A 103,883-nucleotide genomic window follows, 5' to 3' on the forward strand; every position below is an offset into this window, starting at 1 on the left:
TCTGAATGAATGTGCAGTTGTTAATAGTGGGCAAGGAAGGCTTTATTGTGGGGTCACATTTGAGTAAAAGAACTGGAGATGAGGGAGGGAGCCATGCAGATGGAGATCTAGTCAGTAAGTGGTCCCAACAAAAGGAACAGTAGAAGGGAAAAAAGGGGATTATGCCTGCTGTATTTGGAAAAATAATATGTTTGCCCACTTATGGTAAAATCCAGTAGAAAAGGGAAAATAATGACTCTGGAGAGAGTGAGAATTCCTGGAGTGATGCCCTTGAGCAAGTGACAGCAGATCAAATGCAGGCACTAGTGGAGAGTTTAGCCTGAGATAAGGATGTGAACAGTATAACCATACTAACAGGAGCTTAGGAAGCTATACAGGCAAGATACAGGTCTTTGGATGAAGTGTGTGGACATTGCCTTTGATTGCTTCTATTTTCTCTGAAAAAAAGAAGCAAAACTATAAACAAAGATTAAGAATGATGAAGATGTCTGAGTTTAATATCTAAATAAAACATGAAACAGTCACTTAGGAGAATGAGAGAATAAATGGACTAGGAAATATAGTGGGAATAGCTGGCAGCATGACAATGGTCCATTTGAAATCAGTCATCATTCGAGTAAGACTAGTCATCATGAATATATATTTTTCTCCAGCCACATTCAGCTTCATGGGCACAGGGTCAAAATTATGGAGAATTAACTCTAACCAAAATGGTCGTTTGTCTAATGAATATAATAAAGTGAGAGAAGGGCAAGGAAACTGAGGTTGTATACAAGATAGTGATTATAATGATGGACCATGGAATTTAACCTCAAAAGGGTGAACATGAGGACAGTAAGGATGTTTGAGACTGAAAGATGGTGGTGAGATCAATGGGTTATAGGTACTGAGAAATACAAAGATTGTTGGACTCAGTGCCAACTAGAAAGACAGGATTGGTGGTTGGAGAGTTGGATGTTCGAAATTCTGGAGGGGTTATTAACGAGGACACGATCTAAGGTAAGGTCATGATCATAAGTGGCCAGTAGAGTGGAGGATAAGATCATTGGCAGAGGAGATCAAGGTGCTGAAAAGCCAGGCATTGGAAAATATCATCGTTGTGAATGCCAAATCACTGAGAACTATGTCAAGATTAAGAGTACAGAAAGTTTCTGTGAGCTAAGAAAACCTTCAGGGAATGAGGGGAGAAAGCATATGCTAGGAGATTAGTGCAAAAGAAGTTCTAATGAGTGGCATATTCTTATAGCATGTGCTGTTAGGCTGGGATATTGAATTTTCTGTTCCCTTAACCTCAGCTTGCTATGATCTGGCTTCTTCTTCCATTGCTCTGTTGAGAATAACTTGAAAGGATGATATCAGATCCTTGAAAGAATGGTATTGGGTGTGTTACAAAGGAGATTTGATGTGTGATATGGTCAAAGTAGGTATTTCTTGCAGCAGTCTTGGAAGAGAGCTTAATGGAAACTAATAGAAAATAAGAAACATGCATGGCTTTTGGAACGCTGTCCTTTCTCAACTAGTGAGGATAGGAGCTGAGACTTGAGTAAGAGGGACAAATAAAGTGAGGCAGTATTCTAGAATCTTGGTGTGAGCTGAGGCTGTACATGCTGAGTGCCATAGTTTGCTGGACTGTGGTTCTCCATTTGTGAGCTGCATGGAGTAGAGAATACTTTTCCACCTTGAGTGTCTTTCTTCACCATGAGTCATAACTATGCATGGAGAAGAGAGCTAACACATTTACTGTAATATCTGCTACAGTATCTTCTCAAGCCTCTTCCTACTCTCCTCTCTACAGCATTTAATATTTGGAATTCCACACAACTCTTGCTTTAGAAACAACTGAACTCTTGTTCGTACTAATTTTTAAATCTGGGGTTCTTGTTCAGGGGCCATAGACCTCCAAAGGTTCATGGCTACAATTAGCTTTCAGTTTCCTTTGTAATCCCATGCACTTTTATTTTACACATTTCCAAATAATTCTGAGAAGGGATCCATAGGCTTGACCAAACAGACAAAGAAGTCCATGATACACAAAAATATTGAAAACTTTTGCATGGATGTGGTTTATATGTTTCAATCCTAATCTTCCTATTGCTTATTCTCCTTGTTGTCCTTTAACTGTTCCACCAGTTCCTGAGATTTTAACCCATTCGTTTCCCTTTCAAAATGCTTCTTGTTGAGCCTTTCTGGAAGTCCAGCTTTATAATCAACAATCTACCTATATTCCCAAACTTCTCCTAGAGTATTCTCACACCCGCTGGACTTCTTCACTAAATTCCACCTGTCTCATGCTCAACTCTCCTTTAGATAATAAAACTCAAAGAAACTTTGACACTCTCCCTTGACCAAGCAACCCTCCCTACCCCATATTAGTTTCCTGTTGCTGCTGAAACAAATTACCTTATTAAATGATTAAAATGACACAGATTTATTCTTTTATAGTTCTGGAAGTCAGAAGTCACAATGAGTCTCACAGGACTAAAACCAAGGTGTTGACAGGACCAAAAGTTCCAGGGTAGAACTCCTGACTTGCCTTTTCTAGCTCCTAGGGGTGGCTATCATTTCTTGGTTTATGGCAGCATCATTTCAATTTCTGCTTCAGTCATTGCCTTCTCTCACTCTGATCTACTACACCTCCCTCTAACAAGCATCCTGTCATTCCACTGCCAATCCAGTGTAATCTCCCCCTCTGAAGATCCTCAATTTAATCACATCTGCAAAACCTCACAGGCTCTGGGGATTAGGACATGGACATCTTTGGGGGCCATTACTCAGCCAGTCACACACCCCCAATTCTCTCATCCTTGAATTCTTAATCCCCTTCCCCAAACTTGTCCCTCTCACATACATTTTTATTTCAATAGAGAGTAAACCATTCATTTAGAATCCTGGGACTACTTATGGAGTCCTTTCTTTTTCTCACCATTAACTTTCCGAAAGGAAATAACCAAAATCCAATGAACAAGCAAATTTCGTTGAGTCCATCTCCACTATCTTTTTTAATTGTTCACTTTATCCCCATTCAAAGCCACCATCAAATCTCAACGGGATCATCATAGCCTCCTTTCTGGCCTCTCTAGCTACTATTGCTTTATGCCAATCCAGTCTCCGTATTACAGAAGAATTCGATTTTTAAAATGCAAATTTGATGAAAACACTTTGAAACCTTCCAGTGGCTGGGTATACACAACTCAATATAAAGAAATGTGTTCTTCATAGTCCCTGAACTGTACACTGTGTATTTGTCTGCAACTGTCTCATACATACACACACAGCAGGCATTTCATTAGCTGACCTACCCACATGGATTCTTGCAAAGGACAAAGGTCAGGCAGAGGTGGGTGGGAGCTGAGCTGCGAGAATCCACCACCTTTGTCTGGAACTGCCCAGCCACACATGGGGAACTTCCACACCAAGGAGCTGAAGAATTCCCAGACTTTGTTCCTGTATGGGAGTCCCTGAGGTGTCTTCGGGAAGGAGGCTCGCTAGAAACAATGCAAAGTGCAAGTAAACAAGACCTGTCCCATTAAGAGGAAGCTGTGGTCAAAAGCTTTTTGTCCCGGAACCCCAGCAGCGCTCCTCAGCTCCCCAGGGCGCTCAGCTTTGCGTGTGGTCTCTTCTCTTGGTTGAGCGTTCCCATGACTTCGATTTTCTTCCAGATCGCATCGGGTTCCTAGAAGTGCTTGGGGAAGATGGGAGCCTCTACTCGGAGGAGCCCGGTGCCTCTCCGGCTGCTGGCGCCCCCCCTCTCCTGCTCCGGAGGAGCCCTCCTAGCGGTTCTGGTGCTGCTCGAGCTGCCGGCGGCCTGGGGTGAGACGCGGGCGGGCGTGGGGAGCGGCCCAAGGGGGCAACACAGTCGGAGCACAGCGGACTCGCGCCGCGCTGGGCTGTTGTTGTGTCGCTTCCAGTGGGTTAAGCGCGCGCGAGATGACGAGGGCATGGGGCTCTGGGATCCCCTCTGTGTACCTGACCCCTGGTTGCCTCTGGGTAAATGTTGAGGTCCCCCTCTGCAGGGGCTTATGTCGCCCCCAGGGCAGAGGAGGGCGCAGATGCTAAATGGGCGCTGCACGAAATCCCTGGTTTTTGTATATTATTAACAAAGGTTGGCTAGAGCAGAGCATGGAGTTTCTCCTTGTGCAAGGAAAGGGGTTTGGAAATTCGACAAGCCTGGGCTCAAATCCTAGCAACTTCTTAACTGTGAGAAAAGTCACTACCCCTGCCTGAGTCTTTTTGCTTACTTGTGAAGTGGGAACACTGATATCTCTACCTCATGGTGTTGCTGCCTAAATGGCAGAAAGCGTGTCAAGGGTCTAACACAGTGCCTGTCGCTTAATCAATTTCTATCCCCCAGCCATTAGCTCTGCACTTTGTTCCCAAGGGGTTTTGGACAAGTAGTCCTGGAGGGTGCATTTTCCACCTGAAAAAATGCCCTACCTCAGGCTATATTCACCCCACTCACACCCCAAACCACCACCACCATCATTAATGTGCACTTGTTGAGCGCCTAAGGTAAGACATCCCATCCCATACAGGGCTCGAAGCTCCAGAACCCTCAGTTTAGCTAGTTGCCTGTAGAAGGGACTGTTGAGATGCTTACTGATTGTCCCATTGTAGCCATAAATTGAGTACAAAAAGCGTATTATAACTATTATGCAGATTTTGAGGCTGCATCTTCCCTTCCTTCTTTTGAACTTCAAATAGGTAAACAACTTCAATGAGAAGCCTTCTCTTCCTGTTTTTGGCTTTCCCACAAGACGTCTTAGTTGCTTAGACTCATGGGCAACATCTCAGTTGAAGTGACAGTCTCAGTTCTTTTTCTCCAGTCTCTTTTGACAACTGAATTTGCTCTTCCCTGTCACTAGACATTTTGCTTTCATTATAGAATGGTGCTTTCTCTTCTAAGAGAGTAAACAAGTTCCCCATAAGCTGGTATTAATATTTTATCTCCTTAGACATCAGAAAAGGAACCTGTCTAGTGAGGAAATGTGACAAAACCTAAACTTTTGTTTTTAGAAGAGAGGCATCCCAACTAAGTTAAGCAATCAGTTGTCAGTGCTTAGAAATTGTTGTGGACCTTGCGAGTATTTGGCTCCCTTCTTATTAAAATGTAGTTATAAATTGCCCGTGTTTATTAAGTTGCTGTTATAAAACAATCCCAGGCTCTATTAAATGCAAAAAGTATATTTATATATATAATTTTTTTTTACTAAGGTCATCACAATAACCTCCTAATGTGAAACACCCTAAAGTAAACTATCTAGTAATTTATTTGCCAAAGTAGTTTAGATAAAGAAAATGCTGAAGGAATGCTAATGGTGTCACAGCACGTTAGAGTTGAAAAGAAGCATACGAGAGCTATGCATCCCAGGTAGAAATAGGGTGAGAAGGTTATATGGAAATCTCCTTAATTGGGAGACCAAGGTTCTGGTTTTTCCAGCCTCTGCTACTTACCAAATGGGGGTCTTGGACCCAGCAAGTCAATTAGCATCCCTGTCTTTCAGTGTCCATGAGTATAAAAGGAACATAATTAACATCTGTTATCAGAGTTATTGTGAAAATCGTATGAGGTAGAGTATGTGACTGTGTTTCATAACCTGAAAATCCCCATGCAGATTTAAGAAACCATGATTAGGAAGTCACGTAAGAGAGCATTAAAGGCCACCAGATGACTGAAAACGGAGACATCTCAGCTCCAATGATCAGAAAAATCTGAGTTGAAGGAGCATGGCTTTAGCAGCACTGAAGGGATGAATTTTTTTAAGATTTTTATTAAAATATAGCTAACATACAATATTATATTAGTTTCAGGTGTACATCATAGTTATTCAACAATATCCACCTGGCACTATACATAGTTGTTACCACATTATTGATTATATGCTAAAGAAGTGATCACCATTATAAGTCTAGCAAAAATCTGAAATTGTACCATGCTATCCCAATATTATTGACGATATTTCCTATGCTGTATATTACATCACCAAGACCTGGAACTTTGAACCTCTCATTCTCCTTCAACTCTCCCTTCCCCCCTTTTTAAATTTTTTAATTACAGTTGACATTTAATATTATTTTTATATTAATTTCAGGTGTACAGCATAGTGGTTAGACAATTATATAATTTACAAAGTGATCCCCCTGACTAGTACCCACCTGGCACTATACATAGTTATTACCATATTATTGATTATATTTCCTATACTTTACTTTACATCCCCATGACTATTTTATAACTAACTACCAAATTTGTATTTCTTAATCCCTTCACCTTTTTTCACCTTACCCCCAACCCCCTCCCATCTATCACCCCAATAGATCTAGTACCCATTTGACACCATACATAGTTATTACAATATTATTGACTATATTCCTTATACTATGCCCTACATCTGCATGATTACTGTGTAACAACCAACTTCTACTTTTTAATCCCTTCCCCTTTTTCACCTACCCCCAACCCGAGTCAAAATGTTTTCTGTATTTATGAGTTTGTTTCTGTTTCATTTGTTTATTTTGTTCTTTAGATTCCACTTATAAGTGAAATCATATGACATTTGTCTTTTACTGTCTGAGTTACTATACTCAGCACAATAACCTCTAGGTCCATTCATGTTGTCGCAGATAGCAAGGTTTCAATCTGTTTTTTAGGCTGAGTAATATCCTATTGTGTATATGTACCAACTCTTCTTTATCCATTCATCCATTCAGGGACATCCAGGTTGGCTTTATATCTTGGCTAGTGTAAATAATGCTGCAATGAACATATGAATGAGCATGTCCCATGAAAGTAGCATTTTGGGTTTCTTTGGATACCCAGAAGTGGGATTACTAGGTACTTCTTTGTCTGTTGTTGTAGCCTTTTTAAAAAAATCTATTTTGTCTAGTATAAGTATTGCTAACCTAGCTTTGTTTGTTTGTTTGTTTCCATTTTCATGAAAAAAATCTTTGTTCATCCCTTTACTTTCAGTCTGTGTGTGTCTGTCAATCTGAAGTCTCTTGTAGGCAGCATATGTAAGGGTCTTATTTTCTTATCCATTCAGCCCCCATCTTTCAACTTGTGCATTTAATTGATTTACATTGAAAGTAATTGTTGATAGATATGTAGTTATTGCCATTTATGATTCATAGTTTTTATTTTATTGTTTTCATCTTAAAGAAGCCTCTCTACAGTTCCTTGTAATACTGGTTTGGTGATGATGAATTCCTTTAGCTTTTTCTTGTCCGGGAGCTCTTTATCTGTCCTCGATTCTAAATGATAGCTTTGCTGTGTAGAGTAATTTTGGTTGTAGGTCCTTGCTTTTCATCACATTGAATATTTTGTGCCAATCCCTTCTGGCCTGCAAAGTTGCTGTTGAGAAATCTGCTGAGAGTCTTATGGGAGCTCCTCACTATGTAACTAACTGCTTTTCTCTTGCTACTTTTAAGATCCTCTCTTTGTTTTTAATCTTTGGCATTTTAATTATGATGTGTCTTAATGTTGGCCTCTTTGGGTTCATCTTGTTTGGAACTCTCTGTGCTTCCTGGGCATGTATATCTATTTCCTTCACCAGGTAGGCAAGTTTTCCTTCATTATTTTTTCAAATAGATTTTCAATTCCTTGCTCTCTCTTCTCCTTCTGGTGCCCCTATAATGCAAATGTTAGTATGTTTGATGTTGTCCCAGAGATCCCTTAAACTCTCCTCATTTTTTTTGGATTCTTTATTCTTTTTGCTGTTCTGATTGGGTGTTTTCTCCTATTTTATCTTCTAAATTGCTGATTCGACCCTCTGCTTTATCTAATTTACTGTTGATTCCCTGTGATGTATTCTTCATTTCGGTTATTGTATCCTTTATTTCTGACTGGTTCTTTTTCATGTTTTCTATCTCCATTTTTTCTGTTTCCTATCTCTTTGTTGAAGTTCTCCCTGAGATCATTGAGCATCCTTATAACCAGTGTTTGGAACTCTGCCTCTGGTAGATTGCTTATCTCCATTTTTTTTTTTCTGGAGGTTTGTTGTTCTTTAATTTGAGACATGTTTCTTTGTCTCCCCATTTTGGCTGCCCCTCTGTGTTTGTTTCTATGTATTAGAAAGGGCTGCTGTGTCTCCCAGTCTTAGTAGAGTGGCCTTATCTAGTAGGTGTTCTGTGGGGCTCAGTGGTGCAGTCTTCCTGGTCACCTCAGCCACACCCTCCTCTAGTAGTTGAGCCTTGGTTGCTATTTGCACATTAATAGGAGGGATTGACCCTTGGAATCATTAGTTGTGAGGACTGGCCCTGACTACAGTGGAGGAGTTGTGGTGCAGGGACTGACCCTACAGAGCAGGATCTGCCTCAGCAGGGCTCTGGTGTCTGCCCAATCTGCCCCTTGGGTGTGTCCTCCTTGCAGGTGGCTGGGTGGTGCTCCAGCTCATTTCAAAGCTGGCCCTTGAGCACGCCAGCTCCAGGGCCACCTGGGAGGGGACCTGCTGCAAGTTAAGTTCAGCCGAAGCCCATGCTCCACCCAGAGCCACCCAGCAGGAGCCACAAAGCAATCCACAGATGGCTACCACTAGTGCCTGGCTTAGGGTTGCTCAGCCGGAGGGATGGAATATGCTCAAGCCAGGTGCTTCTTGTCTGGGTTCTGCAAACCTTTGAGAGACCTTAGGGAAGTCTGTAACATGAGCCAAGGCAGGCAGTTTGTATGAAAAAGCCACTGGAAGTGGCTTGGGTGTGTCAGAATGTTGGGTAGGGCAAAATCACCAGGTCGTGGCATACAGCGCTTGCCAGCTTGATGGAGACTCAGATCTGGTGGCCACCAGCACATGCATGCTGGGAAGGGGGAGGGCTCAACAAGAAACAATGGCATCTGCCAGCTCCTCTGTCTGGGAGAAAGCTGCCCCTCTAGCCTCTGTCCTGAAGCCAGAAAACTCAGTTCCTCTCCATATGTCCCGGCCGCCTCTCCAGCTGCTGCCTCAGCACTGAAACTGAGAGCCAGTGATTCCGTCAGTGAGTAATTTCTGGCATGGTCCCTTTAAGAGGAACACCTGGGACTCCAGCCACCCTCCTTCTCATTCAGCCACAATCTCTGCTGGTTTTCACAACCAGAAGTTATGGGGACTTCTCTCCTGGGCACTGGAACCCTGAGCTGGGGAGGGTCTGGCACCCCTCACTCCTGGTGAAAGGGGGAGACCTCTGCAACTGAGATACCCCTCTCAATTTTTAATGGTCATGTGCAGAAGTGGAACCAATCTGTTCATCGTCTCTGCCCCTCCTACACATCTCAAGGTGGCTTCTAAAGGGGGACAATTTTTTTTTAAAAAAAGGTTGTACAGGATGACTCACAGGGATATATATTTTATACAAAAATTAATGCATTAATTATGGATTACTAAGACAGTGTTTAATATAGAGCAGTCTCTGGCGCCCTCATCTGGTCCTCCGTTCAGATCTCACTTTGTTACCCGGAGAGATTCAGGGTTGAAAGGAGGGGTGTTCCTGTTTGCTTTCTGTGTTTTGTGAGATATTTCAATTTACATATGCTCAGATTGAAGATGTATGGTTTATATTACCTAGTTTTATCTATTATAATTTTCACAGTTGGACAAGTAACTTCAAGATTTTCCTGCATACAAACACTGAATGAAATAATTCTAGTAAGTTCAACTCAAGCAAGCAAGAAAATGGTACAGCTGACACCCCCCACACACACACACAGTCACACAAACACACACACCCAGATGCACAGACACAAGCATATACAAGCTCTTTGTCAGACACATTATGAGGAAGAAACACTGTCAGTCTAATCACAACTGACCAAAAAAAAAAAGTAAAAAGTATCAAGAAACTAGTTAAAATATAGCTTTATATTCACCATTATTAACAGAGAAACTCACTATTACTGTCTTTTGTCCCTTTAGATGTTAGTTAATGATCATATTAAGTCATCGTGATTAACAAAGCATTTAAAATGTTTATTTCATCTGTATCCTATTTCTTTAAATTTCTATTTTTATATAACATACAATATTAATATGCATATATAATTTATAAATGTACAATTATCAAATATAAATATTTAAATAAACATAATATTTTAATATGTTTAATATGTAACATAATTGTTACATTTCTGTTATATGACATTTTTGTCTATATAAATTATGTTATATTTATAATCTAGGACATATATAACAATATGTTATATTTTCGTTTTGTATAACACATAATTACATTATATGTTATAATTATACAATTATATATAATAGCTTTATTAAGCTACATAATGTATAATATAATTATAATATATTAAGTGTAGTTGTATATATCATTTATCTATAATACATAATAGTATATATTATAGTACATATTATATATTTAATGTATAATATATACATCATATATAATATATATTATAAATTAATACATTATATAATATCCTATATTATATATCATACTACATAACACAAATATTATATAATATACCAAAGGTAATATACAAGTTCTGACAATTAAGTTTGTGAACTTCTTACAACAATGTTGCTAACCTTTTTTGATATCAGAAGGATTATTCATTATGAATTTGTACCATCTGGACAAACAGTTAACCAAGTTTGCTATTTGAAAGTGCTGAAAAGGCTGTGTGAAAAAGTTAGAGGACCTGAACTTTTCACCAACAATTCATGGCTCTTGCATCACGACAATGCACCAGCCCACACAGCACTGTCTGTGAGGGAGTTTTTAGCCAGTAAACAAATAACTGTATTGGAACACCATCCCTACTCACCTGATCTGGCAGCCAATGACTTCTTTCTTTACCTGAAGATAAAGGAAATATTGAAAGGAAGACATTTTGATAACATTCAGGACATCAAAGTTAATAAGACAACAGCTCTGATAGCCATTCCAGAAAAAGAGTTCCAAAATTGCTTTGAAGGGTGGACTCAACACTGGCATCAGTGCATAGCCTCCCAATGGGAGTACTTCAAAGGTGACCATAGTGATATTCAGCAATGAGATATGTAGCACTTTTTCTAGGATGAGTTCACAACCTTAATTAATTGTCTGACCTCGTATAGCACAATGTTTGTTTTATAAAATATATAAATATATTTAAATATAAAAATATTAATTTTTTGCCAGTGCATGCTTTTTATGTCTTAACTGATAAGGTTGCTTAAACAAAACATTTACAGTTTCCTTCACTAAAGAGTAGAATATGCAGAACGGGGAGCTCATGTTTGAAAAGATATGGAAGTAATAATGAATAAATTGTGGTTATAACAGAATAAATCAACCTGCCTTGAGTGGAAGTTTTGAATCAGGTGTATTTGAAAATGGACTGTGTCATCCAAGACAAAAACTACAATCACTATATACATCCACTAGAATGGCTAACATTTTTTAAACTGACAATACCAAGTGTTGACAATAAGGTGAATTAACTGGAACATCATATGCTGCTCATTGGTAAAATGATAAAACCACTTTGGAAAACAGTTTGGTCATTTCTTAAAACATTAAAACACATGTATCATATGACTAAGCATTTTATTCCTAAGTATTTATTCAAGAGAAATGAGAGCATATGTCCATACAAACTTGGACATGAAATTTCCTAGCAGGTTTATTTGTAATAGGCAACAACTGGAAACAATTCAAATGTCCTTCAACAGCTGAATGTAAATTACGGTATATTTGTACAAGTGAATACTACTCAGCAAAAAAGAAACTTTTTTTTTTATATATGCAACAACCTGGATAAAACTCAAAATATTTTGCTGTGTAAATGCTAGAGCCTGCCCCCCAAAAAATACAAACTGAGTGATTCAGTTTATGTGAAATTCTAGAAAGTCAAATCAATCTGTAGTAAGTGGAAGCAGGTGGGAGCTTGCATAGAGAAGGAGGTAAAGAAATGGGTAAATTACAAAGGCACATGAGGAAATTATAGGGAGTATGATGGAAATATTTGCTGTCTTGATTGTAGTGATGGTTTCATGGTACACATACATATCAAACATCATCAAATTTTACACTTCAAATATTTTTCAATTATTTTATGTAATATATATTAATAAATAAAACTATCTTAAAGCTATACAAAGGTCTTTTACAAAAACTATGATGGATCTTGAGTTTAGAGTTTATATTAATGTATTTATCATAGGAACTTACCATAATTTGAGAGATTATTAATGAAGGAGGAAAAGGAGACTAGATTAAGCTTTTTCTGGTTAAGTTTCATATATTCCTTTTAATTTGGGCTATTATACAAATTTGCATTTTATTATTGCATATTTCTAGAACTCAGGTTAAGAATTTTAGGTAATTAAAGAAAAGGGATGCCATTCCAAGAACAGTTCATTCCATTTGTTTTGTTGCTTTATCTCTCTTTCTATCCTCTCCCTGTGAGCTTTGCTGTGACAGCCTTTCCTAGTAAAACTTTTGGCACCAGGAACTCTACTTGGAGTCTCTTCCCTTGTTCAGCATTAATGGATACAACAAATTTCAAAATTACATTCATCCCACATATCAGCCAGAGAAAAAGTGAAGGCATACTATTTGAAATCACAGGAATTGTAATTTACTTGGTAAATTTTTACTGTTTACCACAGTGGATCTCAAAGTGCTGTTATTTATCAAAATCACCTGTGAAACTTTTTAAACATACAGCTTCCTGGCCTGTAACTCAGACCCACTGAGTCAGAGCTTTGGGAGATGTAGCCTGGGCTCCTGGTTTTTTTTCTTAAGTTTTGTAGGCAATTTCATCATTCAGTTGTGCATTGCCTCAAATATGCACTGAGTGCCTGGACAAAGTATACTTTTAGAAGAACAAAAATCATGGAGTCTCTTGCCTTCATATTACGCATGTCTAATATCTATTGAGAGAAATAGATATTTTTAAAGCACACAAATCTAAAAAGCACAACTTGTAATAACTGATATCAATGGAAATGGAAAGGGTCTGATTAGAAATAATGATGGGGTGGGGTAGAGGGAAGTAGTTTAGATTTGAAATCCCTAAGAGGGCCAGAGAAGGCTTCAATATGGAAGTGGCATTTTAGCAGAGACCTAGAGGAAGAGCGGGAGTTAGAGTGAAGATAAAAGCAGAAAGAATATCATAGACAGTAGAAAGAATATATGTCAAACTTAAAGAAAGGGAAAGGGCCACAGCTCAGACGACAAAGTGGCACAAGATGAGGCAAGGAACATAAGCCAGGGCACTCTTAACAACTCTTAACAACTGCTGGTTCCATGAAGAGAATGTGTAGTGATAGATATAAGGCTGTCTACTATTAGAGAAAAATAAGTAAGAAATATGAGCTTTCTTGGACCACCACGCTTTGCTTACGTAGGGTATACAGAATAAGTCCCCTAATTCTGATGAAAGCCACTAAACAGGAAAAAGGCAACTTAGTAATCATTCACACCTAACAGCTACTTGGATCTATCATATTTTCTTTAGGAATTCTCATATCTGTCAGTGGTCCAGTGGGAATCATGATAGAGCTCATGAGTTAGAGATTAAATCCCAGGCTGCATCTGGGACACACTCATTCAGGAGAGCTTCTGAGATCACAGGTCACTGAGGTCCCAACACATACGCAGGAAATAAACTCTTGGAAGCAAAGGGAGCGTTCCCACTTTTACAGAATATTCCAATTTACGTGTTAACATTTTTCTTTTCTATGAATAATAACTATACTACAGTTTATCAAGTATATATAGTGTAACTAAATGCTTTGCATTTTGACCCTACCAGCAAATATACCAGGTAAATATTATCATCATCTTTATGAAGATGAAACGGGGGCACAATGAGATTAAGCAGCTGATCTAAGACCTCAAAGCTAGTAAGTAGAAGACATTGGATTCAAGTCCAGGAGTCTACGAGTTCAAAGTTTGTAACACTATATGCCACTATCCTTTGTAGTCATTTCTTATTGCTGTTATAACACATTACCACAATTACCACAGCCTTAATGGTTTAAAACAACAGAAATTTATTCTCTTACAGTTCTGGCAGTCAAACTTAAAATGGGTCCATAGGGCTGTATTCCTTCTGGAGGCTCCGGACTAAATAGGTTTCCTTGCTCTTTCTGTCTTCCAGAGTCTGCCTACATTCTTTGGACTCATGGCCCCTTTCTGTACCTTCAGAAAGAGCAATGCAACATCTTTAATCTCCTTCTTCTGTCTCCTTTGATCCTTTACCTCTTTCTTATGAAGACCTTTGAGATTATATTTAGGGCCCACACAGATAATCCAGGATAATCTTCCAATATCAAGATTCTTCATCACATTTGTAGAGCCTTATTACCATAGTAGGTGACATTCAGGGGCTCCAGGGATTAGGGTATGGATGTCTTTGGGAGCTCATTATTTAGCCTACCACACATTTCTATGTAGATTTTCAAAATCTTACTTGAGCCTACTGAGGAAATCTGTTACTATTCCCTAATAGGAGCAAATGGTTCTAGCCCAACAAACAACCTGCGGTGTGCACATTGAACATGACTAGTGGGAGTTTAAAATACACGTAGAATTTAAATACATGATAATGATAGAACAAAGGACAGGAAGGAAGTACATGGAGTTAGCATTTTCAATGGTTCTTGCAATGTTGGGGGAATAATTGTTAATTACATGTTAATATGTTAAGGATGCATGCTTCTTTTTAAAGGAACAATAAAAGAATGTATAACTAATAATCTAATACAAATAACAATAAAATGATAACTATAATTGATAATCACAAAGAAGGCAAAATAGAAGAGAATAGAAAATAGATCAAATAAAAAGCAAAATAGGGGGGCTGGCCGAGTGGCTCAGTTGGTTAAGAGTTCGCTTGGGAGTGTGAGCTCTGAGCAGCAAGACCGCCGGTTCAGTTCCTACATGGGCCAGTGACGTGGCGCCCTCTATAGCTAAGATGGTGATCAGCAGCTCGACTTGGAGCTAGGCTGCCGTGAGTGGCCATTGGCCGACGAGAAATGCCGTGAGCCACCGTGAACAGCCATCCAATGGCCGGCAACCGATTGCCTCACCCGGGAAAAGCGCAATGATAATACCAACATGGGCCAGTGAAGCGACATCCTTTACAACTAGACTGAAGAACAAAAGGACAGCAACTTGCCTGTTCCCCTTCTCTGATTCCCCAACACTGTTCCCCTCCCCCAACTCCCCAATAAAATCTTTAAAAAAAAAAAGCAAAATAGGAAGATGATAGATCTAATCCCAAATAACATATCAACAATTATATTAAATATAAACAGATAATTCTGCTTTAAAGACATAGATTGTCATACTGCTGCATTACCCAAACTGTGGGCTGAGGTGCCCTGGAGGCCTCCGTGAACTCACAGGGGACCTGTGGGATATTTTAAATTTTCAATGGAAACACATCCGTACTCAATATCTCTCAGATAGCATATAAGCTGCTAGCTCAGAGTAGCTACTACTTACATTAGATTGCAGTAAGTTCCTCTTGATGATATGAAGTCTTTGCAAAGTTAGTTTTCAACAGTGGCTATAATAAAATACCAAATAACAATTATGTGGAATGGGAAATGAGGTGGTGGTTTATAATCTGATTCCAAGATTTGAGAATTTGAGCAGTGCTCAACATTTAATTGTTAAGACTTGTGGTGGAGGGCCGGCCGAATGGCGCGATGGTTAAGAACTGGCTTGGGATGCCAGAGGGCCCCGGTTCAGATCCCACATATGAGGGCCAGTGACACTGCCCTCTACAGCTAAGATTTTAAACAACAGCTCAACTTGGAGCTGAGTTGCCATGAGTTGCTGGCGACGGCGTAGGCTGCAGCCCCTGTGGCAGTGGGTTGCCATGGGCTACTGTATGTAGCCAGCAGCCAGCGTGAGCGGCCACAACTAGACTGAAGACCAAAACGACAGCAACTTGTCTGTTCCCCTTCCCCCAATTCCCCAGCACTGTTCCCATCCCCCAATTCCCCAATTTAAAAAAAAATTAAAAAAAAAAGAATTGTGGTGGACACAAAACTTATTAAGTTGTTCAGACCTAATTATTTAATAAATGGAACTGTTAAGTGTTTCTTTTTTGGTTAGGAAGGACACAAACATATTACTGAGACCCTAACAGTGCTGTGAACTGAGTAAGTTTGGGAAGCTCTATTATAATAAATTAAAAATAAAAACTACATGGTACATACAAAAGAAACAATATACGTGTTTAGAGACAGAATGGATGAATATAAAAGGATGGAGGACCGGCCGAGTGGCTCAGTTGGTTAAGAGCTTGTTCAAGAGTTCAAGCTCTGAGCAACAGCGGTTCGAATCCCAGCCCAAGCTGAGCTGCCACTAAGCTGTCAACAGGTGGCAGGATGGCTCAGCTTAAAAAAAAAAAAAAAAAAGGATGGAAAATATACCCTGCAAAAACAAACCAGAAGAAAACTGATTTGGCAAATGTGGCACTATGATAATCTCTGTCTTTAAATGACCATTGTGGTTTAGATTTAAAATATTTATTGATATATTGAAGATTAAAGCTACCATATTAATATTTGTTTTCCATTTGTCCTACAAATAAAGTAGACAAAGTAGAATTTGACACAAAATTTATTACTAGACATAATATATCACAAAATATAATAAAAATAAAATTTAAAATGGACAGAATTAGAAAATTAAGTAAGACAAATGTACAATCAAATGGAATGTTTCTTTTTAAAACTTTATAGGGGAATAATGTGTTTTTTCAGGGAACAATGTGTTTTTTCTAGGACCCATCAGTGCCAAATCAAGTCATTTTCCTTCAATCTTGGTTGTGGAGCGTGCAGCTCAGCTCCAAGTCCAGTCGCCGTTTTCAATCTAGTTGCGGGGGGTGCAACCCACCATCCCATGCAGGAGTCAAACCAGCAACCTTGTTAAGAGCACACGCTCTAACCAACTGAGCCATCTGCCCACCCACCAGCAGCTCAGCAGCAGCTCAGCTCAAACTGTTGTCTTCAATCTAGTTGCGGAGGGTGCAGCTCACTGGCCCATGTGGGAATGGAACCATCAACTCTGTTGCCCACACACACTAACCAACTAAGCCACCCAGCTGCCTCAAGGTGGAATATTTTAATACAATTCCTTTAGTATCTGATACAATAATCAGACCCCGCCCCCCAAATCAGTAATTACAGTAAGTCCCTGACTTACAAACATTCAAGTTGCAAACTTTCACAGATACGAATGGACCTTGCTTTAAAATTTGTTCGTAGATGTGAACAAATCGCAGAAGTAGCTCCCGTGTCTACCGGACATTGTCACGGTGGTGCTGCTGTGTGCTTACTGTACAGTGCGATAGTGAAGGGCAGTACAGTGCTCAATCAGAGCCCAGGATGTCCCGAAGCAAGAGGAAAAGCAGTGGTGATGTGGAGGGGACTGCTAGGAAGCGCAAAGCAATAACCATGGAAACAAAAGAGAAAATAATTGAGAGATTAGACCGAGGCGAAAAGATGGTAGATGTCACTCGTTCTTACAACATGAATCGTTCAACCATTGGCTTTATGTTGTATAATTGTGTCAAAGGTGTATACGACTCACTTTGTTGGACTTAGAAACGAATCTGACTTATGAACATTCTCCCAGAACAGAACTTGTTTGTAAGTCAGGGACTTACTGTAGAAGATTTAAACAAATGTGCTTGATTAATTGTTGATTGGGCCTCACTGACATAACCAAAACACTACACTCACTATCACAGGCACACCATTTAAAAAAATACATATGACACAGTTACCTCATTTGACCATATGCTGAACCATAAAACAAGCGTCAATTAATTTCAAAGCTGAATAATAAATACACAGCCAAAACAATTCCTCAAATGTTTATAAATTATGTAAAACATTTGTAAATAAGTCATGGGTCAATAAGGAAATTACAATGGCCATTATCAAATATTTTGAACTGAAAATATGGTACATCAAAACTTTTGGAATGCAGCTAAATCTATACTTATAATAAAAATAATCTGAAAGCTTACTTAGAAACAATGAAAAGCTGAAAATAAAAAATTAATTTATCATCCCAAGAAATTTATTTTTTTAAAAACATAGCAAATAAACATAAGAAAATTTCAGTGAAGATAAAATAAAGATAAGTCAGAGCAAACCAATAAATCCAAAAGTTGGCTCTTTGAAGCCTAATAACATTGAAGAATTGATTTATCAGTCTGAATTTATCTTCCATTATTTGAATTAATTAGTAGGGGCTGTGGGGGAGAATAGAACATCAACCAAAATGGAAGAAAAGATATTTCCAAAACTAATGTAAAATTATATTTTTCCAACAGATATTACTTCTTGGTTACATATTGTTAGACTCTAAATGGTATTTTTATTACTTTAACTTAAACGTTTTAGGCCGTAAGGAGAAGTAACAGTCTAATATTTAATTCAATGTATGCATTTCTTTTTTTTTTAAGATTTTATTGGGGAATTGGGGGATGGGAACAGCGCTGGGGAATTGGGGGAAGGGGAACAGACAAGTTGCTGTCCTTTTGTTCTTCAGTCTAGTTGTGGAGGACACTGCTTCACTGGCCCAAGTTGGCACCATAATTGTGCTCTTCCCAGGGGAGGTAGATCAGTCATCGGCTTCTGGACGGCCACTCACTGTGGCTGCTGGCCGCTCACGCTGGCTGCTGGCTACACACGGTAGCCCATGGCAACCCACTGCAGCAGGGGCTGCAGCCCACGCCATCGCCGCCGACTCACGGCAGCCCAGCTCCAGGTTGAGCTGTTGTTCAGCATCTTAGCTGTAGAGGGCAGTGTCACTGGCCCTTATATGTGGGATCCGAACCGGGGCCCTCTGGCATCCCAAGCCAGCTCTTAACCAACGCGCCACTTGGCTGGCCCAAATTGTAAAGCCCTTTTTTTTTTTAAGCTGAGCCATCTTGCCACCTGTTGGCAGCTCAGCAGCAGCTCACCTCGGGCCGGGCATCGAACCATTGTTGCTCAGAGCTCAAACTCTTGAGCAAGCTCTTAACCAACTGAGCCACTCGGCCGGCCCTTCAATGTATGCATTTTTAAATATATGCTCTCATAAAGCAAAGTATCGCTTCAGTTTTTGAGCTTTGTCTACAATGCATGTGCTGAATTTCCTTGTGCTGAAGTAATTGACTTGGCAACATCTATTAATAGTAATGACTGCTACTGAAGGCCAGAGAAGAGGCTTACAGTCCTGCTAGGTCTGGGTGGTCCTCTAAAGTGAAGATGTATGGGAAAATGCATGAGTGCATCTATCACACAAGAGAATGATAAACAAAGATGGGACAGATGAAACCAGAGCACAAAACTTCCTGACTAAAATTTGAAGCTATGAATTAGTTTTCCCTTAAGTGAAAGAATAGATAGGTATAGATTATATAGCTAGAGATAGAGATAGATGATATAGATATGGATATATTGTAACTGCCTTCAAAATAGCAGGGACTTTTTAAATGGGTACATGATGATTTAAAAAGCTCATTTCTAATGTTGCTGCTAAGGAAAGCAATCCTTTTTACCATTTTTAAACTGTTCATTTTCTTCTTTGATCACATCTATGAAGCATATTGGAGAAAAAGAGAAAGTAGAGTAAATGTTCTCCATTGACTTTGATGTTGCTGTGGTCTTGGTCTCCAGGTCAATGCAAAGCCCCAGAGTATTTTCCATTTGCCAAGCCTACAAATATGATTGATGGGGATGAGTTTCCCATTGGAACATCTTTGAACTATGAATGCCGCCCTGGTTACCACAGGAAAAAATTCGTTATCACCTGCTTACAAAACTCAGACTGGTCAAAACCTCTACCCTGTTTACGTAAGTAACTCTGCAGTGAGAACTCCTCTGTATCAGTTAAACATCTGTAAGATCTGATGCAATTGTTTAAATTTTGGGACTCAAACACGTATGACTAAATAACTTTGCCTAAGTAAGGTACAGTTGATGTGAGAGTTATTTTTGTAGGTCATATCTCCCTACTGCTTTGAGTTCCTGGCACCTTCATTACAAGTTCATTTCATGAGAAATGACCATTACAAGGCATGATTGAGGGGAAATCTCCATTCGATAGGGGTCTCCCATTTTCACAACTGAAACTAAGTAATGAGTGACTCAGGAAAGGAAAGGAAAGCACGGGGTGGGGAGAAAAGCCCAGACTTTGAGACCTTAACTTTACATTTGTTGACTCACACAGTAAACACTTTGGTAACAAATAAAGTTTCCATTTTTCTGGGAGGCACAATATGGGGATGAGACAGAACTGGAGGGGAGGTTCTTTCTGAAAGTGGTGCTTAGTAAGTGCTTGATTTTTAGGCAGTCTTGTGAGATTCCTTAAGTGGCAAAATTTGTGGAACTGCAAATGCTCTTCAGTAATCTACAGCCAGGTGGGGGCCTTATGTGCTAAGAGAAGTCGGAAGTATTCTACACCCAATCCCCCAATTCTGTTTCTTTCCTGTAGGTAAATCATGCGGATCGCCTCCAGATATCACAAATGGCAATATGGACATAAGCAAAGACACCAAGTTTGGATCATCTGTTAGTTATTCTTGTAATCAAGGGTGAGTTGGCAGTAGCATTGTTTGCTATGACAGTTCTAGAATTGTAAAACCAATCTCTAAACAATAGTAGTAGAGAGAAGTAAATTACCTGTCCAATAAAAACATAGCAATAGAATTTCTAGGTGGAGGTGTTGGCTTGAATCCAGGCATTTAACTACCCTTGAAATGACGAAGTAAATATTTCAAAAATAGGAAAAACCTGTATCCATGATAGAAAATTGGGGTGCATGCCTATTGCACACCAAATTAATGCACTTAAAACCAAGTGAAGCCTTCATTAGATGGGGAGGATCAGCTCTCTAAAAAAGCAAATGGAACCAACACTAGTTAACATACACATATATTCTTAGTTCAAAACAAGAGCTGGATGGAGATGGTGGATTCATGGAAAAGTGGAAAAGAGTGATTTTTTTGGGATAATGGAGCAGATGTGGGGGATGGGCTAATTTTAATTGTTACAGCACCTCATCAGAAGTGTAGGAATCTTGCTGTGAGTATGTTCTTGGCTTATCCTTGGGGCAGACAATCAATTTAGGGAAGAAGTGGGGAGACTGCTTCACTTATATCTTAACTTTTGTTTCTATTACTTATGGCTTACTTACAATACATACAAAATAACATAAGTAAAATATTAAAATAGCAATAAAAAGAATTTTGGTTTACACATTACTGACCTTAAGAAACATTGCAGTCAAGATAGCAGAGTAGGTAAATGCTATGTTTGCCTCCTCCTGTGACCACATTTAAATTACAGCTAAGTCATAGAACAATCAACGTGGAGAACCATCTGAAGACTCGCTGAACAGAAGTCCTATAACTAAGGATATAAAGAAGCCACATACAAGTAGAGACTGGTAGGAGGGGCAGAGGCATTAAACAGTCTGGCCCCACACCCACGTGTGGCAGTTGGGAATTGGGAGGGATATATCAACTACAGAGGTTCCCCCTGAGGACCAAGGGGTCCCAGCCCCACACTGGGGTCCTGAACCTGGAGCACCAGTGCCAGAAAAATGAGCTTCCACAACATCTGGCTGTGAAAATCAGCAGGAATTCCATCCATCTGAGTGAGACAGAAGGCTGCTGTAAAACTAGGCATCTCTTAAAAGGCCCATGAACAGACTCTGGCTCTCACCCCAGACTCTGGAAAAGAGACTGCAACTCAGGATACACCACAAACATACAGGAGAGACTGAGTTGTGTGAGCCTCAGTGTGAGGTATGGAGGGACAGCTGCTTATGTCCCTGTGTTGAGCCCTTCTCCCGTGCATCTGGCGAGCAGGTGCCACCTTCCCTGTGTTGAGCCCTCCCCCCAACAAGGCCAAATGAACTCCATTTGCTCCACCCTGGTGACTCCCTGGGACCCTAGCCCACCCAAATTGTGTACCACCTGAGGCTCATTTGGTGGTCGGTGGTATGCCTTGGCTTAGCTGCAGGCTTTCTTGGACAACTCTCAAGGGCTCACGGGCCCCAGGCATGCAATGGCTGACCTCAGTGTGCTCAGTGCCTTTGCTGAGTAGCCCCAGGTTTAGCACTGGCACCAAATCTGAATCTTCACTAACCTGGAGAACACCACTCACTCCACTCTGGTGACTCCCTGAGACCCCACTTTAACCAACTCTCCTAGTGACAGAGAGTCCTTCAGTGGCTAAGCCTTACAGGCAGCTAGCAGGAGGTGGCAGGTCTCAGGGTGCCATGGGCCTTTTGCTGAGCTGTCCTAGTCCTGGTACTGGTGGCAGCTGGCCTTGGTTCACAGGATGGCCTCCAGATCAAGCACAGGTAGCAACAAATCTTGGATCATTTTGTGGCTCCTGCCAGGTAGCCCAGCAACACCTGAACTTGACCTACACAGGAGCCCCTCCCAAGAGGTCACAGAATGAACACACCTGAAGACCACAACAGACTACCTGATTATCCCCACAAGCAGCACACACAAAGGGTGTTCTGGGCAGGCACCAGAGGCTGCTGAGGTGAATCCCGCTCCATGGGGTCCACCCCGCACAGCAGCTCTTACACTGTAAGCATGGTCAGTTCTCAAGACAGTCGGCCTGAGGGTCAATCCTACCCACTGATGTGCCAGTAGCAACCATGGCTCAACTGTAACAGGAGGGCACACACAACCCACACAGGGATACTCCTGGATAACCCAGTGTAGGTGACAAGGGAGATTGGGCCCCACAGGAAACCTACTACATAAGGCTACCACACCAAGACTGGGAGACATTACAGGTCTACCTAATACATAGACATAAACACAGAGATGCAGCCAAAATGAAGAAACAAAAAAACACATCCCACATGAGAGAAAAGGAGAAAACTCTAGAAAAAGAAATTTAAAAATGGAAGCAAACAATATATGAGATACAGAGTTTAGCCACTGGTTATAAGGACGCTCAAAGACCTTAGTGAGAACTTCAACAAAGAGATAATAAGCACGAAAAAGACATCTGACCTTTATTATTTCCTTTGTTTTGCTCACTTTTTGCTTTGTTGCTGTTGTTTTTCTAGTTCCTTTGAGTGTAAGGTTAAATTGTTTATTTGAGATTTTTCTTGTTTCTTGAGGTAGGCCTCTATTGCTATGAATTTCCATCTCTTAGGACTGCTTTCGCTGTATCCAATAGATTTTGGATAATTGTGTTTTCATTTTTATTTGCCTCAAGGTATCTTTCGATTTATTCCTGGATCTCATTGTAGACTCATTCATTATTTGGTAGCATGTTATTTAGCCTCCATGTGTTTGTGTGTTTTTCAGGTTTTTTTCTTGTAATTGAGTTCTAGTTATATACCACTGTGGACAGAGAAGACACTTGACATGATTTCAATCTTTTTGAATTTATTGAGACTTATTTTGTGGCCTAATATGTGGTCTATCTTGGAAAGTGTTCCATGTGCACTTAAAAAGAATGTGTAGCCTGCTGCTTTGGTGTAAAATGCTCTAAAAATATCAATTAAATTCATCTCATTTAGTGTGTCATTTAAGGTCGCTGTTTCCTTGTTGATTTTCCGTCTGAAAGATCTGTCCATTGGTGTCAATGAGATGTTAAAGTCCCCTACAATGTTTGTATTACTGTCTATCTCTCTCTTCATGTTGGTCAATATTTGCTTTGTATATAGGGTCTTCAGAAAAGTCATGGCACATGTTTGCAACAGATGGCACTAGTTCATTTTTGGAAGTACTAGAGTCATTTGCATCTATGTTATTGCTATGTCATTTGACAGCTGACAGTTCCAGCTTCATTCTAAAAAAAAAATAGAGCAATTTGGTTGAGTTTTGGAGATTTTACAACAAGTCGAAGGTGGAAGACCAAACTGAGCATATTTTACTGTTTTACTTCCATAAAAGGAAGAACGCGCATCAAGCTTCTGAAAAGTTCCATAAAGTTTACGGTGACAATGCTGTCCCTCCAGCCCCCATTCTGAAGCCAGACAATTCAGTTCCTCCTTATATGTCCCTGGTGCCTTTGGAGCTGCTGCCACAGCACTGGAGTTCAGAGTGACTGAATTGGCCAGCAAGTAATTATTTGCATGGGCCCTTTAAGAGGAATGCCTGGGACTCTAGCCTCCTTCAGTCTCACCCAGCCACACTCTATGCTAGTTTTCACAGCCAGAAGTTTCACAGTCAGACTTCTTTCCCTGGCACTGAAAATCTGGGCTGGGTAGCCTGGCATGGAGCTGGGACCCTTTGTTCCTCCAGGGGGTACCTACACAACTGAGATACTCCTGCTAAGTTTTAATTACCATACAGGCATGAGACCAGCCTGTTCAGGGTCTTGCCCCTTCTACTAGTTTCAAGGTGGATTCTTCTGTATGTCCTTAGTTGTAGGACTTTGGTTCTGATAGACCTCAAGCAAACCTCAGTGATGGTTGTTCTGTAGTTTAGCTGTAATTTTAATGTGGTCATGAGAGGATGCAAGCACAGCATTTACCTTCTGCCATCTTGACTGGAAATCACTATAATTTTTAAAGTGATAGATTTGTAGTATATGTCTCATTCTTGACCTCAAAAGTGGAGAAAACAAATTCATATGTATTTTGATGGATATTACCCCAATAGGATAAAACATTTTCAATATAATTTCCAACTGAAAATATATATAATATATATATATATATATATATGTATTACATACATACATAAAAATATGGACAAATTTTATTAACCTGAACTTCTCTTAGGATAGTCATTATATTTTTAAAAGTTGAGACCCTAAAGGGGCTGTTCTGTATAAGGCAAGGGGAAAAGGTTGCTTGTTATTGCAGAAAAGAAGGAGTAGAAAGACAAATGAGGTTTAGAGTGAAATGCCTAATGGCATCCAATCTCCAGTGTAACACCTTCCTAAAATCTCCCCCAAATTAAACAACAACAATAAAAAGTGCTTTGAGCAAGTGGATTTGGGGGAGAACCCTAGGAAAAGACTGGGCTTTGCTGCTGGATAAAAGAAATGAAGAACTCAAACACAGCAAGGTTGGACTCAGGAACATGGACACAGAGAAAAGTGTGGAGAAGTAAGCCCAGGGTGCACAACAATTTGGGGGGTGAAGGACTCTCACACTTCTCTGAATTATAGGTCCTGGTCCAGTTTAACCACACCTACTGACAACTGATATTCATGTTACATGTATATCTCTTTATAGAAAAGAATGTACTCTAAGCTCTTGCCAGAGATCAGCAAAGTCAGCATCTCCTCAGGGCTTGTTAGAAATACAGAGTCTTCATATCCACTGAATCAGAATATATTTTCACAAGATCCCTAGGTGATTTCCATGTAAATAAAACTTTGAGAAACACTGCTCTAAACCATTTAGTATGCAAATTTCTGTAAGATAGGGTTTGGGTAATTTTTTTTCCATTACTGAAATTTTCTATACCTTTCCCTCTTTTTTCTACATGAATAAGAATTAAATTTAATAATCAGCTATTAAAAAGTTATTACAAAACTTCTAGTTCCAGGACAAGATGGGCAGACTCACTTTTCCCTGCTTTTCTCTTTATGTATAACTAAGTACCCTGGAAGTAGTTTAACATGCAACCATAAAAGGAACACAAAAGCTGGAAAAAAGGTGAACTGGCTAGGGACCACAGAGAACTTGAAGATACTTGTAAGTTCCCTTGGTTTTCTTTTTATCTCTCAGACTGTGTGCTGAAGAGAACTGCAAATTGGAACAGGCAACAGTCAGAGAGAGAGAGAGAGGAGGAGAAGGAGAAGAGAGAAGAATTTGCTCTCTGGTCATACGACTGGGAAAGAAGAAGTCAAGTAGGGACATAGTGGGGAGACCCATACTTAGTGGCTGTGGTGGCTCGATCTGCTCACATTAGCATCATAAGCAGAAATTGGAAATGGGGATAGGCTGTAGGCTATCATTCCCATGTCCCACACCTACAGGAAGTAGCAATCCCTTCTCTACCAGCAACTGTGTCAATAGCAGATTCCGAGTGGGCCAACACACCTCTTCCCCTATAGCATCCAGCAGTAGTGGGTCCTATTCTGCCTACAGTGGCAGCATCAGCAGAGCCTGGTTAGTGAGACATAGACTTCAAGACAGCAGCAAGAGGCCCCCTCCATTTTTACCAGGGATCCCAGAAAACCCAGTGTCCCCTACATCAGAGAGAAGTCCAGGGCCAGTGTCTCTTGACTGTACACCCAAGGTAGTGAGCCATCAAGCCAGCATCAGAAGGTGAACCAAGCTCAGGGTCTCTTGATCTTCCATTCTGTGGAAGAAAGCCTCCTAGACCCATGTCTCCTGGTCCTCCACCCAACAGCAAAAGAGAGTCTAGATAGATGCCTTATTCCCCTGTTGGCACCAACATAGACGAAGTGAGAAGCCCACCTTCACCAGGTAGCCAGAGAACAGGCCAGAGAGCTCATCCCAAGGGTTAAACATCCCCCATTCCTCACCTAGTGACACCAGGCAGCCCAGGGAAGTAACTTCATTCTCAGAAAGCTTCAGGGGGACACATTGAGAAGTTAAGTGGAGCTAGAAGAATGGAGAGGACCAGAATGGTATTGCAAGGCTCAGGAAATTAAATTTTCATTGGATCTAAAGCCCACAAAAGTAGGCCAGAATCTGCACAAGATTTCCACAGCTCTCACAATTTTCATTTGATCTCCATTTGGTTTGTTCTGCTGTTTGAATAGACTTTGTGCTGCCATATTTTCTTATATATTCATAAAGCAACATCCTAGCTATACCAAATAACACTTGACTGTTATTTGACATCATTTGCCTTCATTTGTAATAATATCAAATTTGGCCCTACTTTATACCAATTCCCATGAATGGTTCAGCCCAGCATTTCATCCCTGTAGAGAGCCTCTGTTGAAGTAAATATAAATGTTGTTAGTTTTCCCAAATTTTATGACACACTATAAACAGTTTGTGGCATACAAATTGGGAATTTCTGCCTTTAACATTCAAAATATGAAATTAGGGTTCAACTTTTTTTGTTCTGCATGGATTTCCTTTGGTTATCGTTTGATGAATCTGTTTACCTTAAATTTATTAAAAATGTACCCTAAGGTAATCAAGAGAGATCCCATTCAGTTTAGAAGGTATAAGGAAGAAAATTTAAAAGTTCAAACACAAACATAAAATTTGAGAAAGCGGTAGTACTGTGACAAACGGAAATTGTCTTTCTGAATTCTCCAAGATTGTAATCTCTTGTAAGTAGCAATTTTAGCGGGGAGATTACCTGTGCATTTAGAATATAATATTCATTGTTGTTTGCTTCTAGATACCGACTCATTGGTGAACCCTCCATTACATGCATCATCATAGACAATATTGTCGGCTGGGATAATATTGCACCTGTTTGTGAGAGTGAGTTGAAATATTCCTTTCTATTACATTTACCAATAGATCCTAAGCTTCCACCTGGAGTTATAAAAATCTGAATTGAATTCCATTTTGTTTATTCTATCCTTCAGATAGTTGAAGACAGCTGTACTGTTCCCAAAACTACCTGTGGGTTTTCTGGCAAATGTTTTCTTAAGTTCATCCTTATTCTGAGATGTGCCTTTTATGAATCTGGGAATTTAAATGCATAAAAGCCTCCAAGCTGGATTTTTACTTTAGTACATTTGGGATTATGAGGGTTCTGCCATCCCCAATATAATAATTATTCTACCTGGCTAATAAGTAAAGATTTTAAAAGTGACACACTCTAAAAAAGAATCAACACTCTCATGTGCTGAGTGTTCACAAAGCCCTCTCAAAAGTCACCATTCACTATAAGCCTCAAAAGTGGGCATATATTTTGACCCCCTTTCTAGAATTCATACTTAGGAAATAAACCTGGATTTTTGCAAGGAGTTCACTGTAAACCTTTCATTGCGACATTCTTTACAATAGCAAAATTGTTAAAGTAACCTAAGTGCACTACATGTTTCAAAATATGGTTTAGAAATAATCTACTACAGGCCAGCCGAGTGGCACATTGGTTAATAGCTGGCTTGGGACACCAGCTCTGAGCAGCAGGGCTCCGGTTCGGATCCCACATGAGGGCCAGTGACACTGCCCTCTACAGCTAAGATGATGAACAACAGCTCGACCTGGAGCTGGGCTGCCATGAGTCGCTGGCGACAGCGTAGGCTGTAGCCCCTTCTGCAGTGGGCTGCCATAAGCTACTGTGTGTGGCCGGCAGCCAGCGTGAGCAGCCGGCAGATGGTGTGAGCTGCCAAGAGCCGCTGTGAGCGGTCGTCCAATGGCCGGTGACCGATCTGTCTCAGCCGGGAAGAGCACAATGATAATACCAACGTGGCCAGTGAAGCGACGTCCTCCACAACTAGACTGAAGAACAAAAGGACAGCAACTTGTCTGTTCCCCTTCCCCCGATTCCCCAACGCTGTTCCCCTCCCCCAATTCCCCAATAAAATCTTAAAAGAAAAAAAATAATCTACTGCAAGGAATGAAAAGTGATAAAAATGACTATAGAGAATTCCCTAACAAACATAAAATAGCCATGCAGAATTAGAAAAAATACCTCCATACACTGGAATGTTATTCAACCATAAAAGGAAGATATGGAGAAGCAATTAATGACATGCAAAGATGTTTATTATATATATTTTATGTGAGAAAAATCAGATGACCAAACAGTTTGTAAGATCTTATTTTATTTTACTTTTTTAAATTAAAGTTTATTGGGTGACAATTGTTAGTAAAGTTACATAGGTGATATATAGATAAAGATCTTATTTTATTAAAAGATCATATATCTATACCTATTTCTATATTTTAACATCTATTTCTAATTCTGTAAACTTTTCTATACCTAAACCCAGTAAATTGCTTTAAGCCTCCTTGATGAAGGCTAGGAGGAAAATTTACCTGTATGTTGTGGCTGTGTAGTAGGGTGCTTCCTCAAGAAGATTCAATTTCCCATTTATTCAAGCTCCTCTATGTCTGCAAACTGGTTCTCAGCCTGGGAATTGGTTGATGAATAACCACAACTCTCTTTTGCTGTGTTTCAAGTCAGTCTTTCAATCACCAGACATAGATCTTTTCTGCTTGTACAAAACAAATAAAACTTTAACCCACTATTCATCTACTTCACTTTTTGAGACTCCATGATCAATTAACTGATCGATTAACTGACTCAGCAGACAAATCATTCTGATTTCTGTTTCAGTTAGTCTATGGTTCAAGCTAACACATTGAATTCAGAATCTCAATTTTTTGGGTGCAATTTGCACTTTTTCACAGGTCATAATTTTAATTCCCCCTGCTCCATTCCCAGTTCTACCATGACTTAAATCTGGTCAAAGGGCTAGAAATGATGTCATCAGTCCTTGCAATTTGGGTTGCCAGACTTAGTAAATAAAAACATAAGATGCCCAGTTAAATTTCAATTTCAGATAAGCAATGAACATTTTTGCGGTATAAATATGTGCCATGAAATTTGGTAATATACTTATACTTAGAAATTTGTTATTGTTTTGCTGAAATTCAAATTTAACTGCACTACCTATGTTTCCTCTGGCAGCCCTATCAGCTACCAAAGGACAGGCCATTACCGTTTCTTTCAGCAAGGAGATGCTTACCTCCTCAGACAGTGGAGGAAGGGCTGCTTCTTCTAGCAAAGGAGGCTCAGCAGAATTTCTAGGTTCAAAGCATTCAGCTTTAGAACCTGTCCATATATCTCCGTCTCAGTTTTCAGGGTTGTCTTGCAATCGGTACTCCAACTTTAACATAAGGGACCCTGTGAAGTTGTGAATTCAATTCATATTGCAAATCATCCACAGAATCAGATGTTGAATTTGTTTTTCAGGAATCTTAGCTGAGTGGCTACACAATACAAGTGTTTCTTTTAGGGCAGACATGGAAGCTTTCAGATCCAGACCTTGAGCAGGACTTTAAAGCTTTGAACTCACCATTTTCATTCTCTTAATTTCTTTGTGCACTTAGAAGCAAGCAACCAGCCACATGATATCCCTTCCCCAAAATGTTCTAGGTCAGCAACCCAAAGCCTTGCTCCTATTGCTGATAGATGACTACAGGTGATAAATAACTAGGTGATCTTTTGTCCCTGCACACAATCAACTATTTATGTACCCTTTTTAAGGGTCAGCATTAATATCAATGTCCTTAAATATAATCATATTAAAGAACCAATCGCGGATTCCTCTGTTCCCCTGGGAAAATTTTTGGTCCAAATATGGAGGCATAACTATTATCAGTATATGAAATAAGAGATTTGTTATGGAATTAGACCTTATTGTGTGAGGAGCAGCTCTAAAAAGGTCAGAAAAGTCACTAACCAGGCGCCTTGGAGTGGGTGCTTTCAGGAAGCTCAGTGCATCTGGCAGCTGGAGTAGAACTGTGAAGAGGGCTGGTGTAGAAAGCTGTAAAACGATTGTTGGCTCTTCGTGATTGCTGCTTCTGTAAGTTCAGAGTGACACAGCTGAGAGTGGATTGGAATCATTGTAGGTGTGCAGATCAGCATTTGAGGAGAGCTGGATGCAAAAATAGGGAGTATGAGAACACACTGGAACCTATGGTACATTTGCATCTGTCCCCTGGCCACCTTTAAACAAGGATGAGCTTCAGAGGGGAATGGTGTTGCTTTGCTTCTGCCTCTCAAATTTCATGCCAATTTCTCAAGCTCCAACCCTAACCTAGAGCCATACAGATCAAGTAAGTCTGAGAAACGTCGTTCCAGTTTAGCCTGGTTGACAACTGTATAAAACCACTAGATAATTATAACTTTTATTTTCCTCCCTTTCCCTTGCTCCCCCTTCTTTTCCTCCCTCCTTCCTTCCTTCCCTCCTCATCCCTCCCTCTCTCTCTTTCTAGCTTACTATATCTTTTTGGATAAATATTGGTAATTTATATTTTCATTATATAATTTAGATTTTCAAAATGTTTAACATACAGAAGTCTAAAGTTTCATAAATATTCTCTTATATATGCAAATATATTTTAATTCAATTTACTACTGCTGTATATCTATGTTGTCTTTCTTTCCTTACACTTTTTTTTTTAGCAAGGGTCTTTTCATGTTTTAAAAAAGCTATACTCAGTTAATAACAAAAATGAAAATAGAAGGCAAATGGAAAAGAGTAGTGGGGAAATTGTGTAAAGCATGGTATAATAATATGATCAAAGAGTTATTTACAAGGAAAAGGATATGAATTTTATTAATTAATGGGTTTGTTTACAGGAAGTAATAGAAGTAGGAAAGTCAGAATAAATGCTATTATGCCTACCTAAATTACAACTTTGTAAAACCTAATGTGTATGTTAACAAAAATTAAAAGCAAATAATGAATGTAAAAATAAGTACAGTTAAGTGATTCATTGAATTTCTCTCACTAGTTATTTTATTTTTTTGATGTACAATAGTGTATTAGTTTCAGATGTACAACATAGCAATTAGACATTTATATAACTTATGAGGTGATCACTCCAATAAATCTAGTACCCTCTGACACCATACATAGTTATTACAACATTATTGACTATATTCCCTTTGCCATAATTTACATCTCCATGACTATTTTGTAAACACTAATTTATACTTCTTAATCCCTTCCCCCTCTTCACCCTACCCCCTAACCACCCTCCCATCTGGCAATCCTCAAAATGGTCTCTGTATCTCTGAGTTTGTCTCTGTTTTTGTTGTTGTTGATGTTCTTTAAATTTCACATATAAGTGAAATCATATGGCATTTGCCTTTCTCTGTCTGACTTGCTCCACTCAGCATAATACCCTCTATGTTGTTGCAGATGGCAAGATTTTATTATTTTTATGACTGAGTAATATTCCATTATACATATACATATGTATGTGTGTATATGTGTATATATATATATATATAGATAGATAGATAGATCTTCTTTATCCTTTCACCTATCAATGGACACTTATGTTGCTTCCATATCTTGGTCATTGTAAACAATATAGTAATAAACATATGGCTATACATGTCTTTTCAAATTAGTATTTTGGGTTTCTTTGGGTAAATACCCAGAAGTAGAATTATTGGGTCCTTCTTTGTGTCTTGTTATAACCTTTGTTTTAAAGTCTATTTTGTCTGATATAAGTATTGCTATCCCAGTTTTTTGTTTGTTTCTATTTTCATGAAATATCTTTCCATCCTTTCACTTTCAGTTTGTGTGTGTCTTTTGATTTCAAGTGAATCTCTTATAGGCAGTATATGTAAGGGTCTTGTTTTCTTACCCATTCAGCCACTCTATCTTTTGATTGGAAATTTAATTCATTTACATTTAAAGTAATTGTTGAGAGGTAAGTAGTTATTGCCATTTTATTATCCATATATTTGGTCTTTTTTCTTACCCCTTCTTCTTCTTAAAGAAGTCCCTTTAACATTTCTTGTTATACTGGTTTGATGTTGATGAACTCCTTTAGCTTTTTCTTGCCTGGGAAGCTTTTCATCTGTGCTTTGATTCTAAATATAGCTTTGCTGTGTAGAGTAATCTTGGTTGTAGGTCCTTGCTTTTCATCACCTTGAATATTTCCTGCCAGTTCCTTCTGGCTTGCAAAGATTCTGTTGAGCGATCAGTTGACAGTCTTATGGGAGCTCTCTTGTAGATAACTGTTTTTTCTTGCTGCTTTTAAGAATCTTTCTCATTTTAATTATGATGTGTTTTAGTGTGGGCTTTTTTGGGTTCATTTTGTTTGGGAGTCTCTGTGCTTCCTGGGCTTGTATGTCTAATTCTTTCACCAGGTTCAGGAAGTTTGCCATCATTATTTTTTGAAATAGATTTTTAAATTCCTTGCTTTCTCTCTTCTCCTTCTGGTGCTTCAATGATGTGAATGTTGGTACACTTGATGTTGCCCCAGAGGCCCCTTAAACTATCCTCGTTTTTTGGATTAATTTTCCATTTTGTTGTTGTTTGGGTGTTTTCTGCTACCTTATTTTTTAAATCACTGATTCAATCTTCTGTTTCATCTAATCTACTGTTAACTCCCACTAATGTATTCTTCCCTTCAGTTATTGTATTCTTTATTTCTGACTGGTTCTTTTTTTTATGTTTTCTATCTCTATTTTTATGTTTCTTATCTCTTTGTTGAAGTTATCTCTGAGATCATTGAGCATCATTACAACCAGTGTTTGGAATTCTGTGTCTGGTAGATTGCTTTGTACTTTTGTCTAGTACTTTTTCTGGAGGTTTGTTCTGTTCTTTTATTTGGGACATTTTTCTTTGTCTCTCCATTTTGGCAGGGTGAATGGTGTTAGCCAGGTAGCTGGAGATTGAGATAAGGCATTGCCCTGTGTCTGCACCGGGTGCAGGGAGGCTCAACAAAGAAACACTGGCTTCTGCCAGCACTTCTGTCTGGGTGAAAGCTGTCTGTCCTACCCTCACTCTGCAGCCAGGTAATTCATTTCCTTTCTGTATGTCACTGGTGCCTTTGGAGCTGCTGCCCCAGCACTGGAGCTCAGAGTGAGTGAATCCATGTACAGGCCCTGTAAGAGGGACACCTGCAACTCTAGCTGTCTTCTGTCTCACCTAGCCACAATTTCTGCTGGTTTTCATAGCCAGAAGTTATGGAGACTTCCCTCCCTGGCACTGGAACCCTGGGCTGGGGAGCCTGGTGTGGAGCTGGGACCCTTCATGCCTTCAAGGAGGAGCTCCACAGCTGAGATATCCCTCCTAATTTTCAATCACCACACGCAGGTATGGGTCTAGCCTATTCTGTGTCTCTACGCCTTCTACTAGTCTTGATGTGGCTTTTTCTGTATTTCCTTAGTTATAAGACTTCTGTTCAGCTTTACTTCTGTCAATTCTCAATGATGGTTGTTCTGTAGTTTAGTTGTAATTTTGATGTGGTCGTGAGAGGATGCAAGTACAGCATTTACCTACTGCACCACCTTGTCTCATTAGTTATTTTAATTCATTATTATTTAAATTGCTTTTCTTTTCCCAGGTATTCTTTGTGAGCCACCACCAACCATTGCCAATGGAGATTTCTATAGCAGCAACAGAGAATATTTTCAATACGGAATGGTGGTGACCTATCACTGCAATCTTGGAAAGAGAAAAAAAAAGGTGTTTGACCTCATAGGCAAGAGATCCATACATTGCACCAGCAAAGACAATCGAGTTGGAACCTGGAGCGACCCTGCCCCTCAGTGCATTATACCTAATAAATGCATGCCTCCAGTAATTGAAAATGGAATAAAGGATCCTGAGGACAGAAACTTGTTTTCCTTAAATGAAATCGTAAGGTTTAGGTGTCAGCCTGGCTTTGTCATGAAAGGACCATCCAGTGTGCAATGCCAGGCCCAGAACAAATGGGACCCAGAGTTGCCCAGCTGTTCCAGGGGTGAGTCTAATTGAGGCCTTGTAGTGGCCTATAGATGACTGAGTTGTAGGAGGATCAGAAGATTAGTGTTTGTTCTGGTAGAAAGATGTGTGATGAGCAGTGTGATTGAGTAAATGTTTTTGGGAGGGAAGTATGTGTAAGTGTGTGTGTGTGTGTGTGTGTGTGTGTGTGTGTTAAATTGAGAAGCAAAGCTAACTGCGGTCAAAGAATGTGAAGTTTCTTTAGGCTTCTTATAAATAGAAGTTATTTGCATGCAGCACTACCTCCATTCTTCATTGTCTGTCAGTTAGTCTTAAGCATATTGATTGCTAATATCTAGTGACTGATTTCTCTGTCATTGCACCATAATACAGGCTATGTGTGCACTTAATCCTGAAATCAAAAGTATGATGTGGTTGCTATTCTTTCCATGTTTTACAGACAAAATGAGTATTATAGAAGTTAGATAACTTTCCAAGATTAAACAGATATTAACTTATGGACTGAAGACTAGAACACAAGTCTGCCTGAATCCAGAGCCATGGAAATTAAAAACCACTCTAGATATCTCAAGGAGTACAGATAATAGGATATAAGGATGTTGGAAAGGCAGGAAGAGCAAAAGAAGGAAGGCATTGTTATCAGAGAGCAGGAAGCTGCCATTCCTCCTAGAGTAGAACATAGGCACATGCCCTCACTAGTGCAAGTGTCAATATGCAGGCATCTCCTCCAATACTGCTAATGGTGCAGGAGACACCACTGCTCCCAGGATATTGCTGAGGTTGCTGGAATCAAAGTCATGCATTACTAGAAGTAGAATTGCTGCTGCTAAGTAAGAGCCATCAACACTGCCACTTCCTGAGCCTCCTTTAGAAGAAGAATGGCTTCTACCTTGCCTCCCTGCCTTTTAATTTGCTGTATATGTCACCAATTGACAAAGCTTAACCATAATTCAGCTTGCAAGGAAGATGAGCAGCTGTAGTTTGCAGGCTTCCAGCCTCAACAGTCAAAGGAGAATGCAGAGATGTTGTCCCTGAGTCAACAGAAATTGAACCAACACAGTACTTAAATACCATATAACTTTGCTTTTGTTAATCAAGGAGGCAGAGGGTAATGAGCCCTGAAAATGGGTTTTATAGCACCGGAGTATTTACAACGTTTTTAAGTGGGTCATTTATTCTAGTCCAATCACCCGTTTTATACTTAAGAAATCTGAAGTCCAGAGAGGGGAACTGACCTGTTCTAAGCCAAAGTAAAATAATTTTTAATTTTACTACAGTTCTATATAATTTAGTTGAGACTTAAGTGCATTCTGATTCTGAGTTCAAACCAACTGTTCAAAGAGATAGTCAAAGACTCAGTTACAATATGCTGTGTGCAATATGTACTCTCATGAGGGTGTAGCCTTTTTTTTTTAAAGATTTTGTTCAATGGTTGCCCATCTTCTTGTTGGAATAAATTAAGTGTTTAAGCAACACCTGGGTATACAGAGTGTAGAGAGGAAACTCATAGTTCCCCTCTAACCCACATCTGGTGGCCACTGAGAGAGGAGTTGAAAGGGAATGAGAAGAGATGTGAATCCTTTTGGGTGCATTAGAGTGAGACTGGTGATTGGCAAATCAGTGAGATGAGACTTGGGCAGACACATTCCTTAATGCTTAAAATGTGGACTGTAAATTGGTGATGCCTTTCTAGAAAGGTAGCATGAAGATATAAAAATCCTTCCATCTTAAAAATTGTGTACTGGGTGACCAGTAATAGGAAACATTCTAAAAGGGAACTGTCTGCTGTGTAATCTTAGGTCAGTACTTTAGATGAAAAACAATTGAATCAAGTATATTTCAGTTCTAGTCACAGTTCTGTAGTGAATCAGTTCCGTGGCTTTTGTCAAGCCACTCCCCCCATCTCTTCTCTCTCTCTCTCTCTCTCTCTCTCTCTCTCTCTCTCATTTTGCCATTAATAAAATGAGGGTGTTAGCCTACCAGATTTTTTGCAACATATATACTTATAGTTATGATTCTGTTGGCCATTTACCACTCAGGAAACATTATTTTCACACAATTAACATCATTTGGTTCTCCTTCCCCAGTATGTCAGCCACCTCCAGAAATCCTGCATGGTAAACACAACCTCAGCAACAACAAGGAGAACGTTTTCCCTGGGCAGAGAGTATTGTACAGCTGTGAGCCTGGCTATGATCTGAGAGGGGCTGCTTCTCTGCATTGTACACCCCAGGGAGACTGGAGCCCAGTAGCCCCCAGATGTGCAGGTGCCTACATTCTTGTTTGGTTTGACATTTTGAACTTGTGTCTTTATTCTTCATGTGCCAGTGTTATTTCTGTTTGTTTTACTTCTTTTTCCAGTGAAATCGTGTGCTGACTTCATAGACCAAATCCCTAATGGCCGTGTGCTAGTTCCTCTTAATCTTGAGCTTGGAGCAAAAGTGTCCTTCGTTTGTAATGAAGGGTAAGTATGAGTTTGCCTGGCCTTCTGAACATTGAAATTGGAGTTAAATGTTACTTCAAAAGGGGAAGATTTGGCTACCAAAAAAAATTCAAAAAAATTAAATTTTGGAAATATATATGGGAAGGAAGAGTAAAAACTAGGTGGAACTAATAACATGCAATATAAAGGAAAAACTGGGACATATATTGAATGGAAGGTTCAAAGATAAATACAAATACTTGCTAAGCATATATATAGGTGACACATTAAGTGAAAAAAATAATATTTTCCAAGCAGAAAAGAATAAGTAATTTGGAGAGTTCTGGGGAAAGTTTGCTATGTAACAATAAGCTTATTAAAAATAACTAAGATAATTTCAGAACTATTTCAAAATTTTTTAATTTATTTTTTATTTATTTTAATTATTCTTTTTCAGTTTCAGTTGACATTCAATATTATTTTATATTAGTTTCAAGTGTACAGCATAATGGTTAGACATTTATATAATTGAAGCAGTGATCCATGAGGAAATTTTTTAACTATCAAAAGTGAAATTTGTAATAGGAGTGAAAGTATACAAATAAACATTTTTTAAAATTAAAGTTTATTGGGGTGACAATGGTTAGTAAAGTTACATTGGTTTCATATGTACAATTCTGTAATACATCATTTATGTATCACATTGTGTGTTCACCACCCAGAGTCAATTCTCCTTTCATCACCATATATTTGATCCCTTTTACCCTCATTTACCACCACCCCTCTCCCCACTTACCCTCTGGTAACTACAAAACTATTGCCTGTGTTTATGAGTTTTTGTTTCTTTGTTTGTTTGTCTTATTCCTTTGTTGTTTTCAGTTTTATATCCCACATATCAGTGAAATCATATGATTCTTGACTTTTTCTGTCTGACTTATTTCACTTCGCATAATAATCTCAAGATCCATCCATGTTGCAAATGGCACTATATCATCTTTCTTATGCAGAATAGTATTCCATTGTGTATATATACCACATCTTCTTTATCCAATCATCTATCGAAGGACACTTTGATTTTTTCCATGTTTTGGCCACCATAAATAAAGCTGCAGTGAACATCAGAGCACAGCAAAATAAACCATCGACAAAATAAAGAGGCAACGAACCAAATGGGAGAAGATTTTTGCAGACAACGCCTCCAATAAGGGGCAAATATCCAAAATATATAAGGATCTTAGACAACAACAACAAAAAACAAACGATCCAATTAAGAAATGGGCAGAGAACCTGATGACATTTCTCCAAAGAGGACATAGAGATGGCCACTAGACAGATGAAAAGATGCTCAACATCACTAATCATCAGAAAAATGCAAATAAAAACCACAATGAGATATCTCCTCACACCAGTTAAAATGGCTGTCATCAAAAAGACAAATATTAATAATATTAATTAATAATAATTAAAAATATTAACAATAACAAGTGTTGGAGAGGCTATGGAGAAAAAGGAACCCTCATACACTGTTGATAGAAATGCAGATTGGTGCAGCCACTATGAAAGGTAGCATGGAGGTTCCTTAAAAAATTAAGAATAGAATCACCATATGACCCAACAATCCTTCTCCTGGGTATATACCCCTAACAACTGAAACCATTTATCTGTAAAGATATACGTGCTCCAATGTTCAATAAACATTTTTCTATCCAGTCACTACTTTTTTTATCCAGTCACTAATCTTCTGGTTAGTAATGGGCTAAGGGCTCTGAAGTGGGATCATGATGGCTGATGTTAATGTTTTAGATCAGGTTATCAACTTGTTTATGTGAACCTAGAGCCCTTGACCATGTGAACATCTCTACATGGGAAGTATTAAACATGGGCAACAAAACACCTGATCTCAAAATGTTCTAAAGAATCCTGACAGGCACCCAATACCAGTACCCAATACGATTTAAGAGCCATCAGGGTCCCACAGACATTGAGAATTCTGGGTGATTTCATACAAAAGTCGTTTCCAATCTCCTTTTCTTTTCCCTAGAGAATTCAAACATATGCTTCAATAGCCGAACATGCTGTTGTAAGCCCTGTTCCCAACCATCATAAATGTAGAGACAAAAGAACAATCTTGGTTCTTTTTCCAGTTATTCTCTGCTTTTCCAATCCAAACTGGGAGCTGCTTTACTTGCTGTTCCACTGTCGGCCTTAGGAGAATGTTGCATTAGAAGACTGGGTTTCCCATAATGACAATGAGTAGATTTATCAGGTTTATCATGGGATGATCAGCTAGAGAGTCACTTCTCTGAGTCTGGGTCCAGGATCTAGGAGATGGCAGCCACGACTACTTTCTTCACTTCAGGCTGGGACGGCATATTATGTGACCAAGTTACTGTGCTTTACGCTTCTCCCTTAATGGAGGCTGTGATTTGTCCAGATTGACATGGCCTCTGAACCTCTGCCACCTGTTTGTTTCCAATCCTTAAAATACTGAGATTTTTGGCAGGGTCTAAAATTGCAAACTAATGGCATTTTTGCCGAAACAAGCTCACTTATTCACTACCGTTTTCTTTTTTAGATTCCAACTAAACGGAAGTTCTGCCAGTCATTGTATCTTGGTTGGGATGGAAAGCCTCTGGAATAGCAGTGTTCCTTCCTGTGAACGTGCGTAGAAAGAATAACAATTCTCTCCCCCTTAATCTGTTGAGTATTTTGACCTGTGACCTCCCCTGTTGTGGTTCTTCTGTGTTCTAATCTGAATTATTGAGAGATAATTGCTAAAATGGTATTTCCTTGTAATCAATTTGTTGTGATGCATTTTACTGTGCACCATGTGTTTTGAGAACCATTTGCTCAGTCTCTGTCATCTTGAATTCCGTTCTATGTGATAAATCCTGAAGTAGTTTGCCTCTAGGTTAGGAGAGATTACATAATGTAAAGCTTTATTCCTCCTTTCCCTCCTCCCTCACTCCCTTCCTCCTTTCTTTTTCTTTTTTTTCCCTACCATCCAAGTGCAATCTCTATAATTTTTCTATCTATTTGCTACTATATAAATGTGAAACATTCATTCAATCAATTATTTACTAAATACATACTGTGTGCTTGACGTTCTTCCAAGCACTGGTATTACAGCAGTGAACAAGTAAGTTAACTCCCTGTCCCCATGTTACCTATACTCAAGTGGGGAGATGGTCAGGAAAAAAAATAAACAAATAAATGTTATGGAAATGATAGATCAGAGCAATGAAGGAATGAGGGGAAAGTGGGGAACAGCATTACAAAGGGTAAACAGTTTAAGACTCCTTAAATTCTCAAAGTATGTACCTAAATAAATTTTAAGATTCAGGAAAAACAAGCTGATTAAAAAATGAGTCTCCTCTGTGCAGTATCACTGCTGATTTCTCCTAGTCTACCCTTTTATATTTTCCTCAATGGAAGAGTGGACTTTGTTTCATCTTTTGATCCTAAAGATTGGAAAATACATATTTTTTAAACAATCAAATTTTACTATAATGTTTATGTTACTAGAAATCTACTCAGACATCATAATATGCTTTTCATAGTAAAACTTATGAGAACATAACTTATATATAGATGCCTGCTATTCAAGATAACCATTGTTCCTTGATGTAACATGACAAGTGGTTGTCCTACTGGCATGCATTAGAGCTCAGTTATGGGTTGGACTATCAATCTTATTTTTTTATGACTCTTACTAGGTGATGTAGCTTTTTCCTAACCCCAATCCTAGTTAGAAATGCTAATTAGAAGTGAGGAGGAGAGTGTTTTAAACAGACAGGCAGATACTAGAAAGAAGTAACAATTTGAAACCTGACAGAAAGGAGAAAAATAATTATAAACAGACCCATACATTTTTAAAAACAAAGCAGTCTGAATCATTAGCGTTTTTACAATGACCATAGGTGTTTCAATACATTGTGTTAGCACTGTTGTCATAATTGAGATTGATGGCCAGTATCAACAAGGTTTCATGTCTTTAAGGCCATTAGTACACATGGAATATATTGTAGAAAAATTTCCAGAGAATATAAGCTGCTTGGAAGACAGTGACTTTATCTGTGCTCTTCACCACTATTTCCTCAGTCCCTGATGAGAGTGGCTGACACAAAATAAGTGTTCCATGAATATTTATGGAGTAAATGAATGTGTTACCCTCCAAATGGTTATTTTCCTTCCTTAAAATTTTGGGGGAGACATCATCGAAATGGCGCAGAGAGGTGGGCTCCCTGAGTTCTCCCCTGGAAATTACCACAAATTGAACAGCTATAACTCATCAGAGGAACCTCTGCTCATCACACAGAACAGCTAAGAGACTCGCACCATGATTACCTGAAGGTGGGCAAACTGGGCGAGTCGGGGAAGAGGGAAAGGAAGCGGGCAGAGATGCAGCCCGCATCCGCGGCTGTGGAGACGCGGGGCCCCAGCAAGCAGATCGGAGACAATTACAGCAGCAAGGCGACGGGCTCTCTCCCTACACCCCATTAGTCCTGCCTAGAGTTCAGCAGAGAGTACGGCGGTGTCCAGCATCTGAGGCAGAAACCTCAGCTACAAACTGTGGCTGGGCCCTCTTAGAAAGCAAAAAGCAACTCCATAACCAGGATCTGACCCCCAATGCTACCCCCGCCTTTCCAGAGTCCTTAAACTGGTCCCTGAATAGGGGAATAGGGTCAGATTACAGAGGTGCTCCTACTCCCCAAAACTAGAAAAGCTCAGCTAGGGAAGAAGCTGCAAGGAGTGTGGGACTGCCTACCCTGCCCCCACCTTTGCTCCCAGCAGGGCAACTTCAGCTGCTGAGTCACAGCAGGACACATCAGAGGCAGAGCTGGTCTTTTAGCAGCTCAGAAAGCTCACACCCTTCAGGCCCCCATTGGAAAGAGTGCCCCAAGACCCAGGAGTCTTCTGGCTGCAGTGCTCTCAGCGCATGCATCTGGGCGGGGGAGAGCAGATATGGCTCTGACTTCTAAAAACTACCGACCACACCCCGTAGCCCCACTCATCTAGAACTGCATCGCCAGGGTCACTCAGGGCATCCGACGGCCGGCTCTGCCTCCACATGACGCAGAGGAGATTTTGTACAGCACAGGACAACCTGGAGACAGCTTGGTAGAGTTTAGCCAAGACTGGCACTGTTTTTTTGGTTATTTTTTGCTTTTTAGGTTTTTTTTCTTTTTTTTTTAATTTGGTTGTTTTTGTTTTTCTATTTTATTATTATTTTAGTTTTTTATATACATATATATGTATATGTATATATATATATGTCCATATATATGTATATATTTTTTTCTCTCCCCCTCTCCCTTCTTTTCTTTTTTCTTTTCCCTGCTCTACTTTTTCTTCTTCTTTCTATTTTTCTGCAATTTTTTTTTCTTTTGGTGTTGCTATTTTGTTTGTCGTGTTCCTTTTGTTTTTTGTATTTTTGATACTTCTGTGCATGTTGAGTGTGGGTTGTTGGATGTTTTCACATGTGAGAGTATCTGGTTTCTTTTGTTGGCTGTTGTTGCTGTGCTTGTTGATCCATTTTATTCTGAAGGCGCTCTGCAGCAGGGCCCAGCCAAAAAAGCACAAGAATCATCACACCCAGAGGCCAACTCTGGAACAAACCAGGGCATTACCGGGTTTGACCTACAAGAGTCATACACAAAGGGAACTCTCTGTAGGCACAGGAGCCCATAGGGGCCAAGCCCCATCTGAGGGGTCAACCCTCACACAGCAGCTCATACACTGTGGACATAGTCAATCCTCACAGCTAGTCAGCCTGGGAGTCAATCCCACCTACTGACAAGCCAAAAGCAATCAAAGCTCAACTTCAACAGGAGAAGACACACAACACAAGGAACGCCTCTGGAACACATGCACAGGAGAATAGGGAGACTGATCAATTCAAATATAAAGGACACACACCAGATAAGTCCACCCAGCAAAGATTGAGAGACCTAGTGGATCTCCCTAATACATCGAAGCAAGCACAAAGAGTAAGCCAGAATGAGAAAATAAAGAAACACATCCCAAATAAAAGAACAGAAGAAGCCTCTGGTGTCAGTGGAACTAGAGGAAATAAAGACAACCACCTACCAGAGGCAGAGTTCAGAACACTGATGATTAGAATGTTCAAGGAAATTACTGAGAATATAAAGAAGGATAGAGAAATGATGAAAAACAACCAGTCAGAACTAAAGAATACAATTACTGAGATAAAGAACACACTCGAAGGAATTACCTGCAGATTGAATGAAGCAGAGGATCGAATCAGCTACTTAGAAGGGAAGATAGCAGAAATCCCCCAAGCAGAACAACAACAACAAAAAGAATAAAAAACATTGAAAATAGTTTTACAGAGCAGGACGATAGCATCAAGCGCAACAACATGCACATCATAGGAATACCAGGAGAAGAGAGGGAACAAGGGATCAAGAACATATTTGAAGTAATAATGACTAAAAACTTTCCTAACCTGACAAAGGAAATTGACATACAAGCCCAGGAAGTGCAGAGAGTTTCAACCAAGATGAACCCAAACAGGCCCACATCAAAACACATTATAGTGAAAATGGCAAGGGTTAAAGACAAAGACAGAATTCTAAAAGCAGCAAGAGACAGGCAGCAAGTTACTTACAAGGGCACCCCCATAAGAATATCAGCTGACTTTTCTACAGAAACCTTGCAGGCCAGAAGGGAGTGGCAGGAGGTATTCAAAGTGACGAAAACCAAAGGCCTACAACCTAGATTGCTTTATCCAGCAAGGCTATCATTTAAAATTGAAGGACAGATAAAGAGCTTCCCAGAAAAGAATAAGCTAAAGGAATTCATTACCATCAAGCCAACATTGCAGGAAATGTTAGAAGGGCTTCTTTAAGCAGAAGAAAGAGAAAACAGAAATAACAATATGGCAATAATGATGCACCTATCAATAATCACGTTAAATGTAAATGGATGAAATGCTCCAATCAAAAGACATAGGGTGACTGAATGGATAAGAAAACAAGCCCCTTACATATGCTGTATATGTAAGAGACTCACCTCAGATCAAAAGACACATACAGGTTGAAAGTAAAGGGATGGAGTAAAATATTTCATGCAAATGGAAGTGAGAAAAAAGCTAGAGTAGCAATACTTATATCAGACAAAATAGAATTTAAATAATTGAAGCATATAGCAAAAGACAAAGAAAGACACTACATAATAATAAAGGGATCAATCCAACAAGAGGACATAACCCTAGTAAACATCTATGCACCTAACACAGGAGCTGCTAAATATATAAAACAGAAATTGACAGACATAAAGACAGAGATCAACAGTAACACTATCATAGTAGGGGACTTCAACACACCACTGACAACAAGGGACAGATCCTCCAGACAGAAAATCAATATGGAAATAGCAGCCTTAAATAACACATTAGACCAGTTGGATTTAATCGATATTTTCAGAGCATTTCACCCCAAAGCTACAGAATATACATTCTTCTCATGTGCACATGGAACATTTTCCAAGAAAAACTACATGTTAAGACACAAATCAATTCTCAATAAATTTAAGAAAATTGAAATCATATCAAGCATCTTCTCTGACCACAGTGCTATGAAATTAGAAAGCAATTACAAGAAAAAAACTGCAAAACATACAAATTCATGGAGGCTGAATAGCATGTTACTAAACAGTAAGTGGGTCAAAAATGAGATAAAGGAAGAAGTCAAAAGATACCTCGAGACAAACGAAAATGAAAACACAATGACCCCAAATCTTTGGGATACAGTGAAAGCAGTCCTAAGAGGGAAGTTCATAGCAGTGCAGGCCTACCTAAAGAAGCAAGAAAAATCTCAAATCAACAGGTTATCCTTACACCTCAGGGATCTGGAAAAAGAACAGCAAAATAAGCCCAAAGGGATTACAAGGGAGGAGATAATAAAGACCAGAGCAGAAATAAATGAAATAGAAACCAGAGAAACAATATAAAAGATCAATGAAACCAAGAGCTGGTTTTTTGAGACGATAACAAAACTGACAAAACTCTAGCCAGACTCATCAAAAAAAAAGAGAGAGAGAGAGAGAGAAGACTCAAATTAGTAAAATCAGGAATGAAAGAGGAGGAGTGACAACAGACACCACAGAAATACAAAAAATTTTAAGAAAATACTATGAGCAATAATATGCCAACAAATTTGACAATCTGGAAGAAATTATAATTTCTGGAAGCATACAACCTTCCAAAGCTAACTCAAGAAAAAACGGAAATTCTGAATAGACTGATTACCACCAAGGAAATTGAATCAGTAATCAACAAGCTCCCACCAAACAAAAGCCCTGGACCACATGGCTTCACAAGTGAATTTTACCAAACATTCAAAAAAGAATTATCACCTATTCTACTCAAACTATTCTAAAAAATCCAGAAGGAGGGAAGGCTTCCAAATTCTTTCTATGAGCCACTATCACCCTGATCCCCAAATCAGACAAAGACATTACAGAAAAAGAAAACTTCAGGCCAATATCCCTGATGAACATAGATGTAAAAATCCTCAACAAAATATTAGCAAACAGAATTCAGCAATATATTAAGAAGATCATACATTATGATCAAGTGGTGTTCATCCCTAGTACACAAGGTTGGTTGAATAACCGCAAATCAATTAATGAGATACACCACATCAACAAAATGAAAAATAAAAATCATATGGTCATATCAACAGTTGCAGAAAAAGCATTTGACAAAATCCAGCAGCCATTTATGATAAAAACTCTTAGCAATGTGTGAATAGAGGGATCATATCTCAACATAATAAAGGCCATATATGTATGATAAACCCACAGCTAACATCATACTCAATGAGTAATAGCTAAAACCATTCCCCTTCAGATCACGAACAAGACAAGGCTGTCCACTTTCTCCACTGTTACTCAACATAGTTCTGGAAGTTCTAGCCACAGCAATCAGACAAGAAAATGAAATAAAAGGCATCCAAATTGGTAAGGAGTAGATAAAATTGTCATTATATGCTGATGACATGATACTATACATAGAGAACCCCAAAGATTTCACCCAAAAGCTATTGGAACTGATAAGCAAATGCAGTAAGGTAGCAGGATACAAAATCAATATTCAGAAATCTGTTGCATTTGTATACACCAATAACAAACTATCAGAAGGAGAAATTAAGAAAACAGTCCCATTTACAGTTGCTTCAAGAACTATAAAATACTTAGGAATAAATTTAACCAAAGAAATAAAAGACCTGTACTCAGAAAATTATAAGACACTGAAGAAAGAAATAAAAGAAGATACAAATAAATGGAAACATCTACCATGCTTGTGGATAGGAAGAATTAATATAGTTAAAATGTTAGTACTACCTAAGGCAATTTTTGGTACTTAATTATAGGTGTTAAGTTTCTATTACCCAGAAAACTTAACTGTCTGGAAGATTCAAGATAAACCAATTTCTTTTGTACTTTTTCGATAAAAAAAGAAATTGAGATTGCATTTCACGTAGTCCATTTTAGCAAAGGCGTATGTCATAACTGTTTTTTAGGTAGCACCAACCATAGCACCGAATGACTGTAGAATACCTGTGGTGAAAACTCCTCAATGAAACTGAGAGATCTTGCCTTCTTTCCAGAAATCTTGTGCCCAAATCCTCCAGATATCCGTAATGGAAGACACACAGGAAAACCTCTGGAAGTCTTTCCTTATGGAGAAGAAGTGACTTACACATGTGACCCCCACCCATACAGAGGGATGACCTTCAAACTCTTTGGGGAGAGCACCATCCGCTGCACAAGTGACAGTCAAGGGAATGGGATTTGGAGCAGCCCTGCCCCTCGCTGTGGACTTCCAGGTTAGTACATACTACCCTACATCCCAAATGGCTTCAGATTATCTAAACCAGATCTTCTAAATTTTTGCAATTAGTTTCATGTTTATTTGTGAACTTGACACAATTAATTGCCAAATCAGTAATAAGATTCTGATGACTTTTGCTGGTAGAGGGCTGGTGAAAAGCAAGAGAGATGGTGAATGGTGGTTCTATTTCTCACTAGAATTGGAAGGAAAACAATTTCAAACCGTAGGAGTTGAAAGCAAATACCGAAGAACCTTAACTTACATAAGCTATACCATCTTCACAGGTTTTGGAGGGAAGCACAGGCCAGCAGGGAACAAAGTCAGGCAAAATCACTTTTAATTACCTATTTGGCCTGAGACCCCTGTGCATTCTCTATGAAAGTTGGGCTGCATTGTAGATAAATCACAAAGATTCCTTTGGCTAATTTGGGCAGCTAAGTTCTAAACTAAAATAAGGCTTACTTTCTCCTTAGCCCACACTAATTTTAGCTGTTGAAGTCTTTCCACTTTGGTAGAAAGAAAAAGCAAAAGAATATGAACTCAAGGGAAAATGCAAAATAAAGAGAGTGTGTAGTCCAAAGATCTGGAAAAGTTTTCTTTGAGGGGTGGGGTGGAGGGAGGAATTTGGGAAGGGAAACAGCCAAGTTGTTTTCCTTCAGTCTTAGTTGTGGAGGGTGCAGCTAGCTCAGCTCCAAGTCCAGTCGCCATCCGGCCGCCCGTTAGCAGCTCAGGGCAGCTCAGCTCACGGTGCCATGTTCAATCTTAGTTGCGGGTGGGTGTAGCCCACCATCCCATGCAGGAGTTGAACCAGCAACCCTGTTGTTAGGAGCACATGCTCTCACCAGCTGAGCCATTCTGCCACCTGTTGGCAGCTCAGTGGCAGCTCAGCTCGGGTGCAGCTCACTGGCCCATGTGGGAATCGAACAGGCAACCCTGTTGCTCAGAGCTTACACTCCTAACAACTGAGCCACTTGGCCGGCCCTGGAGAAGTTTTCTTAAGACATCCAACTCCCCTAAGACACCCACGGTCAAGAAGTAAACATGGGAAAGAGAAAATAGATTGTAGAAGGGACCTTAGTTCTGACATAATATGCTAACCACTGGGAAACTCTGGAAAAGAACAATTCTAAAAAAAAAAAAGACCAAGTGCTAGTCAATCAGAAGTCATTTTGGCCCCCACTCTCCTCCTCCAAAACCATGGCTTCAACTTGGGATGCACCTATGAACCTGTTTACCAATGTAGAGACCTAGTCCAGATTTACTGAATCAATAGTGAGAGGCAGTATTCCCTTAAATTCTGTGATTTTTTTTTTCATCAGAACCCTATCTGAAATAGTAACCTGTAGGGAAGATGTTAAAAAAATTTTGCCTTTATTGGCTTATGTTACTTTTTTTCTTTTCCACCTATTTCCCTATTGTGGGGTGATGCTAGCCTCCCCCATAAGAGGTGATGGTTAGCTTTTTGGTTTCCTCACATGAAAGACTGCCTGTGAGATGGTTCCCTCGCGTGAGGTTGGCTTTCTGTTTAACTCTTGGTTGGTTTTTTGTTTCCTGGCATAAAAGACTGCATATGAGGTGATGGTTAGCTTTTGTCTGTCAGCGTTTTGTTTCCTCACATGAGAGATGCATGTGGGTTTCCGTCATGTGAGAGAGACTGCATTTGAGGTGCTGGTTAGCTTAGGGTTAAGTGAATTTCTCCCTTGTCTCGTTCCCGGCAGGAGAGATATGTGATGGTGTTGCTTTCTGTCTGTTTTGCCCGCATCAGCAGATGAGGTGAAGTAACTAAGTTGTATCAGGATGACATAACAGCCACGTTGCCAAGTTTTGGAAGGCCTTGAGCCGCTAGTCCCGGGTGAGAACAGCAGGTGGTGTTTGTCTGGATGAACTGGCCCTTCAGCCGGATAAGCAATATTTTATCACAGGGACTGCTGAACCCCCTCCTAACTGGCCATTCCCTGAGGGGGGGGGCAGGATCAGGGAGTCAGAAATGGGGAGACAGAAACGGGGAGGCAGGAACGAGAAACTTGGCTCTGAAGCACATCAAAGGAATATATATATGAGGCAGACCTCAGCTTGCAGTTGTTCATTTGGTGTTCCTCATTGATCATTTGTCATAGTTCTGGCATGCGCACTGGGAACTTGTACGCAGCTTGCAGCCTCAGGAGATGCTCTGACTTTCAGCCGTGGATCTGGTGAGGTCTGGCTGCTTCCCAACCTCTCCAGTGTTGTTGCCTCACGATTTTGGTGAGCTTTTGGCATACGCTGTAATCAGTTAACATCTAATAGAATTTACTACTGTATTTGGATGTTCCTTATTGATTTCATTTGTGTATTTAGTCAAATTGATTTCATAGCCTAGTTTTAACTGTCTTCACCTTTTGTAATTGCCCTTTTTTTATTGTCTTGATTGTCTTTGTCTCTTGCTATTGTATGCTGCTAACCCAACTGATTGGATATTGCTCCCTAAATTGATTGGATGTTGTAAAATAAATTGATTAAATATTGCTAAATAAATCAATTAGTTCCCCTAGTGTGTGCTCCTGTGCCCCTCCTCCCCGCTCACCATTACATAACCCTAGTTTTATCAGCTACATTTTAGACTGGAGACTTGCCATGCCATTCATGTGTGATTTGGCCTTAGATGGTAAATTTTAGACATAACTGGGAGCTCCTGGACCTAGAAACTAGAACAGCTAATAGTTAAGCTCTAAAATAAAAAGTAAATAGACAATATAGATGGATAAATTTCCCATGAAAAGCATTGAAAATAAGCCAAATTTTTATTTTGAGAAAAATTATTTAATTATGTTCAAGAGATCAGAAATTGATTTGCAAATCTTCATGCAGAGGATTCTTTGGGTGCAAGGTTGACTCTAGCATAACCATGACTATTGAATAAATAATTGGAAAGGAGGTAGAGGACAGTTGAAAGAAAAGTTAAAAGAGAAGTTATTGTCAAAAACAAGTGGAAATGATTTCTGTTTTTCTAAGCACATGTACTTTTTTGAGTTCATGATATTTGAATCCAAAGTGAGGTTTTAATCCTTGAGCCTAGAGCTAATAGGCCATAGAAGCATGGAGCTAAAGCTAAAATTTGATTCAACATACACTCCAAACAATGTTTTCTTATAACAATAACCATAGTTTTGTTTGTTTGTTTTTACTTTAAAGAGATGCTATTTGTTTCTCCTGTGTTGAAATGGGTGGCTTGGGAATCAGACCTACAAAATTGGTGGCTGCTTCCTCATGCTAAAAATTATACTGAGTTCTTCATTCATGCTTGTGAGTCCTTCACTGGAGTTTCGATGTGCTGACGTACAAAAAAACCAGACGGGAATGGTGGAACCTGGACAAGAGCACTGTTTCTGGCTCCCTGAAAATGTGAAAAATTGAATTGAAGCTGTCCTTTACTGTAAATTATCTGAGTAAAATGACAGATGGCAGAATACCTTTAGTGTATACAGATAGTGTATTTTCTAATGGGGATGTGCTAATGGAACTTTCCTTCCCAAGGTTACAAGGAAATTATCTTTTCAGAGCCAAAAATGTATTTTGTTCTGACATTAAATCTAGTAAGAGAGAGAGGAAGAAGAAGAGCCTTGGGCATCTCTTTGTTAAATCTGATGTTCTTGATATCTTGTTTTCTAGGTTACTGTAACACCCCAGATAATTTTCAATTTGCTAAATTGAAAAACCAAACCGATGAATCTGTGTTTCCCATTGGGACATCTTTAAGGTATGAATGCCACCCTGAGTACTACTGGAAGTCATTCTATATCAAGTGCCTAAAAACTATGATGTGGTCAAGTGTCAACAACGTCTGCAAACGTGAGTAACCCCTGCATTGGAGCTTTCCCATGTCTGTCAACTCATCCTTAGGATATGATTTTTTATTTTTTATTTTTGGAGATAAAAAAATTTTGCTTATCAAGTGTTCATATAGGCAGATATAAAAGTTGGTCTTGTAGGTCATCCCTAAGTATTGGTTGAAATATTTATTTCATGAGAATGTTTCAAGAAATATTTGCAAGAGAACCCATTCCCTATGAGAAACTAAATAATGAATGAATCCAGACCAGGAAAAAAATTATAAGGAGACATGAACTGTTTGAATAACCAGGTGGGAAGAATTTTATACTGGTAGAATACAAGTCTATATGTAACCTTTATATTTTGATGAGAGATATGAGGTGGAGATAAGACAGGTCTAGATGGGAGGTCTTTTTGAAAGTGGCCCTTAGTAGGTACCAGATCTTGGAGCAATCAGGTGAGGGTACTCCGGTGGCACAAATCTGTGGAACCATCTCAGTTGCATATACTCCAGTAAGCTACAGTCAGGTTGGGACCGTATGTACTAAAAAAAGTCCGAATACTCTACTTGGCTTCAAAATTCTGTTTCTTTCCAACAGGTAAAGTATGTAAAACTCCCCCAGATCCTGTGAACGGTGTGGTGCACATAGACACAGACACCCAGTTTGGATCCAGAATTAAGTATTCTTGTAATATAGGGTGAGTTGGAAGCAACATCCCTTGGTTCAATATTTATGTGATAGCAATACTACCTTCTAGTCACATCTCAGAAAGGAGAACTAGGATATTACCACCTGCTCTTAAAAAGCCTGAATATAGGAGTTCAACTCCTGATTGAAATGAACAAAGGTATGCTAAGATTCAGGGGAGAACCTGTAATCTTGCTGGAAACCAGGGCAGTGCATACAGGAAAAGTAAGGTACTCACCAGGTAAAAAGGAAGAAAATGAGGGGAAGGTACAGTCAAACCATAAAAACAGCCCTAACTCAGAGCAGACATTGCTGGAAGACAGGTAAGGCCACGGAGAGACTGTGTGAGAAAACAAATCTTAAAAGTAATTGCACTATTAGTTTGCTAGGGCTGTCATAACAAAGTTCAACAAACTGGGTGGCTTAGAGCAGCAATAGAAATGTATTCTCTCACAGTTCTGGAGGCTGGAAGTCCAAAATTAAAGTGTCAGTAAGACATCCTCCTTCCAAAGCCCCTGAGAGAGGATCCCTCCTCGCCTCTTCCAGCTCCTGGTAGCCTCAGGCCTTCCATGGCATGTGGCAGCATCACTCCAACCTCGGCCTCTGTCTCCTGTGTCTGTGTCTTCACATGGCATTTCTCCTCTCTGTATCAGTCTATGTTCAAAGTTCTCTCTTTTTATAAGGATGTCGATCATATTGAATTAGAGCCCACCCTAATGACCTCACCATGACTTGATTACATCTGCAAAGACCCTATTTCCAATTAAGGTCACATTCATAGGGCTTGGGAGTTAACACTTCAGCGTACCTTTTTGAGGAACGCTATTGGACCCATAACAAAGCCCCATGTGAAAATGTCAGGCATAAAGTGTTTACTGGGCAGCGGTCCTGCCCTTGGTGCTTACACCAGCTCAGCACACAGTGGAGTCTTGACTGCACTCTCAGTGTGAGCAGCTGAGCCTGTTAGAGAATCTGGCTAAATTCGTGCTGCCGTGATAATACATGATAAGCACCGAAAAGCCACTTGTGGTCTCCAGTATATTTGTCACCTAACAGACCAGGGTACCTATAACCTGACAAACTAAAATTAGAGTAAATCTAGATATTTCTCTCTGTCTCTGAGCATTTTTGAGTACAATCTATAAATTCTCTGACTATACCTTTCATCTTGCATTACTCAATAAGGATGAACCTGTCTATGGTATAAAACAGAAAATCACTGAGCTTATGATAAGTTACAGGATGTGATGTAAAAGACACCAATCTGAAAAATCAGAAAGAATTTCCTCTTACAAACCAGAGTTACTATCAAAGTGTAGAGAAAATGCTTACAAACATATTCTGTTTATATATTTTTAACAAGATTTAGTTGCACACTGCTTCTGTACAACTAGTTAGGAAATCTGAAATGTTTGCACATGTTTGAAAAGCACAATTGTCAAACTAAAACAAAAAAAAATCTGTGGTAAATACATTGAATGCTATAGAAAATTAAAGCAGAGAGTAAGAAGAAAAATTAATCAAATTCCGCCGGAATTTAGTGGAAATGGATAAAGAAAAAGAGAAAAGGGAAGGTATGTGTAACACAGTACTAGGATTCAAAATGCATGTAATGGAAATTCAAAAAGGGAAAACAATATGCGTATACCTAGTCATCACTAGGAAATCTTCTGTATTTCAGGGATACAGAAAAAAAAAAGTTCAAGAATGCAGAAAGGAAAATTACTAAACTATAATACCTGTAAGAGAAATTGATGTATACTGACATCATATTGATCCTTCAGATCACTAAATTGCAGAAGATAGTGTTTCTACTGAGCCAAGCTAGTATTCACATCTAGAGTCTCCAAATATACTGTAAAGGAAAAGCAGGACCCCAAAATTACACCAATTAAATACACATTCTAGGAAGAGAAAAATAATAAATCCAGGCAATCCATAAATAATTTCTTTAAAAGGGAAAATGACAAAGTACAAAAGGATTATCAGTGATGTGGAAAACTGGTAAAAACAAAACAAAAAAACAATTTTTAAAGAAAATCATGGTCAAATATTTTCAACAAAGTTGTGAAACTAAATACAAGAGCTAATTGCTCAAAAGTGAAACTGCAATGTAATCATAATTTAATAACAACTTCTAAAGTCATGAAATATATCCATAAAACTAGAAAATGGGAAAAAGCAGGAAAAGATAGGCTAGACTTATAGTACATAGGGTAGACTCTACATATTTTGATACTAAAATTGAGAAAACAGGTTTAAATATATATGTTGTGTATATGTACAATATACACACATGAAATGAAATCTGTAATAAAAAAGAAACTGGATATTTGACTTCCAAATTGTTAGAACACCTAAAAGAGGTTCACCTATCTGGTTCATATAAAAAATGAGAAGGAGGAAAAAGGAATAGCAAGGAATGTATCTGTCTCTTCTGCCAGAAATAAGCCCCTCATTTTAGGGACAGATCTCTTATTCATTGCTACATCCTCATCATTGGACATTATGAAAAAGGTAATCCAAATAATGATGACAAAGCAAGGTCAAACATACCAATTAGTTCAGTAAATTTGAATGGTTACATCTTCTTGTCGAAAGACAAAGACTTCTAAAATGGGATCAAAAGCATCAAATCTTACGGTAGTTACAAGAAACATGCCTAAACTACAAGGACATAACTGTGTTAATTATATGTGTATATCAGGAAAATGCAAATTTTAAAAAATGGCAATGATAATCTGAGGGGAAAAAAAGAATTTAAGAAGGAAATCATCAAACAGGTCTAACAAAAGGATTGTTTTATATTGGGACACAGTACAATTATCAATGAAGTAAAAAATTAAGCTGAGAGTGCCATGAGGAATTACAAAGGGAATAGCCCTTTCAATAGTGAAAGGATAGGAAAAGAGACATAAGAAAACCTGGATAAAATAGGTAAAGTTTAGGCTAGTCCTTAGATGTCTCCCAGATTTTGTACTCTTGTCAGTTTTGCCATGTATGCATGCTCTGAGGAAGTTGATGGGAGACAGCATAATTAATTTTCACTTTTTGCCTTTAGGTATCAACTCATTGGTGATTCATCTGCTAAATGTATCATCTCAGGCACTACTGCCATTTGGGAGACGGAGCCACCACTTTGTGAACGTGGGTTGAAATCTTTTTCCCTATTTATCCTACCAGTTCATCCTAGCATTGCCCTCCCCCCACCCCACTACCTCTCCTCTANACCCCCCACCCCCGCTGAATTACACAGAATTAGTCTCATCCCTCTTGGCAATGGTGTCCTTCCAATATTTGAAGAAAACAGTCATATCCTAAAAATTGCTCACAATGTTCCAAGCTCCTAGTTCCTTCTGGTTTTTTCTATAAGTTATTTAAACAATAGTCTTGAACTTGTTTAAAACAGCCCCCAACTTCCTGTTTTGTTGGTTGAACACTTCCCAGTTTGAAGACCATTCTCTTCAGTGAAGTAAAGAAATACAAACTTAATGAAAGTAGCCCTGCCCCTCTCTGCCAGCTCTTAACATCAGGTTGTGTATTGGAACGGTGGTGCTCTCCTTTCCTCTTATTCTTTGTCGAAACAGTGATACGCTGTCTTCCTATGATTTGTTGGAATATGAGCTTCCTACACTTTAGGTCACATAGAGGAATGAGCAATTGCAAATTAACAAAGAATATAAAGAGAATATACCCCTGGTTTGGTGATAATGTAAAGAAATCAATACTCTCAAACCCAACTGCTGGTAGGATAAGTGGGAACAAACTTTCTAAAAGGCCAGTATACAATAAGTAACAAAACCTTAACACTATATACATGCCTTTAATTAGGGAATTAAACATTTTATGATTTTTTTTTAATCACCATGTTTTTTGCAAGGATGTTTCTATAGAAATATTTACCTACATTACTATTTGTGATAGTTAAAAGTCAAAACAAGCTAAATATTGAGCATAGTCCAATGTTTCAGAAATAATTCAGAACTGAATTAACAGTACTGAAATAACATATAAGATCTCACTTAAAACGGGAAGCATATGGACTGAAAGGAAGAAGGCATGTGTTCTGCAAAAAAAAAAGAAAAAATTTAAATATGACAGAATACATTAGCCAAGAGAGATATCTCTTTCAAGTGGAATCAGATAGTACATTCCTACACTGAATATTATTAAGCCAATAAAGATATTTTAGAAAAAATATGGGGTGTGTGTGTGTGTGTGTGTTTGTGTTAAAGATTACACATTAAACAGTTAAAAGTGATTCTTTCTAGATAAAGGACTTAAAGATAATTTTTACTTATATTTTATGAATTTTCTACAAGAAAGCACATCTTAAATATTTTCTTAAAAGTAATAATAAATAAATACATAAATGTGTGCCTCTTTTAAGGCATGGTGCCAAAAATGGTAGAAATATTTTTTTTCTGTTCCAGGTGCTTTAAAATACCTAGGAGTTATCTGTTACTAGGATACAAGATTAAATTTCTCTATAAAATTATCTGTGCTTTCCATCTTTTGGAAGTGTTTGTGATACATTTTTTCCACTTCTATATTCTACCTTTTCCTGAGTCAATATTGGCAAAATATATCTATATCTCTAATGTCCACATTGCCGAAATTATTATCATAAAGTAGAACACATTCAGTATTATTACTTCTGAATCTGTGACTGTTGTGTTTGTCATGTGTAGTATTGTGTATTTGTGTTTTATTACTTTTTTATTAGTTGTGCCAGAGCTTTTTGTCTTTATACATTTGATAAAGAGGCTATACTGTATGCTATATCATATTATTAAACAACAGAATAAAGCCAAATGTCTTCTATATAGAGAGAACTGAATTAACAGTAGTGAAATAACATATAAGATCTCACTTAAAATGAGAAGCATGTGCCATAAGAAAAGATGAAATAGTGCCATTCGCGACAACATGGATGGATCTTGAGATTATGATGCTAAGCGAAATAAGTCAGACAGAAAAAGTCAAGGACCATATGATTTCACTGATATGTGGCATATAAAACTTAAAAAACAACAAAGAAACAAGACAAACAAATAAACAAAAGTTCATAGACACAGACAATAGTTTAGTGGAACCAGAGGGTAAGGGGGAAGAGGGGTGGTAGATGAGGGTAAAGGGGATCAAATATATGGTGATGGAAGGAGAACTGACTCTGGGTGGTGAACACACAATGTGATATCAGATGATGTATTACAGAATTGTACACTTGAAACGTATGTAACTTTACTGACCATTGTCACCCCAATAAACTTTAATGCAAAAAAATGAGAAGCATGTGGACTGTAATAATATATAGACATATTTATTGAAATAATGTTAACTGAGAAGAGCAGAAGCTATAATATTGTGGTTACCTAATCTATAGTTGTGTAATAACATGTCTGTACATTATGAAAAAATAGGCAAGAGCAGAAGTGTTGTGAATATTCACATTTGGTAATTTGGATAATTAAATATAACTTTAAGAAACTGAGGTTTTGTTTAACTTGCTGTTCCTTTTCCCAGGTATTCATTGTAGACCACCACCACCCATTATCAATGGAGATTTCTATAGCAGCAACAGAGAATATTTTCAATACGGAATGGTGGTGACCTATCGCTGCAATCTTGGAAAGAGAAAGGAAAAATTGTTTGACCTCATAGGCAATAAATCCATACATTGCACCAGCAAAGACAATCAAGGTGGCACCTGGAGCGGCCCTGCCCCTCAGTGCATTATACCTAATAAATGCATGCCTCCAGTGGTTGAAAATGGAATAAGGGAGCCTGAGAACAGAAGCTTGTTTTCCTTAAATGAAATTGTAAGGTTTAGGTGTCAGCCTGGCTTTGTCATGAAAGGACCATCCAGTGTGCAATGCCAGGCCCAGAACAAATGGGACCCAGAGTTGCCCAGCTGTTCCAAGGGTGAGTCGGACTGAAGCTTTGCAGCGGCCTATAGATGTCAGGAGTTGTAAGAGGATCAGGAGATTAGTGTTCTGGGGCAAAGATACGTGGTGAGCAGTTGAGTAAATCTGGGGGGATGAAGCATGAAATGAGGAAGGTGTGTGTGTGTGTGTGTGCACGTGCATGTGCCATGGGCCTTCATTTTAAGAAGCAAGAGCTTAATTAATCAAGGAAGGACACATTTGGGACTCTCATATTGACGAATTCTCAGGCAAAGTACCAGCTCCAATATCTCTCAATTAGATTGAAAAATGACATGGACTTTCTGGTCAGCTGTGTAATAAGCACTTTATATGCACTAGCTCATCTACTGTTTACCAACCTCCTTTGAATAGTGCTATTCTTATATCATATGACAGTGAAGTTAGCTTGGTCTTTCAGAGGTTAAATAACTCATCCAAATCACATGCTACTAAATGGAAGACCTAGGAATAGAATGCATATGTGTCAGAGCCCAGAGCTTGAATGCTGTGGTTCTTTCTATATTTCTATCAATATATCACAGAAACTGGCTTATGTAGACAGACATCATAGCTGCAGAATAGTCACCTTAGAGTCTGTCTGTCTGTTCTGGTCCCCTCCTGTATTTTATTGTTAGGAATCTAAAGTTGAAAGTAAGAGTAACTTGTTCAAAGCCAAACAGATTTTTCATTCATCTTTAATTAGATAGAGATAAATGAGTTCTGATGCCTTGAGAACACATCAAAAGTGCTGTTAATGAAGGCAGCCAGACTTTGACTCAAATACTTTCTAAGCAATATGCCCTTTCATTACAAGGACTGGCTTATTGAAAGGATTTTGTTCTCGATGGCTTGTTTTGTCTTCTTATTCATCTGCCACAATAGCTGGCTTAGGAGTGGATTGGTAAATGTTGTAATTGATATATAGTGACAGAGAGGGAGCTTAAGTCTTTCCACCAACCCACTCAGCTTTGCCATTACTGAGAGAGCAGCTGGGAGGACGAACAGACAGAGATATAAATGTTAATTATTACTACACTTTGATCATAGGAGTACAATATAAGTGACAAAGGGAAATCTGTTAAATAGATTTAGGCTCAGGCAACCTTCTCATTACCTGAACAATGAGATTGTAAACTGGATTTCCTTTCTAGTAAATATGTGGGTGGAGAAGCCCACCAATACTAATAACACTATAATGAATAGCCAGCATTAGAAGAAGGGACCCCATACTTAGTAGACTTAAGAATATATTTTAGACTTTGTGTTGGGAAGAAGTGTGTTCTAATTCTCTATCTCATATTAGCTGTGAGGCCTTTGGTTATATCTCTCCTCTATTTATAACTTCCACATCAGTAAAATGAGGAGGTTGGAGTATCATGTGACTTCGTTTGTTAGACCTGAACCCTTTAGTTATGAGTCTGTCACTCCTTGGAAGGCTAAGATTTAGCAAATGATATTTTGTAACTGACAGGAATTTGAACCTGTTCTTCCCCCAGTATGTCAGCTGCCTCCAGAAATCCTGCATGGTAAGCACACGCTAAGCGGCAAGGACAACTTTCCCCCTGGACAGGAAGTGTTCTACAGCTGTGAGCCTGGCTATGATCTCAGAGGGGCTGCTTCCCTGCGCTGCACACCCCAGGGAGACTGGAGCCCAGCAGCCCCCAGATGTGCAGGTGCTTACACTCTTGTCTGGTTTGCAGATGTATATCTTTGTTCCTCACATGGCAGTCTTACTTCTGATTGTTTTTTCCTTAGTGAAATCATGTGCTGACTCCCTGGACCAACTCCCTAATGGCCGTGTGCTCTTTCCACTTAATCTCCAGCTTGGAGCAAAAGTGTCCTTCGTTTGTGATGAGGGGTGAGTGTGACCTGGAATAGAGACCAGGAACTCAATGCTGGATGCTGACATGCTGACACCCTGTGTAATGGGAATTTATCTAAAAGGGGGTCTGCTTCATGGAAAAGAAGTAATAAAAGAGTCTAATATCTGAAACAAAGATTGGGAAGTATGGTAAGAACCATATGGAGCCTTGAAGAGATGTTTAAAAAGAAAAAATGGAAAATAAACTGAATAGCAGAAATATAACAACAGATCTTGACTATTTAGGTGGAACACTGAGTGTATGGATAAACAATAATCTGTAGGCATGAAGAGATAAATATTCCAGAAGGGTTGTTTTTAAAAGCTTGACGTATAAGAGTGTTACTTATAAGTAACATGCAAGTGTTATTTCAGGAAATTTTTATACCAATAGTGGAATTTGGAATAGAAATAAAGAATAAGTAGAAGTATTTTTAATCTAGTTATACATCATCTAATGAGTATTAGGTCAGTTGAAGGAGCATGAAGATTGATGCTCATGTTTCAATTAACATTAACTCTTTATGTGAATCTAAATGATCTTGGTATTATGTTCCAATACTATTGTCAGGTAAAAAACATGGACCATAGAGCAGTTGTTCTCAATGTGTTCTGTCAGCTGATGATCATTGGTGTCAATTAAATCCCAATGGGAATCCCAATTTGAGATGCAGCGAAGGGGAGACTTAATTCAGTGCAAACAGCTCAGTTGTGATACAGCACAGCTGCAGAATAGCACAGCTGTGGAATGGCCCTCTTTTAAACAACCCTTCTGGAAGAATTGTCTCTTCATGCCTACAAATTGCTATTTATCTATACATTTAGCATTCTACCTAAACAGACAAGATCTCTTGTTACAGTTCATGAAACAGCCCTGGGGAAGGCAGCGTTGGGGCCCATCTTCAGCTAGACAGCTCCACCACGGTCCAGTCTAGCACAATACTTCAGTGTTACAGCCCCAGGCAGGGAAACGCTGTCTTAGATGGAAAGGGAAAGTATTACCCAACCAGAGGGCAGCTGAAAAATAAATAAATAAATATATATATTTAATATTTATTTTATATATATATATATTTAATTAAAAAATATATATATATATATGGAGAGAGAGAAAGAGAGAGAGAGAGAGAGAGAGAGAGAGAGAGAGAGAGAGAGAGAGAGATACCTGCTCCTGGTCCCTGACTGGTCTATCCTCACTTACATGGGACTCCAAAGCCCCAGAGTTTGTTTGGTCCAAAAAGCATTGTCCTCATTGTTCAGAATGGAGCTACTCTGATTGGTCAGTGAAGATGCTAGTGAGGATATAGCTGTGCAGCTCCAGTTGGATGGGGTTCTATTGGTTGAAATATGATTCCAGGAGCTCCTTTATAAGGATTGGCTCAGATGGCAGGAACACAGTGCAGATGACAGTTCAGTATGGGAGGCAGGCAGTTCAGTGCCTGCTTCTCCCTGAAGCACGGCTTCCATGAAAAATCACTGTTTAGCAATGGCTGTTAGACTCTGTTTATAAATTTGAGCCCAGTTAGCCATGAGGAGCCTTTCTCAACAGGTACATTTATTCTTGGGGTCAATAATTGCAAGGACTCCTTGACAGGCACTAAATACCAATCACTCAATGACGACCTGGAGGCAAATCAGGAGGCCATTGGTCTGACAATAAACAAGATATTTTAGGATAATTGTGCTCCAAAGAATTCTCTCTTCTCACCTTCTCTCCTTTTTTCTAGTTCATTTGACTCTACTCTTCAATAATCCAGCTATGCCATCAATCTCATTCAGAAACATTTCAAATGTATTGGCGACAAGAACAGTCTCTGATACCTTTCCTCATGTTCTCTGATTTGCCACCTAAATCAGGAGCTGTTTTCCCCTGGTCCACTAAGAGAGGAAAAGCCTACATTTTGCATTAGAGGACAGAGTTTCTCCTAATGACAAGATGTGGCTGTCAGGAAGCCGTCAGGGAAAGATGGCCTCCTCCTGAAGGTCCGGGATCACACCAAGGGAATGCTTATCTATGTTTCTTGTTCCTTCTTCAGTTCAGGCCTCTCTGATTACTGAAATTTGACAGTTGTTATTGCTTCGTTCCTTACTGGAAGCTGCAATCTTTCAAAATATTTAATTCTGAGTCTCAGCTGAGAGAACAAAGGAGCTAAGCTTTTCCACCTCGGATTTAATAGGAATTAAATTGTATTTTAGCAGAAGGGGAGAAGCTGAGATTTGTCAATGAAGGGTATGTATGTTCATCCAGTCATTACTACTTTTGTTCCTTAGGTTTCATTTAAAGGGGAATTCTACTAGTTACTGTATCTTGGTGGGAATGAAAAGCGTTTGGAATAACAGTGTTCCTGTGTGTGAACGTGAGTAGAAGTAGAGTTCAGGTCTGCATCTTTCTCCCCGCTCTTTTTTTGTTTTGTTTTCAATTTCTTAATGCATTTTGCCCCATGAAATTATCAAATGCCTGCCCCTCAGTTTATCTTCATTTTTGATAAAAACAATTCTTTGTTGGAATAGTTACAAGAAATGGTTTTGGGGGAAATAAACCTGAGCATCATGGGTTTGGGGTACCATCCTATACATATTAAAAAATATGCCACATGCTATAAATGGGGAAAAATGCTTCACAGATGGACAGAAATTTATTGTGCCCTGAAGCTTTGTCAAATATTTTTCCTGTCAAAATGATAGTCACACTTCAGCTTTTATATCCTTTCCTAATTCATCCATTCATTCATAATACTCATTCTTTCAATACTTTTTTAGCACCTATGATGTTCCAAATAGTCTTCTAGATACTGGCAGTATGCCTATAAACAAGATAAACTAGGTCCCTGCTCCCATGTTGTTTATATTCTTGTGCAGGAAGAAAGATTTACAAAAATACTAACAAGTAAACACATAAATAGGCAATTTCAAATAATACTAAGTGTTATTAATAAAAAGAAAACAAGATATGCAATAGAATAGCTGTGTGAAGGAGATAAGGAATGCCAGGAAAAGAATAAAGTTCCCATTTAAAATAAGGTGATTAAGGAAATACTCACTGAGAAAGTATCATTTAAACAATGATGGCAATTAGTTGACTACCAATGTGCATACATAGAGAAAGAACTTTCCATTCAGATAGAGCAGAAAGTGCAAAGGCCTAAGGCAGAAATGTTCCTGGCATTTCCTTTGAAAAGCTTGTTTGGACATGTTCTCAGAAGCTTATGTGGCTGGTACAGAGTGAACAAATACAGGAGTGGTAGGATGTGATAAAAGAGAAGTAACTCTGCATCCTTTAAGAACTCAGGTTTTCACTCTGAGCAAGGTGGAAAGCCACTGGAGTATTATGAGTAGAAAAGTAACATGATCTAACTTATTGTTAATAATATCCTGGCTACTCTAGAGAGAACTAAGTTGAAAGGGGTATATCTTAGATGGAGAATCCCCAGAAAACAGTGCCAGGCAAAGTTTATGTTATAATGTTCTATTAGAGCAGCGTTTCTCAACCTGTGGGTCGCAACCCCTTTGGGGGTCGAATGACCCTTTCACAGGGGTTGCTGGGTACTCGTATGTGGGCATATCTGCATGTGGGCCTGGAGATGGGTAGAGGAGCGGTGTCTTGGTTCCTAAGACCATCGGAAAACATGTGTTTTCCGATGGTCTTAGGTGACCCCTGTCAAAGGTTGAGAACCGCTGTATGTAAAGGGTGCAGTTCCAGGGCAGCAACAGTCAAGGAGAACAAAATCAGAGGCAGAGAGGAAAGAACTGCAAGTAAATAAAATGTATATTGTGTTACCGAGGTGGCCATAGCTTTACAAGAGAAAGAGATGTTTGTTTGGTCTTATAAGGCACCAGGAGAGGTTCTATAGAACCAGAAATATCCGTTAGGAAGAGGAAAAACAAAGTTTATCTGTTGGATCTTTCCTGTCTCCTGTCTCCTATTTATGCCAAGGGTGTTAAGCCCCTGTCTTCCACTCATCCCCTCTGGTCAGACCCTGGGGACATCTCACTGTCCTGCTGCATAGAACCCCATCTCAGCCTAGGTGTGGTAGAAGGAGCCAGAGAGGCTATGGGTCCGGTTGTGTTGGCTTGGATGTGGGAGCTGCTTTGACCTCCACTGCAGTGGAACAGCAGAGTCTGTGCAGGAGCCCATCTCTCACCCTTGGGGAGACTGAGACAGCTAGTGTTGTCAGGAAATAAGGTAACAGTGGTATCAGTCAGCACTCTTGATTGAGAAAGCAGCTGAGGCAATAAAAGGCAGGAGTAGCCAAGAAAATCTGGGAGGTACAATCTGGGGAGTTACAGCAAAACCTAATCAGAGATGTTGGCCCAGGATAACAGTGGGAGAGGTGATAAGCGGTCAAATTCTAGATGTATTTGGAAGGTAGACATGACAGGATTTGCTGATGGTTTAGATATAGAGAACAAAATAGGTACTAAATGAGATCACCTAGGGACTCAGTGTAGCCACAGCACATATGCATGAGCTAAGCCTTATAAATCCAACAGTAAGAACTCAGACAGTTGAAAAGGAATCAGCAAAAGAGATGAAGAAGTGTTAAAAGAGAAAACCCAGGAAAATGAGGTTATCCTGGAAGCCAAGTGCAGACATTCTTTTAAGAAGATGAGCCCAAGCAACTGTTTCAAATTCTACAGAGAGGTCAAATAAGAGTACAGAAAACTATCATTGAGTTTAGTGCTTGGAGGTAATGAGTGACCTTGGCAAAAGCAGTTCCAGTAGAGTTGTTGGGGCATATGCTTGATTGGAATGAGTTCAAGGGAGAATGAGGGGAGGAATGATGACAGGTCATAGGCAATATCTTAGGGGAGTTTTAATGTAAAGGGAGTAGAGAATTGGGATTATAGCTGCAGAAGGAGATGGGATTAAGGGAGCTAATTTTTGTTTTTAAGATGACAGAAATATAGCTTGTTAAATACAGAAACACTACCAATATGTCCATTTATTTTTTCACTAAATCAAACAGGATGTTTCTTCACCTTCTGATCATAGCTACTGAAAAATACATGTTTATAATAGAATTTTTTTCATGTGAATACTTTGCTTTAAAATTATTTGGGTGTCTTGTACTGATTTATATAACTTAACTTGATAATTAGATCTTTCATATTTGGGAGTCGCCTATTTGAAAATTTTAACTTTCCTGAAATACAGTTAAGAAGCATCAAATAAAGAAAAAAATATTCTCATGAACCCAAAGATATACCTAAAATTGCTTACTAGAGTATAAACACTGGTTAAGCTATTCCATCCTGTAATTAGTTTATTCATAATTCTTTCAAGCTACAGTATCTTCTTCCCCAATCAGACCACATCAGAAGGGGAAAGGAGCTTCTCCAACAGATAAACTCAAAAGAAGAAATGCATGTTTCTTCAATGAGGAACAAAAAAACCTGTAAAAACTATTAAGCATCTCAAAAGTCAAGACATTTCTGAGGCTTTTGGGGCATGCATAGGAGTATGGAGGATGTTTCATTTCATTGCGACAGCATTATTGTAATCATTATTTTGCTTTTGAAAATAACAGTCTCAAGTCATCAATAAAGTGTTAAATCACTGATAGAGAAATAGTAAATATATAATAATATATTTTGAAAAATTTCTCTAGGGTGAAGATCCTTGATGTTAAAAGATCTTGTGCTTAAAATAGTACTTGATATACAGTGGGTTCTTGTTGAATTAATGGATGCTTTTCTTATTCAATTGATGATGATTCTTATTAATATATTTAAGAAGACTTTTGTTTATTTTAAAGAAATAAGATTTCAATTCTCCAGATTTCTTAATTCTCTGAAGAGTTCAGTATGCTTAAGTTCCTTTTGGACTTTTGTAATAAACCTTGATTTAGGTATAACTTTATTTACCTGCATCTTAGCAGAGGCCTATTACATTTATTTTGTAGCTTATACTCTTTCCATGAGTTTAAGTTTTCTTAAATTGGCAACACAATCACAGCATTCCATAATTGTAGAATTGACTCAGATTAAAAGGTAAACATTTTAATGTAATTTATGGGTCTTATCTCTTTCTAGAAATCTTTTGTCCAAATCCTCCGGCTATCCTTAATGGGAACCACACAGGAACTTCTCTGGGAGACATTCCCTATGGGAAAGAAATTACCTACACGTGTGACTCCCACCCAGACAGAGGGGTGACCTTCAATCTCATTGGGGAGAGCACCATCCGCTGCACAAGTGACAGTAAAGGGAATGGGATTTGGAGCAGCCCTGCCCCTCGCTGTGAACTTTCCGTTCCTGTTGGTCAGTACCCAACTCCATATACCCTAAATGGGTTCAGAACATCTGGACCATCATATTTCTATAATAAGATTATGGTGTTTGCTTGTGAGTTTAACTTTGTCATAAGTGCAAACATCAAAATTACATGCCATACCTAACACTGATGTTTCCAGCAGTACCAAGCTGTGTCTGATAGGTAAGATTCTAATAACTCATCTTGCTGGTGGAGTGGTGAGGAGAGCAGGGTAAGAATAGGGGAAGGGTGGATGAAAGGCAGTAAGCACCAATTGTGTAAATCAGGAAGAAAAATGTGTTCATTGGAGAGGATATGAAAACAACTGCCTATGAACACTAACCAATATCAGGATAACTAATATATAACTAATCAGGAACACTAACCAATATCAGGATATACACGCTCCACAATTTCATGGCATGCAAAGGATAAAATTGGCAATATAGATATTATTTAGCTAAGGCTTTAGCTAGCCTTATTCTGAATAGGCCAAGTAACCAGAAGGATTCACTTTACCATCATAGTTATAGACCTCAACTCAAAGTATCATCCCACTTCTAGTTCCCACCTTAATCTTTGTCCTTGAATTCTTCCATTCTGGAAGTGAGAAGAAGCAAGGAAAGATCAGCTCAAAGAAAAGAGTACAAAAAGGAATAGGCTATTTCTTCCTAATAGCTGGAGAAGTTGCCTGGTTCTTGAGGCCTGACTTTAGGCCTTCCTAAAGTCAGCAGACAGGTGAGTGGCACCAGTCTTGGAGCACCACATCATCCTCAGGAGCGTCCTGAGAAGGAAGTGCAATCCAATGAGAAAAGGCTACACATGCAGAAAGACATTTAAACTTTCTTTGATATTTTTCACCCTCCAACTAGGTAATATATATCAGAATCCAATGAGATTCTTTTAATGCAGATACCAAGACCCTCAGGCAGGTTAAATGAATGGTCAAACAGAAACCGTCTCTTCCAAAGAAAAGAGAGTTGAGTTCAGACTCAATTTCAAAGTATGCGGCACAAAATGTACCCTCTCATAAAGAAGATATAGCTTCTTAGAGGATGATGCTTGATGGTTTAGTCCATTTCGTCATTGTCCTTAAATGTCTGGCTTAGCATCAGAATGAGAAGAGTGCTCTATTAGTTTCCCAGGGCTGCCATAGCCATCAGCTAGCTGGCTTAAAATAGCAATTTTGTTTTCTCACAGATCAGGGGCTAGAAGTCTGAAGTGAAGGTAATGGCAGGGCCCCTATCCCTCCACCGCTTACAGGAGAATGCTTGTTTGCCTCTTCCAGCTTCTGGGGGCTCCTGACATTCCTTGGTTTGTGGACACACCGTTCCAATCCCTGACCCTGTCTTCTTCACATGGCCTTCTCCTCTGCATCTCTTTGTCTCAAATCCACATTTCTTTTCATTTATAAGGACACCACCAGTCATTGGATTCAGGGCCCACCCTGGTTATCTAGGATGATCTCATCTCAAGATGTTACCTTAACTGTATCTGAAAAAAAAAAAGACATATTCCAAATGAGTTCCCATTATGAAGTTCTGGATGGATGTGTCTTTTTAAATTTTTTTAAAACTGAAATGTACAGGGCTGACATTGGTTAAAAAATTTAATAGGTCTCGAGGGTACAATTCTATAATACATCACTTGTATATTGTATTGTGTGTTCACTACCCGAAGTCAAATCTCCTTCTGTCACCATGTGTTTGATCCCCTTTGATCCTTTTATATCTCCTGCCTCCCTCCTTTCCTTTTGGTAACCATGCTACTGTTGTCTGTGTCTATAAGTTGTGTTTGTCTTTTTATTTGTTGCTTTCCATTTTATATCCTACATATGAGTGAAATCATATGGTTCTTGACTTTTTCCATCTGACTTGCTTCACTTAGCATGATATTCTCAAGATCCATCCCTGTTGTTGCAAATGTCAGTATTTCATCTTTTCTTATGGCTGAGTAATATTCCATTGTGTATATGTACCACATCTTCTTTATCCAATCATCTATCGAAGGACACTTTGGTTGTTTCCATCTTGGACACTATGAAGGATGCTGCAATGAATATAGGGGTACATATATCTTTACAGATAAGTGTTTTTAAATTTGGGGGTAGATGCCCAGAAGAGGAATTGCTGGGTCATATGGTAATTGTATTCTTACTTTTTTTGTGGAACTTCCATACTGTTTTCCATAGTGGCTGTACCAATTTACACTCCCACCAGCAGTGTTTGAGGGTTCCTTCTCCCCTACAACCTCTCCAACACTTGTTATTACTTGTCTTGTTGATAATAGCCATTCTAACAGGTGTAAGGTAGTATCTCATTGTGGTTTTGATAACTACTGAACTTAGGCATTTTTCATACATCTGTTGGCCTGTTGTATGTCTTGGGAGAAGTGTCTGTTCAGGTCATCTGCCCATTTTTTAAAAATTAGATTGTTTGGTGTTTTATTGTTGAGTTGTATGAGTTTTTTATGTATTTTGGATATTAACCCTTTATTGCAGGTGTTGTTTGCAAATACCTTCTCCCATTCAGTTGGTTGCCTCTTTGTTTTGTTGACAGTTTCTTTTGTTGTGCAAAAGTTTTTTAGTTTGATCTAGTCCCATTCATTTATTTTTGCTTTTACTTCCCTTGCCTTTGAGGTCAAATTCATAAACTCCTCTCTGAACCCAAAGGTCCACAAGTTTAGTACCTATGTTTTCTTCTATGCAATTTATTGCTTTAGGTCTTGTATTTAGGTTTTTGATCCATTTTGAGTTAATTTTCGGGTCCCATATGTCCAAAAATACGTTTATTCCTAGGTATTTTATTCTTTTTGTTGCAGTTGCAAAAGTAAATGTTTTCACTTCTCTTTCCAAAATTTCATTGTTAGTATATAGAAACACAATGAATTTTTGTACATTGATTTTGTATCCTGCAACTTTACTATATTGGTTTATTGTTTCCAACAGTTTTGTTTTTGGTGGAGTCTTTAGGGTTTTCTATATAAAGAATCATGTCATCTGCAAAAATTGACAATTTAACTTCTTCATTCCTAAGTTGGATGCTTTTTATTTCTTTCTCTTGCCTGGTTGCTCTGGCTAGGATTTCCAATATTACCAGGGGGTGCCAAAAAATGTATGCAAGTGGACACTTTGGTCCACGTTGCTCAAGCAGTAATTCACCATAATCAGAAGTGTCTGGATGCTGATGGTAACACTGTGAGTGTCCGTTATAATTGCAGAAGTCAAATGTGGCTTGTATTCATCTTTTGTTATCAGTATATATTATTACAATTTTAATACAGCTTTTTCCTTTCTTAAAATGTGTATACATTTTTTTGGCATCCTCTGTGTGTTGAATAACACCTTTGACTTGTGATTCAATCTAGGAAGGTTATATATTTCTAAGAACTTGTGTGTTTTCTCTATGTTATTGAATGGTGGCATATTTGGTGGCATATAGTCCTTCATAGTATTCTTGTATGATCCTTTGTATTTCTGTGGTAACCCTTGCAACTTCTCTTTCATTTCTGATTTTGTTTATTTGAGTCATTTCTCTTTTTTCCTTATTGATTTTAGCCAGGGGTTTGTCAATTTATTAATCTTTTCAAAGAGCCAGGTCTTTGTCACATTAATTTTTTTCTATTGTCTTTTTGTTCTCTTAATTTTTGTTCTTTTGTTCATTTAATTCTGCTCTAATTTTTATTATTTTCTTTATTCTGCTGACTTTGGGTTTCATCTGTTCTTCTTTCTCTAGTTCTTTAAGATGTAGTGTTAGGTTGTTTATTTGGGATTTTACGTGTTCTTGAGATAGGCCTATAATGTTATAAACTTCCCTCTTATTACTGCTTTTGTTGTATCCCAAAAGTTTTGATATGTCATATTGTCATTCTCATTTGTCTTTTGATCACTCCTTTATATCTTCTTTGATTCAATCATTCTTTAGTAGCACTTTGTTTAATCTCCACATATTTGTATTTTCACCTGCTTTTTTTTTTTTAAGTTGATTTCTAATTTCAGAACCTTGTGGTTGGAGAATATGCTTGGTATGATTACAATCTTTTAAAATTTTTTGAGGCTAGTTTTGTGTCCCATCATATGGTCTATGCTTGGGAATGTCCCATGTGCATTAGAAAAAAAAAAGTATAATCTGGTGTTCTGGGATAAAAAGCTCTGTAAATATTGAATATGTTCATTAGGTGTAATGTGTCATTTAAGACCAATATTTCCTTATTGATTTTCTGTTTGGATGATCTATCCAGAGCTGGCTGTTAATGGGGTATTTAGGTCCCCTACTATAATTGTGTTTTTCTCAGTTTCTGCCATTAGTTCTGTTGATAGTTGCTTTATATATTTTGCTGCTCCCTGACTGGGTGCATATATAAGGTCAGACAATTAAATTTGCGAACTCATCCTAGAAAAAGTGTACAGACCTCATTGCTGAATATCACTACATTCACCTTTGAAGTACTCCTCTTGGGAAGCTATGCACTGACACCAGTGTCTAGTCCACCCTTCAAAGCAATTTTGGAACTCTTTCTGGAATGGCCATCAGAGCTGTCATTGTATTACCTTTGATGTCCTCAATATCATCAAAATGTCTTCCTTTTAATATTGCCTTTCTCTTTGGGTAAAGAAAGAAGTCATTGGGGGCCAGGTCATGTGAGTAGGGAGGGTGTTCCAATACAGTTATTTGTATACTGGCTGAAAACTCCCTCACAGACAGTGCTGTGTGAGCTGGTGCATTGTCATGATGCAAGAGCCATGAATTGGTGAAAAGTTCAGGTCATCTCACTTTTTCACACAGCCTTTTCAGCACTTCCAAATCATAAACTTGGTTAACTGTTTGTCCAGTGGATACAAATTCATAATGCATAATTACTCTGATATCAAAAAAGGTTAGCAACATCATTGCAACAAGTTTGTGAACTTAATTGTCAGGCTTCATATATTAATAAGTGTTATGTCTTCTTGATGCATTGTCCTCTTTATCATTATCAAATACCCATCTTTGCCTCTTAGTACCTTTTTTATCTAGAAATCAATTTTGTCAGATATAAGTACAGCTACACCCAACTTTTCTTTGAATGCCATTTGTTTGGAGTATCGTTTTACACCCTTTCATTTTGAGTCTGTATTTGTCCTTGCAGCTGAGATATGTCTCCTGAAGGCAGCGTATGGTTTTGTTTTGTTTTTTGATCCAATCTGCTCCTTGTGATTTTTTGTTGGTGAGTTCAGTCCATTTACATTTGGGGTGATTATTGATGTATGAGGATTTTCTATAGCCATTTTATCTTTTGTTTTCTGGTAGCTCTGTTTCTCCATTGTTTTTTTACCCTTTTTCTGTCTATTATCTAGTTTGGTGGTATTCTGTAATTTTTTCCCTCTGTTTTCTCTTTTTTATGTTATGTGTCTGAATTCTGGATTATTTTTGCGTGATTAGCATTAAGTTTATGCAAGAGAAAGTATCACAAATACAGTAGACCTTTTTCTTCTGAATGCATCTTATTTCCATTCCCCATTGCAAATTCAGACCTTCACCCCCCCTTTTATGTTTTTGTTGTCACAAATTATCCCTGTTTATGTTGTGAGTTTCTTTCCAAGTTGCAGTAGCTATTATCTTCTTCTTTTATTGAAAATGTTTTAAAGCCCTTTAACCTTTATATTATATTTAAGTATATAATATCCTCTTCTGAATAGGGTTGCAATTTCCTGCTTCTCTCTTTCATCTTACTCATAGTTTTGTGTCTTTTTGTTTTTTGTTTCAGGTAGAATAACCCCCTTCAGTATCTCCTGTAATGCTGGTCTTGCTGTGGTAAATGACCTCAGCTTCTGTATGCCTGGAAAAGTCTTTATTTATTCTTCATTTCTAAAGGATAGCTTTGCTGGACATGTTATTTTTGGCTGATAATTTCTCTCTTACAATACTTTGAATATTTGATTCCACTCCCTCCTAGCTTGTAGATTTTCTGGAAAAAACAACAACAAAAAACCAAACCTATAATGGGATTTCCTTAATAAGCACCGTCTTCTTTTCCTTGGCTGCCTTAAGAAGTCTTTCTTTGTCATGAATTTTTGACAGTTTGAATATAATGTGCTTTGGAGATGACCTTTTTGGTTTAAGATAACTAGGTGGTCTGTTTGCTTCATGGATTCAAAGATCCAGTTCTTTCCACAGGTTGGGGAGGCTCTCGTTAACTATTTATTTGAATAAGTTCTCTGTCTCCTTCTCCCTCTCTTCTCCTTTTGGTACACCGGTTATTCTTATATTGCTTTTTTTGATGGAGTCAGATAAAAGTCTTTCTTTCTTTCTCTCTCTTTCTCTCTCTCTTTCTTTTTGTCTTCTCAAGGCTTTCTCTTCTTCCATCTGTGTCATTTCTCAATTTTTGTCTGTGATGTCACAATTCTTTTCTCTATCTGGTCAGCTGTATTTCCTAGGCTCACTAGTTCATTCTTCATGTTTTTATTACGTTCTTAGCTCCAGAATTTCTATTTGGTTCTTTTTTAAAGCTTCAATCTCTTTAGTACTGTACTCTTTTTGTTCATTGATTTTATTTCTGAGTTCATTAAACTGCTTATCTGAGTTTTTTTGCATCTCACTGGGTTTTTTTTTCAAACTAAATCTTGAATTCTCTGTCATTTAAATCACATTTCCGTGTTTTTATGTTTAATTTCTGAGCTACCTTGTTGTCTTGTTGCTCATCATATTTGACGGGTTATTTCCCTGCCTAGGCATTTATGGGAATGAACTCTTTTTTTTTCCTTGAGTAATACCTCTTTAGCAGGTTGATAAGAAGATGTCTTTCTTTTGTTTTCCTGTAGGTGGTACTGGAGCACAAGTGTTTTATTTTACTCTTGCATTGCTCAGGCTGCTGGGGTCACTGCTGCGTGATAGAAAATGCTTTGTATTCCCTGGGGATGTGGGAGTCTCCTCTGTTACTAGGTTGCCTCAGTCTCAGGGCACCTCCCTGTGGAGGAATGTGTTGGGTGATGGGGTGCCAAACCCATATAATCTCAGCACTGCCCCCTGCAACCAGATGCAGTGCTGACTGCCCAAGGTGTCCCAGGTGCTCCCTCTGAGATCAGCCACTATGGATGGAGATGGAGTAACCTGGGAGAGGTTGCTTGTGGGTTTGTAGCTACAAGACCTCAGCTGCTTCACCTCTGTATCTCCAACTTTGTCACTGGGATTGGCTGCAGCTTGCATCTCCCTCCCCCCCAGGAACTGTCTGTCTCTCCAGTTCTCAAGGCTGTAGCTATTTCTGCTCTGTAACTCAACACTCATGGCTACAGCTTCTGGGTCCTGCTGCTAGCTCTGGGAGGGTGCTGGAAGGCAGCTCTGGGAGGGTGGGAGAAGGAGGCCATGCTCTGTGGATATGCTTTCTGTCTGACAATGATGGCTGATAGACCACAGCTGTCACACCTCTGTAGTCCATCTCTGCCCCAGTCATTGGGTTTAGCCATAGTATATGCTGATCACTCAGGCAGGAATGCTTGGGGCTACAGAAAGTGCACACTGCAGCCTGATTCCTCCACATTCCTACACTTGATCTTAGCCAAAAGGCTGAAAAGTGATATCCTCCCCTCTCTTGAGACCCACAGTGAGTTCCGGACTGTGTTTTTGGCACTCGTCTCTGTTCTTTTCTCTTCTCTCCTTCCCTGTTTGCACCCATTCATCCACCTTCCAGTGTTTTGATGTGTGGCTCTCTTGTACATGGCTGGGTGTTCAGCAGGGGGTCTTTTGTTGAATTATAGCTGTTCAACTTGTAACTTCAAGGGGAGAGATCAGGGGGTCCTCTCACATGGCCATGCTTCTGACATCACCCTAGATGAATGTATCTTTTGAGGCTATATCATCCAACACACTACAAGTGACTACTATTTAATGCCAGAGAGACAGCTTATAGGGCACACCCTGAGAATGAGGTAGGAAGGAATAAGTGGAAAGAGACAGTAAAATATATCTTGATATACATGAGCATATTAGCACCAATAAATGAGGATATGAATGGTTAACTTTAGATACAGGCACTCTGATAAGAGTCCTAACATGTGAAACTATTAGCTAAATTTCTTGCTTTGGTGAAATAAGAGAAGAAGGGCCAGAAATGTGAATAGTCTTCAAGTAGCAAAAATTCCCCAATGTGTATATGTTGTTGGAAAGCACCACCCGAAGGTAATATCAAGAAGAAGAAAATACTACCCGTCATATTAGTCTCTGTTTCTGTAATCCCATACATCAATTTAATCAGAGAGAAAGAGAAAGTAGAGAGCAAGTCTCATTGCTCACTTTGGTATTCCTGTGGTTTGGATCTCCAGGTTACTGTAAAGCCCCAGAACAATTTCCATTTGCCAAGGCTACAAACCTGAGTGATGAGTCTGAGTTTCCAATTGGGACATCTTTGAATTACGAATGCTCCCCTGGCTATTTTGAGAAGAAGTTCTCTATCACCTGCTTAGAAAACTTGGTCTGGTCAAGTGCCGAAGATATCTGCAGACGTGAGTAACCCCACCTTGGGAGCTAATTCATGTGTGTTAAAGCCCCCATGGGGTCTGATTTAATTTGTTTTGATTTTGAAGGTGAGACATCTAAGTTTGCCCAAGGTATTTAAATGGAAGGTGGACTTGTAGGTCATCCCTTTTTATTGTCCAGAGTTCCTGCACCTTGACAAGATATTCATTTCACGAAAAAGGTTCTCACAAAAGCAATTGGAGGGAAATTTCCCACTGAGGGGAGGTTACCCTTGATGACTAAAACCATGAAATGAATGAAAAAGGGACACAAAAGAAAATTATGTGGGTCACAGTGAACTGTGCTTGGCTAACAAAGATGAATGGAAATCCCACATTATGAGGCCTTTGATTTAGAGTGACAGGAAGAGAAAACAATTCTACTGGGAGAATGCAAGGTAGTCCTTTTAAAAGCAGCGTTCGATAGCTGCTTGATTTTAAGGACGTATGGTGTGTTTTCTCAAAGTGGTCAGGTCTGTGGAATAACATAGGCTGTTCAGTATGCTATACTCTAGTCTGAATCTTAATAATAAATGTAAATTGAACTGTATACCTAGTGCCAAATTCTGCTTCTTTCCCATAGGAAAATCATGTGGAACTCCACCAGAACCCTTCAATGGGGTGGTACATATAAACACAGATACCCAGTTTGGATCAAGAGTTAATTATTCTTGCAATGAAGGGTGAGTTGGGAGCACTATCTGAAATACAAGTTCCAGAATAGGAATGTCAATCTCTGACCTGGTCTTAGATAGACAAACTAAACTACTGCCACCTGTACTTCAAAAAGTAAGCAATAAAATTTCTGGATAAAGATAAAAATATGACCAAAGGAATCTAAAAAAGTAAAAACAATCTGCAGGTAAGTGCATGGTGGAAAGTTCGTGAACTTAATTGTCCGTCCTTCATATCTGTATTATAAACCAGGGGAGGGCACCATGTTCCCACCAAAAGTAGTACATGTGAAACCTGGTAAGATACTCACTGGATCAAAAGGACCAGCCTGCCAAATAAGTAAAAGGAAAAATGTTCGTTGAACCATGCAAACATCTTCAAATGAGATCAGTGAGTACTATAGTTGGAGGACTCTGAAGCAGTGGCTGGGAGGGTAAATCTTAAATGTAACATCAGTTCTGGGGCATGTAAGCATTAGAGTGCATGCAGAGAGGGTACACTAATGGAGTTCTTACTTTTTTATCTAAAAATATACATGTAACCCAGATGTGAACTGGGCTGAATTACCCTTAAAAGGGAGAGCTGGTGAAATTCGACAGAAGCACCGATTCCATATCTGTGAAGTACAGATTCCTACCTGTCCTCGCCATCTCCTCAACTATGAGTTCTCAGATTTTTTTAGCTTCTTCAGTCATTTATATGACTGCAGCTCCTGTCAACCTAAAGACACCATCAACAGGGTGAAAAAACAACCCACAGAATAGGAGTAAATACATAGCAAATCATTTGTCTATTGCAGCACATTAGTGTCTTAAAACACCTGCAAAAATATTCACTGTTTTATCAGCCATACATAGGTTGGAACCTACTTCACATTGTTACTCCAGCTCTCTAGCTTAGTCATAGTGAGCAGGTTTAGAGCAACCTTCACAAGGTCAAAAGTCAGAGGACACCCATGATCCTGTGCTCTGAAGGCAATTTTTAAATGTGTGACAGGAGACATGCAGAAGGAAACACACATGTTATGGAAAGATAATTATCTTCTTTCCTTATTCTATTGTTTCTCAAATTGTTTACAGAAATTTTGAAGATGAAATATTCATTGGAATACTTGAAAAGATTTTGCAACATAGCCAATAGAAAATAATTAACAATAAGTAAAATTCAATCACTACCTAAATATAAAAGTGACTCAATGTGTCTGCAAAAATATTCACTGTCATTGCTATACTCATGGTTCCTGTCATCTTTATGTCACTCTTTTGGGAAGAGATAATATATCAAGTAAGATTAGATTCAGCTGTAAAAGACAGTAAAAATAAAATAACAGGGGCTTAACCAAGAGAGTAGTTTACTTCTCTCTCAGGTTAAAAACCATGGGAAGTCTAGGACTCATCGGTGGCTCCAAGGTCCACAGAAACCTGGGAATTTTCCATCTGAGACTCCATCTCACCTCATGGTCCAAACTGCAGCCAGCAAAGAAGAGGAATGGAAGAAGGGAACACTCACCCTTTAGAGACACTTCCCGAACACTCCACTTACATTCCTATAGCCAGAGAGTAGTCACGTGACTACCTCCAACTGTAAGAAAAGCTGAGAAATGAAGCCTTTCTTGAAGGTGGCCATTGGCCCAGTTGAAAATACAGGGTTCTGTTACTAAGGAAACTGGATACTGGAGATACCAATAGTTTCTGCTACAAGTGGTTACTGCTCTGATGACATGTCTTAAGTAATAAAGAGACAAAGTTCTTAGAAGTTGGTCCACTAACTTCCTCACTGTTACATGACATTGCACTACTATACACCTTACCTTTAACTTAATCTAGTTTTGCCCTGCTGTACACTGGAACAGGTGTATAGGTTAGCTGAGCATCCTTTGTGACAAAACCTTGCAGTAACAATAGAGATATAATAAATAAAATGTGAATGATGGTAAAATATTCTAAATTTTGTGGCCTACTTCAAATGATTTTATGGCACAGTGAATGAGTACCCCTGCCTAAAGTATGAAGATGATTAGCTGTTTCCTCTGGCTCTCATTTACTGAATTTTCAGAGTAAAGCCATCATTCTTTCCTTCAATCAACGAATATTTATTGAGCACCCCAAGCTTAAAAATCTTTCAGCCAGGGCTAGAGATTGCACATATTTCCATAAGACATTTTCCCTGCCAATCAAGGAGCTCATAATTTCCTGGGTGGAAGTAGACATGGATAAAATAACTGTGAGGTTCCATAAAGCCAAGTACAAAACTGTGCCATTATGAATATAAGAATTATTACATTGAGTTGTGAGGGTCTAGGAATGGAGATGGATTAAAAAGGTAGGAATTTAAGCTTGTTCTTAGCCTTAAAGGGCTAGTTTGCAGATGGAGATGGGGTTTCTTCCTTGAGCTCTCCCATGTTGTCATCTGTCCTGTCATTTGTAACATCCTCCCGCTATTATTTTCTCTTGGTGACTTATGTTGGAAATATGTGTGGCGTATAATCATTTTTCATTCTTTGGTTCTAGGTATCGACTCATTGGCTCCCCATATGCCGCTTGTCTTCTCTTAGGCACTAACGTTGCTTGGGATAAGGAGGCACCTACTTGTGAGAGTAAGTGGAAATACTTTTTCCCTACTTCCCTCCACTTGATCCCTATTCGCCCCTGTAGTTACAAAGAAAAAAACCTAATGTTTCTTGCACAGAGTAGTCTCTCAGATATTTGAAAATTGTAGTGATATGCTGCATGGTTCACCTGTTTATGTTTTATTTTGTTTTTTAATTTTGGGAAGTAATTTATCTGAAACTATGAAATTGAACTCAGGTAACTTATCCACTTTGATAGTGAACTCTTCCCAGTATAAAGATCCTGCTCTTAGTGAGTCAATTTAAAAGACATTAGAAAAATTAAACTTGTCTCTGCCACCTCTTAATAGCACATGGCAATCCCAGGAAGTAGATTACTCCCTTATTGTTCTTACTCTGTCCAGTGCAAGAACAATCTATACTTCTTAACAATTTTACCAAGACGCTGGTGATTCTGCACTTTATTCCTTTGCATTCTTTCAGGCTCACACCCTAGCTGTATTTGTTTTTGATGAGCTGACTCTGTCTATTCAATGAGATGTTGTAAAGTGAACCTCCAAAACTTTCAGGGACATGGATGAATGACTGATTGCAAATTGGTAGAGTGTCAAGGCTGTGAAGAAATCAGTATCACATGCAGAATTAATGTCAGTAAAAGTGGGCACAAACTTCTGGAAGGCTTATGAGCAATATACACAAAAGCATTAATGCAAATAACCCTTTGATCTAGCAACTCCATCTCCCAGAATTTTCCCCAAGAAAATAATCATGGAATTTCCTTATAATTTTTATCCAAAGACACTCAATGAAATTGTATTTATAATAGTGGACAATTTTAAGAATTCCACATATAAATATCATACAGTACTTGTCTCTTTGTCTGACTTCTCATTGAACACACTGTGCTCAAAATACACCAATGTTATCAAAAATGACAGGTCCTCCTTTCTCATGGCTGAATAATGTTTCGTTGTATACATGTACCACATTTTCGTTGGTGAACACTTAGGTTTCTATCAGGTTGGTGCAAAAGTAATTGCGGTTTCAGACCATTAATTTTAAATTATTATAACTAGACTCAAACACATCTTTATTAATCAAAATAAGAACCATTACAATCAACACATTTTTACCAACAAGAAATAAGTTTATTTATTCCTGTAGCATAAAAATCCATGCTTTGGGATTTGAGGAGCTCTTAGAAAGCATTTTCTATATCCTGCTCATTGTGGAAGTGTTTTCCCTGCAAGAAGTTGTCGAGATATTTGAAGAAGTGGTAGTCAGTTGGCGAGAGGTCAGGTGAATATGGTGGGTGAGGCAAAATTTTGGAGCCCAATTTGTTCAATCTCTTTGGTAAAGAACTCACTCTGTTCACAAGTTTTATTCCTCAGTTCATTGAATTGCCCTTCTGAGCTTTTCTGTAGCTCACTGAATCTCTTCACAATAGCTATTTTTAACTCTTTATCAGTTAGATCACAATATTGCATGCCTTTGAGTTCAGTTGCTGGAGAATTATAATCTATTTCTTGTAATACCATATTACAGTGTTTTTTCACAGTGTTTGACAAAATGTGCCTCAGCTGTGGCACTTGAGGTAGAACACTCCTCTTTTAGTTGTTTACTTTGTTACAGTTCAACTGGTGATTAGAAACCTTTCTTTTGTTTTCCAAAAGGGGGTGCTATAGCTCAAATGTTTGGTTTCTTTTTACCTGACCTCCTTGTGAGGCTGCCGTGGGGGAGCATGGGTAAAAAACTGGTGTAGAGAAAGCTGGCAACAGAGTGGGGAAAGATGTGGGCTTAGCAACTGAGAGAGTTTGTGGGTGCCCATGGACCAGTAGGTGAATGCTCAAAAGGGGGTTCTCCCAGAGATGTGAGGGCAGACTTCCTGCTGAAATCCCAAAGCAGGCAGCAGGGGGGACACTGTTCCTTCAATGCCCTTTGTTCTTCTTGTCTGCCTCTTTCCCTTCCTTAGCTCTACACCTAGTCATAGAGGTCACTCCTCAGAAATCCATGCTGTGGGAGAGCATCAGGTCCCTCCAATTGCGACCTGCACAGCTGGTCTGTTGGGCAATCACTGCTTTATCTAAATACACTCTCTCTGGATACAGCTTTTGCTTTACCACTCCTCTGTGAGGGAGATCACTGTTGTCCCCACCAGTGACAGCCCAGCGTGTCGCAGTGTTGTCTCAGGGAGGGGGATATATCTGTATCCAAACATATCTGTATCCAGCTTCAATGGAGTGCCTCATTCTCCCATCAGGCTGGCTAGACCTCCACAAATTCTGTCTCCCTTGAGGGTCCACCATGTTTTGCACTCTTCAGTTTCACTTTTTCCCCAGTGGTGGCTAGTGGGGTTGAGACAGCTTCACTAACTCCCTTCGATCCACTGTCCTCTTCAAGGTTCTAATTATCCACTTACTTTCTGAAGGACAGGTAGGTAGTAATCTCCTGGACATTCTAGTATAACATGCAGAGGCACTTTTGTTCAGTTATGAATGACCAATTAGTTGTAAATAAAAGGGGAGAGAAAAAAGAAATAACTCATGTCACCAAGAGAAGCTGATAGCACTCTCTTTTTTTCTCTGTTTTCTTGATGAGTAGTTCCAGAGGTGGAATATTCAACCTGAAAGGACATTATTAAACAACCAACAGAAAATATAGCCCACCAATAAGTAAATAACTATCTATGACAAAATCATATAGATTACCCACTTAAAATCACAAATAGGTAAACCATAATATATATGAATATTTTTACAAAAATAATTATTATGAACAGAACCAATATCACGCACACCTAAATTTCAAAAAAATATTCTGAGAAAGGCAAAACTACAGAGACTGTAAAAACTGGTTGCCAGAGATTGGGGTGGTGGGTGGGATTAACAGGCAGAGCAGAGGGGATTTTAGGACAGTAAAAATACTCTGCATGATACCATAATGATCAATATATACCATTACATATTTGTCCAAACCCACAGAATATGCAATCCCAAGAGTGGTCCAAATGTAAACTGTGGACTTTGAGTTATTGTGATGTGTCAATGTAGGTTCATCAACTGTAACACACATACTACTCTGGTGGGGCCTTTTGATGACACGGGATCTATGTATGTATAGGGGTGGAGGGTATATGGGAAATTGCTATACTTCCCTTCAATTTTGTTCTGAACCTAAAACTACACTAAAAACATTGTCTTAAAAAATTAAAAGCTAAGTTGTTGTTTACTATACTCTTCCTTATCCCAGGTATATCATGCGAGCCTCCCCGAGGCATATCCAATGGAGACTTCTACAGCAACAACAGAAATGGTTTTCAATATGCAACAGTGGTAACTTATCAGTGTGATACTGGGCCAGATGGAGAAAAGCTGTTTGACCTCGTGGGAGAACAGTTTATATACTGTACCAGCAAAGATGATCAACTTGGTGTTTGGAGCAGCCCTCCTCCTCAATGTATTTCTGCTAATAAATGCACAATTCCAGAAGTTGAAAATGGGATTAGAGTATCAGGAAATAGGACTTTATTTTCCTTAAATGAGACTGTGAGATTTAGATGTCCACCTGGCTTTGTCATGAAAGGGTCCAACACCGTGCAATGCGGGGCCAACAACACATGGGTGCCTGAGCTGCCAAGCTGCTCCAGGGGTAAGTTTCATCCACGGAGACTCTGCTAGGGGTAGGGGGTGGGGGTGGGGGGTAGGTATAGATGATAGGATTTCCTGAAATTAAGGAAGGTGTGTGTATGTGGACGTTTGTGTGTGTACAAGGACTATGAAACTGGTATAAACACTCTAAACTTAATACTCTCTGTTATCTCTAATCATAATAATTGTCAAATAGTAATAGTTTACTGTGTCTCATTTATAATACACACATTTTATATACATTTATATACATTTAATTTTACTTAGAGCAAGCATATGAAGTAAGAACTATTCTTATCCCCGTTTTACAGTGAGAAAAACTGAGTCTTAGATGTGTTAAATAACTTTGCACAGGTCACAGAAATAGTAAATTGCAAAGCCTGGAATCAAGAGCCTTCCTGATTGCAGAGCCTAACGATAATGTAATAGCGACATGTATGATGAATAATAATGTATGATAAAAATGACATAGAGCTATCACCGGTGGGGGTCAGTAGACAAGTTAGTCATGGGGACCAAAATGCTAGCATCCGATTAAAAAGGCCTTAGATTTCATTCATTCTATCGAACTCCCCCATGTTATTACTGAAAACCCTGCAGCTCATAAAGGAGAAATGACTTGCTGAAATCCAAAAAAAATATTTATTTTTATTCAATTATATATGGTTCAGATTGAAACTCAAATGCCTTGAGCATACACCAATTGGACTGTGGATGGAAGCCAAAATGGAAATCAAAATATGCTCTAAGCAATATGTTCTCTCTTTAAAAAGTATATAGCTTTTTTTTTTTCTTGAAGAAAAAGGGAGCTGTGTATTTCATGCTTGATGGCTTCTCTTGTCTTCTTTGCTGAAACGGATGGCTTAGCAGTGGAGTGGGAGGAATCTGGGTTGGCGGCTGGCTTAGCAGTGGAGTGGGAGGAATCAGGGTGGGCACACGGGGATCCAGAGGAGGGTTACAGTTCAGAACGTGGAGCTTGGAGGAAACACAAAGGGAGATGCATGACTGACTCTACAGTGAGCTGGGTGAGGGGTCTGTTAGATGAGCCTTGGGCATAGGTATCCTTTGTTGTTGCCAGGAAGACTACCTTTTTTAGGAAGTTTTAAGAGTGGAACCAGTCACCAGCACTCACAGCTCTGGACTGGATGGCCAGTACCGGAAAGCAGTAGTCTTAGGAACATTTTAGCAGTGAAAAAGAAAAAAAAAGGAAAATAAATACAGACAAAATGTTGGAGCGACCTTGGTTCTAGTCACAGCTCTGAACTGTGGCCTTAGTTTGCTCATCAGTAAAACATGGGTACAAAACTACCAATTCCTTTCTTTTTTAAACCTATACTCTGTAATTAGGATTTTTTTTTTAAGATTTTTATTGGGGAATTGGGGGGATGGGAACAGTGCTGGGGAATTGGGGGAAGGGGAACAGACAAGTTGCTGTCGTTTTGTTCTTCAATCTAGTTGTGGAGGATGTTGCTTCACTGGCCCAAGTTGGCACCATCATTGCGCTCTTCCTGGGTGAGGCAGATCAGTCGCCGGCTTCTGGACGGCCGCTCACTGCGGCTGCTGGCCGCTCACGCTGGCTGCTGGCTACACACGGTAGCCCATGGCAACCCACTGCCACAGGGACTGCAGCCCACGCCGTCGCCGGCGACTCAGGGCAGCCCAGCTCCAGGTTGAGCTGTTGTTCAGCATCTTAGCTGTAGAGGGCAGTGTCACTGGCCCTCATATGTGGGATCCGAACCGGGGCCCTCTGGCATTCCAAGCGAGTTCTTAACCATCGCGCCACTCGGCCGGCCCTGTAATTAGGATTTTTAAGCTCCCTGGCAGGCACAGGGTATAGCAAATGATGCCCCATAACTGACAGGAAGTTTGGACCTGTTCTTCCCCCAGTATGCCAGCTGCCTCCAGAAATCCTGCATGGTAAACACACACTAAGGGACAAGGACAACTTTTTCCCTGGACAGGAAGTGTTCTACAGCTGTGAGCCCGGCTATGATCTCAGAGGGGCTGCTTCCCTGCGCTGTACACCCCAGGGAGACTGGAGCCCGGCAGCCCCCATATGTGCAGGTGCCTACACTCTCTTCTGGTTTGCAGATGTATATCTTTGTCTTTCACATGGCAGTCTTACTCCTGTTTTGTTTTGTTTTGATTTGTCTCCTTAGTGAAATCATGTACTAAATTCCTGGACCAACTCCCTAATGGCCGTGTGAGTTTTCCACTTAATTTCCAGCTTGGGGCAAAAGTGTCCTTCACTTGTGATGAAGGGTGAGTGTAACCTGCATGGCGACTCTCTTGGGTTCAAGGGTTAATCCAAAAAGGGGAGCTGACCTATGGAAAAGGAGAAGTACCCAGAGATATTAACATCCGGGCAATTTTGAAATAAGTGGAAGGACTCAGTAGCAACACTATCAGGAAATAAAGAAATGGAACATGTAATTCAGTGTTAAGTACTGACCTGGAATTTATGGTTGAAACTTAAAGTAAATGGATAAATAGTTGTTTGGAGGTAGGAAAATATATTTTTATGGAACACTTGCTAGTAAAATGTTTGATGTATAAGACAGAAATTATTTGCAATGTGATAAGTCAGGCCAGGGTATTTTCAGGAAACTTAAAATCAATCAATAATGGCATTTGTAAGTGTATGTATAAGTATTTTTTAATCCAGTCATGTATCTTTTCATCTGTAATATTGTTGACATTGGGGTCGTAAGGGCCAATGGTATTGTTTCAGTTAGTGTTATCAGTTGTTCATTTGCATCTAGGACTCTAGGTGTTGTGCACTCTCTGTCTGTGGGAGATCACAAGATTGGGCAACACAGCAGTTACTTTTAATATGGCCCTAGGAATCTTTGATATTTACAAAATCTATCACCCAATAATAATCAGCAGATTTCAGAAGGACAACAGGATCCAATAATAAACTGGTCCTTTCAGGTTGGCAAAGACTCCCCCGTCATCCTTTTTTTTCCTAGAACACTCGGTCAGCATGCTTCTGTGAGCCTCTTGCTGGCCCTTGCCAATGTAGTGGCAACAGTGATGCCAGTTCTCTGTAGATGTTCTCTGCTTTGCTCGCCTAGGTGGAGAGCTGTTTCCTCATGACTCACTAATGAGAGTAAGATGTCACAGCGCTGTCAGTGTGCCCTAGAGATGGCACAGGGAGGAGTCCAGCTCTGTGTTCAGTGGCTTCTGTAGGTGACACTGGGCTATGATGTCTGTAGGACCACTAAGTGTACCAGTTCTGATGACTTCACCCTTCACAGGATACCATGATGCTTTAGAATAATTCAGTGTCTGAGTTTCTGCCAGTTACTGAATTCAGATCCCTAATGAACTGAGACTTATACCTGGGTCTGAACCTAAGAACCACATGGTATTTAGGCTGAAGTGAGGAAGCAGAGTTATCTATCATTGACGAGAAGAAGGAAGAGCTGGGATTTGCTCACCCATTTGCTACCCCTTTTCTTCTTTAGGTTCCGATTAAAAGGCAGCTCTGCTAGTCATTGTGTCTTGGTTGGAATGAAAAGCTTTTGGAACAGCAGTGTTCCTGTGTGTGAACGTGAGTAGAAAGACTACGCAGCCTGGGTATCTGTCCTTCTTGTTATTTCCAGTGTGTCTGGCCTCATGGAATCCTTGTTGTCTGGATCTTTATTTCATCAAATTACTGATAAAAATACTGTTTTGTTGGAAAACGTCAAAATCAGTCATGTAGGTCTTATACACCATGTGTTTCTGTTACTAATCTGTAAGTCACTAGGTTAATGCCCGTGTTGAATTTTGTGGGGAATATGTAGGGAGAAACTAGATGACACTAAGGTCCACCGTAATTCATTTATCCACTCGTTTTTTAGTTATGCCACCGAGGACTAATCTCTCTTAAATTTATATGTCCTTTTATTCCCTCACATATCTAAAGTATTTACTGAGGAGGGGCTTCCCACATGCCAGGACTTCACATGGGCGAGTACTGAGTAGGAAAGACCTATTCCGGCTCTCATGAGGTTCATTTGCTTGGGGAGGCAGACCATGAACAAGAAAATATATAAGTAAACATATAAAAACTGGAATACATAAAATGGTATGTTAAAAGTGATGTGTTAAAGATAAAAGAAAACAATTATATGATAAATTAATACGGTACTGGGAGGTGAGTCCATATTTAAAATGATGAGGTGAGATGTCCTAAATTTCCAAACCCCCCCACTTAAAAAAAGCATCCAGAAGATTCAGAAATTGGTAAATAGATAAAAGTGTTTTATACACCAAGATGTTACTGATTTATCCTACTTCGTTTATTGACACAAGCAAGACTTTTTTTTAGAAAAAAACCCTTTTTCCTGATGTTTGGTAATGTTCATTTTAATTTGGATTTTGATAAAAATACCTTGGTAGAAATCTATCTGGACATTTTGTGGGATTACGGTGGAACTTTATGAGAACATTCCCTATTTATAAAACTCAGATGTCCTGCAAACGCAACCTTCCCGACACACATGAGCCGGAAATAAATTTATAAGTAAACTTTGGATAAACATAAACACATAGCTAAAATCCAGGTATGAAAAGTCAATGATTATTATATGTATTATGGCCCTCACTTTGTTTACACATCCAATTCTGACAAGCTTGGGTATCTCTTCCTAAATTCATATAAGATTAGAAGTAACAAATTAGTTTTAGGGAGGGGACTACTAGAAACTGATACGCTCACAGCAGGAAGAAAGGACAGCTGGTTACTTGGAAGAAAAAATGACAGAAGAAGGGGGCGAAAAAAGCTTCCTGGTGCCTTTAATCTGGCTATAAAGAACCCTATAGGAATTAGTGTAGTATTCTGATGACACTATTCTGTGTTTGGTGTTGGTACTGATAATAATGGTCATGGTCATCAAGAAACATTTACATCTGCTGAAAATGATAGTCCATTTTTAATAAACTTCACAAAGATTTCCCTGGAACTTCAGATCTTCGAGGGCCAAAACTTTGTCTTGTACCTCACGGTCAACCCAGGACAGTTACAATGCCTCACATAAAGCAGGCAATCAAATGGTTGCTGGGGAAAAAAATTAATTTCCTTTCAAATTGATGAAAAACTTAGCTACCTGGAGGCTCTTTTGGGATTTTTGCAATAAACTGTCATTTAAGTCTCACCTTTCTTAGTTCCTTCTCAGAAAAAGTCTTATATATTTAAATTCCATCCACCTCAGCCATGTTCTCATAGAAAGAAAAATATGTTTATATCAAAGTCCCAGGTCACTAGTATTGTATAATCATTTTGATTGACACTCTAATAGAACCTAAAGTTCTTGTTTTCTTTCTAGAAATCTTTTGTCCAAATCCTCCAGCCATCCTTAAGGGGAGCCACACGGGAGCTTCTCTGGGAGACATTCCCTATGGGAAAGAAATTACCTACACGTGTGACTCCCACCCAGACAGAGGAGTGACCTTCAATCTCATTGGGGAGAGCACCATCCGCTGCACAAGTGACAGTCAAGGGAATGGGATTTGGAGCGGCCCTGCCCCTCGCTGTGAACCTGCTGGTCTTCCTGGTCAGTGCATATTTCTCTACTCCACAGATGGATCAGTATAGCTGGGCAAGAACCTCCCTATTTCTTTAATGACAGTCGTTTATGCTTCTGAACCTGGCTTTGTTATGAGTATCCGGTACAGAATGACCTGCCAGGCGAATAACAGATGGTTCTAAATGTGCTACACTCTGTCCTAATTGGTATACTTTGATGACCCTTCCTGCTGGGGTGAGGAGTGTGTAGGATGGTGAAGAGAGGAGGGAGTACAGAGTGGAGAGAATCAGTAAGGCACAGATTTTATAGAGAATATTTCCAAAGTAGTGAAAACAAATGCCAAAGGAAACATTCAGTTATGCCATCTCTATCATTAGTTGATTTTATACTAGATAGATAGGTGTGCAGAGCAAAACTTACATGTTGATGGCAGTAATTTACTTCAGAATGGGTAATGCTGTAGGAATAATTAGGAAAGTCAGTTGTAGGCATTTATACGCCTTGTGTTACTTCTAAGTGTTCTGCTCAGCCTGTGACTGCATTTCATTGACCCTTCATCTCACCTTTAGCAAAGGGAACTCAGGATGCCCTGGAAAAGTGGAGTGTAAGGTGTGCTCTTGGCCTCTGTACCTCATTCCATTTTCTTATTAGTCTGGCTTTACATGACAGTGTCTGGCAATCGGAGGTACCTTCGTGGCTGTGATTGTCCACACAAGGTCCAACGTCCAGTGAGGACAGACAGCATTGAATCGGTAGTTTGTAGATCTCATGGTACTTCCTTCCGGGGCAGTTTGCAGGCGGAGAATACAGGTGATCCTGTTTAAAGGCTGAAAGGTCTGGGTTTAGAGAAGCAGTCTTCCCACTGATAAGCAAACATTTTGTGCTTTGAGACCTGCCTATCTGGGCCTTCATGTGGCTCTAATAGTCAGAGATATCATTACATGTGTTGGCGTATTCATACTTCTCTGTTTAACTGAATGACTTTTCTTGTGTTTTTCACGGAACTTGCTGATAGCATGCCCACATCCACCTGAGATCCACAACGGGCATCACAGTGGAGGACATGCATCTCCATATCTTCCTGGGATGACAGTCAGCTACACTTGTGACCCAGGCTACGTGTTGATGGGAAAAGCCTTCATTTTCTGTACACACAAGGGAACCTGGAGCCAATTTGATCATTATTGCAAAGGTATCTCTTGCTCTTGCTGGGCTTTTATGGAAAACTGAGGCATGAGGCTAATAAGACTGACAGATCTTTTCTGAGAGGATCATGAAATGAGTATCAGTAGAGGAGGGGAAAGGCAGAACTAACAGCAGAAGGAAGGCTGCCCAAGGGTCCTCAACTCTACTGAGTAAGTAGGAAGAACTGATGGACTTTGCAGTAATATGATAGACATTGAACACACATAAAATGCTTTACAGGCTTTTAACTAATAAAATACTTTAGCTCTGAAGGATCTCAGAGGATTGCAGGTGATCCTCACAAATACCTTTAGAAAGTCAGTAAGAGACAAGGAGCATAGTTTGTTGTGAGGACATTTGAAGCCTGAAGTAAGGTTGAGAGCAATTATTTCCTGAAATCACTAGATGTGGAGTCTTCTTATAATCTCCAACACCAAAGGTGAGGTGTTTATTTCATCTCTTCCCTAGAACAAGTCCCAGGGATTATTTCCATTATTTCAGTCTATGTTTACAAAAATAACATCTGACTTAAAAATCTTCCTTGGCAATATTCTAAAAAACTACAAAATGTGAAAAAAAAATCATATTCTATGACTAGGTATGGTACTGAGATCTTTACAAAAGTGATTTGTGTGAGTCTCTAGAAGAATCTGATAAGGTAGGATTATTAGTCTTGCTCTCTTCCAGAGCAGGGAATTGTAGAGAGACCCAGTGACCAGTCCATGATCCACAGCTCACGAGTAGTGGTGCTAGGATTGGACCCCTCTTCAGCCCCTGCTTTTCAACACTGAACTCTACTGTCTGCTTTTAAATGTAGCTCTTTTGACTTTGCAAAACTGTAAGTTAAGTGATTTTGCTTTGCTTGTTTCTCTTCTATTCTTTCATTTTAGAAATACTATGTAAAGACAGGGATGAGGTATAAGGGATTACAGATATCCCTGTGTTTCTAATATTAAGGACTGGTTAGTCTGATGGCTGCTGTGGTAATAGAATCATAGCACCCTCCCCAACCTAAACATTTCAGAAATCCTTCTTGACCTCCTAGCCCTAGATTTTAGAGATAGATAAAATGTGGCCCACCATAGTGATGGTAAGTGACTGTTGTGATTATTGCAAGAGTGAATGGCACTTACAGAGTTGCTGTCACTCTGTAGAAGCCAGAAAGCTCAACCATCCTTGCTTTATTTACATAAGACATATGAAGATTCGGGGAATAGTTCAATGATTATTATTCAAATTAAGACTCTGAGATAGTCATCCTGAAAAAGAAAAGACTACTATTCTATTCTCTTGGTAGCTGCTTTGTTTTTACTTAAGTGTAAAACTCATTTCGCCTTAATAACTGTCCTCTTCAAACATGATTTATTCCTTTTCCATGTTTAGCATTAGCAAAATCAGGCACAAACCTTGTTAAAAAGACAGATTCTTAATCTGTATTCCCAAGAACTCCGTTTTTGACATTTTGAGCTGAGGTCCAGACATCTGTTTTTAACAAACCCATCAGAATACTCTGACGTAGGATAACCACAGACCATACTTTGAGAAATAGTGCTTTACCTTGTTGGTGCTTATCAATAAAAAAAGAATTTAGGCTAATTTTGAGATAGCCAACTGAAAAGTAGACTTTGCTTAAATTGAAGCAAGTATTGATGGCTTGGCAGAGAAAGATAAGAAAACAAAGGTTGAGCTAAATGAGATAAAGTAAATTAAGCAGAAATTTGATGTTTAATTTCAGAATCATTATTTACTAACTTCTTTGCTCTCTATATACAAATGACCAGAAACATGCATAATCCTGAGACAAAATAGCAATATTTGTTGTATTCCTAGAGAGAGTTAATGTGATATTCCTATTTCCTTATGATATGACCCAGTAGATCCAGGGCTAGCACATGGGTATCCTAACTCCCAATCTTTCCATAGCTTTCCAGTTGCAGAGTTGTCCATATTGAAAGTGGATTACACTTCATTCCATACTCCCTTACTTTACCTAAGAAATTAAAGTCAGAGAGTTTTAAATCATTAGATGTGGGGTCGGTCAGTAACTCTTGACTGATCTTTGCTGGTGGGAAACTAGGTTTGGGGTCACAGATCTTTGTACTATGGCAGTTACAACTAACAATTATCAATAAAATATCAATTTCCTTCTGATTTTTTCTAATTTCAGAGGTAAAATGTAGTCTCCCACAGTTTATGAATGGAATCCGGAAGGACCTGGACACGAGCAAAGTATTTCAATATGGACATAATGTAACCTTGGAGTGCGAAGAAGGGTATACTCTGGAAGGCAGTCCCTGGAGCCAGTGCCAGGCAGATGACACATGGAACCCTCCTCTGGCCATATGTAACTCTAGTAAGTGCAAGTACAAGGAATGTACATCCTTTCCAGTCGTGATACTGTTCATTCATTCATTCATACTGCCGTTGAATGTGGTGTGATGTTTATGGCATGTGGTAAGAGATGAGGAGTGCAACAGGAGCCCTAATTCTTTTCCTAAAGCCCTTCGCAATGAGAGTCAGAGCAGCCATGCTCCCCTCACACTTCTCAACCCATCCATCTCTCTTGGGGGCTCCCGCTAAACCTTTTCTGTCTGTATCACTCTATTGTTGCATACATCCCAGAGTAATGATTTGTCCATAGGCCAGGAGCCTTAAAAGTCAGGAGCACATCAGCGATAAAGCAGGCCTTATTGACCAATGTCACCCCAAAACACTTAATAAAATAAGTTTTAAAAATGAATGCTTTCAGCATGAATCAGGAAGCACCTTTCAAGGTGCAGAGACCAGCTGCTAGGTCGACCTCACTGGTGTAGCTGCAGGATTTTAAGTTGGTACAGCAGATTTACAAATCATGTGTCATTGGGCTCTGTAGAAGAGTAGCCCTCTGCTGGCAACTAGAGGGTAATGTAAGATACAAAGTCTAACACCTGCACTGGTACACATCAAGGAGCTGATGAGCAAAACACAATGAATAACTTTTCTTTTTTTTTTCTTTTAATTATTTTTTATTATGAAATAGACATTTTTTAGAATTAGTTTCAGCTGTACAACACAGTGCAATAGTTATACTTTTTACCTCTCAAAGTGGCAACCCACCTCCCCCAATCCGCTGCCCCACTTCCCCTCCCAATATCATACGTATCTATTACAATTCCCTTGACTCCACTCCCACACTATAATACTCCACGTCTGACTATATATAACACACACATACATATATATATACATATTCACTTATAGTTGACATACAATATTATACAACATCAGCTTCAGGTGTACAGTGCTGAATAACTTTTCTTAATCTAAGTAAGTTCTAGGCTGTCCCCCACCCATTCTTATGACTCTTATTTATAATATGTGGATACCAAGATTGTTCAAGATCCATTTTTTTACAGTTAATCCCTTAAATGTGATAGTTCGTATGATTTGCAAATAATATCTTCAAACTATAAACTTGATGCTCCCTTAATATCCAATTATACTCCCTTCTTTGGCAAAAAGCTTACTGCCTAACTGACTGAATGCCTTTGGAGTATTCTGAAGATGAGGCCGTGAAAGACAGAAAATTCACATAACTGGGGACCACCATACCAGATATTAAAACAAACTATAAAGCCACAAGTCACTTTATACAGTACAAAATAGACTTATTTTTATAAATAAATGGAGCAAAATAGGTATTAACAAAATAAAGGTTATTATACATAAAAATAAAAGCATCTTACAGATAAAATATAATAGCTGAGACATCATCAATCCACGGGGGAGGAAAAGATGATCAAATAATATAGGTAGCATTGAAAAAAATTTGGAAACTTTCTTTTTCTCTTACCCTAAATACCAGATATAATAAAGAGTTAAAAGTTGTAAAAGTCAACAGAGAAAAGCTAACATAAAAATAATAAAAGAATACTTATCAAACCGCTAGAAGAAGACCAACTCTGAACTTTTTGATATGATAGAGAAAATCATAAAAGGTCACCAAATTTAACTTACGTCTTATGTGCACACTTGGAAAGTAAGTAAGAAGGCAGTAGACAGATAAGAAATATGTGAAAAATATAAGGAAAGGCTAATAGTGTTATCATGCAAGTAGCAGCAGTGGTGGTGGTGGTGGTAGCAATGGTTGTAAAAGTTAGCATATATTGAGCACTTAATTCCACTGTGTAAAGGTAAGATGGATAAAGAGATTCATGCTTGAGAACATGTACCAGAAGGGAGTGTATCAAAGCATTTCACGGTGGTAGGATCATGTGTGATATTTTTCTTTTGTTCTCTTTTTAAATTTCTTGCTGTATTTATATTACTTGTATGATACAATATGAAGTTAAAAGGAAATAAAACAGACCACTAAGTACATAAGAGAAAATGTGCTTGATTGAGTAAAACCAATGGTTTTTTTTATGTTAGAAAATAATTGGACTGTGTACTGATAAAAATAAGGATAAATTGTCACTCGCTGACAATTTAAACAGAGAGGTTCTGTTTAATTATGTTAAGTACTAGACTAATGAATGCATTTGTGGCCTTTGTCTTCCTTTTAGGCCCACATAGTGCTCTCATTGTCGGTAAGTTTTATAAAGGGTTTGCTGAGGAACTCTAGCATCTTTAACAGTAAGTATTCACTTATAATGAATGAAATGTAAAAAGAGAGATCAAACTATCTTACATTGTAGCCTCATTAGAAAGAAAATAGTGATAAACTCAGGGCCTGGTGTTACAAAACTGATATCCTCATAGACATATGGAGTGAGTGTCCTTTATCAAAGGTTCTATAAAATCTTCAAACCACTACAAATGAACAATCATTTATCTTATTTTATTATAGCTGGAGAATAAAAGCGGGAATATTCTTCAGGATGGTAGTGTGCTCACTTGCACAAACTGGAAGCCACAAAAACCAATTTTCTAAGCCCAGTTTTGTGATCTGCGTATGTAAGAGGAATAGTTTTATAATAGAGTTTTCTTCCAAGGGAATTGGTAGAGTGTGTTGTATAGAATAGCTCTGGCCTTGTGGCTTATACAACAGACATGTGTAGGGCCATGGAGAGCTGCAGCCCAGGAGCTCCGATATTGTTCTCACATACTTGTTGAAAGGCTGCCTTTGGAATAAAGGTTACAAGCTGCTCTGATCACCCTTTCCTAGAACCCTAAAGTCGTAACAATAATGCGCTAGATTAAACAAGGAGCAGGGGGGAAATCTTCAAGGTAAGCCTGTGTGGGGGTATTTTTTACAGCAGAGTTCATAGTTACGTTTTAAAGAATCATTGGCAACCTCTAAAGGGACTGGATATTAAGATAGAGTTTAAAACCTATGGGTTATATTTTCCATGTTTTTTTTTAAATGTCTTTTGCTTATTAAGTGTCACAAGGGAAGACATGAAAAGCAAAGATAAAGGCTGAAATAGCCTTAACCTTTTAAAAACTGATGCCATGGAGGCAGGTGGTCATCTATTATATTTATCAAACATTATGTTCAAAAGGTAATCTGCCAGCTTGACTTTCACAAACATCTCAAAGTAGCGTATCCTAAATGGAACTCAATTTTCTTCTCCATACCTACCCCCCTTTCTCGAGTTTCCCCCTTCTCCACAAATGGTGGCCCTATCTATCCAACTATTCATGCCAGAGCTCTATGAATTGTCGCTGATATCCTTCACATACAATCTATAAGTAAGTCCTGATGATTCTGAAATATCTTGAATTCATTCACTTTCTCCACAGACATCGCAGATAAATGTGTTTTGAAAACCATTCCTATCTCTGGGTGAAAGATGAATGGGAGGGGTAAAGAGTGGAAGACAGGAGACCAGTTAGTACATTAATGAAATAGTACAGGTGAATGACAAGAATATCTTAAACTAAGAAAATATTTTCTGTGCTTTTAATTACCTTGTTTTACTGCTTAGGCACGTGCTTTGGTGTGATCTTCTTTGTTCTACCCATCCTTGTTTCCTTTTGGATGATTCTAAAGTGCAAAAAAGGGTAAGTCCAGCCATATTCTCCTAGAAAATATTTATTACTATTCTTGCCTCCTCCTGAAACCCAAAGAGAAGGAAATGAAAAACTGAAAAAATAAAATAAAATAAAGTAGCTTCTGCATAAACAGATGTAGTAATTCTTATAAAAAAGGCCTTTGCTGCACCTATTGCATAGAGAAGTATTCATACTAAAAGAAATATATAGGATGCTAAGAACAATTTTTTTAAAAAGCTTAGAATTTTAAGAAGGATTTGAGTTTTACAAAAGAGAAAATAAGCAGAAGGAATTGTTCCAAAGGTGTTGATGGGGCAGTTGGTATCCCAGTTTTTCTGAGACGTCCCAGACTTCTACCTCTACACACAGACCCCTATCAGGGCACTAGAAGTTAGATAGTGTGTTGCACTGGTGTACATGTCACAGTCTGCAAGTGTGGAAGAACTGAAGCTTTGCACTGGGTATTTAAAAAAGTAAATCTTTTATAAACACCATTTACTTTTTAAACTTGCAAAAATGTTGCAAGGATTAAGATCTAAATAAAGAAACATTTTTGATTGGGAAGAGAACATCCGCAGCTTTTGGATTAGTTGGTTCTGTTATAATAAAATCAGTGAGGTCAATGTCAAAGAGATCAATGTTATAATCTTGATTAGCAAATTCTATATAGGTGAACAGTTTTCTAAACAAATGCAGTCTCCTAAAGAAGCATTACAGAAGCTGAAGTTCTGACATTTCACAAAGGATGCCAATATAAACTTCTTAAAAGCAGAATATCGCAGCAGAACTTCGTGCAAACGATGTATTCATTTCCTCCCTCTCCCCCACTTTGAATTCCCCACATTCTGGTAATTCATCTCTGATGTTCTTGGTATCCACTACACTCCTCACCATCCCCCTCTCCAGACAGTGAGTGCCTTATGAGCAGGGACCACCTAAGGCACTCAAACTAATTTTTATGTAATGATTTTCGACCTCTATTTATACAGTAGTCAACATTAATAATGAGAGTAGCAAAAGCTAATATGCTTGTTTATATAATGCTTTACAATTTATTGTCTTCTTTGGTCCTCAAAGCAACTGTGAGGTAGGTAGGCCCAATAGCATTGTTATCCCAAAGCAGAGAAGACTCTGAGATTCAGAGAAATTCAGCGACTTGATTTAAATCCTACCTAGGAAGTTGTTAAAAGTTAGGGCTTTAGTCTCAGTTATCTGACTCAAAAACGTGAACCTGTTAACCTAAACCTAAAAGGCCTTTCAAAGTGAGAGGCAACCGCATTTATTTGAGATCAAAGAATCACTATTCAGGATGCACTGATTCAGGCAGAAGCCCAAATACTGGTCTGATTAGGAGACAAAGGCAAGGGGTATTTATGAGAAAGCGAAGGGGAGCAATTGCATCAGTAGCAGGAAGGCATTTCTATAGGGGCAGATAACATAGTGATGTTTATTCTAAAGAATGTTTTTAATTTTCAGTCTGGTAGTCATCAATCCTGTAACCATAATATCTGTTTTCTTGTTATCTTTGCAAACAATTCTTTGGGGCACAATGTGGCTTTAGGCCCGGTCCAAAGGTTATTTCTAATCCATACCCACTTCTCTACAGAAGAGCCTTCTCATTCACAGTCAGATAAAGCTTTAAAGTCTTCATTGGTACAAAGCATCGAGTGACAAAATCATTGAGGCCACTCTCAGCAAAGCTCTCTGTATTTTCCCATGTCCACAAAGCCTGTGTTAAAAAAAAAAAGTCACTGTTTCCTCCTGTCTGTCTCCTTCACTGTTCACACAGAATACTTCACTTTTGACCCTCATGGCCACTAAATGTATGAGACTTTATCCCACACCAAGCAACTCTGTGATAACAGCTAGGTGTCCTAAGCTTAATTTAATTCAATTCCAACAGAATCGACCTGGAGATAGCATCGGATCCCACACGTTAAGTGCTCAGTCCCACAAGACCATTCTCACCTGACTTCAGATCCAATCACAAGTCCAGGTTGTCACCTGTGCTTTTGACCCAAGGGCTATAAATCCCTTGATGCCCTCCTTGGGTTTGATTAATTTGATAGAACAGCTCATGGAACTCAGGAAAACATTTACTTACATTTACCAGTCAGCTAAAAGATATCATAAAGGATACAGATAAACAGCCAGATGAAGAGATACATAGGGCGAGGTCGAGAGGGTCCTAAGCTTCTGTCCCTGTGGAGTTGGGGTGCATCACCCTCCCCTTATATGGATGTGTTCACCCACTTGGAAGCTCTCTGGACCCCGTACAGTTGGGATTTTTTGAAGGCTTCCTCGGGTAGGCATGATCAATTATTAATTCCATCTTTAACCCCTCTCCCCTCTCTGAAGGGAGAGGGAAGGGGCTGAAAATTCCAAGCTCCTAAGTAGAGTTTGGTCTTTCATGTGACCAAGGAGCTCTCCAGGAGACACCCAGAAGCCCACCCAGAGTCACCCCTTTTGAACAAAAGATTTTCCTAGTACTCTTATCACTGCGCTGTACACCTGGAGCTGAAGCTGAATCATATTGAACATCGACTGTAATATATATATATATACATACATATGTCACGGGATGTGGGGTACAGCATAGGGAATAGAGTCAATGGAATTGTAACAGCTATATACGACGTCAGGGGGTAGTAGATTGGGGGAGGGGGGTTATTACTTTATGAGGGGTGTAAATGTCTGTTACATTGTCTTGTACACCTGTAACTAATCAAAAATTTTTTTAAAAAGATTGAAGTAATGATTCTGAACTAAAAAAAAAAAATTAAACAAGGGTTTCAGGAGATTTGTGCCAGGAAGTGCAGGCAGAAACAATGTACTCGTATATTGTCTATTATCTCATATTAACCAACTGGATAGCCAGTCATTCAACATATACTCACTAAGGTTGTATTCCCTCATATCCTATGTACCACTCATCATCTAGACCACTTTCAGGCCATTGCTCATCTAAACACATAGTCACTGCCCTTTGGAAGCCCATCCCACCTGGATGTACAACCCTTACTTCCTCAGACATGGATCTCAAGCTGTCCCTTCCTCATCCTGTGAAAACTTGGGCTCCTGAATCACAGTCTTCTTTTTTGTCTTGAGTGGAACCCTCATTCTGCATTCCATGAGAGGGTCAAGAATATTACGGAAGTAGAGGGATGTGGTGTGGTGAATTAACGCTTTGTGCTTCCATTCTTAAATTCCTAAAATCAATGCATGTTTGAAATCTAAGGTAACTGGTATTATCTATCATTTCATTTATGTAAAGTGAAGTGTTTATTAAATAACATCCAAAGAGGCAAAAATAGCATACAAGGTGAGGCCATGGGCTTTGCAATCATTAAGACCTGTGTTCACACTCACTTACTACCTTTGAGACTCTGAGCAAGACACTTACCATCTCTAAACTTCATTTTCATTGTAAAACAGGGATAATAAGAGTTCCTACCTTGCTTCACACAAAGCCTCACTTATGATGACTGTTAGGACATGTTAGCTCTTGTTATTTACACATGACTATTGTTATTGACATTTAAAAGTGATAAATACTTCTTTTTACTGTCAGTTCTCATACGCTGTCATGACAATTACTGTTGCTCTCTTAACTATGGGTATTAACTGTATAAAATACAGAACTGATATCTTCACTATAAGGGTAAAAGGAAGGCTTGTGTAAGATTTCAGTGCAAAGCCATTTACCTTGGGAAGCTTAAGTATCACAATCTTGTAACAATATTTCCTAATTAATATTACTTTGGAAATATGGAAATGTGTTGTTTTAAGGCATGGACACTTGTCTATGAGCAATTTAGAGTTCTGATATAATATACAGGATAATTTTAGTATTATTTCTTAATCCAAGATTTACTTAATCTTAAAAAGTAGGATTTGGTTCTGTTTTGTTTTGTTTTACATATCTTACAAAGATTTCAGAAACCTGAGGCAAATTATGCCAAAAATTTCAAAATGAAACCTACTAAATAATTTCTTTCAAAACTGAAAAGTGTATAGTTATTTTTACCATCTTTGTCTCCCCTGCCAATTAGCAATAATACAGATGAAAAATCTACAGAAGTGAAAATCCATTTACAACCCCAGGAAGGCAGCTGTGATCATGCTCAATGTCTCCAAGCAAATCAAGAAAATAGCAGGTACCTAATACACATATTGAATTCAAAATGTTTTCAACACCTAAAATATCGAACACAGAAATGGGATCTGAATAAGATATTTCATCAGTTGGATCATTGATACCAAAGAAGTTAGAAACTACTTCAGGAGCTGGAAACACCTTTGTTGTTGTTATTCTTTCTTGAATTATCCTTGTTTCCAATGATTTGGGATGAGGACTCTGTCAGTGCTGTGCATGGGCACTGTTTTTCAAAGCATTTCTATATTTTTGTGCCTTGATGCTATGAACCTTTGAGAAGTAGTAAGCTTTTCTTTTTCTTGTGGAACCCAAGCACTTGCCACTTGGGTGTGCCTGCAAGCCCCCAGCTTCCCTTAAATGTGCAGGACCCCTTAAGGATCCTGTGGAGACTTTCACTTTTCCTCTTCCCCTCCTTTTCCACGTTCACTGAATTCTATGCCTCAAGTGGTCTCCTATGACTGCCGTCTCCCTTCTGTCCTCTCCACTGGGCTTGTTACCACATCCTCTCCCTTCATTCCATCCATTCGAAGTAGCCTTCCCAAAAACTGTTGTATAGCAAATATTCAGCTGTTTGTTAAATGTTTGGGGTGAAAAGGGAAATTACACTACAACCCAAAGTGGCACACAACATAGAGTTGAGTATTAGAAGTCATTGTACTAAAAAGTAGCTGTTTTTGTAAGTAAGGTTTTACTGGAACACAGCTACACCCGTTGGTTTACTTATTATCTATCACTGCTTTCACAGGACAGCAGCTGAGTTGAACACAGTGGTTCCCCCTTATCCTCGGGCGTGCATTCTAAGGCCGGCAGTGGATTCCTGATACTGTGGCCAGTACTGAACCCTGTATATACTGTTTTTCTTTTCCTGTACATACATGCCTATGATAAAGTTTAATGACTTTTCCATCCTAACTATGCACTTATCACACACTGTGGCCATACTTTTGTAGTTTGAGGTATGACAGCAAACATAGCACAAATTTCTATTTCATTCTTCATAATTGTATAGGTAGAAAATTCATTCTTACTGCAGATTTTACCAATCTCAGAATTTTTTTTTCCTTTTCTGAAGTCAAAAACTTTCACCTTTTCACTTAAAGGAAGCACTTTAAAGCTTCTCCTTTGCATATCAAATTGCCAGTATCACGACTCTTGCACTTTGGTCCATTGATGAGTAAAATCAGGGTTACTTGAACACAAGCACTGTGATACTGTGACAGTCCATCTTATAACCCAAAGGGCTACTATGTGTCTACTGGGTGGGGAGTGTATAACCGTGGACAAAGGAATGGTTCATGTCCCAGGCAGCATGGCATGAGATTTCATGATTTTACTCAGAACGGCGTGCAATTTAAAACTTATGAATTGTGTATTTCTGGTTTTTCTTTTAATGTGTTTGGAATGTTGTCGACTGTGGGTAACTGAAACTGTGGAAAGGGAAACCGTGGATAAGGGGGGACAACTATAGATGATGCAGAGACCTGGAGACTGCATGGTACACAAAGCCAAAATATTTTCTATCTGGACCTTAAGAGGGAGCGTTTATTGAAGTCTGAACTGTATCAAAATATGAGGATTTTCCCACTGGCTAGTGCCCCTTTAAGCTTTGGCTTTCTACTCTTTTTCCAGGCCTCCCTCACATTAAACAATTGTCCCCTTTGTTCAGATCTGTAATGTATTCTCAGGGTACCTCAATAGTACCTCAGTAGAACTCATGGTTTTCTTAAATTCAAAATTCCATTTTTCTTTATCATGCAGAGGAATTCATCCAGCCCTTGCTTACTCTGGCTATGCCCAGGAATCCAAAATTTCCTATTCATCAGATTTCCAGGGCATTTTCAGACATGAAAGTACCAAAAGCCCTAGAAAGAGGTTAGGCCACTCCTATGAAAAGCAAAAGCAAGAACACCACATTTTTTTTAGTAAATTTCCTTTTCTTTCTGTCCTACCTCTTTCTCATATCAAAGTTCATTCATCTAAACCTGGTATTTTATATCTACACACATGTCAGAAATCCTAAATTCAACAGAAGACAATGGAAGTGGCCACAGGAAAAGGGTAGGAGAGGCATTTTATAGTTAATCAAGTTAAAGGCAATTCAATTTTTCTAAACAAAAATATACAGGGTATGGTCAATATTATCTTAAGTAGAAATGAATATGCAAAGCCTTGTTTACTATCTGGCTTCTACTCATATTGTTTCTGTCGAACATCTTGTTTTCATGACTGTTTAGGGAAGCAAATTGAATGTAATGGCTATTTAGTAATTCAGAATTGGTCATTTAATTTTTGAAGCTTTAATGATCATTTATCTTGATCCTTCTCAAATGAGTTTTTACACATGCCCAGAGAGTGTGTGGCTAGTATACCAAGGGGATCTAGAAGTCATGAATGAAGTGGCATGGCTTCCTAGAATATTTTTTCTGATGTTATTCCAATAGTTTGATGGGAAAATAGCATTATTTGTGTATTAACATGAATACATATATACAGGAGCAGAAGGAAAACAATGCAGGAAATTTCAAGATAAAATAAGACAGAAAATATTGTACTTTCAGAGATGCTTTACGTTAGTCTCCAAGGCTCTTGGAGTGATGCATTTGTTTTCTTTCCTTAACTATTGGGGTACTTTGATGGAAAAGCTGTATAAAACTGAATTGTAGCCAGCCATGCTGTCACCAAATATAAACAGACAAAATAACCAGACTATGAGGGCAATTGTTGCTTTTATAGAAGTTAATTTAAAAATATTCCAGAAGACTGCTTAAGATATATATGATTTGGCCTCATTCCTCCCAGATTACCTGCATAAAACATGTTTCCACCTTTCTTCCAATCTAAGTCGCATTAAACCAGCTCAGAATTCGCCACCCAAGAAGCTCTCCAAAACAACTCCAGTCCAAAGTAGTATCTCTCTTTGGAACTCACAGCACTTCCTGTCTATACCATTTTTAAATAAATTATTTTGTTTTAAGGGTAATATGTGACCATTATTGAAAACATAGAAAATACAGCAAAAATATTAAAATTACTTGTAATACCTTCCATCCAGTGATTATTATTGTTAAGCTTCTTTGCATATTATTTTACATTTGCAGGGTTATACCTTGAGATTTTATTGATCTGGTTTTGTTTTAACCAAACAATTCTCCCCCATTGTGAAAAACTGTATGTAAATATATCCCACAGTATTCAACATTTCATTCGTTATTTTTTGCCTATTAACTCTATTGCATCCATTCACCTGCTCATTCATTGATTCTTTAAACCTTAATTAGTCACTTATAATGTACTATACACTGTGCTTATGTGGCTTTTTTTCCCCATGCCAAATTAACTTATGAGTAAGGACTGCGTTTTTCAATTTCCCCAAATTTCTGCATATAAACTTAATCAAAGAAGTGTTTAGTAAATATTTAAGAATGAATTTAAATTTTGTTTTTCCTCAACATTTTGGAAACATTCTTTTACACCAAGGTGCATCTCCAATTGTGTACATTGGTTATTAACTACCTTTTTTTTTTTAAGACTTTATTGGGGAATTGGGGAAGGGAACAGTGTTGGGGAATTGAGGAAGGGAACATTGTGTTTTTCCAGGACCCATCAGGTCCAAGTCAAGTTGTTGTCCTTCAATCTTAGTTGTTGAGGGTGCAGCTCAGCTCCAAGTGCAGTCGCCGCTTTCAATCTAGTTGCAGGAGGTGGGGGCACGCAGCCCACCATCCCATGCAGGAATCCAACCGGCAACCTTGTTAAGAGCAGGTGCTCTAACCAACTGAGCCATCCAGCTGCCCGTCAGCAGCTTGCAGCTGCTCAGCTCAAGGCGCTGTATTTAACCTTAGTTGCAGGGTCTTAGTTGCAGGGGGCGGGGAAGGGGGCACAGCCCACCATTCCATGTGGGAGTTGAATTGGCAACCTTGTTGTTAAGAGCATGCAATCTCACCAGCTGAGCCACCAGGCCGGGCGTTAACTACCTTTTAATAATGAGGTAGAGCCCTTAATGAATTTGTCTCAAATTTCTCTTTTATGATTAGAATTTTGACCACAGGTGTTCTACAGAAACAATGTTAACCATTTGTGGCAACATCTGGTAGACAAGGAGTGAGTTAGCGTCTGTACCAAGCTGAAGACCTGTGTGCCCAGGCCAGGTACAGGGGTGGAGGGGATAATATAGTCAGAGGCAGACTGCAAAGACACAGCTGCTTGTTGAAGGACGTGAGAATGCTCCGTGCTGATGCATGACACATGACGTTGGGAAGACTGTGAGCTAGACAGAGAACAATGATGAGGAATCCAGTGGCCGTAATTACTGGGGTGCCAGGTGAGCTGATGGGCCTCCTCAGGGGGTCTGTCCATTGGTCGAAGGACAGTGTTCTTGGCCTTAAGGTGAGGGTAGGCTTCCACATGGCCCAGGAAGCATTCGTATGCCTTTGACTATACAATAGCTTCTTTCAGTCTTCGCTGTGAGTAGAGGAGGAGCATGTGCTATCTGAGGCTGACCCTCCTCCAAACTACCAGATCCTGTTTATTTGCCCGGATACAACCAGGGTTCAGAAAAGAGACTCAGGGACATAATTTGTGTGTTATGATGGACCTGTACATATGTTTTCTGGAATAAGGCTCTTTTTATTTAGTTGCTCAACTCTGAGAACACTTTTCTTTTGACCAAAGAAGCAATGAGGAAAGGTAAGTTAATCATTAATCTCTCTTATCGACACAGTGTCTCAATTTATGCCATACTTTCTTGTGCAACCACAACAGAGGTCAATAAACACTTTTTCTGAACTTGTAATATGTGTAATGCCAGCATAATGATTATCAGCATATAAATCCTGGGTAGTTCAGTTGTCAACCATGCTGTCACCTAAATAAAAATTCTTGTTATTTCAGCGTCATTCCTTGACTGTGTACTATAAAGCTGGAGAGCACCTCGAATTAAAATGATCCTTGGAAAGGAGCCAATTCATTTTAACAAAGTAAGATCTGAGACTCATAAAATGTTTGAAGTGACTTCACAGAGACGCAAACAGGTGCCCTTGAAGACGCTGATGCTCTCCCAATACCTACTGATGCTCCCTCCTCTCAGCCTGTGTTATTGTCACCCCATCGCCCCTTTCCTTGTGCTGAAAGCGCACATTATCTAGTCAGGGGGAAAGACTGCACTTAGGATACAGAAACAGTCTCAACCCCTTAAAGGAAGACGGCATTGCCTAGGATCTCTGTTTACAAGTTTGTCATTTTTCTGTCTTATTTTTTATTTTTTATTTTTAGCTGAGCCATCCTGCTACCTATTGGCAGCTTAGCGGCTGCTCAGCTCGGGCTGGCCTCGAACCGCTGTTGCTCAGAACTCAAACTCTTGAGCGAGCTCTTAACCAACTGAGCCACTCGGCCGGTCCCTTTTTCTGTCTTATTTTCAATTGGTTATGCAGATGACCCTTGAACAATGTGAAAGTTAGTGATGCTGCCTAAATGAAAATACTGTTGCTGATCTGATTCGCTGAATCCTGGATGCAAAATCTGGGGACACGGAGGGCCAACTGTATTTTAATTGAAAAATATACACGTATAAGTGGATCCATGCAGTTCAAACTCATGTTGTTCAAGGGTTAACTGTAATATGGAATGGACTCATTAGGAGAATTTCAAAAATGCAGAAGAAAGATATGAAACCTAAATAAGTCACACATGATTATACTATAATACCTGGTGATAACCGCTTTTAATGTTTTAACTCGCTTTCTGCTAATCTGTCTTCATTTAAGTTTCTTTACACATATATGTCTGATTTTCTTAAATACATTCTTTTTTTGTTTATAGTGCAGCATCCACTCCTTTTAGACAGATTGTAGTAAAATATATGCTATATCAGTTTTCACTTTCTCAAAGAAAACTAAGTAATTTTTGTTTATTAAAAAGGCAGTCAATGATTATCAGGAAGATGGGTTAAGACTATTCCAGAGAAATATCTGGGGGGAAAAAAAAGCTTTGGATATTTCCTAACCTCTATTTCAGAAGTACTTTGTACTATGTTCTGTATAAAAAAAAAAAAAACTAAAATTTAAATAAAAGGATAATTTTTATATAAAATTAGTAGCTTACTTTTGAATGGATACAGAATACACTAAATTAACTGGGAAAGCATGACTTAAGAATTTACCAAACTAATAACCATGTATTGACACTTTCTCAGTAAATGGCCTAGAAGTCTCTAAGAGATCCATAGCCTTATAGATCAAAAATTCATTTGGTGTGATATTACCAGCCATACTAATGACCTCTAGAAAATATCAGAATCTTTCTGGGTATTTAAGAATAGATTTGTATATGATTACAGCTAATTTCTGTGTAATTCTGGTTTTAATAGTTGTTTTTAAAGTGTACTGTGCCACACTTACATTGCTAAATATAAATAATAAACTGGACATCAACTTGAAGTTCAATTTAAAATATTGCAAGAGAGGGTAAAACAGCATAACCAAACGTCAATTGACAAATGGAGGAAACAAAATTGCAGCTTATATCACGAAGTATAATGGGCTTAATTAAGAGTTAATAATTCAAAGACCAACCTTC

The 103,883-nt window shown here is 38.9% G+C and overlaps 1 protein-coding gene across 3 annotated transcripts; it reads left to right on the top strand.

Annotated features, from left to right (window-relative positions):
• The first annotated feature begins 3,347 nt into the window (after positions 1 to 3,347).
• CR1 (complement C3b/C4b receptor 1 (Knops blood group)) lies at positions 3,348 to 102,561 on the top strand. 3 transcript variants are annotated; one of them, XM_019634331.1, is made up of 31 exons: positions 3,348 to 3,810; positions 19,599 to 19,775; positions 20,416 to 20,515; positions 27,245 to 27,330; positions 33,901 to 34,299; positions 36,368 to 36,547; positions 36,642 to 36,744; positions 39,278 to 39,363; positions 46,338 to 46,556; positions 50,210 to 50,389; positions 50,971 to 51,070; positions 54,122 to 54,207; positions 56,587 to 56,985; positions 58,484 to 58,660; positions 58,743 to 58,845; positions 61,120 to 61,205; positions 64,882 to 65,109; positions 73,398 to 73,577; positions 74,173 to 74,272; positions 76,775 to 76,860; positions 80,083 to 80,481; positions 82,368 to 82,544; positions 82,640 to 82,742; positions 83,951 to 84,036; positions 85,796 to 86,023; positions 87,012 to 87,188; positions 89,349 to 89,534; positions 91,726 to 91,749; positions 93,091 to 93,166; positions 97,210 to 97,314; positions 102,201 to 102,561. In XM_019634331.1, the coding sequence occupies exons 1-31, from the start codon at positions 3,693 to 3,695 to the stop codon at positions 102,211 to 102,213; spliced, it is 4,767 nt and encodes a 1,588-aa protein (XP_019489876.1). In that variant the 5' UTR covers positions 3,348 to 3,692; the 3' UTR covers positions 102,214 to 102,561. The 3 variants fall into 3 exon arrangements, with proteins under 3 accessions (XP_019489876.1, XP_019489877.1, XP_019489880.1); XM_019634332.1 differs by lacking the exon at positions 82,368 to 82,544; XM_019634335.1 differs by lacking the exons at positions 3,348 to 3,810; positions 19,599 to 19,775; positions 20,416 to 20,515; positions 27,245 to 27,330 and adding an exon at positions 33,549 to 33,650.
• The last annotated feature ends 1,322 nt before the right edge of the window (positions 102,562 to 103,883 follow it).

The sequence above is a fragment of the Hipposideros armiger genome, unplaced genomic scaffold (genome assembly GCF_001890085.2).
Source record: "Hipposideros armiger isolate ML-2016 unplaced genomic scaffold, ASM189008v1 scaffold_1586, whole genome shotgun sequence".
NCBI classification, from domain to species: Eukaryota; Metazoa; Chordata; class Mammalia; order Chiroptera; family Hipposideridae; genus Hipposideros; species Hipposideros armiger.

What these genes read in the sequence shown, in the direction of transcription:
- CR1 (XM_019634331.1), top strand. Translation starts at nt 3,693, where the DNA reads ATGGGAGCCTCTACTCGGAGGAGCCCGGTGCCTCTCCGGCTGCTGGCG. An exon ending in CGAGCTGCCGGCGGCCTGGG is followed by an intron (nt 3,811 to 19,598) that starts GTGAGACGCGGG and finishes CTTGGTCTCCAG; the next exon opens with GTCAATGCAAAGCCCCAGAG. An exon ending in CAGTGTTCCTGTGTGTGAAC is followed by an intron (nt 61,206 to 64,881) that starts GTGAGTAGAAGT and finishes ATCTCTTTCTAG; the next exon opens with AAATCTTTTGTCCAAATCCT.